The sequence below is a fragment of the Schistocerca americana genome, chromosome 4, assembly GCF_021461395.2.
Source record: "Schistocerca americana isolate TAMUIC-IGC-003095 chromosome 4, iqSchAmer2.1, whole genome shotgun sequence".
Lineage (NCBI taxonomy): Eukaryota > Metazoa > Arthropoda > Insecta > Orthoptera > Acrididae > Schistocerca > Schistocerca americana.
Window position 1 is genome coordinate 459,000,714 of NC_060122.1, and position 144,179 is coordinate 459,144,892.

Here is a 144,179-nt window from a genome sequence, read left to right on the forward strand (position 1 = left end):
CGATTGCTAAAGGTGTGCTCATCGTCGAGTCTCTTCGAGAATTTACCTATTCGGGTTTTGAGCTCTTTCACCTGTCTGCGCATCCTGACTTCAGCACAGGACATCTGATGGCATTCAGCGGCTTGTGAAAATTATGTATTTCAAACCAAAGTCGTATTTGTATGTGCTTTTTAGGGTTCCGTTCATAAGTCGGTAAACACGGAACCATTGTAGGATTGATTTGTTGTCCTCTCTCTGTTTGTCCGACAGACTGTTAACACCCTTTTCTCAGGAATAGGTTGACGTATTGAGTTCGAGAAGTCTACGGTCCCTTGCCGGCATAAAAAATTCAAGCTTCTAGTTGAATACAGTCTAAAGATACGGCCATATGTGTCGCATATTTTAGATACTCGCAAACTCACTCACCAGAACGCATATGGTACTTCACGTTGATCTGGAATCATGAAATTTGGCAAGAAACCAAGTTGTCCGGAAGAAGATTAGAGAAGCGACAGAAATAATCAAGCGACCCGCCAACGTGAACAGGGAAGACGGGTACCGACTTTCGACGTCTTGTCTGCCAACGATGACTGCGTTACGGGACGACAGCTCACGTGAAGCAATACACACAGGCGCGTGGGAGACTACAGCGGCCGCAGGTACATAAGAGTACTGGCGCGACTCACCCGGCGCTAGAAAGCAGGAAAACACGTTACAACTGTCGCCTGGTTCCCATTCGCCGAATTCCATCAATCACAAGCAGTAATGCAAACACTAATCAAAATGTCAGGTTTCCACCAGTGAAAAGAAACAATACAAACAGCAATAAAGAACTTCCAACATCCCTCCCCTTCGTCCTCAATAGCCTATAAGAATTAGATAACAGCCACGTCTGCAGGTATACAAGAAACAAAGTTTTCTCATTCAGCAGTAAACAAAAACAAACTGAAGAAAATGTCTTGCAACAGTAACCGAAACGTCGATAGTTATACATATTGACTGCAGTACTAACTTCTCTGGCACAGCCTCCGTCTTCGAAAAGAGGGTGGCAAAAGAACTTGCAGAGACTAATGTGAACCTTTGCTCTGCTTTATCGTAGGTAAGAAAATCTATTTAATATTTAGATGTGGATATGATAAATTACTGCAGAAAAAACAGATACTACATTGCTTTTATCGACTACTGTGCCAGCTTTGTTCCAGTGATTACAAAACTCATTCATGTAAGGAGATTTATCTCAGGCGTTAGTCGTTTCATAAACAGCAGCAGCAGCCATTAAAGGACCTGCTCTTGTCAGGCCCGCCGTGGTAAAAACGACGCCCGGGAGCTCGGCGCAGGCGGCAAGTGGCGGCTTTGAGACTGGGAGGGGGCGTGGCAGTCCTCGACAGCAGCGGCAGCAACAGCAACAGCAGCAGCAGCAGTAGAGAGGTGGCGCAGCCCGCGGCGCGGCACTTGTGCGGCGGGCTTTGAGAGGCCCTCGTCTATACAGCGCCGGGCGACGAGCGCGGCCGCGCCAAAAAGAAAAAGGGGCGGCCACGAGAATACTTAAAGACGCCGGGCAGCCTCCTGCCACCTGTGGTTGCAGCCCTTCCGCGAAGCTCCGGGCGACGCGCTAACCCGACGACAAAATAGAGTGCAGAGTAAACGGGTTAGCCTGGAGGGAAATTTGCCAGTATCGTGTCACAGCCGATACTGTTTATGGAATTCGCCTTAGCACTCTCGCCTTCCTACCTCGAAAACTGATACGAATATTAAAAACAGGATTAACAAGATTTTCTGCTTTAACAGTCTTCCCTTTCTTCTTCTAAAGTTAATATGAATAAACACTCTTTCAAATTCTAATGGGGACATATAACGCAGGGAGAGAAGGGCAATTTACCATTTGTAGAGAAACAGATTGCAGTTATAAGATTCGAGGGTCACGAAAGAGAAGCAGTGGTTGAGAAAGGAGTGAGACAGGGTAGTAGCCTATGCCCAGTGCTAGGTACTCAATCTGTATTTGAGCAAGCAGTGAAGGAAACAAAAGAACAAATTAGAGTAAGAATTAAAGTCCATGGAGAAGAAATAAAAACTTCGAGATCTGCCGATGACTTTATAATTCTGTCAGAGACCACAAAGGACTTGGAAGAGCAGTTGAACGGAATGGACAGTATCTTGAAAGGAGAATATTAGATGAATATCATCAAAATCGAAACGAGGATAATGGAATGTGGTCGAATTACATCAGGTGATGCTGAGGGAATTAGATCAGGAAATGAGACACTTAAAGTAGTAGATGAGTTTTGCTATTTGGGGAGCAAAACAACTGATGATGCTCTAAGTAGGGAGGGTGTAAAATATAGACTGGCAATGGCAAGGAAATCTTTTCTGAAGAAGAGAAATTTGTTAACAGCGAGTAAAAATTAAGTGTCAGGAAGTCCTTTCTGAAAGTATTTGTATGGAGTGTAGCCGTGTATGGAAGTGAAAGACGGAGGATAAACAATTTAGACAAGAAGAGAATAGAAGCTTTTGAAATGTGGTTCTACAGAAGAATGACTCTGTCACATAATGAATGAGGAGGTTTAGGGAACAGAATTGGGGAGAAGAGAAATTCATGGAACAACCTAACAAAAGGGATCGATTGGTAGGACACTTTCTGAGGCATCAAGGGATCACCAATTTAGTTCTGGAGGGAAGCGCAGGGGGTAAAAAACGTACAGGGAGACCAAGAGATGAATACAGTAAGCAGATTCAGAAGGATGTTGGCTGCAGTAGTTACTCGGAGATGCAGGATAGAGTAGCATAGAGAGCTACATCAAACCAGTCTTTGGACTGAAGGCCACAACAGCAACAACAGCAACAACAACAATACGAAAAATGGGATCTTCTGTTAACTACATCTAAATCTACATTTATACTCCGTAAGCCACCCAACGGTGTGTAGCGGATGGCACTTTAAGTGCCACTGTGCAGGTTCAGTGTAGTTCGAGGACGGTATCACGACACCGGGAAAAGCTATAGTAATAAATAGGCTACTCTTTACAAACAACTAGCTGTGGTCAAGCGACCATCTTAGTGTCATGGATTAATATCACATAATGTTTAGTGAGGGTTCCTAGGTGTCAAACACATGATCGTTTTTAGACACCTAAGATAATTATGTATTTTAACCATACACAGATGATGTTTCTGAGACATATTGAGTCTCATCGTCATCTGCGATAATGTTATTGGCTGAATCAATTAATTAAAATTTGTGCTAGCGCTGAGGTTCGAACCCAGATCCCTTGGCATACTTTTTTCTTTATTCTTTTTCGCCGTTTTTATTTTTATTTTTTTTATTTCTTTTTTTAAAATGGTTTTTTTCTTTTGGATTTTATTACCTTTTTTTTCTTTTCCTTTTCTTAAATAAAAATAAAAATTGGGTCTCCTTCCTCCCCTTCAACCCGTCCTTTACGCTCGCCAAATTTTGCCCTTTCGGCCCGGCTTTTCCGCCTTTAAAGAGAGAGGCGTACTAAGGAGATGCGCTAGCAGTTGCACCACACTCGTACTGCAGCTACCACACATATTATGTATTTGACGGTAACGAATGTCCTTAAATTTTATATGATATTAATCTTTGACTTGAAGATAGTCATTAGACCGAAACGAGTTATTTATGAATAGTATTTATTACAACACATATGGTTGGTTCCATTATGCCATTTATTAAATTAAAAATACATCAACAGGTCGTAAGTATGTAGTGCGGAACTGACCACTAGATGTCACCATAGGCGTATCCGACAGTATAAAAAGAGACGGCGAGTATTGTGTTGCCAGCAGAGAAGCGGTAACAGCAGAATGGATCAGTGAGGGGACTTCGAATGTGGACTGGTCATCAGATGTCTTCGGACTAATGAACCCATCAGGGACATTTCAACTACTCGAAAGCTGCTGCAGTCGACTGTTGGTGAAGCGATTGTGAAGTGGAAACGTGAAGAAACAACCGCAGCTAAATACAGACTAGGCACACCTCATATACAGACGGACAGTGACCGTCGAGCACTGCGGTTCGCGCTTGCAAAACATGGCATAAAATCAGCAGAATGGATCACTTGTAAGTTCCAAAGGTGTAACAACAGTCCAGCTAGCACCTTGAATGCGCATAGAGAGCGTATTACTGTATAGGGGCCGGCCGCGGTGGCCGTGCGGTTCTAGGCGCTCCAGTCCGGAGCCGCGCTGCTGCTCCGGTCGCAGGTTCGAATCCTGCCTCGGGTATGGATGTGTGTGATGTTCTTAGGTTAGTTAGGTTTAAGTAGTTCTAAGGTCTAGGGGACTGATGACCACAGCAGTTGAGTCCCATAGTGCTCCGAGCCATTTGAACTGTATAGAGCTGTGTTTCGTAGTTAGGGCGCAGTCCCGTTACTGAGCCTAAGAAAACGCTAAATTCTAAAGAATATGAACACATTTTACAGCATTGTGTACTGCGTAAAGTAGAGGAACAGTTCGGAAATAATGATTGTATCAGGATGACAACACATCCTGTAATAAAGCAGCGTGTAAGAGATAATGGTTTGTGGACAGTAAGATTCTTAACATGGACTGCTCTGCCCAAGAACACGGCCTCTACCTAATTAACAAATCTGGGATCAGTTAGAATGACGTCTTCGCTCCAGAACCCAGAGTCCATGATCAACACCTCCTCTGGTTTCGGCTCTTGACGAAGAATGGATCGCCATTTCACCAAAGACAATGAGACACCTCACTGAAAGGGTTCAAAAATGGCTCTCAGCACTATGCGACTTAACTTCTGAGGTCATCAGTCGCCTAGAATTTAGAACTAATTAAACCTAACTAACCTAAGGACATCACACACATCCATGCCCGAGGCAGGATTCGAACTTGCGACCGTAGTGGTCGCTCGGCTCCAGACTGTAGCGCCTAGAGCCGCACGGCCACTCCGGCCGTCTGAAATGGTTCCCAGCAGACGTAGTCCAAAAGGCGAATACTAGACGCAGTCCATATTAATGTCTATTAATAGGTGCCTGTATACGTCTGATCAGAAACTGTAATTATACATCCCGCAAGCTACTAACGGTGAATTAGATTAGAAACTCATAAACTGAAAGCGATACTCTACTTTCACCATTTCACTAACTGGGCAACGAAGTACCTGACCATGGGAAGTAACGAGAATATAAAACTTAGATTAGTAACAGCAAGGAAAGCATCCCTTGGAAGTGGCAGTAAGGCCTATATCGGCATCTAACTGTTAGAAAAACTTTTATGAATGTATTTGTTTGTAATCTAGCCTTATGCGGACGGGAACCGCGTACAATAAACAGTAATGTAAAGAAGATAATAGAAATTCCTGAAGTGTGGTGCTACAGAAGAATGCTGAAGATTAGATGTAAGGGCTGGAATAAATAATGAGTAGGTACTGAATGGAATTGCGGTAGTTGTAATAAAATGTTCTTAACCACTATTTAAAAATTATGTGGTTCCTATCTGGTACTTTGGTTGTGTTTTCGCTGTGAAACCACTAGATAATCAAAACACGTGGCATATACCACGTTATATATTGTATCTCCGTATTTTAAATTTTTGTCCATGCGAATATTTGCTTTATAAGGGTTTTCGTGGTAGAATTTGATACAGTTTTTTTAATTGGTGTTATACAAAAAAACCAACATCACAATTTATGAATATCTGCTTCGACAGTGAAGTCTTGCAGGTTACTATTAAATGTAATTCTTTCCCTGTGTGTAACTCACGTTGATGGTGCTACAAGATCGGATATTACTATCAGTCGACCTTTTCTATGAGCATGGTTTCCTAAAACGTTAAATTCTATGCAGCATGCCTTTTTGTCTGCAGACGATCTTTTAGAAACCCAGGTTTCATGAAACACATGACTAGCAACAGGATGTGCTTCCGAATCGATATGCCGGACTCTAAACCAGAAACTACTGATTCCTCACCACTGAACACATCTTCAAATGATTCAGACAACCGCTCATTTGCCAAATCTTCAACGCATATTTTTTTATCCAGACTTTTCTAGATACAGTGTGTAGCATTGTTAAATACGTACGATCCATACTTGCGATAGTCATTCTGTAAAGAAACACATCAATTATAAACGAGAAGCTCAAAATCAAGGATATTTTACAGTATTAATTTACTTCACCAACCGGATTTTGGCCACAGGGTCACAATCAGACATTACCAATCGTCGTCAAAGATGATACTTTCGTAAACACTTGCCGCCAGTTTTGTAAAGGCCTCGTTGTTACTGCTGTGGAGGCCGTGTTGGTGAGTTCGTGAAACGGCTTCTGATGAATAACACCGCTAAGACAACTTCTCCCTGCCACTATTACACAACAATGCCCCAGTGTCAGGTAACAGCATAGGAGAACGAAGATTCTACAAGACTCGAGCGAATTTATAACCAAGTCACATAAATTAGTTAAAAGGTTTACTAATCTTTGTGACCAGTTCTATATTGAAGTCCGCAACGTAAAACAAAAAAAGCCCTAAATGACTAAGTGCAAATAGTCGTAGGTAAACTTCACAGTACATGGCAAATGCAATTTGCAACAACTGTCTGTTCACTTCTAAGAGTTCACTACACAACGTTCCCTGTCTAACAAGGAGACGGCACGACCGTGGGGTTCGGGATTTGTCCGCAATTTTGTGTGCTGAAAGAGGACCCATAACACCTCACGTGGCTAAAATATTAGGACGCACTATCCGGAAAATCCCGGGAAAATCGATCCAAAGTTTTTTAGGTGCCTTATGGGTATAAAATGTTAGTACAGTGCCGAGCCCCCGTCTGGCGTAGGTGTTTAGGGCTTGGATTCTTACGCCAGAGGTCTCGTGTTCGATTCCTCCTCTGGCACTTTTCTTTCTTCCGCTTCATTTTCTTTGGTTATTCCACCAATTAGTCAGAAAGTTTCCCAAACCTACATTATCATTAACAAATTAGTTTCATTACTGAATAAAAATTATTTTCTTTTTGTCCAACAACACAATTCATGGCGGTGGGGTTTCCATTTTTCATTGTAAAGTATATAAGGAGAAACATTGGGTTTTTAATCAGAATAACAAAGTCGATTGGAAAACATTCAATTTTTATACATATAATAATTATAAACAAGAACCGCAGTGGTAATTATCGTAAAAACAAACAAAGCAATAATTTTTGCGACATCTTGCGATACATATAAAAGCAGATTTTTTACAATCACAGGGCGTTTGCAATAAATCTGTACACAAATATGCCCCATTAACATTTACGAAAATGTTTCGAGTTTCTGACAATTTTGAGGCAAACCATGTACATTTAATCATGTCTCGGAATATTGGTGACGATAATTGATGGTGAATTTTAGAATGAATTTTTGTACAATCTTCCTGGGAATAATTTCACTATTCTCCTGTAACAATGCGCTGCAATTTTGCAAGCAAAATAAGAAAAAAAAGTGCCGGAGGAGGAATCGAACCCGAGACCTTTGACCTAAGGGTCCGAGCGCTAACCATTTAGGCCAGACGGCGGCTCGGCAGTGAACTAACATTTTACACTCATAAGGCACCTAAGAAATTTTGGATCGATTTTTCTCGAAATTTTCCGAGTAGTGCGTCCTAATATTTTAACCACGTGAGGTGTTAGGGGTCCTCTTTCACCACACAAAATTGCGGACAAATCCCCGACCCCACGGTCGTGCCGTCTCCTTGTAAGTCAGCCCTGGGCGATGATCTATAACCAAGTGGGCGAAAGGTGCTGTTGTATCTTTCGAGTAGGCTTCTGTCCGTTGTCGTCCGGTCATTGGCGGATTGTACTCGGCCGGGAATTAGCCGAGGCGAAGTCGATATCTTCATCCTCAGCGCCGCCTGTGGCGTTGGTGGAGCTCGCGCAAGTGGCGAGTCTCTATGGCACTGGCAGCATCTCGCATTTTTGCGCCTGTGGTTCTTTTCCCCTGGTTGCGTCTTGCGCGGATGACACAGGAGATACAATGCTGAACAATACTGTATCCTAGAATGAAATTTTCACTCTACAGCGGAGTGTACGTTGATATGAAACTTCCTGGCAGATTAAAACTGTGTGCCGGACCGAGACTCGAACTCGGGACCTTTGCCTTTCGTGGGCAAGTGCTCTATCAAGAGCAAGCTGGTAGAGCACTTGCCCGCGAAAGGCACAGTTTTAATCTGCGAGGAAGTTTCATATCAGCGCACACTCCGCTGCAGAGTGAAAATTCATTCTAGAAACATCCCCCAGGCTGTGGCTAAGCCATGTTACCGCAATATCCTTTCTTTCGGGAGTGCTAGTTCTGCAAGGTTCGCAGGAGAGCTTCTGTAAAGTTTGGAGACGAGGTACTGGCAGAAGTAAAGCTGTGAGGACGGGGCGTGAGTCGTGCTTGGGTAGCTCAGTCGGTAGAGCACTTGCCCGCGAAAGGCAAAGGTCTCGGGTTCGAGTCTCGGTCCGGCACACAGTTTTAATCTGCCAGGAAGCTTCAATACTGTATCCTCCATGAGGACAATATTTAAAGTCCTATGATGGGTTTGAAAGCAAAAAACGTTGATGGGTTTGAAAGCAAAAAACGAGTTAACAAAATAAATAATCGTGTAGAACATCCACAAATTTGTGATTTGCTTTTATAATTATGAAGTTGTTATACCAAGAAGCTATGGAAGAACATAAATACAGCAGTGAACATAAATACAGCAGCATGAGATGGCAAGTGGTGAGTTACATTTGGAACAGTGACAGAGGGAGGCACGGGCAGGATTACAATATTATATTGAAAATAAATTGGTTATATCTTACCAAAAGTAACGATACTAACAGATGCATGATTAGAAATGAAGCAGGTCTTGACTGGCGTACCTAATAACGGAAGGAAAAATATTAACAACCGGATAAACGCGCAAGAAGCACTGCGATTTACTCGTCGTTGCGCTCTTCCAGAAGAAATACAATACAGTCACGCAAGAAAAATGGAACGCGTCCTTGCGTCGATGCAGTTGAAGGATATTGGGAGTCGGAAACCGTCAGTGATAACATCAGGGAACCACAAAGACGCCTTCGGAGAAAATGTGAAAGGGTGGATTGACTTCGAACCTGCTAGGCACCAGCCGTTGAAACACGAACACGTATGTTATACTATATTCACATTCATTGCTATTTGTTACTGATAACACACTGATAATGCAAATTCTCTGTGCGTGGACTTAGCATGTAGCGAAACGGCCTTTATTCCTCCGCTTCCTTACGCCGAGTAAGACGGCAGAGACTGCGTGAGCGAAGCTAGCAATCTCGACTCCTCATCGTTCCTAACGGGAACTGATGCCTATTGGAGGGCAAGAGACAACGCGGCTTAAACGCGACGCGTCGTCCTCCCCCTAGTGTACCGTCTCCTTTAACCCTGAAATGCTACCGCCGCTCACAGGATATCGGGAAATAAAGCTAGAAAACTCAATCCAAATACCATTTACTCCCAGTAACTCTGTCACTCGGAAGATACAGCCTACGGGAGCGCGATTCCTCACAATAGAGCGCAGCAATCTAATATTTCGACTTCTTTATTGGATTGCCCCGCAACAATAGCGGGACTGTGGGAAATTACGGGACGCGAGGACCTGGGAGGATAAAGACATTCAAGCTGCCCTGCCCTGCTCCACTTCGTTCGTACAATAAGATAAAGGACTCTGATGAATATAAATTCGAAACTCCGTTTTCTAGAAATTCCGTCTCGTTCTTGTTAGAAGAGCCCTCGGCGAATATTTGTACAGGCTAACTTTGTAAATGAAGGAAACAACGTTTAGCTGCGTGTTCCGTTATCAACTGCAGCTTCTGCGTACTTTGCATAGGAAGCCTTGGTTTAAGTTTTCAGCAGTAAACCCCCGATTTTTTAAAAAATCGAACTCCCAAGTATAAACGGAATCACACGTCTGATTACTTCATTAATGAGTTAATATGTTGAACATTTGGCGCTAAGCGTGTAACCGAGAAAACGTTTAGAAAAGGTTTGAAATTACGCTTACAGTTGGTGGAAGTCACTAACTGCTCTCTTTACGAAACACTGGATGAATATAGTCTGCGTAATTTGCTCTCCACTTCAAGTAACGGCAAGTTTTTCATGCAGCTCAGTATTTATGACGTCGCATCACCTGACCTGAGTGTCGTATAATGTAATTTTGCAGATCGTATAATATAATTTTGTAGTGGAATATGCGGTTATTCTCTGAAAACTGTGTTACGAGTAGATTAGGTAGTAAAGAAGTAATTAATTAAAACGTCATGCCTGGTGCAAAAATTTTACTACATGAACAGAGAAAATGTAGTAAGTGATAATCTTTTTCCTTTCCATCATTTTGTGGGGAGCGGGTGTCAGTGAGAAAAGTTGCGTAAAGATTTGAAAAGTTGCGAAAAGATTGTTTTAAGTCGCTAAGTACTCATCTTCTCAAATCCAGGTATTTGAGCGCCCTCAGTTACGCTGCCTAAAAGGAAAACACATATTTCATAACAGGAATATTTGTCTTATAGTGTCAAACTTTTGCCACAATATTAGACTTAATGAGTAGATTATGAGAGCATTTTAAATTATTAAATTCTGTCAATAATCGTGTGAAATATTGTAAGTCACTTTTTTGCCATTACATAGGCAACCTGCAGTTAGTATTGGGTTCCGGGATAGTCTATTAATAATGTAGGTTAGACAGCCGATGAGCATTAAAGTAAGAAATAGAGGGAGAATCCACTGTTTAGTGAGTTAGTAATTTTTTCACTGATTTCTTTACATAACTGAGTGACTGTTCGTTACAGAAACATCTTTCTCTTTTCATCTGCATCTACATCTGTATGTCTGCTCTGGAATTCACAATTAAGTGCCTGGCAATGCGTTCATGGAACCAACCTTAAGCTATTTCTTTCCCGTACAACTCACGAACAGCACGCGAGAAAATCGACCACTTAAATCCTTCCGTGCGAGATCCGATTTCTCTCACCTTATTATGATTATCATTTCTCCCTATGTAGGTGGGAGCCAACAAAATATTTTCACACACTAAGGAGAAACTATGTGGCTGAAATTTCATGAGAAGATCCAGCAGCAACAATAAACACCTTTGTAGATTGCCATCCGAATTGGCGTACCGTATCTGTCGCATTCTCTACGCTATTTCGCGATAATACAAAACGATTCCAAATTACAAAAGCACTGGCCGGTTGAGATAATTCATTTAGCCACGTTCCAATTATTCAGTCTCCAATACAACATAGCACCTTCGTATTCCAGGTTCTGGTGTATTCTAATGACATATTCTTCATTAGTACCATTGCATTTCTACAATAATATATAACATGAGGCAGATATTATCAAACTGTCTGTGTAATTAAGCTATAAAAGGTGCAATAAAAGGTGTCTGTCTTTCTCTCTCTTCCGGATATCAGTGCACAGAATTTTATCATTTAAGTTCAACTAGTTACTACTGAAGGCTCGTTCCGTTGATTACAGATCAACCTGAAAAACTTTCCTTTGTGTGAATGCGATTTTATGTGCTCAGCGAAGCTGAGCTGCATCAGAGCTGAAATGCACTAATCATAGTTCATTAGCAAAAGCGTTCACTTTTCAGTTCTGCGTCGTAATTAGATGCAGCTTGTTCTGCGTGGAAGATGTTAGTTGCACTCATAAAAAGAAATTGCTTAATAAAATGATTTCCTCGAAATGCAAAGACCGTGATGCAGGTCCTGTGTAACCCATCATCCTTCACACATCTCTACAAACTGCGTAGAGATAAATCGTTAAATATGAAAACTAGGGTTCAGGAAAACGTAAGGAAAGTCGTGGAGTAGAAAGACCACCGTGCATACCAATCCGCGACATTTTGTCTTTACAGCCTTCCGCAACCTGCTCAGTAGTTTTCTATCGCACGTTCCTGCGACATGAGGGGCATATCAGCCAACTCTTCATCTCCTAGTCATACTGCTATGTTATCACTCTTAACGTACAACGATCATCGCTGGAAAAACAAATCCGAGACAGAACCGAGCAGTTTGGAATGCGAGTTTGTCGGCAAGGAGAGGCATTACTATTATCTTCAGCAAATATAATGAGGTACAAGAAATACTTTGTTTCCAAACAAGGTGTACAACGCATATCGTCATTTGCACTTACACATATTTTCAGTGCAATACAGGCACATAGATAAATGGGGATAAGGAATCAAACGAAGTGCAAATGTTTTGTTCTCAAACCACTGATCCCTCATACCAAAATAGAAATTATCTCTCAACAATCACGAAAATTAATGAAAATGTTTATAAGAACCACCATAACCGGATAAAGATACATTTATTATTTCACTACCGGCTGCGTTCAATGTACGTCCTCTTAGTAACAAATTTTCAGAGAACGGTGCCAGTATCACGACTAAGGTACTCTAATCGTCTTACTTAACGCTGAAGGCACATTTTGGGACGTAACGAATACGTAAACACTCCACCGACCACCTGGCAGAAGCACAGCGAGGTTCCGGTCCAAGGAACATAAGTTTAGTGTACACAACAAGCCACAGACGCTGCACTCACCGCCTACTGTGCATCTGCCAGATGGTAAGACGAGTGTTTGTGTATTCGTCATGATCCCGATTGTGACTTCTACGTTACGTAAGACGACTAGACTTTTTGAATCATGATATGGGCACAGTTATGCGAGGATCAGCTACGAAGACTTCTAGCAGTGCCATCTGGTGAAGGTCATTGAACGAAACCGATCGTGACTTTGAAGTAGCAGCTGTGGTGGTTGTGATTAATAGACGTGAATCAGCTATGAAGCACGAATGATCAAGAAATTGATGTCTCTGGAGTTGGGTTATTTCTCTATAAACTGCGTGGTAGGGTAAGAACTGATATTTTTCACACTATAACTATCAGCAGGTCGTACTACACGTCGTTCCTAAATGACTATGTTTTTTACGGGCTGTTCAAGTGAATCGTCTTAGTTAACAGCGCGAGTAGCGTTTTGGTATTTCGTTGGTTGTGAAACAAACTAAATAATGAAACTTCCTGGCAGATTAAAACTGTGTGCCGGACCGAGACTCGAACTCGGGACCTTTGCCTTTCGCGGGCAAGTGCTCTACCATCTGAGCGACACAAGCACGACTCACGCCCCGTTCTCACAGCTTCACTTCTGCCAGTATCTCGTCTCCTACTTCCGTCTCCTACCTTCCCGAGTTCTAGTCTCGGACCGGCACACAGTTTTAATCTGCCAGGAAGTTTCATATCAGAGCAGACTCCGCTGTAGAATGAAAATCTCATTCTGGAAACTAAATAATTCTCTTAATCATCGTCATATTGCTGTGACAAAATGTACTGTGTGTTCTACTCAAACGATACTTTCTATAAATGTTATAGATATTATAATTAGATTTTACTCGATTCATTTAAGTTTCATCTTCATCTATAATAATGATGGAAACTGAAAACATGAATTAAAATTTTGTCACGGTCAGGACTTGAACCCCGGGTTGCACGGATTACCGAAGTCCGGTGCCCTCCCCACCACAAACTTCAATTCATATCTTCAGCTCATTTTCCCCGTAAATTGGGTAGTTCGTGCAGCACTGTTGACAATAGTGCTGCGGTGGTGTAATGATCAGCATTCCTGCCTCGTAAGCAAGGAGAACCGTCTTCTAGTTCTGGTCGTCCCACAAACTCTCTCTTCTGTATCTACATCTCAAGCCACATGACTGTGTATAGTGGAGGGTACTTCAAGTAGCACTGTCTGAGCCCTGCTCACCCATCCCTCCCCACACTGCCCTCTTCTATTCGCGAACGGCGTCTGGGAAGAACGATAGTCGGTAAATCTAATGTCCCGAATTTTGTCGTTGTAGTCATTTTGTAAAAAGGTATATGGGAGGATGTATATGTTGTTCGACTCTTCCCGGAACGTACTCTCTCGGAATTTCAGTAGTTAGGTTAGGTTAGTGTTTTTTTAACGTCCCGTCGACAACGAGGTCATTAGAGACGGAGCGCAAGCTCGGGTTAGGGAAGGATGGGGATGGAAATCGGCCGTGCCCTTTCAAAGGAACCATCCCGGCATTTGCCTGAAACGATTTAGGGAAATCACGGAAAACCTAAATCAGGATGGCTGGAGACGGGATTGAACCGTCGTCCTCCCGAATGCGAGTCCAGTGTGCTAACCACTGCGCCACCTCGCTCGGTGGAATTTCAGTAGTAAACTCCGTGATGCCTCCCCTGTGGCGTCTACCAATGGAGTTTGCTGAACATTTCTGTAACGCTTTCGCGACGACTAAACGAACCCCTGACGAAACGCGCCGCACTCCGTTGGGTCTCGGCCTTCTCTTACGTTAATCCAAAGTGGTAATGATCCCCGACTGAAGAGCAGTTCTCAAGTTTTGGTCGGACAAGTGTTTCGTAAGCCACCTCTTTCGTGGATGTATTAAATTTTCTTAAGATTCATGTTAAGACTCTCAGTCCGTCATTTTCTTTTCCCACTAGCCCTATTGGTTTTATGTGGTCATTATGCGTAAGGTCGCTCCCGATGGTTGATCCCAGATATAAGGAATACGACGTCAATCTCGAGCGCCGATGTCTACAGCGCAATGGGTCACTTGGAGGGACACAGAAAGCTGAGTTTTGCAAAGTGTCCTTTTGGGGAATCCATGTTGATTTTTGCAGAGGAGATTTTCGTTCTCCGAGAACCTCATAATATGTGAGGATGAAAATGGTTTCATAATTCTACAACAGGTTGACGTCGGCGACAGAGGCTTATAACCAAGGGCATCCGTTCTACGATCCTTCTTGAAAACGGAAATGACCTGCTCTTTTTTCCAGTCGCTAGTTAACCGTTGTCGTTCCATGGACCTACGATAAACTGGAAGGGGAGCAAAATCTTTCGTATAATCCAAACAGAATCCCTGTAGAATACATCTTTGTAAATAAAAACCGCATTTTATCGCTGTAATGTATTCTGTTTCTTCCAGACGCGTGCCGGTTTTTACTTTAAGGGTTCTTCAGTGGGATAGTTCTTCGTGTTTTTGGTTGGAATCTGCCTTTCCTCTCATCTGGCCACATGCTGGAGGTCGCACTGTAACTTCACTTACGAAACATAAACACGTTTGCGTGTTCCGAACTTTTTCCTTCACAATTTTCATATTTTTTGCCCTTTTTGCTGTGGAGCCCTATTAACAAATTAACGGGCTTGAGACATACAGTGAACTCACAGGAATTACGTCTTAAATCTCAGTTTTCGAACAGATATCTACAACAAATCACAGAAGACTAATTCGGCTCCACAGCAATGAGGGAAACAATATGAAAATTGTGAGGAAAAAAGTTCGGAATGTGAAAAAGTGCTTATGATTCGTAAGTGAAGTTATAGTGCGACCTCCAGCGGGTGACAGATGAGAGGAAACGCAGGTACTAACCAAAAGCCCGATGAACTATCTCACTGAAGATGTCCTTTTGGGGAATCCATGTTGATTTTTATAGATGAGATTTTCGTTCTCTGAGAACCTCATAATATGTGAGGATAATCTGGTTTCATAATTCTACCACAGGTAGAGGTAAGTAAAAGGAGAAACGCTTTTGAAGAAATTTAAAATATTACAGCAAGAAAAGGCGATTTTGTTTTACAAAACAAATATTTCTGAGCTTGCTACGGATGATGGCCACACAAACAAACTTGCCCTGTAGAATACTTTATCGTAGGTTCATAGTGTGACTTCCTTTTGCGAATTCCCTCGCTCTCGACATGCCAAAGTTTGATGACAAGATGCAGAGCTCGTCTCCGACACAGACAGTACAATAGGCGGCTGTCGGCAAAGTTGTTCGATCGACCTTTGCCTCGCCTCTCATTCCTGACAGGTTCCGGGTTATAAAATATTTGAACATTTTAATGAAACCGGATTGTATCCCTATTGTCTGCCTCCTGATTGTCTCCTGCTTGCTATTTAATTTTCCTCTCTTTTAATTGCTTCTCGTTGTTGCGTCGGCTCCGCCAACGACAGAGCCTTGTTCTCGTCGCGTTTCTCAATTTTCCTCTCCTCCCAGCACGCGTAAGGGTCGAGCGTTGGAGACTGGGGGTGGGAGGGGCAGGGGGAGGAGACTTAAGACGGTAGCCCCGAGTCAGGGAGGATGCTTCGAAGAAGGCAGCAGAACGCTAGGAAGGGGGCGGAAAAGAATCCGCGTCGGAAATGTGCCGCGCGCTGTTTACCTTAATTAATGTAGGTGGGTAGGTTGGCCCACCCGCGGGGTTCGGGGCCCGTAGAGGAGAAAGGAAACGCACAGCGCTCCCAGGCGGGACTATGCAGAGGTAAACGCCACGGACTGGGTTACTAATTAAACACCTGCTGCCCCTGTGATATATGCAACCGCGCTTCCCACGGCCGGCAAAAATGCCGGTCCCTCCCCGCACAGTAGTGGCGTGTTTATTTGGTCTGGGCGGTCGGTGCAGCAGAGAGTTTGTTTGTGCACGTGTGTGAGCGAGCGCGAGCGCATTTGTTTTGCGAAAGGGCGAATGCGGTTTCAGAGGCGCAGAACTGCAGCGGACACGCTGCAGATACAGAAGACGAACGAGCGGGAAGGTTGCACTGCTCGTAAATATGCTGGCGCCAGAGAACAGCTCCTCTCGTTGCAACTGTGTGTCAACCCAGGGGAATTGAAGATTTATGGACTGCTAAACTGTGATTCGGTGTTTCACTGGTGAAATCAATGCGAGGGCTAGTCATAATGTTTTAGTTCTCGTTCGAAAGAACGTAATTAATTATTTGTTTGTTTGTAGGTATACGTCAGCCCTGGACACATTAAAAACGCCGCGCTGCAGTACCGTAGCACGCTACTAGAGTAGCCGAAAAGATAGTCGTGCATACGATTGATAGGGCAGAGATATGGAGTCCCAAACAGTTTTTGATAGCAAAATGTTTCCGTCTTTATGACCGGTTTTGACCTGTTAGGTCATCGTCAAATGCGTCTGTCTTCTTAACTAGTAAAAGAAACATAACAAACTTTTAGCCAATACAGTCGTCGTCAAGTGTGCAGTCCTGTACGCAGGGGAGGGGATCGGGGCAGCAGCCCCCCCCCCCTCTCCACAACCGAAATGTTAGCGCTTACACCAGATACAATGGAAATTTTCTAGGACCAAAATGCTTTCTTAATATTATTCATTCTTGATTGTGACTGAAAATCACTTGAAAGGAGTTAAAGATGTAAAGAAGTTGATGAAAAACAGCAGAGGAGTATTCACGAAAGTATATGAGGCTTCAACTCTTGTGCTGATCGCGGTGGCCACACGGTTCTAGGCGCTGCAGTCCGGAACCGCGCGACTGCTACGGTCGCAGGTTCGAATCCTGCCTCGGGCATGGATGTGTGTGATGTCCTTAGGTTAGTTAGGTTTAAGTAGTTCTAAGTTCTAGGGGACTGATGACCTTAGATGTTAAGTCACATAGTGCTCAGAGCCATTTGAATCAGTTTTTGAAGCTTCAACTCTTGTAAAGCAGAGTAGGTGGTCGACAGTTTCATAACGTTACAAAATCTGTATTTGCATTAAGATTTCGGCGTAGTTCAAAATAGACCATTCAAAGAGAGTTTGAGTTAATTAGCTTCCTTTGTCTCCAATCTCAGTGTCATACTTAGCCATAGAAAGAGAAATTTTGGTGCAGCATTGCGAGTGATTTTGACTGTACTTTGTAACCTTCTGTTAGTTTCTTTGAATTTTTCGAAGTATTTGCTTTTCTAGTGAGTATCACGTGAGACCTAGACTTCAGTAACATCGCTGTAAATTAAATGAATTTTTTTATACTAGTTACGCGAAAATTTTAGCTATTAACACGCTTATGGATAATTGGAGGCTAATGAAAACAGCAAATCAATTCCTGTGTTCCCGTCTGATCTATCAAAATGTTTAATCGAATCTGTATTAATACTGTAATACAAAATGTCACACTAAATAAAATTAGTTTTCTGATTTGGGCCCATCCCCGAAAAATAATCCTGCGTGCGGGACTCATAGTGTGATAAACAGTAGGGTCATTTGCGTTTCTACAGAAACACACGGATAAAGGAGTGTTCTCAACTGTCAAAGTAATGAAATTTACAGCTTTGTTGCAATGTTCAACGTAAGTTCACATCTGAAGATGTTCAGTACCTGAAAGAAACGGCTAATCGGTGTAAAAATATTGAAATTAAACTGCAACAAAAGACATTTCAAAAGTTTTTTTGCTGTTGTAAGGAAATGTTTATTCCAGGAAAGAGCCACCTACCCAATAATTCGTAAGCAGGGAAACTTTATTGATCCGCCGCTGTAAACAAATTTTGTTTATGCATTTGAAGAGATTTCCAATTGAAATATTATGAGCATTTCGAACTACTGTTATTACGCCCTCGTTGATCATATTTCATCCAAGTAAAACACTTCTTTTCCCTTTTAATTTCTTTGGCAACGCTGACATGTCACTGACTATGTGCAGTTCTTTTACGTTTTCTAGATTGGAAGATTGGCGTTTACAGACTTTCGGCAGGGAGTAAAAATAGTCGTGTTATAGTGCACTGAAATGAGTGTACGCGGTGGCATTCATGCATGTTTCCAGCTCAGCAGTGAATACCACGAAAAGAAAGAAGACGAAAAGGCTGGTTTCTCTCGGTGCTGTCATATTCCTGCGTGAATAGGCTGTCCCCAAAAAACCACTCTGGTCCGCGTCTCATCCGTTGCGCTACTCAAAGGCGGAGTGACGCACGAGTGGCACCCGGGCTAAAAGCCAGGAACACGTCCGGAAGTTTTGCCTTATTAGGTATTCGCCATCTCGGGCCGCGAGCCGGCAAATTCTATCACAGTAATCCAAATTGAAAGTCAACAGATTACTGCGAAAAGCCAACACCGTCTCCTGGCGAACCAAGAATGAGATTATAAAAGCGCAGGAGCGACACCGAAGGAAAACTTCCCCCGAATGTGGACTCTACACGCCTGCAACCTCTACCTCCGCTTTCTAAAAGTCAAAGAAAACAACTGGAGGAAAATGTGCAAAGAGCAACATGTTCCACTTTGTTACAAATTTGGGCCTCTAGTTTGACTCTTGCACAAGCATTTAATCGTACTTAAAAACAGGAACTCCTGACATTGATCTATTTCTTTGTCAGAATGGGACTCTAAGGAAAAAAAAAAAAAAAAAAAAAGAGAGAGAGAGAGAAAGAAAAAAATCTTACTTTTTCTCTTTAACTCCCATCATCTAAGCCGCGTTATTTGCCCCTTTCGACATCTTGACCTGTCTTCTGGGATTTTATTTTGTAGTTTACTGGCTTTCATCTGCGGAGAACCTCTTCTTTCCTTATCTTATTACTTCCTCTAATTTTCAACCTAGTTCCTAGTTACAGAGCACCACATCTCAGATTTCTTTCCTTCGCGGTTTTATCACAGTCCTCGATTCACTATCCATATAACGCTGTGCTCCAAACGTACATTTTTTACAAATTTCTTCCTCAAATTAAGGCCTATGTTCCGTACTGGTAGAATTCTCTTGACCAGGAAAGTCCTCTTTGCCCATACCAGTCTGCTTTCTGTGTCCTCCTTACTTCGTTCGTCATGGGTTATTCGCTTCAAAGGTAGCAGGATTCCTTAACTTCACCTACTTTGCCATCACAAATTTTGACATTTAGTTCTTCGCTTTTCTCAATTCTACTGTTTCTCATTACACATCTCTTTCCAAAATTAATCACTAAATTGCTCATTCCGTTGAGTGGGGCCTGTAATTCTTTTTCATTTTCCCTGAGGAGAGAAATGTCATTAATGAATCCTGTCAGTGATATTCTTTTACCCTGAATCTTGAACTTTCCTTTTATTTCAATCTTGCTTCTTCAATGTCTAGATTGAATAGTAGAGGCAAAAGATGCATCCCTATCTTACACTCTTTTCAATCCGAGCACTTCTTGTCTTTCAATCTGATTATTCCCTCTTGATTCTTGTACATTCTACATATTACCCGTATTTTCCTGTAGTTTGCTCCTATTTTTCTCAGATTTTCGAACATCTTACACCCTTCCATAAAGCAGAACGCTGTTCTAGGTCGACAAATTCTAGAAACGAGCCTTGATTGTTTCCATTATCAAGCACAGTGCCATAATTGCTCTCTGGTGCCTTTACACTTCCTAAAGAGAACCTGGTCGTCATCTAATAGTTCTTGAATTTTCTTTTCCATTATTCTGTGCATTACTCTTGTCAGCAACTTGTATTCATGAGCTTTCAAGCTGATTGTGATGACAGTTCTCGCACTTACCAGCACTTGCTATCTGCGGGATAGTACGGATGATATTTTTCTGGAAAACTGATTGTATGACTCCAGTATCACAGCAACGTAGCAACTGGAATATTCGTTCGGTCGCCACATCCACCATTGATTTTACAAATTCCGAAAAATCCTTTCTGCTTTGTTTGATTGGAAATTTTCCAAAGCTCTCTCCAACTCTACCTCAATTACTGGATCTTCTGCATCTTTCATACGGACCACTGCTTCTGTCTTTGCCACATCATCACACTAGGCTTACTTTTTGTAGAGGACTTCAGTGTAGGGCTACGGTTTCCACCTGTCCACCTCTCCCTTGAGCTTAACAGTGAAATCTCCATTGCACTCTTAATATTGCTGCCCTTGCTACTAATTTCGTCGAAGATTGTCGTGACTCTTCTATATGCTGAATCAATCCTTCCAATGACCATTTCCTTGTCGATTTCTTTGTATTTTCCCTGCAGTCACTTCGTGTTAGTTTCTTGGCGGCTCCTGGGGGTGCAGCCGTCCGTCGTCTGAGATTAAGACGACGGAAACCAGCCTCCGGAGGTCCTGCAGTCATGTTACAGTGACCAGTGGGCAGTTGCCATTGGCCCGCCTAATTAGTAGGGCGGCTTTACTTTGAAGCTACGGCGGGTTAAGACGGCGCGTAATACTAAGCGATTGCCCGGAAGAGCCGGCCTTTGATCTCTGCTTCGTGTTTGTTGTGGCTTCCGCAGGCCGGACGCACAAAAAAGAAGCGGTAGCGGTAGAGAGAGAGCGAGCGAGGTGGCCACCAGGAAGTCTCCTCCTGCAGGGGGAGACGGCGTAAGGTTTCGGCCCGCACCCGCAGTTCCGTCGTCGGGACGATTGTGTTTAGCCTGCTGTTCTTCCCACTGATGGCTGCTATAAGACAAGACTCCACACAATTTCATCACAGATCAGATAAGGCATCACTGTGAGGGGCATTGCTCCTCTTCTCGTCCTCCTCCAGTACACTTATCCTATATTGTTAGCGTATACCGCTACATACACGCAGCACATGGCAACCTGGTGCATGGGAAATGGAACTTCCAGAAGGAGTACGGCACAGTGGTGACAACCTTCGCCGGTACTTACGGGTAGTCGCGGTGTCACGTACGTGTAACGGGCTCCAGATTTGTGAAGCAGCCTCCACACCAGATGCGGCACACAGTGCACTGCTCAAACGCGTGGCGCAGAGCGGATATAAAATCGCAGAAATCCATAGAATGTAGCAGAGTGTTCGTAGGTGCGCTGCGTGGTTCCAGAGAGTGCGCGCGCGCGTCAATAAAACTAGGAGGCAAATCTCTGAAAATCGCAAGCTTTGCTTTCATAGTTGTTTATCATCACTTGAAGGTGGAAAAACGTAGAAATCATCGTCAGTGGGCCAAACCAATGCAGAGAAATCAAACCGCCTAACCTCAGTTTATTACAATTTTGCTGCTTTTTATTACCAAAGCCTACAAACATATGTATTTACAGTGGCCAAAATGTTTAACTCTATTCGTTAATTATTGCACCAGTCGGTGACAATAATTTCCATGGCAACTGAACATCCGGAGGGCAAAGTGACTACAATTTTCTTATATGTTTTTTTTATAGCATTTTCTTTTTCATATTTAATCTAAATATTCCATTCGTCCCCCTTAATACTGATTTTACGTGATCACGCCATTTAATATCACTGTTAGTATTACCACAAAATACTTATATGTGATGATAACAAAATCGGCTGCATATTATAAATGAAACTTGTACATACACAACTCTGGCTATCATGCTTTCGCAGTCCGGAACCGCGGGACTGCTACGGTCGCAGGTTCGAATCCTGCCTCGGGCGTGGGTGTGTGTGATGTCCTTAGGTTAGTTAGGTTTAAGTAGTTCTAAGTTCTAGGGGACTTATGACCTAAGATGTTGGGTCCCATAGTGCTCAGAGCCATTTGAACCTATCATGCTTTCAGTAACAACAAATGGCCGGCCGCTGTGGTCGAGCGGTTCTAGGCACTTCAGTCCGGAACCACGCGGCTGCTACGGTCGCAGGTTCTAATCCTGCCTCGGGCTTGAATGTGTGTGCTGTCCTTAGGTTAGTTAGGTTTAAGTAGTTCTAAGTCTAGGGGACTGATGACTTCACATGTTAAGTCCCATAGTGCTTAGAGCTGTTTGAACCGTCTTGAACAACCAAGGCTTTATTGATGTATGGCCAGGAAAAGAAGATTCTCGCGCCTCACACGAAGTGGCTACATGCCTGAAACAGCACATAACAAACAAAGCAAAAGCCCACAAACATATTCTGACGTACTCTGATATGTGGGTGATCAGAATCGAAACATAAAAACTGAGTTAACTGTGATGAAGCTTCCATAAAGCACAAAAATCAAAGCGGATATTATAGATTTAAAGGTTTTTAACGTCTGGGTACAGCTATCTGCCAAATGACGTCGGCTTCATGGTGACTGAATATAAAGTGAAAAAGACACAAAACATATTCCCACCAGTGACTGGTACAACATAATTCGTTACTGCAAGACAAAGAACCTTCATGTAGTAAATGAAATGAATCATAATGAGTTTTTTGTCTACAAGACTCTTGAAGATGCTATAAGAAACATCAAGAAGACAGTCGATGGCTTACCTGTAATTGGTTTGACGGACGAAGGATTCGACTGGAGAGGTGCCTTACTCTCTACAGCACAGTACCACATTTGCGAGGATCTTTCATTCCTTGTAGTGAACCTAAAGGAATCTAGAACATGTTGCCAACATGAATTTGCGAATATTGATCAGGATGCCCTACACTCACATATTCGTCACATCAGCAACGGAAAGAGGACCGATCTCATGCTCCTGCCGAAATAAAGTCCTCCTGTGAACGATGACTACTACAAGTTAGTGAGCACTCGTCAGGAACACAACGGCCAAGAGTTAGGGAACTCTGTAACATTTATTGTGATGATTACCCACATTGGAAGTTAAAGTGAAATAAAAAGAAAACTTTTTCAGTTGACAAAGTGACTAACTCTTGAAAAATACAAATTCTACGTTGTTCTGTGATTCAATGATTATTGTGTTGTGTTTTCGTCAAATTTGTACATCACACAAAATTACCATCGCAATAATGTGATGAACAGAAATTTGAGCTATAATTAAAGACGAATTTTCGCGATGAATTTAACTTTAATCTGAGTTTTGTCAGTTTCTGATCCACTGGAATTAGTCAGTATGGCCTCGGAGTGGCACAGTGGAGATAGTATTCTAAGTGACATACGTCTCGGTAGTGATCGGTAACGTTTCAATGGTAAGATTCGCTGATGACATTTCTATCGTCTGTGAAAACTAGGTTGACTTACAGGACATATTGAATAAAATGAATTGTCTACTGAGTACAGAATACGGACTGAGAGGAAGTAAACATGTGTAAGACATTGACAAGAGAAGGGACAGGATGATACGACATGTTTCAAGATAGCAGGTAGTAATTTCCATGCACTAGGGGGGTCTGTAGAGATTAAGAACTGTAGGGGAAGACAGATATTGGAACATGTCCAAGAAGCTATGGAGCAAGTTGGATGGGAGTGCTACTTGAGATGAAAAGATTGGTACAGGAGAGAAATTCGTGACTGACTGCATCAAATCAGTCAGAAGTTGGATGATCCTAAAAATGTGATTGGAGGTTTGAACATTTTTAACAAATATTTTTGAGAGATTTCAGACACGTAGTCATTTTGACTGAACCAGTAATTTAACGATCCTGAAATTTGAGGTCTTTCAAAGATGCAGTGAAAAGTATACATTCTTTATTTAAAATTTTCTGTATTACCAATGCATTTTGTGAGATAAAAATCGTTAACAAGTTCTTGAAAAGAGGCACAATACACATAGGGAAGAATATGATGTTCTCCTTCGTGGGCTGACTGCGACACCTGACGTGGAGAATCAGGACTGAAGAGGTCGGAGGTGATTAGGGGGCCGATGGTTCAGCATAGGTTTGCACTCAGGAGTGCAATCAGCGTCGTGTTTTGTTGTATGCCAATAATTATATTTCGGATTCCGCAGTTCCGTTTGTGCTCGGTACAGATGTGTTAAGGTTTTTATTTCCTGATGATTCCAGCTGAAACTTAGTTTGAGATATAACGCAAATTAATCCACACGCTTCCTGGCGGAACACTACTGCCTCGTTCTGGCTTGGTAGCGAGAAACGCGGTCCAGACAGAGAACGCACGAACGAACCGTTTCCTTTGATGTACCGCCATCTCTCCGAACTTGTTCGTTGTTGCTCGACGATGGGCAGAGAGGTGCGGTTTGTCGCCCACACCGGACGCAACGCACATCGCTGCGCCGAAACTATTTCGTTGGATTTGCGCGGCGCGGTGCTTTCGGCGTGGATGCGGTAGGACGAAAGCGACTGTGCTACGTGATATAACTGCGCTGCTGTCTGCAAAAGAGCTATCAATCGGAGGAATGGATAAACTCTCTGTCTAGCAATCACATTGTGAAATGTCGTGGTACAGTTTTACTTAATGTTCGCAAGCTGCACTGCAGCAACCAGGACAAGCTCATTAAAATCCTGTTCGCTGTACCACGACGCCATCTCATAAAATATAATGCTAAAATACTAAAAAATGCGACATTTCGGCCATGTTCCAACGCTCTTCCTCAGGGCAAAGACTAACTGGGGAGTGGCTGCTTTAGCACATGACTACATCTACATGGATATTCCGCAAGCCACAATACGGTACGTGATGGAGGGTATCCTACATACCAATTCCTGTCATTTCCCCTCCTGTTCCACTCGAAAATAGAGCCAGCCTCCGTATGAGCCCTAGTTTCTCGTATATTATCTTCGTGGTCCTTACGCGCGATGTATGATGGAGGCAGTAGAATCGTTCGGTAATCAGCTTTAAACGGCGGTTCTCTAAATTTTCTCAATAGTGTTTCTCGAAAAGAACGTTGCCTTCCCTCCAGCGATTGCCATTTGAGTTCACGAAGCATCTCCGTAGCACTCAACGTGTTGTTCGAACGTACCGTAACAAATCTAGCAGCCCGACTCTGAACTGCTTCATGTCTTCCTTCAGTCCCACCTGGTACGGATCCCAAACACTCGTGCAGTAATCAAGAAAAGGTCGCATCAGCGTCCTGTATGCTGTCTCCTTTAAAGGTGAGCTACTTTTTCCTAGGCTTGCCGGAGTGGCCGAGCGGTTCTCTAAAGTCTGGAAACCCGCGGAAGGTACGGTCGCAGGTTCGAATCCTTCCTCGGGCATGGATGTGTGTGATGTCTTTAGGTTAGTTAGGTTTAAGTATTTCTAAGTTCTAGGCGACTGATGACCTCAGAAGTTAAGTCCATTAGTGCTCAGAGCCATTTGAACCATTTTTGAACTTTTTCCTAAAATTCGTCGAATAAACCGGAGTTTCCCTACCACAGTTTTCACATGCTCGTTCCACCTCATATCACTTTGAACGTTACGCCCAGATATTTAATCAACAAGCACAGAGCTACTAGTAGTTACCTGACGTTGCCTGCGTATGTATTCATTCGAATCTTCTTCTCGCTCCTTCTTTCACCTCGCTTCTACTTCCTCCAACCGCCACTATCTTGTCCATGTCGTCGTACCCCTCTCTCCGTCCATGTCCTCCTCCTGCCCCTTTCTCTGTCCATCTGCTCTTCCACCTTTCTCTGTCAAGCTCCTCCTGCGGCCGTCCCTCTCCCTCCCTCTCTCTCCTTCTCTTTCGCTTCTCTGTCCATCTCCGCTTTCTGTCCATTTCCCCACCCTTCTTACTGTCCATCTCGTCCTGCTCCCTGTTCATCTCCTCCTACCCCCTTCTCCCACCACGTTATCACCCTCACCCTATTAGGTGGTTGCTGGTTGTTACTCCCATATTATTTCTTTCCAGAAAGTAAATAATGTGTGCACCAAATTCGGCTGAAATTGATCCTGGGATTACGAGGAGCTATTTTCCAGTGGATTTGCCCTCGTTGGCACATGTGAGATATATTTTACATGTACTTGAAAGATTCCAAACGTATTTGCACACATGTTTCACTTGTATCTCTAGTGAAATTTCTCCCTGCACTCTCGTTTTCACTTAGCAGGTCTGAAATTGTTTTCATATACTCCTACAATGGGCAACGGCCTTGCCGCAGCGGATACACCGGTTCCCGTCAGATCACCGAAGTTAAGCGTAGCCGGCACTTGGACGGGTGCTATCCTGGCCGCCATGCGCTGTTGCCATTTTTCGTGATGCACTCAGCCTCGTGATGCCAATTGTGGAGCTACTCGACCGAATAGTAGTGGCTCTGGTCAAAGATTACTATCGTAACGACCGGGAGAGCGGTGTGCTGACCACACGCCCCTCCTATCCGTATCCTTGGCTGAGGATGACACGGCGGTCGGATGGTCCCGATGGGCCATTTGTGGCCTGAAGACGGAGTGCAAATACTCCCACAATGACAAATTACCTGTCACCTCACCTGTCAATAAGGTGACCTTGCCATTCAGGGTGTTGCGTTTTTTCCAGCAGAGTCGTTTCCCACCGCTGGTGGGAGTGCCATCAGAATGTGTGGGGTGTGTTGTGACTGGGTTCGTTCTGGGCGTTGCAGACGTGCTACGAGATGGAGCGCTACCTGAAGGAGGAGCCCCGCGCGCAGCGGCCGCGGTCGTCGCCCTCCGCGCAGCAGGAGGCGGCCCTTGGCAGCCCCGCGCCGCCCCCGCCGCCCCCGCAGCCGGCGGCGCCCGCAGCCAGCCCAGCCCCCGCCGCTGCCACCGCCGCCGTCAGCAGGAGGGCGCCGGCCGCCAGCCCGCTGCCGGCCGTTCCCTCGGCCACGTCCTTCGCCAGCGTGCCCGGCGTCTCCAAGCACCACCTCCACCACACCACCACCGCCACCGCCCCCACCACCACCTCCAGAGCTACGATCGCCTCCAGCGCTCTCAGCACGCCCACCTCCCGGCAGCACCGCCGGCACCACGACGACGACGTCGGACATATCTCTGCCAGGTGAGAACCGGTGCAAACTGATACAGTTATGATACAGTATCATTCAGATATTGGCTTAGTTTTCTCTTCACAGCTCGCACAACTAAGCAGCGTGTCATTTGAAGAAGTATCTTTCTACTCACGTTGACACGTAAAATAAAATAAACAAATGAAAGAACACGTGAAGTATAATAAACAATTTTTTTCAGTCGAAAGTGTTTGTTTTACTATTTACTACACTGCACGATGTACACTGAAGAGCCAAAGAAACTGGTTCACTTGCCTCATATCGTGTAGGGCTCCCGCGAACACGCAGAACTGCCGCAACACGACGTGGCCTGGATTCGACTAGAGGAAATTGACACCGTGAATCCTGTAGGGCTGTTCATAAATCCGTAAGAGTACTTGGGGCGGAGATCTCTTTTGAACAGCACGTTGCAAGGCTTCCCAGATACGCTCAATAATGTTCATGCCTGGGGAGTTTGGTGGCCAGCGGAAGTGTTTAAATTCGGAAGAGTGTTCCTGGAGCCACTCTACAGCAATTGTGGACGTGTGAGGTGTCGCATTGTCCTGCTGGAATTGGCCGGAATGCACAATGGACATGAATGGATGCTTACGTGCGTGTCACTTGTCAATGTCGTATCTAGACGTATGAGGGTTCCCATATCATTCAGTCGTCGTTGGTCCCGTTCTTGCAGAATCTTTTTCCGGGCCCTCCGATATCGGATATTTGATGTTTAACCGGATTCTTGATGTTCACGATACACTCGTGACATGGTCGTACGGGAAGATCCCCACTTCATCGCTACTTCGGAGATGCTGAGTCCCATCACTCGTGCGCCGACTGTAACACCACGTTCAAACTCACTTAAACCTTGATAACCTGCCGTTTTAGCAGCAGTAACCGATCTAACAACTGCGCCAGACGCTTGATGTCTTATATAGGCGTTGATGATCGCAGCGTCGTATTCTGCCAGTTTGCACATCTCTGTATTTGAACACGCATGCCTATACGAGTTTCTTTGCCGCTTCAGTGTGACTCCATCGTCATGTGTAATTCGATTATCGTACAACGAGGGTAATGTAATGAAATCGAATTAAGTTAGTCGATGCTGACGGAATTAGATAAGCAGAAATTCATGTTACCACCGTAAGCTGCTTTTCGTGAATAATGCTTTATTGACAATCACTTCCAAGTCGACTTACGAATATGGTTTGATAAGAGACATCTTGGTGGGCTTCTGTCTTCCAAACCCCAGAAATTCTCCCCACAGATGTGGGACGTGCTATAGACAAGATGAAAAAAAGGAACTGCCTCAGATGATGATGATATACCCCAGTCGATACTTTAAAACTGATGAATCAGGATTACATAAATCTCACAACGTTACGGAAGATAATCTTCAGTTTTCAGGTATAACATATCGGCTGAGATGAAGAAAATAGTTCCTGTCTAATGTGTACCAGTAATAAGTTATGGATGTGAGACATGGACATTAAATGAGTTCAATTGCTGGAAAACTCTTAGTAATTCAACGAGGATTTCAAAGGTAAATGTTGCTACAAAAAGAAAGACCGAAAGAAAGCAGTAGATATCAGACGTACAACAAAGTTCTGTGACGTAACGGGAAGTGTAAACATCTAGAGAAAGTAGGGGGCTGGTCATGTCGCGCGAAGAAGGGATGGCAGATGGTCAAAACAGATGCTAGACTTGAGCTCAATTTATGCCAAAAAAGACCGTGGGAACGTCACCATAAAGATGGGGCAGCAACTGAACATATAGAGCTAGATTCAGTTGTCAACTGGAAGAATCTGCTGGAATCCTATGATGCACGCCGATTAAAAGGGGCCACATCAAGGAAGGATTAGTTTCGCTGATGGCGATGATCTTGATAAGACAGGTTAACACGTAAAAAGTCATATCCAAATTAACAGTTGTGTTAGTGGTGAAAATTTATACACTCCTGGAAATTGAAATAAGAACACCGTGAATTCATTGTCCCAGGAAGGGGAAACTTTATTGACACATTCCTGGGGTCAGATACATCACATGATCACACTGACAGAACCACAGGCACATAGACACAGGCAACAGAGCATGCACAATGTCGGCACTAGTACAGTGTATATCCACCTTTCGCAGCAATGCAGGCTGCTATTCTCCCATGGAGACGATCGTAGAGATGCTGGATGTAGTCCTGTGGAACGGCTTGCCATGCCATTTCCACCTGGCGCCTCAGTTGGACCAGCGTTCGTGCTGGACGTGCAGACCGCGTGAGACGACGCTTCATCCAGTCCCAAACATGCTCAATGGGGGACAGATCCGGATATCTTGCTGGCCAGGGTAGTTGACTTACACCTTCTAGAGCACGTTGGGTGGCACGGGAAACATGCGGACGTGCATTGTCCTGTTGGAACAGCAAGTTCCCTTGCCGGTCTAGGAATGGTAGAACGATGGGTTCGATGACGCTTTGGATGTACCGTGCACTGTTCAGTGTCCCCTCGACGATCACCAGTGGTGTACGGCCAGTGTAGGAGATCGCTCCCCACACCATGATGCCGGGTGTTGGCCCTGTGTGCCTCGGTCGTATGCAGTCCTGATTGTGGCACTCACCTGCACGGCGCCAAACACGCATACGACCATCATTGGCACCAAGGCAGAAGCGACTCTCATCGCTGAAGACGACACGTCTCCATTCGTCCCTCCATTCACGCCTGTCGCGACACCACTGGAGGCGGGCTGCACGATGTTGGGGCGTGAGCGGAAGACGGCCTAACGGTGTGCGAGACCGTAGCCCAGCTTCATGGAGACGGTTGCGAATGGTCATCGCCGATACCCCAGGAGCAACAGTGTCCCTAATTTGCTGGGAAGTGGCGGTGCGGTCCCCTACGGCACTGCGTAGGATCCTACGGTCTTGGCGTGCATCCGTGCGTCGCTGCGGTCCGGTTCCAGGTCGACGGGCACGTGCACCTTCCGCCGACCACTGGCGACAACATCGATGTACTGTGGAGACCTCACGCCCCACGTGTTGAGCAATTCGGCGGTACGTCCACCCAGCCTCCCGCATGCCCACTATACGCCCTCGCTCAAAGTCCGTCAACTGCACACACGGTTCACGTCCACGCTGTCGCGGCATGCTACCAGTGTTAAAGACTGCGATGGAGCTCCGTATGCCACGGCAAACTGGCTGACACTGACGGCGGCGGTGCACAAATGCTGCGCAGCTAGCGCCATTCGACGGCCAACACCGCGGTTCCTGGTGTGTCCGCTGTGCCGTGCGTGTGATCATTGCTTGTACAGCCCTCTCGCAGTGTCCGGAGCAAGTATGGTGGGTCTGACACACCGGTGTCAATGTGTTCTTTTTTCCATTTCCAGGAGTGTATTACAACTTTCTCCACTGCTATCAAATGTTCTCCTCATCACCAATAAACACACGTCTATCGCATCTGTATGACATCTCCTGAGACCTATTGACGAAGCTCGTACAGCTTTGATAGATCCTTATTGTCATGTGGTGTGGAAAAATGACTAGTCGTGAGTAAAGCAGTATTCACTACAAGCAGCTTCTGGTGGTGACAGGAATTTCTTCAAATACATTACAGCTTCAGAGTACGTTTTACAAATATACAGGGTGTTTCAAAATTACACGTACGAACTTCGAGGGATGTCTTGAGGCACAAAATGAGCATAGGAACCTGTGTCCAGAAATGTCATCCAGTGACACTAAAGAGCACTAAAATTATAGACTCCGGCGCCTGTAAATGTATGTATATAGGGGGTGATTCCGTGATGATGATACGAATTTTCTAGGATGATGGAGAAGGATAAATGTATCAATCAGAGGTATGAGTCCCTGTGCCGGATACCAACGAGTCGCAAGTTATAAACGAAAACAGTTCTGATACTTCTGGCCAGTGAAATACAAGTGTCGGTACTGTTATTGCTAACATTGTAGAGTAGGTAACTTTCAGAAGTGGTAGTATCGAACAAAGCAAGAAAAATATTTCCAGTAAACATGGGTTCTAAATGCATAGCTGAGGAGCTATGAGCACTACTTGTTGATCACTAGCATGAAACACATCTCCTCTATTGAAAAAATGCTCATAGCTCTTAACGTATACTTTTCCCGTCCATGTATTCCACCGTTCGAGGTACCAGAAAGTTTTTCGCTTATAACTTTCGACTCGTTCGTTTCCGGACCAGGGTCCCTTATCTGAGATTGATACATTTATCCTTCTCCATCATCCCTGAAAGTTTGTAACCATCTCTGAATCACCCTGTATGTACATATACGCATAAAATTTCGACACACTGTAGCGCCGACGCGGGTTCCTATTATTTCTCAAGACACCTTCTCCATCCTCTCAAAGTTCTTCAGTGTAATTTTGAAACACACTGTATACCGGAATTACATGAGGATACGTGACGCTGAAAGTAGGAGATGAGTTTTGCTGTTTGGGGAGTAAAATAACTGGTGATGGAGCAGACAGAATGGATTTAAATTGCAGGCTAGCATTAACAAGGAGAGACATTTCTGAATTTGTTAACATCCAATATAAAATGTACGTTTCAGAAAGTTGTTTTGTGATAGAATCTGGAGTGTAGCCCTGCGTGAAAGTGACACGTGGACAATAATCAATTCAGGTAAGAAGAGAATAAAAACTGTTGAAATCCGTCCTACAGAAGAATTTTGAAGACTGGGTGCATAGATGGAGTAGCTATTCAGTTGTGTAAGAAAAAAAAATTGATTGTACAGCTAGATTAAAAGATGGGATAAGATGACAGTACATACCCTGAGGAATCGTCAGTTTGCTGATGAAGGGAAGTGTCGAAGGTCAAATTTGTAGGAGGAGACCAAGGCTTGAATAAAATAAACAAGTTGATGTTGGCTGCAGCAGCTATTCCGAGATGAAGAGGCTTGCACAAGATAGACAGGAGTGGAGAGCTGCATCAGACTAATCACTGAATTGGAAATCGCAACAACAAACAGTTTTCCGGAATGTGACGAAATCGTGCGAGAATTTGGGTCTGTTATCTCCACACCACATTACGATGGGTGGTGTAGGGTGCGCATTCTTAGACAATTTTGTATGAGTGATGCTGAATTTTGCATTTCTCTTCGTCGTTTTCGACTGCAAGAGCGAAAAAGTTTGTAAAAATGTAAGTCTGCATTTAAAATGTGGTAGTATTTACTTTCTATATAAGACATGTTTTTCTCTGCGGTAAGTAAATACAGCTTAGTTCAAGACTTACATAATTTCGCATGATAAATTAGATTTGTTTTTCGCTTTGCAACAAAAAAAAAAAAAAAAAGGAAAAATCAGCACCTCCGTCGCAAACGAAACACAACTAGACGAAAATGATAAGAAATTCTCGAAATGCACCGTACTATGTATGGAGATAAAACAACATTATAAAGTGGCTTGCAGCAAAAATTAATTATGTTACAAGATAAAAAAAAATTACGTATAATGTTAACCGGTGGGTACCATATGGCGTTTATCGTAGCAACACTAACAAACCGAGTCTCGAGAGATGAATAACTTAAACTGTTCTTATGCCTGGCGTAGTGTAAAATAACAGACGTGATTCTAGAACACTGGCCTGAAGTACGGTGCGGTTAAGGTTATTTCACTCAGTTCGAGCTCGGAAACAATTTAATGACTAACAACCCAATTTATTGTTGTGCCTCTTGTACTGCAGTTGAGGTGAGCGGGAAGTTTTATGATGGACACAGATCGAGACGGCAGTTTCCTCTGATGCTGTGGGCTGACCGCCGTGGTGCGCGTGGCAGGTCGCTGTCCGAGGACGAGGAGGCGCTGGACGAGCTGGACGTGGACGTGGACGTGGACGTGGACGTGGACGTCGAGGAGGACCTGGACGAGGTGGACGACGATGAGGCGGAGCTGTCGTGGCAGGAGCTGCCGGCGGGCGGGCGGCTCGCGTGCCGCGCCGCCATGCTGCTGGTGCGCCAGGGCCAGCGCGGGGACCCCGCCGACGCGGACGTCGACGGCGACGGCGACGCGGACGGCGACCTGGACGCGGACGCGCTCGACGACGACGAGGACCTGCTGTACGAGGTGGTGCAGCCGCTGCTCACGCCGCCGTCCAGCCCCGAGTCCGGCCGCGGCAACTCCTCCAGCAACTCCAGCTCCTCTTCCAGCGCCGGCAGCACCTCCAACGGACAGGTGAGCTACTAATCCTTCCTCTAATACCACCCATCCCCAACGGTCAGGTGCATCATTAGCTCTTCCTCTGCCACCACCCTCCTCCAACAGGCAGTTGCGTTCCAATTATGTGATTAGCAGTTCGAGGTATACCTTGTACCTGGAGCTGATAGATGGGTTTTTAGGTCTTCCTCTACAGTCCTCACCTTCAGTATGACAGCGTCAGTTCAATAATGTGATTAGCTTCTTCTGATATACCTTCCACCTCCAATGCTCATGTCTGGTCCACTATTATTAATGGCTCTTCTTGAAGTAACACCCAACACGAGATGTGATATGTCCAAACATTGTGACTGGATCTTCCTAATATTCCACGCTTCTCCAAAAGGCAGGTGTGCTCCAATATTGTGGTTAAGTCTCCAAGACTTACGACCTACCTCCAGTGGGCAAGATATACACTCCTGGAAATTGAAATAAGAACACAGTGAATTCATTGTCCCAGGAAGGGGAAACTTTATTGACACATTCCTGGGGTCAGATACATCACATGATCACACTGACAGAACCACAGGCACATAAACACAGGCAACAGAGCATGCACAATGTCGGCACTAGTACAGTGTATATCCACCTTTCGCAGCAATGCAGGCTGCTATTCTCCCATGGAGACGATCGTAGAGATGCTGGATGTAGTCCTGTGGAACGGCTTGCCATGCCATTTCAACCTGGCGCCTCAGTTGGACCAGCGTTCGTGCTGGACGTGCAGACCGCGTGAGACGACGCTTCATCCAGTCCCAAACATGCTCAATGGGGGACAGATCCGGAGATCTTGCTGGCCAGGGTAGTTGACTTACACCTTCTAGAGCACGTTGGGTGGCACGGGATACATGCGGACGTGCATTGTCCTGTTGGAACAGCAAGTTCCCTTGCCGGTCTAGGAATGGTAGAACGATGGGTTCGATGACGGTTTGGATGTACCGTGCACTATTCAGTGTCCACTCGACGATCACCAGTGGTGTACGGCCAGTGTAGGAGATCGCTCCCCACACCATGATGCCGGGTGTTGGCCCTGTGTGCCTCGGTCGTATGCAGTCCTGATTGTGGCGCTCACCTGCACGGCGCCAAACACGCATACGACCATCATTGGCACCAAGACAGAAGCGACTCTCATCGCTGAAGACGACACGTCTCCATTCGTCCCTCCATTCACGCCTGTCGCGACACCACTGGAGGCGGGCTGCACGATGTTGGGGCGTGAGCGGAAGACGGCCTAACGGTGTGCGGGACCGTAGCCCAGCTTCATGGAGACGGTTGCGAATGGTCCTCGCCGATACCCCAGGAGCAACAGTGTCCCTAATTTGCTGGGAAGTGGCGGTGCGGTCCCCTACGGCACTGCGTAGGATCCTACGGTCTTGGCGTGCATCCGTGCGTCGCTGCGGTCCGGTCCCAGGTCGACGGGCACGTGCACCTTCCGCCGACCACTGGCGACAACATCGATGTACTGTGGAGACCTCACGCCCCACGTGTTGAGCAATTCGGCGGTACGTCCACCCGGCCTCCCGCATGCCCACTATACGCCCTCGCTCAAAGTCCGTCAACTGCACATACGGTTCACGTCCACGCTGTCGCGGCATGCTACCAGTGTTAAAGACTGCGATGGAGCTCCGTATGCCACGGCAAACTGGCTGACACTGACGGCGGCGGTGCACAAATGCTGCGCAGCTAGCGCCATTCGACGGCCAACACCGCGGTTCCTGGTGTGTCCGCTGTGCCGTGCGTGTGATCATTGCTTGTACAGCCCTCTCGCAGTGTCCGGAGCAAATATGGTGGGTCTGACACACCGGTGTCAAAGTGTTCTTTTTTCCATTTCCAGGAGTGTATATTTGTGCGATTAGTTCTTCCAATCATACCAGCCACCTCTACCAAGCTGGTACATTTCAACACTGTGATCAGCTCTTCCTCATTTACTACACACTTCATTTCAGTGCTGTGATTACTGCTTCCCAATATACTGTACCTCCAGTGAGCATATGCACTTCACTGTTGTAATTAGCTCTTCCTGACACAAGACCCACCGATAATATAGCAAATAGAGTCCAATATTAGAATTAGATTTTCCTCACATACGATCTATCTCCAATGGGCAGGTGCATTCCATTATTTTGATTGCCTCTTCCTCATGTACCCCACAAACCAACCAACCTACTATACCTCCAGTGAGCAGATGTATTCCAGTATTGTGGTTATCTTCTGTTCATATGCCATCCACCTTCAATGAGCAGGCACAAACATCCAATTTAGTAGTGCTCCTGAAGTCATTTTGACACAATTCAGGGGAAATAAGATGATTAATTGTATTTCTGAGGAATTTACTGGTGTGAAGAGGAGGTGACTACACGTCTCATACGTGATATCAAAATGTGGCACAAAATCTGTTGGACTACTTTTAAAAATGGTCCAAACACTGCAGAGAATTTCGTTCCGCGTTCACTGTCTCTCAACAGTCTAAAAGGTACGAAACTTTCTGCTTAATAAGTCTCGTGTAAAATGATCCAACACATATGCCTACTGCATTGTCATTTCATGCTCTTGTAATCACTGATCGTGGAATATTGGATTATATGATTCCTCTGTGTTTCACATATAGTTGCAACGATGGGATAACGCTTAAGTGGATCATCTTTAAGGTATTTGAATTCAGGCACCTATTTCTGGATTCCTAAAAGTGAAGGGATAGATATCTTAAACATATTAATCAACACATAGGCTTTCATGGCTAGAGTCGATTTCAATAAAATTCTTCTGGTAATAAGACCCTGTCATATGTGATGAAACTACCAATGTTCAGCATATACACTGATAAGAGACTGCCCACATGAGTAGCCGAAATGTCGCTGATTTTACCACATCAAGACTTGATCACACACCCAGAAAATTTTTATTGAAAAGGTGTTCTAGTGTATCCACTTGAATAAAAGACTCACAACTGTAACTTTCAAAAGCTGCACAACAGAACAAATGTGTATATGAACTTGGTATCTGATTTTATTTATTGTGCAATATGTATAGCTAAACCTCGTTTATCGTGTCTAGGTCGTATCGTAGGTCATCCGGAATCTTCAAAATTCGGTTAATCCAGAGATTAAAACAATAGAATGAGATAGGTTAAATTCTATAAACAGCAATTTTAAATTTATTTTCACGCAAATTGTACATTACTTTGACATTAAGTTTCTATTCGAAACTAACAGTGCTTTATGTGCTGAAATGATGCTTTGAGTCAGATTCGTGTTCTGCACGATCACTTAGGTGTTTCTTCAGACAAGTTCAGCCGAAGACACCTCCCTCTTGCGTTGTAAATAAACCATAATTTTGTCCAGCTTCGTTCTTGCTCCCGCACGTGTCATAATATCCTCATACCGTCATTGTCTGCAGACGAAGAAACAGTGATAAGTTTACCATAAGAAATCATCAGAATGATGCCGTTTATTCTTTCAATCTGACCCCGTTCGAGTTACCACTACTGCTACTGCCATTATTATTATTATTATTATTATTATTATTACAAGATTAATACAAAGGTACACTAATATCATTATTTTCCTCAATCCATATTTTCTACTGCCAAGTCTCCCTTTTCCGGACATCCTCCTTGTGTACTCCGTGATGCTCCATTACTTTGATGATGTGGTCAGCCAAGGACATTGTGGTCTGACGCACTTATGTCTGCCAGGTTGTTTCCATCCAAAAATTTTCTTTATTTCCCGATGATTTGGCGTTCTCAACCTACACCCATACCACTTTCATAAGGTTCTTTCAATTCTGTACATTATTGTCTCATTCGTCATTATTTACAAATATATGTATATATACGTAAATAATCCATTTCTACAGCTATAAGTCTTCTTCCGGGGTCAGCATTTAAAATTTGTAGTTCTTTTCATTGCATAGGACAGGTTCGACCGTTCGACTATCCACTCCTTACTTATTGTTGTTAGAAATGTCCCTTCCAATCAATTTCAGCTACAAGCTTTTTCAACAGTTCTCCTTTTTTCCATTCTATGCAGTGCATTCAACTTTCTGTCCGTTGACACTACCATCCTATTTCTCAAGTAATTTTACACACACAACAAACGGGACATTCCAGAATTGTTAATATCAGTGTTACCTTGCTAACTGACATTGTGACAAATTCTATGTACTATGGATGGCTTAATTTAAATTTAATGATTGTCGTCGTCCATTGTTGTCACTGTTACTTCCGAAATACTGTATAGGTCTTCTACTTGAATAAAACTCTTCATTAACCTCATATCGAGATTAATTAGGGCGAGATAAAAAAAGTGATTAACTGGGCTAACATACGAATTGCAAAATTTCAATGATATGAATTTCGTCTCCGCCCCAAGTCACAAGTTTTCAGTTTGTCCTCACAATATGAGTAACTGAAACCGCTTATCTTACTTTTAATCTCAGATTTACTGACCACAGTTGTGCTTTTGGAAGTTTAAGTAATAATGAGTAACATTCGTTAGATGTCGTGGCGCTTTATCTGCCCAGTAGTTCATTGCAGCACGCACAGAGTGTTGCTTCTCTCCAGTAGGTAAAGATGCACAAACGTGTTTCAGGTGGTGTTCCGCGCGTCAGCGTCATCGGCGCATCACCATCACCACCACCACCATCACCTCCCACCCAGCGTGGCGCCAAACGCACCGCACATCACCCACGTGCCCACGCGACATCGGCACGACGTGTCGCCCGACTCCAAGAGGCGGATACACAAGTGCCAGTTCACCGGCTGCAAGAAGGTCTACACCAAGAGCTCGCACCTCAAGGCGCACCAGCGGACGCATACAGGTGGGTGAACATCGGTCACAAACCCTCCTACGTAAAAGCAATGCAACCTGTTTATCTTATTTTTTCTCACCGTGTGGTTCAAACATACAGGGTGTGGCGCTTAAATCAGGACAAATGAAACGTTTCTTTAAAAACACAGTTATTAAAACGAAACACAAATAAAAATGGAAACCCTTTTATATGTAAGTAGTGGCATCTTTCAAGGCTAACGTTACTCAAAGTAAACCCCTTCAACCGCAATGACCGCCTCTGGTCTTGTTCTAAAAGCCATTGGCCTTGCCGCAGTGGTAACACCGGTCAGACCACCGATGTCAAGCGCTGTCCGACAGGCCTAGCACTTGAGGCTGGAGGACCATCCCGTGTGCCGAGCGTTGTTGGCGAGCGCCGTGCATTCAGCCCCTGTTAGGCAAACTGAGGAGCTACTTGATTGATCACACACACCCCTCCATACCCGCATCCAGTAACGCTGAGGCTGACACGGCGGCCAGTCGGTACCGTTGGGTCTTAATGGCCAGTTCTGGAACAGTTTTTTCCGATCTTGTTCCTAAAGCGACCGCACGCATTCTTCAAAACAGCGCTGTCCGTATTCGCGAATGCTATGCGTAGAGATACGACATTAGGGTGCCTCATCTTGTTGGTAACTCTTTGGACTACGCTCCAGACATACGAGTAGAAGTCGTGGAGGTCCATATCCGGGCTATTCGGGGGCCAGAAATCCTTTGACCAGAACTTGTTAACGTTGTCCGAGAGCCAGTTTTGCACTAAAGGGCTCATATGAGGTCCTCCTCTGCTATTCGACGCATTGTCCACTCGCTGACATTCAAGACTGGCGCCAATTTCTTCAGCGATTGCCCCGGGTCCACCGAAATCAGCGCCTGAGCTTTTTCAGTGACTGCCGCAGTTCTTGACAAGCGTTTCTTCCAATGACGTTTCCTCGCCGGTTAAGTGTAATCTTCTACAGACTTCATCGAAGCATTATATTTGATCACAATATGGTGAAAAGTTGAGCTCGGGTACTCGATGAACAGAACTATTTGAGTGAGCGAACGCCCAGCGCCAAGATTGTCAATAATTGCAGCTCTTCGGTTGTGCTCCGCCCTTGTCCGAAACGTCTCTGCCATTTTGAGGTTCTGACCGTTTACTAGAAGCCTATCCTTTCATGAACGCCGATCGCCACCTACGGCAGAACTACGACATGGTGACAAATTCGAATTGCGAAATTTGTCCGGATTTAAGGGCCGCACCCTGTACACACTTTTTATCTTTTTCCTGTCTTAAGTCATCTCCTCTTTCCACCATGCGCTAATATTATCATTTCCACTTGTTTACTGCAGCAAATGCCATCGATAATCCGTTTGCATATTCTAGTCTGGTCAAGGCGTCACAGCATATACCCTATCCAGATCGGACTTCTTCTGCAAACACTTTACCACAGAAACTTTATATCAAGAATTTCCTCTAGTACCTCATCATTTCGTACCTTATACGTGAATGCAATTTTAATATTCTTACATACTCAATGCGTGAGTGAAATTAATTAAATGCTTTGTGATAACAGACAGTCTTATAACGAAAATATTTTCTAACGTCATCACTCCACTATTTCTCAGTTGATGGCAACCTTTTCATTTCGAAAGATCTACTGCAGCTAACAACCCCCGTTACTATTGCCCTCATACTTTTAGTCTAAGCTGTATACCCTAATTTTGGTGTTGCTGAACCTGCCGGTCTTTTCGTGTTCCCATTCTGAATCAACTTTCTATATAGGCCCGTAAACAGATACAGGAAATCAAACACACACACACACACACACACACACACACACACACACACACACAAGCACACGTTCGTTCCTTTTTATGGACACGTGACGCGGCAAGGGGTATACAAGGTGTCGCAAGAGGAATAGTTAATGTTCAGGGATACGGCAGGAAAGATAATTCGAAACTGAAAGTCTAGTAAACATGAGCTCTAAAATTCACACCGTACCTAAAGACCTATGAACACTTGTTTATTAGAAAGGTGTGCTTCACAATAGTGAAGATGAGTAAGTGCTGATAACTCTTAAGGCAAGATAGATAGTTTTTTCTTGATTTGATACATACTACCACCTCGCAAAACATGGAAAGTAAAGAGCTTTCAGCAGAAGAAATGTATTTCACCGTGTCGAAGATAGAAATTCTCCCAGCTGACAAGGTATGCATTTTAGAGCCGATGTTTACTGGACATTTTTGCTTCGAATGATCGTTCGCGTCATGTCTCTGGATATTGACCATTTCTCCTGGGAACGTCTCTGTAAGTGGAGCAAAGGCAAGTGATGTGTTTTTCTGGCGACTATACAGGCCGCATATTGAAAGACCACTGCCAAGAAGGACTACTGCAAAGGGTAGCTTTTTGACCTGGCGTCTAGGAACAGGTGTCTCGTAAAAGGCAAAACTTGGCGGCAGTTGGCTTGATACTGTCTTGAATATCTATGGAACGTGGTTGAAAAACGATCAGACTACGAGTACGCGGGAAAGTGCTGACAGGCCATGACTCATCCCAGAAATTGGATGTTGAAGGCTTGTGCGCTCTGTAAAGCAGGACAGGTGGAGATATGTGGTAGATTTGGAGACGGACTGCTGTGCTGGTAAGGGCACAAGCGTTCCAAAGCACACCGAACAGCGCACATAGTTGAACATGGGATTCTGTAGCAGAAGGACCCTACGTGTTCACACGTTGTCATTGACGAAAGCAGAGGGCACGAAATAGTCGAAATTTGACCAAAGAAGAATGTAAGCTTGACACCTGGTCAGATGAATCAGTTTCTTGTTGCACCAGGTCGATGACTGTGAATATGCGCCGTCATCTAGGCGAACGTCCTGCGTTAGTAATCGAAGGCCCCGTCACAGCTGTGGACTGCCTGAACATTATTTAGGATGATCGGCATCCATACAAGCTATGACGTCTTCTCCGATAGCGAAGCATCTCCAGCAGGATAGCTATTCATGGTGCAAGACCAAAATCGTGCTGCAGTGGTGTGAGGAGCATGATAATGAACAGAAATTGATGTTTCGTCCAGCATATTCGCCTGAACTGAATCAGATGTTACAGATCTGGTACGCTATCGGCCGACATCTCCGCACCCAGAAACCGCTGGTCAGTAATTGATCAGAAATGCGTGACCTGTGAGTAGACGTTGTCATATACATTATGTGATCAAAAGAATCCAGACAATTCGCTGTAAATGACTTACAAGTTCTTGGCACCCTCCATTAGTAATGCTGGAATTCAGTATGGTGCTGGCCCACCCTTGCCCCTTGATGACAGCTTGCACTCTCGCAGGCATACGTTCAATCAGGTGCTGGACGGTTTCTTGGGGAATGGCAGCCCATTCTTCACGGAGTGCTGCGCTGAGGAGAGATATCGATGTTGGCCGGTGAGGCCTGGCGCGTAGTCGGCGTTCCAAAACATCCCAAAGGTGTTCTACAGGATTCAGGTCAGGACTCTGTGCAGGCCAGTCCATTACAGGGCTGTTGCTGTCGTGTAACCACTCCGCCACAGGCCGTGCATTATGAGCAGGTGCTCGATCGTGTTGAAAGATGCATCTCCGAATTGCTCTTCAACGGTGGGAAGCAAAAAAGTGCTTAAAACATCAATGTAGGTCTGTGCTGTGATAGTGCCACGCAAGACAACAAGGGGTGCAAGCCTCCATGAAAAACACGACCATATCATAACACCACCACCTCCGAATTTTACTGTTGGCAGTACGCACGCTGTCAGATGTACACCGGGCATTCGCCATATCCAGACCCTGCCATCGGATGCCACATTGTGTACCGTGATTCGTCACTCCACACAACGTTTTTCCACTGTTCAGTCGTCCAATGTTTACGCTCCTCACACCAAGCGAGGCGTCGTTTGGCATTTACCTTTGCGATATGTGGCTTATGAGCAGCCGCTCGATCATGAGATACAAGTTTTATCACCTCTCGCCTAACTGTGATAGTGCTTGCAGTGGATCCTGATGCAGTTTGGAATTCCTTTGTGATGATCTGGATAGACGTCTGCCAATTACACATTATCACTCTCTTCAACTGTCGGCGGTCTCTGGCAGTCAACAGACGAGGTCGACCTGTACGCTTTTGTGCTGTACGTGTCCCTTCACCTTTTCAATCATTATCACGTCGGAAACTGTGGACCTAGGGATGTTTAGCTGTGTGTAAATATCACGTACAGACGTATGACTCAAGTGACACTCAATCACCTAACCACGTGCGAAGTCCGTCTAATGATTACTGATGTCAGTTATATGGAGTACCTGGTAGTAGGTGGCAGCACAATGAACCTAATAGGAAAAACGTATGTTGATCACATAAGTGTACCTCCGGAAATCTACCGAGGACTTGTCAAATCTGTACTTCGCATAAACGATGCTTTGTTGCGTTCCAAAGGTGGATCAATACGTTATTAAGCGTATTTTATCCATAATCGATGCAGCTAAACTCCATGACTGATACTTTATTGGGTGTAGAATAAAAACCACTACCAGTTACAATACAAGACGCTTTTATATAACACACGGCCGGTTTCTGGTTTGTGCCCATCTTCATGTGGTTTACATTCATGTACAAGTTCCCATTCTTACAAGGGAACCTCCCCATCGCACTCCCCTCAGATTTAGTTATACGTTGGCACAGTGGATAGGCCTTGATAAACTGAACACAGATCAATTGAGAAAACAGGAAGAAGTTGTGTGGAACTGTGAAAAAATAAGCAAAATATACAAACTGAGTAGTCCATGTGCCATATAGGCAATATCAAGGAGAACGTGAGCTCAGGAGCGCCGTGGTCCCGTGGTAGCGTGAGCAGCTGCAGAAGGAGAGGTTCTTGGTTCAAGTCTTCCAACGAGTGAAAATTTTACTTCCTTTATTTTTGCGTAGTTATTATCTGTCCGTCCGTTCATTGACGTCAATGTTCACTGTAATAAGTTTAGTGTCTGTGTTTTGCGACCGCATCGCAAAACCGTGCGATTAGTAGACGAAAGGACGTGCCTCTCCAATCGGAACCGAAAACATTTGATCGCAAGGTCATAGGTCAACCGATTCCTCCACAGGAAAACACATCTGATATTTTCTATACGACGCTGGTGACGGCATGTGCGTCACATGACAGGAATATGTTGTCGACCCACCTAACTTGTACACTTTGCGAATGGGTAAAAAGATTCTTCTACCTTGCCCGATTTAGGTTTTCTTGTGGATGTGATAATCACTCCCAAAAAAGTGTTGAAAACATAAGAGTTTGTCACATAAACTGAAAATAAAAAATTAAAGTTTTTACTCGATGGAAGAATTGAACCAAGGACTTTTCGTTCCGCAGCTGCTCACATTACCACGAGACCACGGCGCTCCTGCGGTCCCAGTGTCCTTGATGTTGCCTATCTTGCCATGAACTACTCAGTTTGTATATTTTGCTAATTTTTTCACAGTTCCACACAACTTCTTCCTGTTTTCTCAATTGATCTGTGTTCAGTTTTTCAAGGCCTATCCACTGTGCCAACTTATAACTAAATCTGAGGGGGGTGCGATGGGGAGGTTCCCTTGTTAGTGTTATGGACCACGGTTTGAATCAAAAACAAATGATGACGTTTAAATAGACACAAATGAAAAATATGTAAGCGGCTAAGCGGCATGTGTTGTACAATATTGTAGTGCTTATGTGTGTGAATTCCTAAGGGACCAAATGGCTGAGGTCATCGGTCTCTAGACTTACACACTGCTTAAACTAACTTATGCTAAGAACAACACACACACCCACTCCTAAGGGAGGACTCGAACCTCCGGCGGGAGGGGTCGCGCAATCCGTGTCATGGCGCCTCAGATCGCTCAGCCACTTCGGAGGCGTGGCATTGCCGTACTTACATATAGCTGGTGCAACCATGAGTTTTTCATGTTACATTTACGACACTTTTTTTACAAAAATATTTCGTTATTTACACGTTAACTGTATAGTAGTGAGCATGCTAATTATTCGTACCTCCCTATTATGTCTTTGATAAATTATGACAGTTTAGGTGTTGGTAATTTCAGAAGCACATGCAGTCACAACGTCCAACGAGCTTACGTTGGAAAAGAGAGATTATGGTCAAAGAGGTTTAGTCAAAGAAGTACAAAGATGTTACACATACAGTTACGTAACAGATATAGTAAATTACGAAAATGAAATTGTTTCATGTTGGCCGAACCACAAAGTCGTTGAAAATTTATAGAATGATTGCTGGTAAATTATGTAAGGTTTAATTGACATTGTACTTTAGAAAAAAATGCTACCTATGTGGGGGTTATGAATTAAAGTGTTTTAAAGATGTAAACAAATGACTTGTTTGCAAGGAATACGTGTTCATTGAGAAGTAGATGTGGGGATTTGGAGCTAAGGGTGTGAATTCCGAGCTCTTTAAGAAGATTCATTTTCTTTCCTTTGCTGACAGTGTATAATATCTGCAGATTGCCTTAAATGGCTGTAGCTGAGTGGCCATGTTCTTTCACGTTTGTTGCAAAAGTGATTTATCAAAATTATTTAGCCGGAAGGCACCCATGTATTCAAAGTATCATATAGGGAAACTCCTTCCCGTCTGGCCTATGTAGAGCTGTGGCCAAATGTCACATAAAAGTTAGTGAATACCTGACTTGCTGTGACACTGGCTATTTGTCTTGTTGCAATGAACAATGTGCTGTTGTAGCTTATTGTTGGTGCTGAAGGATATTTAAATACCACTGTCACGAAAAAGGTTAGCTACTTGGTATGAACTTTTTCCTATAAATGCGAGGCGAGGTATTAAGCAAATGACCATGATGTTTTGATTCACCAGCGAGCAGCCACGAGAGTTACCAGCTGAAAGAGTAGCGATATTCAGCCTGCAAATAATAGATATGCGGCTGGTTCTTTTACTACGGTCAGAGATGAAAAGGCCTGTGTAAGTGGAACTCGACTGAACTTCACGTGCTCTTCAGTTACACACGCTACACAGAGAATTAAAATGTGTCCGAACAGTTTGCTTGCGAGAGAAGGAAAGAATAACCAGTGTGTCGTCCTACCATGTAAGAGAGTTGTGCGCTCTCTCTTCACCGCTATCGGGAACAAAAAGGTTCAGATGATGGCTAAAGGGTTCCCGAGAAGTCTTTAGAGCTCTGAGAGAAGAGAGCTGTAGTCCATTGACGTAAAGGGCTGGGTTCGTCTTACAGAGGGCGGGAGGCGTCCATTGTAATTAGAGTGCTTCTTTTGTGAATGGGAGAAGTGCATTTCATTTTCGCCTGTTAATATGGTTAGAATTCCGACTTCAAATGGACGAGGTGTGCGCTTTGTGCTGTGCGATTTCGTCGGCGTGCCCTGGGCACTTCCCCGCCGCCGTAATTAAAATATTCGCTTTGTTTCGTTGCAAAGTCCATGACTACTCTTTTTACTCATTTTACCACATTACCTGGGGCATGCAGAATATTTCTGAGGGACAGAGATTACATTAAACGCTGAATTTTGTTTAACAGGAGCAGGAGGGAAAAAATGAGACTCGGCAAACGTACCTTGCGTGCCACTGCTTTTGGGCTCATATTCTTCTAGGTTATGAAAGGGGAGGAAGATTCGAGTTTTGTGGTACGTCGATGTATAAATAATTAAATCAAGGCCGAGCTCGCGTTGTACAAGAACGTCGGACATCATGTGGTTTAAGGGGCTGTCATAACATTCGCCTAAAATGGTTCAGAGAAATCACAATAAACGTAAATCTGTATGGTCTAAAGGGAATTTGTATCCAGTTGCTCCAGAATGCGAGTCCTGGTCCTTAACCACTGCATTACCTCCGTCGGCAATACATTGTATAATATACGCGTGTTTCAGCAGGAATAGTAAATACTTCACGAAATAGTCTCTCTTTCTCTTCTCTCTCTATTCGTTTAGTTGATTCCGACTCTCCCTGACCCCACGAGCTAAAGCGTGCCAGTTTCTTCTGTCCTTCACTTTCTCTGTGTGTGTGTGGTTTGAGGTTTTCGGGCGCTAAACAGCATGGTCATCAGCGCCCAAACGCATAGAAGCAGGAACACATGCGGTGAAGGGACGAAGACGGACAGCGAACAAGGAGAACGGCTAAAAGACACAGACCTGACGCAGTTCCAAATCCTCACATACGGAGGCAAAACAAGAAGAGAAGAAACACACTAAAAACGGAAAGGAAACACAAGGAAAAGAGAACAGAAATCGAAGTGAAACAAGTAGGTAATCGTGACTGGCGGACCTCTTACCTAAAACCTGGGTGAGCCAGTCACCTAGCAGCACATTAAAATCCTCTCCCTAAAATCCGAGGCAACCAACTGGACAGGACACAAAACCGTAAGACCTTAACCACAATCGTTGCGTCGTCTTGCAAAATAGAGGGCAAATCCGGTGGCAAGGAAACCACCGCCCTCTGGTCAGAAAATGAGGGACAGTCAAGTAAATTGTGGCGGACAGTAATCTGGACGCCACAAGCACTGCAGATTGGGGGGTCCTCCCGCCGGAGTAAAAATCCATGCGTTACGGGACTGTGCCCGATGCGGAGGCGAGTGAGGAGAACCTCATCCCGCCTGCATGACTGGTAGGACGTACGCCATGGCCGCGTGGTGGCCTTGACCAGACGCAGCTTATTTTCACCGACTGCCAGCCACTCCTCTTCCCATTGACGCATAACACGAAAACGCAAAAGGGAGGTAACAGCATGGAGGGGGACGGCACATTCAACAACGTGAGGGAGGGAACATGCATCTTTTCAAGCCACATCCGTCAGTTCGTTTCCCCTAATACCCACGTGCCCCGGCACCCAGCAAAAAGAAACCTTCTTCCCCTGCCGTTGCAGGTGGAGTAGGACATCATGGATGTTCTGGACGACCGTATCCGCTGGGTACAAGTGTTGCATGGTCTGAAGGGCACTCAGGGAGTCAGAACAGATGAGAAACTTGAGACTGGGAACACATCTCATCTGCTCCATTGTCCGCAAGATCGCAAACAATTCGGCATCAAAGATGGTAAACACCGCAGGAAGCCGTAACTTGACGACTCGATCAGGCAACACAACAGCACAACCAACAGAGCCTTTGCAGGTTGGAATCTATTACTTCTGCGATGCCATCGATCCATCTCATCCTTCACTGCCGTCTCCTCCTTTTGCCTTCGATCTTCCTCAGCATTAAGGTGCCTTGCGTGTGGTCGCTTGGAAAAATACAAACAATTTTCATAAACTCTACACGGCTCTAACTGAAAAACGTGAAGTGTTAATGGGACATACCGATGCATACTTGGAATCTACCCAATTATTAACTGTATTACGTACATGTATGAAACTTTAAGTACACATAAACAACATGTCTATCTAAAAGATAGGCACACTCATGTCATTTCAGCAACAAGGTTTTCTTTTGTTACGTGTATAGAAGTGGAGAAGTAGAATCATAAGCAGATTTACCGAAGTCTTTATTGGCAATTTCAAACATATGGTAGGTACGATAGGCAATTACATCTCTATCATTAAAACTTTCAAGTCCAGGTACACTCGAAACTCCACTACCACCTCTCACTATGGTAACAGTGAACCATCCATTTCCATGTGAGAAAGTGTCGTTTATATCCAAGCTGAAATTAAGAGAACATCCCAGAAATACACAAGGTCCATCGACGAGAGCATGGGCTGCAACACTCTTCACTGGAATGCGATTCTTCTTGTCCCCAGATGTTGTAGTGAGTTCAATGTTTTCTATACTTTTGTAAATTGTTGTGCGACGACGACGTCGATGGACCTTGTGTATTTCTTGGATGTTCTCTTAATTTCAGCTTGGACATAAACGACACTTTCTCACATGGAAATGGATGGTTCACTGTTGCCATAGTGAGAGGTGGTAGTGGAGTTTCGAGTGTACCTGGACTTGAAAGTTTTAATGATAGAGATGTAATTGCCTATCGTACCTACCATATGTTTGAAATTGCCGTACAGGAGATATCGACGTCGTCGTCGCACAAAAGTGTACAAAAATATAGAAAACATTGAACTTACTACAACATCAGGAGACAAGAAAAATCGCATTCCAGTTAAGAGTGTTGCAGCCCAATCAAAATGAAGGTTACTTTTTTATAAATTACCAGTAAGTATTTTCCTTCCTGTTGATAGTATGTTAGTGTCTGTTGTTTAATTTCGTCCAAACAGTGCCTTACAACATCCCAAAACATTTCAGACTAAATGTGCATAAAATAAACATATCAAAAAATTTAATTCTCGGTAAATTCGATTCAAAGGTATAGTTAATCATTGGCGACACCGTTGTGGTTTCCAATACATTCCAGTAGCATAATATTCTTGGTTTACACGTCCTTCATCTACTGTCTTCCTTTTCTTGTTTCCCCTGGTTATTCCGGCGTCTTCAGTTGCCTCAAGCACGCACGTTTCAGCTATGGCCGCCCTCATGCAATCAGTTGCCACCAGTGACTCTACCATATTAAACCCAGAATATATTCCTAGCAGCTCTAGAATTTCACACCTGCCAACTGCCCCACATTAAAACAAATTACGGGCTTTATAACTTTCAAGAATGACCAAACAGCAGCAACTCAAGCGACAGAAAGGAAAATAATACTCAGAAACCAAATATCTGGTAGGGAAACTTAAGAGGATCGCAAAGCACATCTTCTAACAGGGCTGACAGCTTGTAAAACAGTTGTATAGTGTATGTTTCTCGAACAGGAATCTAGTGACATCACCGACGTGTAAAAGCAGCGGAAACAAGGGTGTGGAAGCACACCGAGAGATTTTTAATTTCTTTTTTAAACGACTTCCTGATGTCCAATCCAGTTATTTTAACCACCATGTTGTTCAAAAAGGTCTAAACATCGACTTAAGTTGATAATCAAAAAATCGGTTTTTGTAAGCGGATTCAGAGGCAATACGTTAATGTCTTCTCCAGCGAATCACGTTTCCTCATAATGCGCCCAAATTGGGTCAGTTGTTTCTTCAGTATCGGACTTTCCAAACAGCAAGCTGGTTTTATTTGCTGTAGTACTGACACGTTCGTTCTCTTTGCTGTCCATGGAACTCTTAAGAAGTTTTCTTCAACACCACACTTCAAAAATGTCTGTTCTTCACCGGACAGCTTTTCTTATTGTCCAGTTCTCACGTCCGTACATCACTACGGGAAAGACCATAGCCCTTCCTATACGGATCTTCGTTGTTAAAGTTATGTCTCTGCTCCTTAAAACATTGTCGAAGTAGAACATTGCCTTTCTGCCAAGTAACAAGCATCTCTTGATTTCGTGCTGCGGTCACCATCAGCAGGAATCTTGGAGTCGAGATAACTGAACATTGTTTCACCCCCTATGTACCCTGAAATGATAGGTACAGTTACAGTTTTAGTTTTTTTGACATTCAGCATAGACCAGCTTTGCGCCTTCTGCTTTCGCATTTAGTGAGAGGATCTTTTAACTCTTTTTCACTTTCCGCCATCGCTATAGTATCATCTTCTTATTTAATGTTATTTATATTTAAATAGCAAGTATAAATATAAATAACCTTAGGAGATGGTAATCGAAGTATCAACCATTAAATGGATATTCGTTCCTCCTACTTATATCTCCTGAAAAACTCATGAAGGACACCATTGGGGCAAAAGGTGTTCTAGTGGTCCGATATATACCACCAACCCTCTCCATATCCAAACCCAAGTGTTACTCCCCTGAAGTGAATGGCTCTTATTGCACATCATCATGATCAATGAAGTAACCATGTATAGGGAGATCCCACTGCCCCTACCGACGTCTTTCATATTCCCTCTCTCGCTACGCGCAAACTGTTAGTCCTGCAAAAAAGATGTACACTACCTTTTTGTAAGAAATTTAATATAGTTAAATTTTGTACTGGGATTCGTTTTCGCTGAGGGCCACGGTTTTCCAATTATTCAATAAAAACATACTAACGTGACCTTCAAACGCACCTCCGCCCCCACACTCATCCCTCACCAGTCACGACTTCCAATACATTGTTCGTGGCACTCCCTCATATCACTGTACAGAAATTTCCGACTACTCGAATTATTGCCGATATTCGACTTTTTGGTCTCTATTGATTGGTCTGTTACACCACCAAAATCATCGGCTGTTTCGTTAACATTGTTAATTTAAACATGCCCGTGAAGGCAACTAAAGAAAAACGGCTTTTGTAAACGTTACGCTGAAATTAATAACGCGAATTAGATCCTAACTTAAGCCCTTAGAAGAACAGTAGTTTCGTAGTCAGATTAAAGTGAGGGAATTGTTGATTTTATGCTGTTAAAATTCAGAAAATTGTTATACAAATATCAATTTAACAATTTGTAAGTGTTTGCCTATGCCAGAGGCGTAATAAGGCCAGTCAATTAAAACCAAAATTCGTCGAATGTGGAAAACAATTCGGGCAGTTGCTAATTTTTTTTACAGTGGTAGGAGAGTGTGCCATTATAGAAATCCTGCCTGGTGAGGGATGAATATAGCAGTCGAGGTGCGTTTGAAGATCACTTGAATAACTCAAAAAGCTTCACCTGAAGCGAAACGTATACCTACACAAATCTCTACCACAATACATTTCTTACGAAACGGTCCTGCTAATTTTCCCTGTAGGACTAACAGTCAGCGCGTATCGAGCGAGCGAGGGAATATGAAAATATCCCGAGTAGTTTTTCAAGGACCGCTAATATAGCATTGCGGGTTGCATAAAACGACATCGTTAGGGGCAGCTGAATCGCCCTGTATAGTTAATATCATCCACGTTATTTGTCTATTTTAGTATCAGATTAAGTAACGAAAGTTAAAACTTACTTCCATAAGAATGCATTGCCAGAAAAACTTCTAATTCCTATGATTTAGTGGTTCTGCGTGTAAATTCAAGAAACGTGTCGGGTTTATTGTTTGCGTCAGGTGTGGTCAGCGTGTGAACGTGCTCCTTAGCTGGCTGGAATGTTTCCTATAGATGATCAGCCATCAAGCCAATCAACGCGGGTTGATGCACGTAAAAATATAAATTGATGTGGCAAAATTTTCTTTTGTAACAAGAATAGCCTACACGTACTTTCTCCCGCAACTTTTCAATGAAATATACTTTAAGCGAGAAATTCTAGATTTCTTGGCCGAATAGTTGCTAGCTGACTCTTTTCGTTGTCTACGTCCTCGCTAGCAGGAAATCCCAGAAGGCAACAAACAAAAGTTTCCGCCTCAAGTGCCTGATGATGGTGAGTGGGGGGGCTATCCCCCCCTCTCCCACCGCCCCCCCCCCCCCTTACGATTTTAATCACGGCCCGGTCGTACCCCGGCAGCCGTCTCGAGTGTCGCTGCTCCTTACTTGTTTGCAGCGACAAATGTTTAATTGGAATAGTTGTCTGGATCGCGCTGCGCTGCGCCGCGCCGCTTTCACAAGTTCGGTAATTTAATCCTGCAGCGGACAAGGGCACGCCGCGGCGCGGCGTTCGGAGAGCGGTCACCGAGTTTGTCCTATAGTCGGTGCGCGCCGGGCTGTTTTCGCTTATTTTCAGTCCTTAGTTAGCTGCTGCGCCGAGGCGTGCTGCACTCCACTGCGTGGACTTCGGAACCCGCTGTTAATTCTGTCTGGCCAGCGCCAAACATCGAGGGAGTTAGGACGCCGCCAACAGCGAGCACGCAAAGTAGTGGTACATTTCTATAGCGCGGTAAACAAGCGGGGTTTACATACAGTGTTTGTCAGTAGGGGCACATCTCAGTACATTAAATTTGTTGCCAAACTCGCAGCTTGGCTTCAGGAAAGGAATGTCCACCAAACGAGCCATCTATTATTTTGGGTGTGAGGCACTAATAGGCGTAAACGATTGGTTGAGGAGTGTAGATATTTTCCTTAATTTAACAATAACGTTTTGAGGCGTAGCGCCTTCGCATCCATCCTGTCACTTGTTAGGACGATATCGTTATAGGCATAAGTCATCGACAGATGTCACCAGCTGACATGGACCTGAGTTACAGAGCTGCACGTAGTTGAACTAGTAGGCGGCGGAGGTCAGCAATTGACGGACAGTGCTAGAAGTCGAAGTCAACCAATGTTGTAAGGTTATGTTTGATTAATATTTAATGTATTTGCATCATTATAATTTTTTTATATGTGTAGTAATTAGCAGTGTTAGTGTTGTATGAGTGAAGAAGAACAAACGTTAATGAAAATTGTTTTGTTTATTCACGAAGTACCAATTAAACTATACAGGGCATTTACTATAATTAAATGTGCAGTCAGTTTATGGTACTAATAAATCGTGAGTAGAACACAAATTAATCGATAATTTCGGAAGGAGTAATTTTATATTTGATACTTTTCTAAATTTATTTATTTAGCAATTGCCACAGAAAGAAATGTTTTACTATGCTTAGTCATTGAAGTAAAGCGCGGGTTAGCGCGGTATAATACTGCAACCTGATTGTTTGAGATATCAGCCAATCAGAATAATGCAGGCTCGCGCCAATCTATGCTGGGAACAAAGCCTTCGGTGTGATCTATGGGGGTCAGGGCTAAGGGTTCGAACTAGTAACATCTCATTGAAAGCAGCTCCGACCAAGGTACTGTAAAATCGCGGAAAAATGCTAATTACGTGTTCGCGAAGTAGCACAAAGTGAACGGTGCAGTGGAAGTCGTGTGGAATTTCGGACGGAATATCAAAATTATTGCTTTTGACTGTTAGTTAAAACCGCGTGGCGTGTTGTGCGATCTAAAAGTGGAACAGGTATTACGTGTAGAGCAGAGTGCACAACATTTGAGCGAGCATTTTTATAACGAAACGATCCGGTGAACTCTATTAACTTCGGTAACGGGTGTAAATACCATAAACTGGCTACATGTGTGATTGTGGTGTGCGTGTGAACTTTACATTGTGTTGCCACTTAGTACGGACTTGGCAGTATTGACTGTGATCTTTATCGTAAAAATACACCTGAAAATATACATTGCCAAGTTAAAACTTTTATTTCAGTAGCTAGCCACATCCCGTTTACCGGACAATTCTATGTATGTTGCGACCTGCAATAGACATTTGTGGTCTAGTATTTTCTACTACAGCTTTTAGCTAGACAATTGAACATTGCTGGACACTGGCAGGGCGGTAAAAAGGTAACGTGCCGCGCCGCAGTTTGATTGTGTGGATGCAACACTTTTGTAAGATAAAATAAGTTTAGACAGGCTAAAAGTGACGATGATATCATTGGCCTGTCCCTGTTGCGGGGATCACATGATGTGCGATCAGAAGTGTTGTGGACAGTGCGGCATATGGAGGAGGTTTGGATTGGTCCGAGGAGCGTGCACGGATAGCCGAAGCCGTTTATGTGACCGCTCGCGACAAGTAGGAAATCCAGGCTCGTGTCCCGGTCCGGTACAAATTTTCATATGTTGCTAGTAAATCTTATAGTCATTGTACGACCGTATCTGCACTTTGCTAAATCATTTCATAATTTAATACGGCTATCAATTGTCAGCAGTGTCTACTGCTGCGGACATGCGTGCATGCATGTCCGAAGCTACATTACATCGAACTATACAAACACTGTAAAACATAGGCACTGCCTTATTGTACGCCAAGTTGAAAGGTTTCCTTGTAGCTCATTCCTTGTGTACAGGAGACCTTCACGGTAGCCGAGACCTTTCCTGTACAATATGCTATTTATTCACATACTTTCTCACGATAATTTCCTATGATATTAATTCTTTAATTCTTTTGTTTATAAATGTTCTAATCAGCATGCTGTAAACTATGTCCTGACACGTTCCATAGCGAAAAAACTTTGGGTGGCATGGTCATATGGAAGCTGATAAATATGTAATTGACACTGGTGATATACCTGGCAAATAGGACAATGTTTTATGTATTAAAGAGATATTCCTCTGCACTGTGACATGGCCCAGTAGGCTCCATGGAGCATCTTCACGAAGATGCAGTTGTATACAAAAAAAAAAAAAAAAAAACCGAGCGAGGTGGTGCAGTGGTTAGACACTGGACTCGCATTCGGGAGGACGACGGTTCTATCCCACGTCCGACCATCCTGATTTAGGTTTTCCGTGATTTCCCTAAATCGCTCCAGGCAAATACCGGGATGGTTCCTTTCAAAAGGCACGGCCGACTTCCTTCCCCATCCTTCCCTAATCCGATGAGACCGATGACCTCGCTGTCTGGTCTCCTTCCCCAAACAACCCAACCCAACCCTATACAAAAAGAGTTGCGCTGGGTAGCCGAGCGGTCTCGGACGCCTTGCCACGGTTCGCAGGGCTCCCTCCATCGGAAATTCGAATCCTCCCTCGGGTATGGGTGTGTGTGTTGTCCTTGGCGTAAGTTAGATTAAGTAGCGTGTAAGCCGAGGGACGGATGTCCTCAGCACTTTTGGTCCCACAGGAACTTACCACAAATTTCCAATTTATACGGAAAAGTCGCAACACTAGTAAACTGTAGCGAAATGCAGCAACACCTGTATAGTTTCGACGCTTGCTGTGGGGATTGCACTTTACCCTCAAATATGTAAAAGTAGGCTGAAAGACCCATTATTGTATGACAGTACAATTGCAGAACAATCATTGGAATCAGTCACACAGAAAATGTCCCAGTAGTATGTATACGTAGTGATTTAAAATGGAGCGACCACAGAAAGCTAAGTGCAAGTACGCCAGATGCTCAGATGAGATTTATTGGAAGAATCCTCAGTAAGTGTAGTCCATCCACGAAGGATGCAGCTTAAAATATTACCGTTCTACCGTTACTTCATTATTGGTCGTCAAGAAAGGAAAGTTAAATTAATTACATAAAAAATTAGTTTTGGCAACAAGTCTCAAAATAAATCTCATTCTAAATGAAGATGTGTAGTTACAGTGGTACGAAATATACAGTATCGTATCAAAATGGGTTGGAGAGAAAAACACAGTGACTTCGAAAGTGGGCTAGGAACTGCATGTCACCTGGCTAACAGATCCATCAGGGATATTTCATCCGTCTAAAGCTGCCGAAATCGACTGTTGGGGATGTGGTAATGAAGTGGAAACGTGAAGAAGCGACCACAGCTGAACCCAGTCAGACGTCATTACTGACGGATAGTGACCGCCGAGCACTGTGGACAGCGGTTCTAAACAATCGTATGAAGTCAGTGGAAATAATCAATCGTCAGTTCCAAGTGGTTCCAGCAGTCTAGCTAGCACGTTGACTGTATGTAGGGTGTTAAAAAGAAACTGAGGCACAATGCTCGAGCAGCTCCTCATAAACTACAAATTTCTCTAGTCACTCCTAAGTGATGTTTGAGGATTTGTAAAGAGCGGCGTCATTGGAAAGGAGTGATATTGGAGTGATGAATCACGTTATAACTTGTGGAAGGTTTTGGATTAGCCGAATCACCGGCAGACAGCGAAGTACGGAGGAGCTGGTTTGACGGAGTGGGGGTCTCTTTCGTGGTTAGGATGTGGTCGCCTTACAGTGCTGAAGAAACTGTGGAAGGATATGAACACATTTTACAACATTGACTGATTGTATCAGCATGACAACCCATAGTGGAATAAAGCAGCTTCTGTGAGGCATAAATCTGTGGAGCTTCGCGGGATTAGCCGAGCGGTCTAGGGCGCTGCAGTCATGGACTGTGCGGCTGGTCCCGGCGGAAGTTCGAGTCCTCCCTCGGGCATGGGCGTGTGTGTTTGTCCTTAGGATAATTCAGGTTAAGTAGTGTGTAAGCTTAGGGACTGATGACCTTAGCAGTTAAGTCCCATAAGATTTCACACACATTTGAACATAAATATGTGGACAATAGGACAATAACATTCTTGAAATGGGCAGGCGTGCCCAGAGTTTGGACCTGAACCCAATGGAACTCCTTTGGGTTGAGTTAGAATGTCGGCTTGGCCAAGCACGCAACATCACTACCTCTTCTGATTTCTGCTATTGAGGAAGAATGGGCTGTCATTCCTCCACAGACAACATCACATCATTCAAAGTGTTTCCAACAGAGCTCAATCCATCATAAAGGCAAAGAATGTGTCTAGGCATTTTTGATCAGATTGGTCGGATTGCACATTATGTGAAATACTACATTGTGATCTCAGCTAGCGCTAATTGGCGGATTCAGATGATTCCCTGCAACGAAGGGCAACCCACAAGTAATATTTCCGATTTTAGACATCATTTTTATACCACACGACTTTTACTTCGAGTTGTCTGCCTTTCTTTAATCACCACCAAGTGGTTGCTTCTGTTCCAGCAAGTAGTGGTTGGCCCGAGAGGAGGCGGCGAGTCTAAAACTGGGAAAAAATTATATCGCTGAAAGGGCCGCGGAGGATTTTTTTAATAATGCTCCCCTTTTGTCTCTGCTCTTCTTCGCTTAAGACGTGCGTTTCAGAAACAGCGCTGCGTTAGGGTTTACTTCCAACCACTTCGGTGAGGGAGAGGGCATGCTCAGAGAAGGCAGGAGCTTTGTTAAAACTTGTGCGGAAGTTCTCTGGAATACCGTTTCCGCGGCCGATTCCGGAGGCGCGCTCTTCGCCTTCGAAAGTATTTCGGCGGCCAAGTAAAGAGAGAAAAATAAAAAGGCAAGGGGTTTCTTCCGAATCCTTTTACACGGAAGCGCGGAAATGTTACCGTAACAAACTGTTGGTACAAGAATTTCATTAAAATATGTATCGGGCCAGCGGCCGCGTTCGCAGGGAGAAGTTTGGCCGCGAGTGTGCATTGTTTGAGTCCTGCAGCGGTGAAGAATACCCCGGAATGTCAGGCCGGCTCTTTGGGCGTCCCGCCGCTACCTCCCCCCCCCCCCCCCTTCGTCCACACCACTCCAAACGTCCTCATTTCCTGCGCCCGCAGTCGGTCGCTCCCGTTATCTGACGCGAAAGTTGAAACTAGGAGAAGGAGGAGGAGGAGGAGGAGGAGGGGAAAAAAAGGAAAGAAAAAGGATGAACGGGGGCGCACTCTGGTGAGGAATATTTGCAGTCCTAAATTCCTGGCTGAGTCGCAGGATTGCACGGATGGCAGACGCGCAGCCGCTTGAGCGAGGATACTCTCCACAGAGTTCGTGTGTTGGACTGCGCGCTCATCTAGGACGCTCTACGTTGCGAGGCGAGCTTGCGCTCTTGTCTACGTAAACACACTTCGTACTCGCGCAGGGAACAGTTTGCCAGTCCAGTCTGTGCACCGACATTGACTGTCACAGCTGGCGTCCGTCCACACGGCGATTCAGGCGACATCGGAGACACGTTAGCCTTTTCCACAATGATCCACACTATCGTGTGGATTCAGTTCTTACCTTTTCTGTCGGAATGAGTCTCTTGCCTTCTTCCAACCATCCAGCATTGATTGTGCAGGTTCCGCGCTACGTACACTGCTTCTATACCCTCCCAGGCCTCAATCAAACACAAACAACACTGATGTACGAAAGTTACCCAGAAAGTAACGCACCGCATTTTTTTTCTTCAACAGTTCTTTACTGAACATAATGAGAATTACACACACGAAAGAATGGTGCATTATCTACACACCCTATTTTGCCACGTAATCTCCATCCTAAGGCGCGAAAGGGCGTGTATGCCCTATCGGTAGCAATTCGTGTCCTGGTGGTGGAGCCAGTGATTCACTGTGTGAATCACCTCTACACCTACATATACATCCATACTCCGCAAGCCACTTAACGGTGTGTGGCGGAGGGTACCTTCAGTACCTCTATCGGATCTCCCTTCTATTCCAGTCTCGTATTGTTCGTGGAAAGAAGGATTGTCGGTATGCCTCTGTGTGGGCTCTAATCTCTCTGATTTTATCCTCATGGTGTCTTCGCGAGATATACGTAGGAGGGAGCAATATACTGCTTGACTCCTCGGTGAAGGTATATTCGCCGGCCGGTGTGGCCATGCGGCTCTACGCTCTTCAGTCTGGAACCGCGTGACCGCTAGGGTCGCAGGTTCAAATACTGCCTCGGGCATGGATGTGTGTGATGTCCTTAGGTTAGTTAGGTTTAAGTAGTTCTGAGTTCTAGGGGACTGATGACCTCAGAAGTTAAGTACCGTAGTGCTCAGAGCCATTTGAACCATTGAAGGTATGTTCTCGAAACTTCAACAAAAGCCCGTACCGAGCTACTGAGCGTCTCTCCTGCAGAGTCTTCCACTGGAGTTTATCAATCATCTCCGTAACGCTTTCGCGATTACTAAATGATCCTGTAACGAAGCGTGCTGCTCTCCGTTGGATCTTCTCTATCTCTTCCATCAACCCTATCTGGTACGGATCCCACACTGCTGAGCAGTATTCAACCAGTGGGCGAACAAGCGTACTGTAACCTACTTCCTTTGTTTTCGGATTGCATTTCCTTAGGACTCTTCCAATGAATCTCAGTCTGGCATCTGCTTTACCGACGACCAACTTTATATGATCATTCCATTTTAAATCACTCCTAATGCGTACTCCCAGATAATTTATGGAATTAACTGCTTCCAGTTGCTGACCTGCTATATTGTAGCTAAATGATAAGGGATATTTCTTTCTATGTATTCGCAACGTATTACACTTGTCTACATTGAGATTCAATGGGCATTCCATGCACCATGCGTCAATTCGCTGCAGATCCTCCTGCATTTCAGTACAATTTTCCAGTGTTACAACCTCTCGATACACCACAGCATCATCTGCAAAAAGCCTCAGTGAACTTCCGATGTCATCCACCAGGTCATTTATGTATATTGTGAATAGCAACGGTCCTACGACACTCCCCTGCGGCACACCTGAAGTCACTCTTACTTCGGAAGTTCTGCGTTCTGTTATCTAGGAACTCCACAATCCAATCACACAATTGGTCTGATAGTCCATATGCTCTTACTTTGTTCATTAAACGACTGTGGGGAACTGTATGAACGCCTTGTGGAAGAAACACAGCATCTACCTGTGAGTCCATGTCTCTGGCCCTCTGAGTCTCGTGGACGAATAGCGCGAGCTGGGTTTCATACGATCGTCTTTTTTTTAAACCCATGCTGATTCCTACAGAGTAGATTTCTAGTCTCGAGAAAAGTCATTATATTCGAACATAATACGTGATCCAAAATTCCTCCTCATCGTCGTCAAAATATCCTCCACGAATCTCATCCTTTAATGGTCCAAGAGAGGGCTAGGTAAGGTGTGTCGGGTGTGACAGCCGTGGATGGCCTCCCCGCTGCAGATCGTGGAGCTCCCCCGAACCACCTTCTCACCCTCCGTGCCCAGTTATTAACTGTACTTCTGTCGACAGCAGATTCTCCACAGACTTTGGACTAGCACTTGTGAATATCCCCCACAGTTTCTTTCTCCTCAGTGAGAAATTCTATGAAACACGTTGCTTGTAGCGTCATTACCTTTCGACACCATTTTGAAATTGTCCTGCAGCTGTGCCATCTGTCAGAAGTGACAGACAATTGGCGCGCTCATTCAGCAGACTTCAAATAATACATATGTAACGTTTCGCATTCGAGGCATTCTTTTCGGCTGAGATAAAGAATACGATGCATTACTTTCTGGCCAACGTGCACAACGTTTCAACGACATTCACTATTTCTTCTGGGTGCTTCACTTTTCATGTCAGCCACTGTACTTTTGTCGTTCGTCTTGACTTGGTGCCAATAGAAGTCGGAACAAGTAATTGGCTGAAATGGCTCGAAGCACTGTAGAACTTAACATCTGAGGTCATCAGTCCGCTAGACTTAGAACTACTTAAACATAACTAACCCATGGATATCACATACATCCATGCCCGAGGCAGGATTCGAACCTGCGACCGTAGCAGCAGCGCGTTTCTGGGCTGTAGCTCCTAGAACCGCAGGGCACATTGGCCCGCAAGCAATTGGCTTTAGTTAATGCAAATCTTAGCCAGGTCAACAGCTCGTAATTTAGTTGTTTCAGTGAATTGCTGGGCATGAGCGTTCGTAAAAATTATACAATGTTACACTGTCGATTGTTGTCAGTAATACCTACGTATATTAATTTTTCGTTAAATCTGTACTAGAACGATTGTGCGGATTAGATGTTTATAGCATAACTTCAGCCTTGAATGGAATGTGTTATTTGCTCGCTCTATCACTACTTTTTGTTCAAGTTTGTAGGGAAAGGTTTCCGCTGTGGCCGAGCGGTTCTAGGCGCTTCAGGCTGGAACTGCGCTGCTGCTACGGTCGCAGGTTCGAATCCTGCCTCCGGCATGGATGTGTGTGATGTCAGGTTAGTTAGGTTTAAGTAGTTCTACGTCTAGGGGACTGATGACCTCAGATGTTAAGTCGCATAGTACTTAGAGCCATTTGAACAATTTTTGGGAAAGATTTGATGCATATCAGTTTTTTTATATGCAGGATCAGCAGAAAATTAGATTCGTGCTCCGTTAGTCACTTCTGGGGTGAGTGGCATTTCCTCAGATGATAAATTTCTGCTTTCCCCTTCATATAGTCACCAGTAGACGACTCATGTATGATTTTAGAGCCGAAGAAGATTTTGAAGCGCCCAGAACTTCTCATTGTGTTACAGAAAACGCTAGCCCACTGCTGCTCTGGAGATGAAATTTCACTGAGCAGCTTTAAGGTCAAAACCAGAAAGTAGACTCTGATTACTGCTCTTAGCAGAGTCTTCAATTGTCAACTGCTTATTTCAGCGCAGGGAGCACTACCGGGAAAACCAGACAGCGAAAAAGAACATTATGAAACTTTTGAAATTTAGGATGTCCCGGCCACTGGCTATTTTGTCTTGTCCGGACGAAAAGAGGAGTGCAGGAAAGGGTGAGTCACTATCAGAAGATGATTTAAGTACCTCAAAAAAGATATAAATATACACACCTCGTTCAGTATCGTGTTTGGGCAAGTGATGCGATGGGCACGTTAACTGGCCTACAGCAGATGACATTTTGTCACCACGAAGTGTTACTTCGAATAAACAAGTACATTTCCTCATAATATGAAATGTGTGGCAATAAGTCAGAAGACAAGGTGAAATAAAGCTTGATTCACACGATCGTGCTAGTAGTTTTTCCATTAAAATTTTAGTGACAGAATTTTTTTCTATTTTTGCCCTCGTCTAATATGCCAAAATATTTACAGAATTCAACTTAAGTGACTATTTTCTTAAAAAAAATGTTCTGTATGGAAGGAGTTAGGATATTAAGGTATGGGCCAGAGTGAAGGGGCAAGCATCATATCGACATCTGCTCTTTCCTCAGCGGTTTCCCAGAAACAGTTGTTTCAAACGACCAGGAACATAAATTGCTTCGAAAAATAAAATATGGCGGTTAAAGAGGGACGGCTTCCACCCAGGTGACTCTCCATCCACTACCCTCAATATAATCACATTTAAATGCCTGCTTTACCCGTGCTATTAAAGTAATGCCTCTGCTCATGGCATGCTGCAATGGCACCGTGAGGTACCGATCACACACGACGCCACATATGCTGCGTAATTGCATAGTCTACAATATAGAGTCAGGTGAGTTGATTCGTGAGGGTGTAAATGATACGGTGCAGGTTATGGCATTAGAGATGATGCAAGAGTTAAATACAAGAAAACGAAAACGCATATGTTTTGAAAATGTACTTCGCGCTAGTAGAATTGGGGCGAGAAGTACACTTAAAAAATAAATTACTCTAGACGACGACATACTGTCTGCTACGGCCACCCAATAACCAACTGACTTGCAAGTATCAACTACAGGCGCACCAGTCTCGCGAGACTTTAGAATTTTATTCTGTTCGTTTACATAGGACTTTCGAATACTTCTAATTTTTCCTTTTGTAACTGTCATATTTGCTTTGGGAAATGAGGCAGATCTGTCTGGAAAGGAGGTAAATAGTTGTAACGGAGTAACGAGTGCGGACGGGAACAGAGACAGACATTTTTGTTGGTTTAGTAGGTACGTCATTAACTGTCTCTTCAGGCTGCAGCTGTCACTCAGTTCTGCGATATAATGAGGGAGATCAGTCCAGAAGCGAATTCCGGCTGCTGCAAAGCACTTCGAGGAAGCGCGTGATAGACTGAATGGGTCATAAACGATTTTGTTTTGCTGGCAACTATTGTTTTTGGTGTGTTGTTCAGACAAGAATGTTAAGGACGAGGGATTTTTGGTAAGACGGTGGAGGAGGCAGGTTGTGTGGAAATTTCTGCGCTTGTCTGCAGGTAGCCAAGGTAGCTGAACATGAGATGTTGAAATATGATCAAAAAGCCAGTTCGGAGTGCCGCGAGATTATTTCCTGAATAGAATTCACAGAATAAAATCGCCGTAAACAGCAACTGGAAGTCCTAGCATTTCTTCAACTTTCGCTTTCAAATCAAAAGGGGATCTCTTTTTTTATATTTTGTGGGGCATGGAGAGGGGCTGATGCCTTCTTGTAGAATGCTGCTAAGTGCTCAGTCCATTTCAGGTTTTCATCTATTGTAACTTCTAGACTCTTTACTGAGGGCAAAGAAAGTGACGTTTGCCCCATTTCGGGTTAAAGACAGTAGAGATTCTAGGTATTTCACTCTAATAAACCTTTAATCACCAACTAGGACCGCTTGTGTTTTGGATGAATTGCACCTTAACTTTCTATCAGGTTCCCATTTTGATAATTCACACTGGTCAGGGCTGAAACCTAGCTGCATTACTGGTTTTGCACTTAGTTATAACTGGACTCTAAGGCAGAACTGATGACACTTTACCAATGTACGATAAAAACAGTAGAGGATCTAATACCGAGCCCTGTGGGATGCCTGACAAATCTTGTATCAGGTGCCCATTTTGATAATGCACACTGGTCAGCGCTGAAACCCCCTTATACTTGTGATCGATAGGGTACATCTGTTTACGTATTCCACTGCCAACTGGACGTCATCAGCATTCATGTGGCTTTTACACTAAGGCAGAACTGATGACACTTTACCAATGTACGATAAAAACAGTAAAGGATCTAATACCGAGCCTTGTGGGATGCTTGACATTACTTATCTCCGTTCCGACTTAATAGAGACGGACATGATAACGATGGTGATGATGCAAAAGAAGAATGCTGCTTTTTACGAACACTTATAAGTGTGGTGCGTCTGGACAGTATTTGAAGACCCAGATGTAAGATCCGCCAGCGGCTGTAGCCGGGCGGAAGGAGAGAAACGGCAGCGTCGGCCGGGGAGGGTGGTTTGGTCGGCGGTGCTGTTTACTGTCGGCGTCCGGCGTAGCTCGCGGCGCGGTCCCTAGCTGGCAACGGGCCTTGTAGCGGCGCGTATCCTGCGGATTTTTATACACGGGAGTCTGCGCCGCTGGCATAAAAAGCTAAAGATACAGCGCGCCGCAGGAAGCTGTCGAATTTACGATATCGAATCTAGTACGTGCGGCGGCGCGCCGCACCGCGCAGGCGCCGTGCACAGCGGATACGCCTGCGCTGGTGGTGTAGGCGGCGGGGGCGGCGGCGGCGGCGCCGAGTCCCACACCGTCCTAGCGCTGCGGCTGAGTAGTAGGTGTTGCGTCAGCATCAAGATTTTCAAGAATGGCGAATATAAAGCTACGAAGTCACCGACGATGGTGTTTTGAGTCACTACCTGCTATTTGCACTACTGGCCATTAAAATTGCTACACCACGAAGATGACGTGCTTCAGACGCGAAATTTAACAGACAGGAGGAAGATGCTGTGCTATGCAAATGACTACCTTTTCAGAGCATTCACACAAGGTTGGCGCCGGTGGCGACACTTACAACGTGCTGACATGAGGAAAGTTTCCAACCGATTTCTCATTCACAAAAGGCAGTTGACCGGCGTTGCCTGGTCAAACGTTATTGTAATGCCTCGTGTAAGGAGGAGAAATTTGTACCATCACGTTACCGACTTTGATAAAGGTCGGATTGTAGCTTATCGCGATTGCGGTTTATCTTATCGCGACATTGCTGCTCGCGTTCGTCGAGATCCAATGACTGTTAGCAGAATATGGAATCGGTGGGTTCAGGAGGCCGTGCTAGATCCCAACGGCCTCGTATCACTAGCAGTCGTGATGACAGGCATCTTATCCGCATGGCTGTAACGGATCGTGCTGCGACGTCTCGATCCCTGAGTCAACAGATTGGGACGTTTGCAAGACAACAACCATCTACTCGAACAGTTCGACGACGTTTGCAGCAGCATGGACTATCAGCTCGGAGAACATGGCTGCGGCTACCCTTGACGCTGCATCGCAGACAGGAGCGCCTGCGATGGTGTATTCAACGATGAACCTGGATGCACGAATGGCAAAACGTCATTCTTTCGGATGAATACAGGTTCTGTTTACAGCATCATGATGGTCGCATCCGTGTTTGGCGACATCGCGGTGAACGGACAGTGGAAGCGTGTATTCGTCATCGCCATAATGGCGTATCACCCGGCGTGATGGTATGTGGAGCCATTGGTTACACGTCTCGATCACCTCTTGTTCGCATTGACGGCACTTTGAACAGTGGACGTTACATTTCAAATGTGTTACGACCCGTGGCTCTTCCCTTCATTCGATCCCTATGAAACCCTACATTTCAGCAGGATAATGCACGATCGCATGTTGCAGGTCCTTACGGGGCTTTCTGGATAGAGAAAATGTTGGACTGCTGTCCTGGCCAGCACATTCTCCAGATCTCTCACCAATTGAGAACGTCTGGTCAATGGTGGCCGAGCAATTGGCTCGTCACAATACGCCAGTCACTACTCTTGATGAACTGTGGAATCGTGTTGAAGCTGCATGGGCAGCTGTACCTGTACACGCCATCCAAGCTCTGTTTGACTTAATGCCCAGGCGTATCAAGGCCGTTATTACGGCCAGAGATGGTTGTTCGGGGTACTGATTTCTCAGGATCTATGCACCCAAATTGCGAGAAAATGTAATCACATGTCAGTTCTAGTATAATATATTTGTCGAATGAATACCCGGTTATCATCTGCGTTTCTTTTTTGTGTATCAATTTTAATGGCCAGTAGTGTAGTTGCATTTTGCGTTCACAACTGAGCAATGGAAATTCCTCATAAATGGCGGTCGACGTTCGCTGTCCGTCAGTAGATGACACTTGGTCTTGGTTTAGCTGTGGTTGTTCCTCCACGTTTCAATTTCACAATCACACCACCAACAGGTCACAGGGCACAGTTTAGAAGGGTTGAAATGCCCTTGACGGTTTTGTTAGTCAGATCACATGCGAAGACTGATCCACGTTCGAAGTCACGTAGCTGTCCTCACAGACTCGATCTGGCACTACTGCTGATGTGCTGACAAGACAATACTCTCTGCCTACTCTCATACTGATAGGTCTGCCTATGGTGAATTCTAGTGGTCAGTTCCACATTACATATGGATGTCCGTATACTTGCGATCGATAGGGCACATCTGTTTATATATTCCACTGCCAATGTTCAGTGCATGTTGGAGAGACTTCATACCAATATTATGGACTTCGTGTCTTGTTTCATTAGGTTAAGAGAAAAGGCAAACGGCTGCCTGTATGCCTCTGTACAGACTGGTCTTAGCCTCTCCTACCTTAACACCGTCGATCCATACGCCTGATATACGATAGTGGCTTCTTTTTTATTTTGTTGTATTTTATACGTCAGAAACACATCAGCATTCTACAGTGCCATAACCGGTTTACATTAACCAGTGGTGATTTTCCAGATGTAAGTAGAGGAAAACTGGGGACCTAACCCATCATAGAAACGATAAAATCTGACACGTTACTTCATAAGATTAGAAAAGAAGAAAAATATCTTAAGTGACATGCTGCGTGTTGTGATGTAAAGGTGGTGTTACACTGTCTACGATACCAAACGCAACAGTAGGTAGAATTCAAGGTTCCATAGGTGTAGGGCAAGCCTATCTTTGTCTATTCATGTATATTCGCGAAGGACAAGCTACTTCGGCTCATTTTATAGGTACGTTCATTAAGGGGATACTCATCCAAAACTTTAACATGTCTTCTACTTTACCTATTTCTACAGAATTTTAAAATCATGCCTCCCTTGTAAAGATGTATCAGTACCCTAGCTTAGACGTGAAGACATTTACTGGTTTATAAGTTCTGAATTTTAAATATGATTTTAAAGCTATTTTTGAAAACCAGTTTTTAGTTCTTACCCCACAATTTTCACAGTCCAGATATTCTAGGTACATTGAAAAGACGCTGTTCAGCAGTCCTATCCATTCATTTTATGATCATCTTACTAATTTACTCTCAGTAATTTTTCAAGTTTCAAACTAAAGCGTTCTTTAGTTATCGGTGCATAAATATGGTCATAAAATATCAAACTACATTTTCGATAATGTTAATGCATAGAAGTATGCAAATACCTCAAGACTACTCCCTGCAAAAATTTCGTAGAGATTGGTTAATGTTTAATATAAGAAAGTTGCACTGAACTTAGAAAAACAAACTCACAGAAAATGGATTTTAAAATTTTATTAAAAACTAAATGCTGGTACAAGATAAACGCCCATGAAAATTCATCAGTAGCATGCGTTTTCCCTCCCTGCTCCTGTAAGGCTTTTTCTTGTGCTGTTTTCGTGAGTAAAGTAGCCTTTTTCCTGAATTATTTCCAGTCGGCTCCTTGTGGACTGCTTGATCCATCGCTGATCTCTAGACAAGCTGATCTTCCCCTGGGAGGGTGACAAATGGGTGCTGGGACTTCTGCTTTCTTCAGCCTTCAAACATCCCATACTGTACTGAGAAACAACTTTCATAAGTCCATGAAGTACGTTTTCTTCTTTTTTTCTTCGGGAACTTGGACAAAATGGCATTATGCAAACTTTCATTTGCATTTTGTGTCATTCCATCGTTGCATCAGGTGCAAGTCTCTGACAGGCAGGTACTATCTTGACCCCAAACGACAGCCGTCAGTGTGCCACGGTTCCGTTCCTCAAATACTTCTCAGACATATTTTTCAATCGAATACAGCCAAATCGTTTTGGGATATAAGAGTAAACATCCGAAAGGTGTGAAGTAGCCACTAATTTATTTTGTTATTTTAGAAAAATTGAAGAGTTAGGATGGAGTCTCGTCTCAGAGTAATGTCATGTCATTTGAAAATTAATTAATAATTTTAATAAGTATTAAACCAATATTTAAATTTCAGAATTTGTAAAAAGAATGGAAGGAAGGGTAGTGGAGTGCGGGAAAAGGTTCATAGGTACATAGTATGGATACATTAAATAACGATATTTTTGGACGCGAGCATAGCGAAATGCACTTATGATAGTGTCGTTTTACAGTAACAATAATAAGAAAACAACAAAACAGAATCAACCAGTTAGTTAATTTCCATGCTCAGTATATCATTTTTATCAATATATTGTGCTGACATCAGTCTTATTTGAATACAGGGCCTCTAAATTTTACCATCAGGTTTTCGCGAGAATTACGCCGTCTTTCTTGCAAGGAATCTAAGTTCTCAGAGAATTTATGTTATAGTTTTCTGTTGGCTGCACCGACCTGTTACGATCTCAGCATCGCGTCTGCGAATTATTCGATGTTTGACGTCATGCATCGATAAGGACTCGGAGCACTGCAAATACACTAGAATTGGTCACACTAGTGTCTTGTATGTGATTTCCTTTACAAATGCGTTGCACCTTCACAGATCCGTTTCAGTTGCCTTCGTAATACTGATTTTGCGTAATCGCCCTCTTTCATATCGCTTCTTAGTATTACTCCAAAATAATTACACGATGTGACGAGCTCAGGAAGTACGGGCACTGTCTTATCTATAAAGACATTTAAGGAGAGCTGCCATTCATTATACCAAATGTAAGTTTTGTCCAAGTCTTTCCGCTTTTCATTGCGCTAGTCAAACGAAAAAAAAAATGGTTCAAATAGCTCTAAGCACTATGGGACTGAGGTCATCAGTGCCCTAGAACTTCGAACCACTTAAATCTAACTAACCTAAGGACATCACACACAACCATGCCAGAGGCAGGATTCGAACCTGCGACCGTATCAGCAGCGCGGTTGCGGACTGAAGCGCCAAGAACCGCTCGGCCACAGCGGCCGGCTAATCAAATGACCATAGCTTCCTGTACACAACAGTATCGCCAGAAAACAGTCTTAGAGTCCTACCAATAAATCGTTTGCATATACTGAGAATGTTGAAAGTCCTACACGGTCCAGTCACATTAATGTGACCATTGCCTATGTTCGACGTCAACGTGTGCTAACCATTCACAGACGGCAGATGGTAGCATTAACAGTGGAATGTATATGAAGCTTGTTGAGAAGACGCGGAAAATTGTGCAGTCGTCGTCGTAATGCGGAAACGGGAGCGATTTATCTGACGTCCAAACGACCAAACGTGGAGCTATTTCCGAAACCGCTGCAGAGGTACGGAGATGTGTACGAACGAATAGACGTGCAACAGTTGACCAACTGACAGCACAGATGAACTACGGGGCTACCAACAATGTCTCTGCAACGAGCGTTCAGCGACCGTTGCTACGTATGCGCCCATGCAGCAGGCGCCTCGTTCATCCACCGATGCTGACTACTGTTCATCGGCGATGAAGACTGGAATTTACACACCAGTACCGAAACTAGATATCAACTAAGAGGCGACTGGTCGCCTTTTCATATGAATAACGTATTACGTTCCATGACCGTTGGCGTGTACGGCATGAAACTTCCGAAAGCAAACACCCTGCAACAATCGTCGGAAGGATGCAGGCATAGGAATTCCCTAAGTGATTTCGTAATTCTGGAAGGAACAATGGATCAACGCAAGTATGCATCTATTCTGAGAAACCGTGTCCGATCTTGCACGCAGTTTGTTTCTCCTTCGCACGGTGGCATCTACCAGCAGGACAATGCAACGTGACACACAGCTCGCATTGTAATTGCGTGGTTGGAAGAGCACCGAGATTAGTTTATCGTACTGCTCTGGCAACCAAACACATGGGATTTAAACCGAATCGACCACCTCATTAACATTAGGGGTGCTTTTCGTAGCTAGTATGTGGTTTCCTTACTTCGATTAAGAAAAACACTAAATGGAGAATGATATGAACACGGTTTACAGAACTATGTGCTGCATACGACAGAAGAACAGTTCGGAGACGACGATTGTTTATCGGCATTACAGTACAGCATGTCGCAAAGTAGTGTCTAGGAGACAATGACCTGTGGACGATAACATTCCTGAAATGCACGGACCTATCCAGTGTCCCGACCTCAATTTAATGGAGCAACCTTGAGATGTCTCTGTTGATCCGTCATGGACAGGTGACATCAGCTGGTCAAGTAATTACCAACAGCCGCGGAATTGCGATGTTATTTTATTTAATTTTGACTACCAGTTTCGGCATTTCACTGTGCCATCTTCAGGCCCGATATGCATCTCTCAAAAATAAACAATATTGTCGTACAGTTTTTTGTAGCTAGTATGTGGTTCACTTACTTCGATTAAGAATTGCAATAAAGCCTTAGAATGAATCACTTGAGATACGGTTTTTAATTCACGACATCGTGGGATATATGGACAGTGTGATAATATCGTTTATTTTTGAGAGATATATATCGAACCTTGTAGTCGAATTACATCAGGTGATGGTGCTGGAATTAGATTAGGAAATGAGATGCTTAAAGTAGTAAATGAGTTTTGCTATTTGGGGAGCAAAATAACTGATGATGGTCGAAATAGAGAGGATATAAAATGTAGACTGACAATTGCAAGGAAAGCGTTTCTGAAGAAGAGAAATTTGTTAACGTCGAGTATAGATTTAAGTGTCAGGAAGTCGTTTCTGAAAGTATTTGTATGGAGTGTAGCCATGTACGGAAGTGAAACGTGCACGATAAATAGTTTAGACAAGAAGAGAACAGAAGCTTTCGAAATGTGGTGCTACAGAAGAATGCTGAAGATTAGATGGGTAGATCACATAACTAATGAGGAGGTATTGAATAGAATTGGAGAGAAGAGAAATTTGTGGCACAACTTGACTAGGAGAAGAGAGCGTTTGGTGGGGCATATTCTGAGGCATCAGGGGATCACCAATATAGTATTGGAGGGCATCGTGGAGGGTAAAAATCGTAGAGGAAGACCAAGAGATGAATACACTAAACAGATTCAGAAGGATGGAGGTTGCAGTAGGTACTGGGAGATGAAGAAACTTGCACAGTATACAGTAGCATGGAGAACTGCATCAAATCAGTCTGTGGACTGAAGACCACAACAACAACAACAACATATGAAACCTGAAGATGGCACACTGGAATACCGAAACTGGTAGTCAAAATTAAATGAAATAACATCTCAATTACACGGTTGCTGGCGAATTTAATTGATAATAGCCATAGGGATGAGTAACAACAGAACCCAGCGTCCACAATGTCTACTTTCTGTGGTTTCGGGCCTTCAGGAAAAATGGGCTGGCATTCGTTCACAGACATTCAGACACCTCATTGGGAGTGTCCCCAGCACAGTTTAAGTCGTCACAGACGCGAAGCTTGGACACAATCCGTATTGATATCTACTAATAGGTGTCTGGTTACTTTTCATATTATGGTGAAATACGTGTCGTCTGGACGCAAAAAAGAAAGAAAATACTTCTGATGCCAGAGAACATACTGATGAGATTTGAGAACAAGCAATAATCTGAGATACTTCAAGAAAACTGATACTTGGCAGAAAACTGATTTGGAATCGGGCTTCCCGTGAGGGATCCAGCGACTGATCGCCTCACTGAGCAACGTCACAAGATGAGGACTGTCAGTCTCGTCGCTGCCTCCCCAGCCATCCGCTCAGCGCAGCCAGTCCCAACACTGTGGCGAACGGCCCGTACACACGGAGTCCTCTGGGACAGGCATGAGGGAAGAGCTAAGGGGGAAGGGGGGGGGGGGCGAGGAAATCTGGCGACAAACAAGAACGCCGAATTCCCGTCACGATCCCGCGGGGAATCCTCGGTCGCGCCTCTGTAGGGGGAACTCTGCCTGCCGCTGTCGAAGAATGGAAACCGAAGAATTCTCGCCTCGGCGACACTGTGTCTGCGGGAGAGTGTGTGCGGTGCGCTGCCGAAGCCTGCGACCGCCGCGACGCCAGACGTCCAATAGCCGGGCACCGCCGGAATGCGACGCCAGTTACACCCGGGGCGGAGCGACGGATCGCTCCTCGCCCTCTCCGTGCCGCTGCTATCGGCCAGGCAGCCGCAGCACTTGCCGCACCGCTGGAGGAACTCGCGGCGGTGGCGGGGTAGCGGCGACGTGAGGCGGGCGGAGCGAGGCGCCGTTCGGAATGCATTTCAAACGGCGGCGGCGGCGGGGGAGGGGGATAAGGCGAGGCGACACGAGGAATTCAATTGGATGTGGTGCATGCGCCGAATGTATAAACCGCCGGCGCGGCTGCGGAATGCCTCATGTATATTCACACCCGCCGGTTTCAAGGGGACCGCCGCCTCCTCAAGAAGCGCAGCGGCGAGCCGACAGGGAGCAGGAGACGAGGAGGCGGCAGCGCAGCCACGGCGACACTGACACCGACGTGCCGCCAACTTTTAACCTTCCTGCTGTGCCCATCCTCACTTCCCTCCCTGATATTTCTTTGGATTAATTCTCCTGTTGCCAAATCATGAAAGTTACTTTGCACGCTTCGTGTTCTGCCCTCCTTTCTCTCTCTGTCTTAACAGGATGTGTTCTGACGATTACATCAGTATTTTTGTCTCTATGGCTGTAGTGAGATTAGATATCAGGCACGGATGCAGGATTCACTTGTGGGAGGGGATTTACACAATTCCTTTCCACCTCTCCCACTCCACCCTCCTCCCATCTCAGATATAACTTTTCATTATCACCCCTGCTTTAACGTGACACATATGCATAAGATTTTTATGACAATAAAAATTACAGTAAAATACGTCTAATACTTTAATATACATGGTGGGTCACAAAGGAATTTAAACTTTCGAATGATAAAGAAACTTACTGAGGCAACTTACTGAATCGGTAGATGTATCATTTCGTAGCAGTCAATTTCGTGTCTAATTCACATAGTGCATCAGTACCCCATTCCGCCACCAGCAGCGCCAGCGTAGTGCACAGTTCCAATGGCCAGTTTCAGTGGTGCGGAAAGGCGCTAACGGTGTGTTTTGGTTCCGTGAAACGAACTCTGCAACAACTCTTCCGAATAAAGTTCCCACCGAATAGGCTCAAGGATCTCAAAGCAGGCCAAAAAGTTACTCTTGGACAAGAACTGTTTTGAGATGGGTTTTTTGCTGCGACATGATGAATCATCACGTCGCCCCCGTGTTGATGATTATGTCGAGCAGGTTAGAGAGAGTGTTGCCCGCAGTTCACAAAAACTAACCCGTTTGACGAGTACTGCTTAGCCGTTTACGCTTGAAATCATATAGATTCACAATGGAACAGCACATTAATGATGCACATAAGGTTGCTCGTGGGGAATTCTCAGCGGAAATGTTGCATCGGATAGAGGACGACGAGACGTTCCTGAACAGAATGATCTTCAGTGGTAAGTTAGCATTTCACATCAGTGGCATGGTGGACTCCCACAGCCGCAGAATATGATGCTGCGGAAATCCACATGCAACTCTGGAACACGTTCGTGAAACTCCCAAAGTTAACGTGTTTTGTGCCGTTAGCAAATTGGAAGTGCACGGCCCTTTCTCCTTCGTGGAGAAAACTGTCGCCGGTATTGTGTATCTGGAGGTGCTTGAAAACTTTTTAATTCCACAGATCGATGAATATGACCGATATGGGGAGGTTTACTACCAGCAAGACGGTGCACCACCTCATTTCCTCATGGAAGTCCGAGGTTTCCTCGGTAATGTCTCCCCGGACTCGACACCAGTGGATTTCAATCTCTGGGGTTTAATTAAAGATTGTGTGTATGTTCCTATCCGGTCAAACAATGTAGGCGACCTGAAAATCGAATTTACGCTGCCGTAGCTTTAGTTACGCCCGATTTGCTGCAACGAGTGTGGGAAGAAACTGATTACCGATGGGACGTTTGCCGAATCACAAATGCTAGTCACATCGAACCAAAATGACACTTGACACTTTTAAGTGAAACGTAAACCTCTGCTACAAAATGATGCAGCTATTGATCCTATAAATTATCTCAATAAATTTCTGCAACATTCTAAAGTTGTAAAGTCCTTTTTGACTTACCCTATAGATGAAGCAGGAATACCATTTCTATTTGTAGTGGTATTTCAAAACTGAACTCATTCATAGCTCCGAAACACGCTATTTAAAAATAAATATTTGTGTTTATATTAATAAAGTTTAAGAAACATCATAATCAATGTCATCATCATCATTTTCACTTCAAGCGTTAGGCCTTTTCTTGTTTTGCCTGTTACTGTATCCATCGCTTCCTCGGTCTTCGCTGACGTCTTCTCCCAACTGTCTTACATCTTCTTGTCCAGAGAGGTAATGTTACTCCAATTTTTCTTTCTACATATTCATTTTAGTGTATTTCCGAATTTCGAAAGCTGTCCGCTCTAGTGTATCCATTTACTGTTCCTACAAACCTGATCTCTTTTGCTTTCCATAACGGCTTATTGGTCCCTTTCTCCTATCATAACTTTTAAAAGAAGTCGATTTCGAGGCTAATACGGAATAGTTGGGAAATATGAAACAGGGTTTTAAAATTGCAGATAATCATGTAAATTTCGGAAACAGATTTTATGTACACAAAAACAATTCTGAGATTATTCCTAATTCAAACTCTTAACAGAATTACGTATCTGTAACAGAAAAAGTAATTTGATTAGATAACGAATCAATTATGCTTATTAACTGCAAAATAAGGCTCCGAAATAATTATTTATATACCTAGTTATTTGTAAGTACCTCCGTGCGTTCAACAAATGGTTCAAATGGCTCTGAGCACTATGGGACTTAACTTCTGAGGTCATCAGTGCCCTAGAACTTAAAACTACTTAAACATAACTAACCTAAGGACATCACACACATCCATGCCCGAGGCAGGATTCGAACCTGCGACCGTAGCGGTCGCGCGGTTCTAGACTGTAGCGCCTAGAACCGTTCGGCCACAACGGCCGGCTGCACTAAACAGACAACTACACCAGAACTACAAGACGTACAGAAGGCAGATACATATCTGTGGATAGAGCATCTCTTCAAAATTTTAATTGACATTACAAGTGCTCAGTCTGGTCAGTTCTTTTCGTGTGACACTATATAGATAATTTGGAAAATCGGAGTTTGCGACCGGCTGCAGTACGATTTAATTTCCGCCAAGGTACATTCTGCTAAGAAGGTGTGAAGTGACTCGTTTCACCTTGACTCCATTGGTGACTGGAACAAGACAGGGATTGACCACTAGTGCTACAGGATACCTTCCAGTCCCGGGTTCGATTCCCAGCGGGGTCTGGGATTTTCTCTGCCTCGTGATGACTGGGTGTTGTGTGATGTCCTTAGGTTAGTTAGTTTTAAGTAGTTCTAAATTCTAGGGGACTGATGACCATAGATGTTAAGTCCCATAGTGCTCAAAGCCATTTGAACCATTTGATACCTTCCAGCAAACACCGTACGCTGACTTGCCGAGTGTGTATGACCACTGAAGAGCCAAACAAACTGGTACACCTGCCTAAAATCGTGTAGGGCCCCCGGGAGCACGCAGAAGTACCACAACTCGACGTGGTATGGACTGGACTGATGTCTGAAGTAGGGCTGTAGGGAACTGATACCATGAATCCTGCAGGGGTGTCCATAAACCCGTAAAATTACGAGGAGATGGCGATCTTCTCTTGTGAACAGCACGTTGCTAGACATACCAGACATGTTCATGTCTGGGGAGTTTGGTGGTCAGAAGAATGTTCCTGGAGCTACTCTGTAGCAATTCTGTACGTACGGGGCATCGCACTGTGCTGCTGGAATTGAAAATGTCCGTCGGAATGCACAATGGATATGAATGGATGCAGGGGATCAGACAGGATGCGTTTCAGGGGTCCCATATGAGTCCAACTGCACACGCCCCACACCATTACAGAGCCTCCACCAGCTTGAACAGTACCGTGGTGACATGCAGGGTCCACGGATTCGTGAGGTTGTCCCTATGCCCGTACATATCCATCCGCTCGATACAATTTGAACCGAGACTCGTCCGATCAGGCAACATGTTTCCAGCCAACAGTCCAATGTCGGTGTTGGAGGGCCCAGGCGAGGGGTAAGGCTTTGGCTCGTGCAGTCATCAGGAGTACACGAGTGAGCCTTCGGCCCCGAAAGGCCTTATCAATTATGTTTCTTTGAATGGTTCGCAAGCTGACTGGCCCAGCGTTGAAATCTGCAGCAATTTGAGGAAGGGTTGAACTTCTGTCACGCTGAACGATTCTCTTCAGTCGTCGTTGGTTCCGTTCTCGCAGGATCTTTCTCCGGCCGCAGCCATGTCGGCGATTGATGTTTTACCGGATTCCTGATATTCACGGTACACTCTTGAAGGGCGTACTAGTATGTACGGAAATTCCTTATTTCATTGCTACCTCGGAAATGCTGTGTCCCATCGGCCATGCGCCGATTATAACACCACGTTCAAACCCACTTAAATCTTGACAACCTGCCAGTGTAGCAGCAGTAACTGATCTAACAACTGCGCCAGACACTTGTTGTCTTATATAGCTGTTGCCGACCGCAGCGTCGTCTTCTGCCTGTTTACATATCTTTCTATTTGAATACGCATTCCTCTGGCGATTCAGTGTATATGTTCCATTATCTCCAGGCGGAAGATCAGCCCCGCGTCACAGGAAACTGCGAAACTTGAGCTGCCGTTCACAATAGCGGGCAGCAGTAACTGACGGACGCGGTCCGGAAATGGTACTGCACAGTAGCAGTAAAGTAGTTGAAAGACTGAAGACTCCAAAAGTAATAGTTGCGCATCAAAATCAAGAAGGTGACTAGTTTGTAGTAGGAAGAGCGCGTTTGTGGACAGTTGAGGTTCAAATGGTTCAAATGGCTCCGAGCACTATGAGACTCAACTGCTGTGGTCATAAGTCCCCTAGAACTTAGAACTACTTAAACCTAACTAACCTAAGGACATCACACACATCCACGCCCGAGGCAGGATTCGAACCTGCGACCATAGCGGTCGTGCGGTTCCAGACTGTAGCGCCTTTAACCGCTCGGCCACTCCGGCCGGCAGCTGAGGTTCAGAAATCGTGTAGGTAGCAGCAGAGACGGGAGCACTGGGTGTAAGGTAAAGCAGAGCCGGGCCAGATATCGACCGGCGCCGTCAGCGGTGACCATCCATTCTCGTCACGCGCCAGCCGTCCAGCCGTCGCCCGCGAAACTGGAGGCGGACAGTGGGCCCGGGCCGGCTCGCTCCTGGAGGCGGCGCTTCATTCGTCTCAATGCCCCGCGGGCGTCCAGCGCTCCCCTGGGGGCAGTACGGCCTGAGGCACGGCGGCAGCGGCTACGAGGACGCCGCCGGCGTTGCGTTGTTTATGTGCTGCGCTGCGCTGTCACTGCCGCACGTCCGCTACACATCGAGTGCTCACAGTGGCAACCAGACGACCTGCCAAGCTAGCCGTAGTACTGACAGGTCTCCACGGATTAGGATTCATCTCTGAACAACAAAGTAACATATACAGTTGCCGCGTAGTCTAACGCGCTGCTTCCCGAGCGGGAAGACGTGCCCGTCCTCGGCACGAATGTTCATGTCTGGGGAGTTTGGTAGCCAGCGGAGGCGTTTAAACTCAGAGGAGTGTTCCTGGAGTCAATTCGTAGCACTTCTGGACGTGCAGGGTGTCGCATAGTCCTGCTGGAATGCAAAATGGACACGCATGGATGCAGGTGATCAGACTGGGTGGCTGCGTACGTGTCACTTGTTTTAAGCGGTTTGTAAAGCAACTGTTTTTTTGTAGATACGTCGGTGACACTTTCATAGTGTGGCCCAACGGAGAAGAAAAGTTAATGGAGTTTTTTCATCATCTTAACTCCATGCATGAGAATATTCGATTTACTATGGAGCTTGAGAAAGATGGCTGCCTCCCATTCCTGGATGTTCTGGTGACGGCACGGTGGGACATTCTGTCTATCGTAAGCCCACTCACACTGATTTGTATTTGCATTCTTCAAGTTGCCATCACCCATCCCAGACCACGAGTGTACTTAAAACCCTTGTTCACAGAGCACATACGGTGTCGGACGCAGAGAATTTGCCTAAGGAACTTGCACATTTGAGGACGTTGTTCAGAGACAATTAGTACTCGACCCGGCAAATTAACAGAGCCTTCTCAACTAGAGCCAGGAACCGGGAAGTGGATAAAGAGGAGAACGCGCCAGCCAGGTCCCTAGCTTTTTTTCCTTCGTTGGAAATATCTTCTTCAAGATAGCGAGGATTCTTAATAATTTTCAAGTGAAAGTGGTTTTTCGTCCGGCTTCTAAGATTTCGGATTTGCTGGAATCGATGAAGGATGATTTGTTACTGCGGAAGGTAGGAATTTACAAAATACTGTGACAATGTGGTATGGCCTATATAGGACATACAACGCGTACAGTGGAAGAGCGTTGTACAGAACATCAACGCTCCACTCGCCTACTGCAACCCAGTAAGTCTGCAGTTGCGGAACATTGTATTTCTAACGGACATTCAATGGAGTAGGACAAAACTTTGATTTTGGCCACAGAGACAACTTTTTGGGGCTCCATTATCAAAGAATTCGTTGAAATACGCATTTCGGGAAATCTAACGAACCGTGACAGTGGTTACCAATTGAATAACGCATGGAATCCCGTCATCTCCGAAATTTGCTCGAGACGAAGACGCCAGAAAACTTCGATAGGTGCAGTCTGCGACAGTACCAACGGCAGCTGAGTATTGCACTTCCACCAGCGAAGGCGCTGCCGCTGGGCTGTGTGGCCCTTCTGTCTCCGCGACTGCAACGCATGCGCGGCAGTACTATGAGCGCACTGTATAAGCTGGGGCGGAGAACGTCTTCGTCAGTCCTCGTTCGGCTCACCTGGCGATGGCTGGCAGTTGTCCAGCCGAAATGTCGTGCAATGAAGTTTACGATGACCGACTGCAAGCCTGAAATCTTTTCGAACAGTTCATTCGCCGGGAAAATTACAAATTTTACGTGTCACCTGTCAGAGTCGTATCTAGACGCATCAGGGGTCCTATATCACTTCAACTGCGCAAGCCCCACACCGTTACAGAGCACCCAACAACTTTAACAATCACTGCTGACATGCAGGGCCCAAGGATTCGTGAGGTTGTCCCTATACTAGTGCATATCCATCCGCTTGATACAATTTGAAACGAGAGTCGTTCCATCAGGCAACATGTTTCCAGCCGTCAACAGTCCAATGTCGGTGTTGGAGGGCCCAGGCGTGGGGTAAACCTTTGGGTGGTGCAGTCATCAAGAGTACACTAGTGGGCCTTTGGCTCTGAAAGCATATATCAATAATGTTTCGTTGAATGGTTCGTACGCTGACACTTGTTGATAGCCCAGCACTGAAATCTGCAGCAGTACGCGCAATGGTTGCTCTTCTGTCGCGTTGAACGATTATCTTCCGTCGTCGTTGGTCCCGTTCTTACAGGATCTTTTTCCTGCCGCTGCGCTGTCGGAGATTTAATGTTTTACCGGTTTCCTGATATTCACGGTACACTCGTGAAATGGTCGTACGGGAAGATCCCCACTTCATTGCTACCTCGGAGAAGCTATGTTCCATGGCTCGTGCGCCGACTATAGAACCACGTTCAGCGTCACTAAATTATTAATAACCTACCAATGTAGCAGCAGTTACAGATCTAATAACTGCGCCAGACACTTTTTGTCTTATGTATGCGTTGTCGACCGCACCGCCGTATTCTGCCTGTTTACATATTACTGTATTTGATTACACATGCCCATCTCAGTTTCTTTCGCGCTTCAATGTAGAAACCAAATTGATGGTCACAACTGCTACTGTCGTATCCAGCCGGCCGAAGTGGCCGTGCGGTTCTAGGCGCTGCAGTCTTGAACCGCGAGACCGCTACGGTCGCAGGTTCGAATCCTGCCTCGAGCATGGATGTGTGTGATGTCCTTAGGTTAGTTAGGTTTAAGTAGTTCTGAGTTCTAGGGGACTAATGACCTCAGAAGTTGAGTCCCATAGTCCTCAGAGCCATTTGAACCATTTTTTGACGTATCCAGGTCTTTTCAGTAACCGCTGTTATCAGGTCAGTTATTTCATTTAACATGATCAGCAATGGTTCATACACATCACGAAGAGGAGAACCCGAAAGTACTTGGGTGTCAGTGCATTTGCCAGCTGTATGTTTAGAAGGCCAGCAGAAGAGAGACAAAATGCTTGTCCCAAGGGCACGAAAACTTCTTATTAACTCTGAGAAGTTGACATAATTGTTTGTACGTCTACCTCCAATGGCTGCCTGGTACGACGAGCAATACTCTGACGACCCGATTCGTCTGCGTCGGTTGGCTGCCCTTGTTATTAAACGCAGACAGCGAAACAGCGCGCCCGGCCGTTAATATCGCGACTTTGGGCTTCACACAAAGTTTCTGCGTGCCTTGTGTTTAAATGCACTGCGAGATGAACTTAAGGCAGTCTCTCGACGGATGGCTTTACAAGTGTGCCTACTTCATTGCCTTTCCCTGCGTAAAGAGAGCGTTTTGTTACTTGTGTGGATAAGAATGTTATTAAAACTGGCCTTTTTGCAACTACTTTATCATTATCGACTGCTGGTAGCTAATCCGCTGGTATTTATTGTAATCACTTTGGATGCAATGCTCGGCGTCACAGTAGTACGGTACCTGAATATCCACTGAAGAGCCAAAGAAACTGGTACATCTGCCTAATATCGTGTATAGGACCCCCGCGAGCACCCAGAAGTGCCGCAACACGACGCGCCATGGACTAATGTCTGAAGTAGTGCTGGAGGGAATTGGCACCATGAATTCTGCAGGGTTCTCCATAAACCCATAAAAGTACGAGGGGCTCTAGATCTCTTCTGAACAGCACGTCGCTAGGCATCCCAGTTATACTCAATATATTCATATCTGGACAATTTCGTACCCAGCGGAAGTGTATAATCTCAGAATAGTGTTTCTGGAACCACTCTGTAGCGATTGTGGGGTGTCGCATTGTCCTGATAGAATTGCCCAAGACAGTCGGAATGCACAATGGAGACGAATCGATGCGGGTGATCACACAGGATGCCTACGTACGTGTCACCTGTCAGAGTCGTATCTAGACGTATAAGGGGTCCCATATCACTCCAAGTGCACATGACCCACACCATTACAGAGCCTCCACCAGATTGAACAGTCTCCTGCTTACATGCAGGGCCCATGGATTAATGAGGTCGTCTTCATACCCATACACGTCCATCAGCTCGATACAATTTGAAACGAGACTCGTCCGACCATGTTTCCTGTCATCAACAGTCCATTATCGGTGTTGACGGGTCCAGGGGAAGCGTAATGCTTCATGTCGTGCAGTCATACACGAATGGCCCATACTGATGATGTTTCGTTGAATGGTTCGCACGCTGACACTTGTTAATGGTCCAGCATTGAAATCTGCACAAATTTGCGGAAGGGTTGCATTTCTGTTACGCTGAACGATTCTCTTCAGTAGTAGTTGGTCCCGTTCTTGCAATACCTTTTTCTGGCCGCAGCGATGTCGGAGATTTGATGTTTCACGATACACTCGTGACGCGGTCGTACGGGAAAATGCGAACTTCATCGCTACCTCGGAGATGCTGTGGCCTATCGCTCATCCACCGACTATAAAACCACGTTCAGACTCACTTCAACCTTGACAACTTGCCATTGTAGCACCAGTAACCGATCTAACTACTGCGCCAGACACTTGCATAAAGGCATTGCCAACCGCAGCGTCGTACTCTGCCTGTTTACATATCTCTGTATTTGAATACGCATGCCTATACCAGTTTCTTTGGGACTGTAGTGTTTCAAAATGGTTAAATTTGTGTACGTTATCTGACTGTAGTTCGAGTACACTATATGTCACTTGTAGTTTTTTGGCTCTGTATTGTATGGGACTGAAACAGTTAACATCCCCAAAATGAATCTATAATCTGCTTCTGTATACAGTTACATAGAGAAAGGCCAAATGCGTTTGATTCATGTTATTACTATGGTTTGTTGACTGGAACCGTCGAGAACAAAAAGAAAAGAGAAAGAAAATAATCATAAGTACAGAAATGTGTGTTATAATGCATAACAGCTCCAAATTTTATTTTATTTTGGCAGAAGACACGGCAGAAAAACATCAAAGAAGGAAGCGGGCTTTACTTTAAGAACAGCGATATTCCACGTTCCAGTCAGTAAATACATAAATTTTCCGAAGTATAGCACTCGTAAAAGTTGAGAATTGTTTAGGTGACTCTTCACTCTTCAAAGGTTTTCTGCGTTGAAACTACTCACAATCCCTTTTAAAAGTTAATCCGTGTGCCTGTACTTGCATTGCGACGAAATCCAGGTCACCTGGTTTCGCATCTGAAGCCGACAACCTTATCGGATGATCCTTATGGAAGTGGCTGCCGATAAGGACAGCTGGGATGGGAAGTAGGGAAAGCGGTAGGAGGGGGTGGAGGGGAATATCGCCGGTCGGATATATCGCCGCCACAGCCGGACGGGATTTAAGTGAAGAGATACGTCACGGTCCGACGTCGTAAATCTCTCAATTTTTCTATCACCCCACTTCACCTCGGGGAATCGTAAATAAAAGACACTCCGGTCGTAAGAGTTTTGCCGCAGCTGTGCGGTCGGGCCTGTCCGAAACGCTCTGACATACCGCTTGTGGTATTCGACTAAAACAGGAAAAGAAAAGTTAAAGTTCTCCAGAATGGCAGACGTTCGCTCTGGGTCATTTAAAGTCACATAAACAGGATCCGCGACAGTCTCGGAAACTTTAAGTTGCATGAGAGTATGATTTATTGACAAAGGGTTTCCCTTCTGTAAGGGGAACCTCTTGTGTTCCAACTAAAACGCAGTTGACGTTTGACGATCGATGAAAATCTTAGACGTTATTGGGCACCAAAGCTGTTCTCTTTAAATCTTACCATAAGCGATGAAGCATTCTAAAGAAACTTTCGGTAGGTGATATATATTGGAGGAAATAATTTTCTCTATGACCAAGGCTTGCAACATTTTTAATTAGCTAATTATGTGAGATTCCTTTTGTAATTTTCATATTAATGCTACCTGTCAACAAATCCTTGTAGTAAAAACATGAATCATAAGTGTTTGAAACCTATAAGAAGTGATACGGCAAACATGCATCTTTGCGCTGAAACTATTTTGGCGATGAACTTGCACTAATGACCGTGTGTGCCATTTTGGAGAAGTGGAGCCCACGTACATAGGATACCGCGTACAGAAAGCTTCTGCGTCCCTTCTTCGCCACTGCTCGTGTGTTGAGCACCCCTGCCTGGTCCGATTAAAGAAAGACATCGAAGCAATCCAGAGGCGTGGTGCTAGAATTGTTTCCCGTCAGTTCGATATGCACGAGAGTGTTACAGAGGTGCTCCATGAGCTTCAAAGAGAATCCTTCTACGGAAGAAAACGATCTTTGAGGGACACCGTTCAGAGAATACACTTCACCTTGGCACTGATTTACAGAGTTGTTAGATGTTGTCCCGAGGAATAGTGTATCAAATTCTGTAGAACTGGCACGTTAGATTGTCAAAATTCCGAGCTGACTGGGGGGCCGTGCCCAGAATGCTCGAAACACCTAAATTAGGGAGCGATTCGACCGTCTTGCTGGCCAAGGTGCGGTTTTAGAAGCACGAAAACAAGTCGTAGAAACTCTCGACATATGCGGGTGGGCAGTATCTTGCTGCAATGTGAGCTCAGGATGGCAGGCGATGGACAACGAAACGGAGTGTAGAATATGCTCGCCGCATCGCTGTGCTGTTAAGGTGCCACAGATGACAAGCAAAGGAGTCCTGTTATGAAAAGAAGTGGCACCCCAGACCATCACTGCTGGTTGCTGGTCTGGGCTGATATGGGGCGTCTCCAGATACGTCATCGCTGGTCATTGGGGCTCAGTTCGAAGTGAGACTGATCAGTGAAGACATTCTGCTCCAGTCAATGAGATTCCAGGCTGAAGACGTGTCTCAAAATGCCATGGTCAGCGGTGGGATACAGACAGTCTTCCGCCTAGGGCCCGACAGCCACGAGTATTGGTCTGGCGTGCCATTTCTTTTCATAACAGTGTCCCTTTGATTGTTATCTGCGGCGTCCTTACATCTCAGCGGTAAGTCGACGACATTCTACGCCCCATAAAGTTGTTCTTCATGACATGGCATCATTGATTTACATTTCAGCAAGATCTGAGCCATATCTCTTCCCAACTGGGAACTTTAGGTGCATTATGGGCAAGACCCTCCAACCAGCTCGGGATTTTGACGATCTAACCCGCCAATTGCACAGAGTTTGGCACGATATCTCTCAGGAGGACGTCCAAGAACGCTAACAATCAATGTCAAGCCGAAAAACTCTTGCATAATGGCCGGACGTGGATCAGTGCATCATTGACTAGCTCAATTTGTGAAGACCTTTCTCCGGGATAAAGCATATAATTTTTCTGTAATTTTCATTGTTTTTGTTTTTGAGTGTATATTCTTCCTAATATAAGGCATACGTGCATTCGTTATTCGCTACTCTTCCAGGTGTTGCAGTTTGAGTGACAAAAATCACATTTGAGCGAATAATTCTGCAGGAATTAGTGGAAAAACTGTAAGCAGCTCTACAAAACAAGTCTGTCTGGATACAAAATGCGCAACGTACGAAATGTCAGGTGAAAATTCTCAGATGAACTTTCGTGAGCAGGAAGAAGAGGAAGACGACGACGAAAAGTTCGAGTTGCGTTTCAAAGACGACGTTAGCGCTTCGCTTGCGCCTTTCGTCGTCCCTTAAGGGCGGCTTTGATAAAGGGCGCAGGCGACGCGTCGGCGTACGTAGCGGGAGGGCCCTTCCGAGCGCCATCGCCACGTGTAGAATCTAATTACTCCGCCGGGGCCCGAGACAAGAGGCCGCACGCAGCCGCGCTAATTGAGATAAAAACACGCCTCGCTGCCGCCTCCCGGCTCCCAGTTACCGTCGCCCAGGGCCGCAGGGGAGCAGCAGGTTTGGACATCGACGCCGCCGCGGAGCGCCGTCAGCGATGTTCAGGTCCTGCGCCGCTGACACCTGCAAGGGTCTGATAAATGGAGGCCTCTCTCGTGACTAATAAAGTATGCAATTCGAATGACCCAATATTCTTTTGATTCAAGTCATTGGGCTTCGAATACCAACACAAACTGAAGTGATAAAAGTGACGGGATACGTCGTAATATCGTGCTGGACCTGCTTTTTCCCGGCGTAGTACAGGAACTCGGCGTGGATTCTACCATTCGTTCGGGGCCACTACAGCGTCCATACATGCGAAAGTGTTGCCGGTGCGGGATTTTGTACACGAACTTTCTCGATTATGTCTCATTATTCTCCGATGGGATTCACGTCGAGCGATCTAGGTGGCCAAATCATTCCTTCGAAATGTCCAGAATGTTCTTCAAACCAGTCACGAATAATTGTAGCCCGTGACGTGGTGCATTGTCATCCATAAGAATTCCATCGTTTTTTGGAGACATGACGTCGTTGAGTGGCTGCAAGTGGTCTCCAAGTAGCCGAACATAACCATTTACAGTCAATGATCGATTCAGCTGCACCAGACGACCCAGACAATTCTCTTGTCAATACAGCACACACTATTATAGAGCCATCGCCAGCTTTCACAGTGCCTTGTTGACGAGTTGGCTCCGTGTCTTTGAGGGTCCGCATCATACTCTGATCCTGCCATCAGCTCTTACCTGCTGAAATTAAGACTCATCGGGTTAGGTCACAGGTTTCCATTCGTCTAGGACCTAACCGATATGGTCACGAGCCCAGGAGAGGCGCTGCAGGCGATGTCGTGCTGTTAGCAAAGGCACTCGCGTCGGTTGCCTGCTGTCGTACCCCATCAGCGCCAGATTTAGCCGCACTGTCCAAACGGACTCGTACACCGTACGTCCCACATTGATTTCTGCGGTTATTTCACGCAATGTTACTTGTCTGTTAGCACCGACAACTCTACGCAAACCCTGCTGCTCTCAGTCGTTACGTGCAGGCCGTCGCCCACTACGTTGCCTGTGGTGAGAGGTAGTGCCTGAAATTTGGTATTCTCGGCACACTCTTGACACTTTGAATCGCAAAATATTGCATTCTCTGACGATTTCCAATATGGAACGTCCCGTACGTCTAGGTCCAACTATAATTCCGCGTTCAAAGTCTGATAGTTCCGGTCGTGCGTTAATAATAACGTCGGAAGCCTTTTCACACGAATCACCTGACTACATATGATAGCTCCGCAAATTTTCTGCCCTTATATACCTTGTGTCCGCGATACAACAGACATCTACACTCCTAGAAATTGAAATAAGAACACCGTGAATTCATTGTCCCAGGAAGGGGAAACTTTATTGATACATTCCTGGGGTCAGATACATCACATGATCACACTGACAGAACCACAGGCACATAGACACAGGCAACAGAGCATGCACAATGTCGGCACTAGTACAGTGTATATGCACCTTTCGCAGCAATGCAGGCTGCTATTCTCCCATGGAGACGATCGTAGAGATGCTGGATGTAGTCCTGTGGAACGGCTTGCCATGCCATTTCCACCTGGCGCCTCAGTTGGACCAGCGTTCGTGCTGGACGTGCAGACCGCGTGAGACGACGCTTCATCCAGTCCCAAACATGCTCAATGGGGGACAGATCCGGAGATCATGCTGGCCAGGGTAGTTGACTTACACCTTCTAGAGCACGTTGGGTGGCACGGGATACATGCGGACGTGCATTGTCCTGTTGGAACAGCAAGTTCCCTTGCCGGTCTAGGAATGATAGAACGATGGGTTCGATGACGGTTTGGATGTATCGTGCACTATTCAGTGTCCCCTCGACGATCACCAGTGGTGTACGGCCAGTGTAGGAGATCGCTCCCCACACCATGATGCCGGGTGTTGGCCCTGTGTGCCTCGGTCGTATGCAGTCCTGATTGTGGCGCTCACCTGCACGGTGCCAAACACGCATACGACCATCATTGGCACCAAGGCAGAAGCGACTCTCATCGCTGAAGACGACACGTCTCCATTCGTCCCTCCATTCACGCCTGTCGCGACACCACTGGAGGCGGGCTGCACGATGTTGGGGCGTGAGCGGAAGACGGCCTAACGGTGTGCGGGACCTTAGCCCAGCTTCATGGAGACGGTTGCGAATGGTCCTCGCCGATACCCCAGGAGCAACAGTGTCCCTAATTTGCTGGGAAGTGGCGGTGCGGTCCCCTACGGCACTGCGTAGGATCCTACGGTCTTGGCGTGCATCCGTGCGTCGCTGCGGTCCGGTCCCAGGTCGACGGGCACGTGCACCTTCCGCCGACCACTGGCGACAACATCGATGTACTGTGGAGACCTCACGCCCCACGTGTTGAGCAATTCGGCGGTACGTCCACCCGGCCTCCCGCATGCCCACTATACGCCCTCGCTCAAAGTCCGTCAACTGCACATACGGTTCACGTCCACGCTGTCGCGGCATGCTACCAGTGTTAAAGACTGCGATGGAGCTCCGTATGTCACGGCAAACTGGCTGACACTGACGGCGGCGGTGCACAAATGCTGCGCAGCTAGCGCCATTCGACGGCCAACACCGCGGTTCCTGGTGTGTCCGCTGTGCCGTGCGTGTGATCATTGCTTGTACAGCCCTCTCGCAGTGTCCGGAGCAAGTATGGTGGGTCTGACACACCGGTGTCAATGTGTTCTTTTTTCCATTTCCAGGAGTGTATATACGTGTATATCGCTGTCCCATGACTTGTGCCACCTCAGTATGTTATGAGCAGTGTACATCCTGTTGAGCTATTCCACGCTTCCTTTCTTTTTCCTGTTCTTTACCCCATATGTCCAGTGTTGGCACGTTAATTATTGGATTAACAATGTTACTCGTAGAGGCCGGCGGAATTTCTTCCCTGTTACCACCCCTTTCCCCACTGGGATGGGAGTACGCCAACTGTCTACGCGGAGATTTATCCCATGTGCGAGCTTGAGAACGTATTCAAAATGTTTGCGAATCGCGTAAGTATCAGCCCGGTATTCACCTAGTTGGATGTGGAAAACTGCCTGAAAACCACATCCAGGCTGGCCGGCACACCACCCCTCAACGTTAATCCTCTGGGCTGTTTCGATCCGAGCCGGCGTACCTCCCAGGAGCCCGGAAGCGGCGAACTTACGAGCGTGGTTGTCCGGACGAATCAAAACTTTTACGCCTTAATACATCTATACCTGGTCCCAGCTCTGTTTTAACCCTTTATGTTCCATAAATATGAAAAAAGTATACAATTTTTTATTTTTTCGCGCAATTAACATTCATTATCACAGTAAGCAACGAATACTAAAAGATATTAGCAAAGAGTAAACATTCAGTTGCTTTAAGGAGGTCTATCACTTCGGAATACAATTTTAAAGTTTTTCACAAAATTAATCTTTATCATTATAGTAAGCAACGAGTGTAAGAGGAAACTGGCAAAAAATTCAAGAATTAATTGTTTTCAGGTGATGATTTCACTTTCGAGCCACTAGGATGTACAGTTTCCAACCAAACATCATTTCGAGTGATACACAGGGTGAGTCAGGAGGAAAGGTACGTGTCTCGACGGGTGATAGCATTCTGAACAAAAGACTTCATGTGGACATATGCCCTATTCCCAATGGTCTCCGACATAGAACGCTTTTAATGTACATTTCTATTTATTTTCTGTATTATTCACTGTCAGTGTTTACAACGTACCACAGTAATATAGCGGAAGTTGAGACGAACATTGTGATACAGGAAGCTTGTGGTCTATCAAGTCAGAAATCTACATCAAACTGGCCTACAAAAAGTACCTAAGGTACAGCGCACGCGCGTCGCGCGAGATTTTCAATATTCTCGCGATCTCTCCGCGCAAACTGTTAGTCTTAGACGAAAAAAAATACCACCTTATTTGTAGCAAATTTAATTTAGTTTAAGTGTGCAGTGAGACATGTTTTCATTAGAGTGTGTGATTTTCCAATTATTAAACGAAAACGTACAAAAGTGATATTAAACGTGTTCTATCTCGGAAACGATTCGTAATAGGGGATATGTCCAGATGAAGTTTTTTGTTCAGAATCACTAATACTATCGCGTCTCAAAGCATGTGTCTTTCCTCATGACTCACCTTGTATTTGAAAGCAAATCCGTATTTTTCCTAGACACAACCCGACATCTCGAAGCTTCCACTAATTCATGATCCTACAACAACTTATAATCCTAAATAACAAGCAAATATGGGCCTAAAATTTAATAAATTTTGTATGGAAACTGAACTCTTATTTCAAAACCACTCATCAGGTAGTATCAGGAACTCGAATTCCTTACAAAAACTTCAGATACACGGAATACCTACTATCAAGTAGCACAGCCTCCGTCCCGACTGTTCCCATGAGCGCTATAAGCGACTACTGCAGTCCACTACCATCGTAGAAGTACCTCGGTGTACTACTGTATGTCTCTGTTTTACAACAGAATCGGTCGTTTAATGCTAAAGGGACTGGTATTTCAAAAGAATAAAATCATGGTTTCATGCAGGACGGCGGTGCATGGTCTCAACGTGCTTTGATGCTGGCCACACGGTTGGTATGGATGATGATGATGACGATGTTTGGCTTGTGGGGCCCTCAACTACGCGGTTATCAGCGCCCGTACAAATTCCCAACCTTTTCTCAGCCCAATCTCGCCAAGCACATGAATGATGATGAAATGATGAGGTCAACACTGACACCCAGTCATCTCGAACCAGGTGAAAATCCCTGACCCCGCCGGGAATCGCAACCTGGACCCCGTGCTCGGGAAGCGAGAACGTGACCGCGAGACCAGGAGCTGCGGACCGGGCTGGTATGGAGTTCATATAGTAGGGTGCCCATTCTTCTACCAGCGCGATTGACTACTGCTGGATGGTCCTTGGTGTACCTGCTCGTGCTGGAACACTTCTGCCCAACGCATCCTACACGTCATCGATGTTCGACAATGTGCCTGGTCGCATTAAATGCTCCCATCTCTCGCCATATGACAGTACATAACACAGCCAGGAACACCATCGAACATGAACGTTTTGATCGTCCAGCTCTTATGATGTTTGGAGGATAATGTTGCATGGGAGTATTGGCATCCATATCTTTAAACATGGTACACTCACCGTACAACACCCTCCACATGTGTATTGTTTCAGGAGTGCATTCCGCCCTGACTTCATTTTCGTGCCTAACATTGCACAACCTCATTGAACTGCGCAAAATGAGAAGCTCTTGGAATGAGAGCATATACGGTGAATGGAGTCGTTTGCCTGTTCCCCTGACACACATCGTATGGAACACGTGTGTGATGCGTTGGGGAGAGGTATTGAAGCGCTTCCACATCCGCCAACGACTTTCCATCAGTTGTGAACCACACTCGAGGAGTGGCTAGCATTCCTGCCTCTGGATCATGGGGTCCCGTGTTCGATTCCCGGCCGGTTTGGGGATTTTCTCTGCCCGGAGACTGGGTGTTTGTGTTGCCCTAATTGTTTCATCATCATCATTCGTGGCAGTTGCTACGCTGAACTGAGTTAAAAATTGGACGGTGTAGTAATTGGGACTTCGTGGGAGCGATGATGACTGCGCAGTTCAGCGCCCCACAAATCATACATCATCATCATCATCATCACACTGGAGGAGTATCACAAGAACTAATTACTAGCCTTTAAAACCAGAATGTGAGCACGCTGCAGAATATGCAGTGTCGTCCATGTTTATGAAGACCCATGTTCCGCCTTTTGTAACGTTGAGGGCCCATCATAAATCGCGGTGACTCTAGTGTAATTATTGTTTTTGAATAAACGTGTCATTTCTCCAGAATGAGATTTTGACTCTGCAGCGGAGTGTGCGCTGATACGAAACTTCCTGGCAGATTAAAACTGTGTGCCGGACCGAGACTGGAACTCGGGATCTTTCCCTTTCGCGGGCAAGTGCTCTACCGACTGACCTACCCAAGCACAACTCACGCCCCGTCCTCACTGCTTCAATTCCGCCAGTACCCCGTCTCCTACCTTGCAAACTTCACAGAAGCTCTCCTGCGAATCTTGCAGAAGTAGCACTCCTGGAAGAAAGGATATTGCGTAGACATGGCTTAGCCACAGCCTGGGGGATGTTTCCAGAATGATATTTTCACTGTGCAGCGGAGTGTGCGTTGATATGAAACTTCCTGGAAGATTAAAACTGTGTGCCGGACCGAGACTCGAAATCGGGAACAGCTTCTGCCAGGAGGTTTCATCTCGGCGCACACTCCGCTGCACAGTTAAAATCTCATTCTGGAAACATCCCTCAGGCTGTGGCTAAGCCATGTCTCCGAAATATCCTTTCTTTCAGGAGTGCTACTTCTGCAAGATTCGCAGGAGAGCTTCTGTGAAGTTTGCAAGGTAGGAGACGGGGTACTGGCGGAATTGAAGCTGTAATGACAGGGCGTGAGTCGTGCTTGGGTAGCTCAGATGGTAGAGCACTTGCCCGCGAAAGGCAAAGGTCCCGAGTTCGAGTCTCGGTCCGGCACACAGTTTTAATCTGCCAGGAAGTTTCGTGTCATTTCTGTTCGTCTCCTGCGCGTTTGTTTCAGCTACCTTGTGTAATATACTCACCAGTTCTTTGTATGTGTAGTTCAAGTTTCATCGAGTTATGTTACGTGGCACTGACAGCTCGTAAGAAAGTTACTTTCGTCCTTAAGTTATTTCGTAAGTTACAGGCAAGACTATCTTATCTGAAAGCCTTGAGATACTAAATAAAGATTGTCTTGAATGAGATTTTCACTCTGCAGCGGAGTGTGCGCTGATATGAAACTTCCTCGCAGACTAAAACTGTGTGCCGGACCGAGACTCGAACTCGGGACCTTTGCCTTTCGCGGGCAAGTGCTCTACCATCTGAGCTACCCAAGCACGACTCACGCCCCGTCCTCACAGCTTTACTTCCTCCCACTATCTCGTCTCCTATCTTCCAAACTTTACAGAAGCTCTCCTGCGAAACTCCTGGTCCCGAGTTCGAGTCTCGGTCCGGCACACAGTTTTAATCTGCCAGGAAGTTTCAAAGATTGTTTGTGTTCTGTTCAACCACTGTTGTCGCACGTGTGGTGTCACGCAGCAAGACATCATACGGGTTCATAGCAGCCCAGAGCAGCCCAAAAGCGTCAGCGGCTGCGCCCGAGCGACGGACGACTACTCGAGTGTGACGTGTTGTGTGCTGTTGTGTGTCCGCAGGTGAGAAGCCGTACAAGTGCTCGTGGGAGGGCTGCGAGTGGAGGTTCGCGCGCTCGGACGAGCTGACGCGCCACTACCGCAAGCACACGGGCGCCAAGCCGTTCAAGTGCCGCCACTGCGACCGCTGCTTCTCGCGCTCCGACCACCTGGCGCTGCACATGAAGCGCCACGTCTAGGCCAGGGCCCGCCCCCGCACCGCCCCCAGCGCCTCCCAGTCACTGCCACCCCCGCAGCCGCCGCTGCCGTCGGCCGCGGCCGAGCCTCTGCGTCCTGCGTCCTCCCGGAGAAGAGGAAGACCGCCGCCGCCGCCTTCCGGCGGGTCTCGGCGCCTCGCCACTCTTTTCCGGAAGTATTTTGGAAGGAAGCTGTAGGACACAGAGGACACAGAAAAAGGAGAGAGAGAGATGAATTGTTAAAGAATTATAAATATATATATATGTATATGTATACAGGGGCCAGTTCATTTAGTGTTAAAAATATTAAACAGCAGTCTTTCCAAGTGCTCGACAGCAAGTGGACGACTCGAATTATGCCAAAAAAGGGGTAAAAAAACTACGATTAAATGCGTAGTGATTCGAGGGTAAAGTAAAGAAAAAGAAGTTAGCTGGAGAGTAATTATTTAAAAAGAAAACGGAAGACAAGTGATACCCAAAATAAGTATTGTAACGTTGCCAAATGTGAGAAGTGTTACCAGTCGTCGTGTGAGTTGCGTGAGACGTTTGTCGTGGCCAGTCAGCACTCTAGTGTGTGTGTGCGTACTGTGCGTTGCAACCCACGTCCGTTAGTGCGTAGTTCCGCGGTATGCGTAGCGTCTGTAGAGCTCCACTGTGAGGAGCGCGGAAAAGGTGATAGGAACGCTGGAAAACGAAATTTTAAGAAACTTTAAAAAAATAAGGTGAGAGAGAGTATGGTGACGATTTTCTAAGCAGGAGACAAAATTAAAAAAAAAAAAGAATCAGGGTTCCTACCAAGAGAGGCGCTACACGGGAATAATGCTCAAAAAAGCTTTACACGAGACGAAGCGTATTTTTTGTCGTGTGACGGTAGAGTAGTGGAGCAGGTGCGTGGCGGTGCGTTTGGGGGCGAGGTGAGCCCCACTTTGTGACGTGGTGTGGTGTGTGATGTAATGTGGTGTGAAGTAATGAGGTGTGATACAAGGTATGAAGAGATGCAGTGTGGGGCGGACATCCTTACGTATTAGATGCTCTGTTCAAGATCAGGGTTTCGTCGCCAATAATTTCTAAGACAGTTTTTTCATAATCCAACATTTTCTAGGTGGTTTAACGAGATGTTTAAAGAATTTTTTTCTCTCCAAACAAAAAAAAGCTTCTTCCATGTCTACGAATTTTTTTCCAATCATCTTCCCATTTTTTCGTAATATTTACGAGTAAGAAATTTTTTCGATTAAATGAATTATATAGGGATTGAGAAGAGAAAGCAATTTCAGTATTTTGAAATAAGACTGGCTTCTGCGGTTGAGAGAGAAAAGACTTTTGTCAGCAAACAATTGTATTATGGATGTTATTGTGCCAGTACTTTTGTATTTCCATATCGGGCTCGATAGCAGTGGTTCCTTGTTTGTGGAGCTTTCGAACCCGCAAAAGACCGTCAAAAATTTCTTGACTGACATGTGGTTGCAAGAATTCGAATGTTATTTCTCTTATAGTCTTTAATTGTGCCTCACAAGAGTGGGCCTTGTAATGTAACTGTATTCTTTCTTGCATTTATTGGGCACGACATATTTTTCAAATGTTAGCAGAAAATCAAAATATGTTCGTAGAAATAGTTGTCAAAAGATATTATGTCACCTTTGTTTTTCGTTGTACGTTAGACATAGGTTTAAGAAACTATTTTTCTTTTCTCCACAGTATACAGCATAAGTGTCCTTGACTGATGTATGCGTAACAACGACTTCCTCTCTCTGAAATAGCCTTACAGACCGTTCGCTTCAGTCTATTTTCACATTCCTCTTTTGAATCGGACTACATTCTTTTATGTCTTTCCGAGTCTTTGTTAATACGGTCGATGAAAAGAAATTATAAAAGTAAAAAAAGAAAGAAATTAAAAAAAAGCAGTACATGTGAGCTCGAGTGACTGTGACAACAAATGAATTTATTGAAAGGGAAAGTAAACTAGATTTTTTAGTATTTGTAGTATTTTGTACAGTAAAGGACTTCGCTGAACACGCGAAATCTGTCATTAAAGATAAAATTATGTACGAAGTAATGTATATTTTGTGCGCAGATTTAAGGCACATGCAATTGTGTTTTACAATTTGTAAAATTGTCATACAAATAGACGCTTTGAATGTTACAAAAAAACGAGACAACACACAAACGAGTGAGTAAATAACCAAATTAAAAAAAGAGAAAAAACGAGAGGCTATTGTAAGTTTGTTTTTAATATATATTAATAAATATTATTATTATTATTATTATGATTATTATGATTAGCGGGTCAGTTAATCTTTTTGAGTGATCAAAGTGATTGTACAAATAACGCGTCCTCTGCAGCATTTAAATAAGAAAGTGAAAAACCTCATCTACAGTTCTTCCGGTGGAAAAACGCATACGGGCGCTCAGATGTTGCAAATGGGCGTAATATCAGAGAAAAAAGTACATCCTATTAATGTTTAAGCAAGATAAAATGAATAATTTGTCATGTTGAATTTTTTAAAAACTGCTTTTTGCCTAGATATTGACGTATTTTTAAGAGATAATTTAAATAGTTATAATTTCTATAAAATATTATCTGTTTTTCCCTCGTCGAGAGACTTAGCGTACTCCGATAAAAGTGAGAAAAGAGTACCTCTTCTCATTTTCTTATCCACTTCCCTTTACTCCCATCCCTGTATTTCTTCCAGTCTTCCTCTTTGATATACCCGACAGCCCTCGACCACTTTCCCCGAAAAAAAAAAGGATTAATGTTTCTCCAAGAAATTTGTTTAAATTGTATTTCACTAGTTTGTGTGAATGCCGACGGCGGCGCTAGCGGTCGCGCGGTTCTGCGCCTGCGCGTTGTAGAGCGGAAGCCGCCGACCGCCAGCGTCCTCGCCGAGCATTACTCTTGCTTGTATATCTGCTCACTGCAAATAAACGTACGTTCCTGTTCAGACGCCCGTGCTCATTCTTCTCCATAATGCCCTCCTCCTCCTGACCGCGAGCTGTTCAAAAGACGACACAGGTAAGAAATCATATAACATTCAGTGTCTGGACTAGTGCCAACAACCACATGCTGCGTCTCGTCGGCGTTTCTGACGCAACTGCAAGCAGTACTTTCCATCACACACTGGATCATTTCACGTCCGAAATTTAGATCCTTGCTGACTTTTTGTATACGGACATTAGACTGTGGTCTAAGACATGTTTCTCCACCTAAATTTTAGTCGCCTAATGCTAGAGGTATTCTCAGGGGCTAAAACTGTGTGTGGTTATCAACTACGACGTCTTTATAGTCTCTGAGGAGGTCTCCATCATTAGGAGGCGAAATTCTAGGCACAGAAACACGCCTTAGACATCGGCATTATGCTCATGTAACAAAAACTGGTGAAAAGAGAACATATCAATATCAAGAACTGAAATGGGAAACCAGTATTAGCCAAAGGTGGAAAAGCTCAGAGGTGAAATGAGTGTGTAGAGGGGCTGTGAAATGTAAATGAACATGAGTAACTGAGCCGTGGTAGGGGAACAAGGGGGAAACAAATGGTAGCACCAAAATTTTTCTTTAACAGGGTGGTTTTATTGGAGTGAACAGTAGACAATGAAATTTAAATAACAACTCTCCACATATATTGCTTCACAGGTAAGATTAAATTTATGATAGTTAAATTTTTTAAACAACTTTCAACAAATATCCCTTAACGCCTTTAGTAAAAGAATAAGTGATAGGCCTAACGAGGAAGTGCAATCCATCCCAACATTTCCATAGATCATAGACACAAGTTGCACAATTTAACCCCAAGGATTTGCCAAGATAAAATTTCCCCAAAACGTAAAAGATAAATCACTACACTAAAATTCTGCATCCGTTATCAACATAAAAGTTCACAAGGAGCCCAAAGCTGGATTTTAACATTTCTGACATCACAGCAGTAGGCAGATAAAATTAACTCAGTTAACAAAATACAATTACACCAAAACTCAAATACAAGTTAAAATTTAACACATTCGGCGACAACCGCCAGTTTACAATAGTTCAAAACGTTATTCAATCTCATAGGTGCGCAGATGTCATTATCAAGGGGAGTGTGCGAACCAACTTGAAGCAACTATAACATGGCATAGACCAAATTTCAGATTCGGCAGTCTATGCAGAGAAGCCGGCAATAAAAGATAAACAAGTTAGGAAACGATCACCGTCGCCCCCATACACACTCCCGCACGGGCACAGAGGAGCCAACCTTATGCCAGGGAGATAGGACAGGAAGGGTGAAAAGAAAAAAAAAAAAAAAAAAAACTTCGGCACGGGGCCCACCGAACCACTGGACGGGAACTACCAAAATTCACTCACCTTAAACTTTACGTACGAGGCCCGGGCGAGGAAACGGGAAATCGTACGGGCACAGGCCAGCAAAAACCCCAGACAAACACACAGAATCCCATAAATTCCAAAACATAATTTAATCAATTATCCCCCAAAACCCCGGAAATTGGCACAAGCGAAATTACAGGCCACAGGATTCAAAGGCACTCTGCAGAAAAGTAAGGAGGGAAAAGGTTAAACAAAGTTTTGCAACAGCACAATAAAACGCACTAAGTAAGGTACATCACCCCACGGAATGCCGAGAAACACGAAAACTGGGGTTTGTCCACGATTCCGACACAATCGTAACAACGAAGATGATCTTCTTAGCCATAGTACACTGAAACACACAAACAGCACCGAACTTCCGAGGACGGAAAGGTACTCCCCTGTAAACTATATCCGGGAGCAGCACAGCTACAAGCTCCTGCCAAGGCGCGGTCCAGGGAAATCGCCGGGAGAAAGATGATCCAGCACGAGTATCGTCACCCAGCCCTCAGCTAGGAGTAGTCAGACAGGGCAGGAAAGCTGGTAATCAGGCTACGACTCCAACCACCGACCCGGGGAGCAGCAAGCATCACCAGCCCTGGCCAGCGACAGCGCGGAGGGAACCACCGTCCGACGCAAAAGGCAGTGCTCGCGCCCAAACTTGACTGCCCGCGCACACAACACGCCACGGGGCAGAGACGGCGCCACCCGCCGCCAGGAGGCGCGCCGCAACGGAGAAAGAAACACCACTCGGATGCCCAACGATCGAGAATCGATCGGGAATACCGCCACCGCGGCGCAGTAACATTATAGAAAGGGAAGAGGACGTAGATGGAGATGGGAGATACGATGCTGCGAGAAGAATTTGATAGAGCAATGAAAGACCTAAACCGAAACAAGGTACCTGGTGTAGACGACATTCCGTCAAACTTCCTAGCTACTTGGAAGAGCCAGCCATGACAAAACTACTTCACCTGTTGTGCAAGGTGTATGAGACAGGAGAAATATCTCAAAATGTCAAGAAGAATGTAATATAATGCGCATACATAGGGGCAGAAATCCATTCCAGTACGATTATGCCATAGGTGGTAAATCATTGGAAGCGGTAACGACCGTAAAATACTTAGGAGTTACTATCCGGAGCGATCTGAAGTGGAATGATCACATAAAACAAATAGTGGGAAAAGCAGGCGCCAGGTTGAGATTCATAGGAAGAATTCTAAGAAAATGTGACTCATCGACGAAAGAAGTAGCTTGCAAAACGCTTGTTCGTCCGATTCTTGAGTATTGCTCATCAGTATGGGACCCTTACCAGGTTGGATTAATAGAAGAGATAGACATGATCCAGCGAAAAGCAGCGCGATTCGTCATGGGGACATTTAGTCAGCGCGAGAGCGTTACGGAGATGCTGAACAAGCTCCAGTGGCGGACACTTCAAGAAAGGCGTTACGCAATACGGAGAGGTTTATTATCGAAATTACGAGAGAGCACATTCCGGGAAGAGATGGGCAACATATTACTACCGCCCACATATATCTCGCGTAATGATCACAACGAAAAGATCCGAGAAATTAGAGCAAATACGGAGACTTACAAGCAGTCGTTCTTCCCACGCACAATTCGTGAATGGAACAGGGAAGGGGGGATCAGATAGTGGTACAATAAGTACCCTCCGCCACACACCGTAAGGTGGCTCGCGGAGTATAGATGTAGATGTAGAACTGCAGTTCTAAAGAAAGCAAGTGCTGAGAGGTGTGACTATTACCGAACTATCAGTTTATTAAGTCATGGTTGCAAACCAATAACACTATTTACAGAAGAATGGAAAAACTGTAGAACCCGACCTGAGGGATCTCGAGAAATATAGGAATACACGAGACAACAATAACCCTATTACTTCTGTTAAAAGATAGGTTAAGAAAGGCAAACATAGTTTATAGCGTTCACACACTTAACGGCCGGGCGGCGTGGCCGAGCGGTTCTAGGCACTACAGTCTGGAACCGCGCGACAGCTACGGTCGCAGGTTCGAATCCTGCCTCGGGCATGGATGTGTGTGATGTCCTTGGGTTAGTTAGGTTTAAGTAGTTCTAAGTTCTAGGGGACTGATGACCTTAGAAGTTAAGTCCCATAGTGCTCAGAGCCATTTGAACCACACTTAGCGAAATCTATTGACAATACTGAATGGAACCCATTCGTTAGATACTACGGGTAGCAGGGTCAAAATACAGAGAGCGAAATATTATATTCATCTTATACAGAAACGAGATGGTAACCGTGAAGAGTTTGAGTTCGTGAAACGGAATCAGCGACAGAGAATGGAGTGAGACAGAGTTGTAGCCTATCTCCGATGTTATTCAATCTGTACGTTGTTGAGCAAGTGGCAAAGGAAACCGAAGAAAAATTTGGAATAGGAAGTAAAGTTCAGGGAGAAGAAATAAAACCTTTGAGGTTTGCCGATGATGTTGTAATTCTGTCAGAGGCAGCAAAAGCCTTGGAAGCGCTGTGGAACGGAGTGTACAGTGTCTTGAAACGACGATATAAGATGAACAACAACAAAAGCAAAGTAATGATAATGGAATGTGGTCGAATTAATTAGGCGTTAGTGATCGAATTAGGGTAGGAAATTAGACACTAAAATTAGTAGCTGAGTTTTACTATTTGGACAGTCCAATAGCTAATGATGGCTGAAGTACTGGGGATATAAAATGTAGACTGGCAATGGCAAGAAAAGTGTTTCTGAAGAAGAGAGATTTATTAACATCGAATATAGATTTAAGTACTAGGAAGTATTTTCTGAAGGTATTTGTCTGGAGCGTAGCCCTGTATGAAAGTGAATCGTGGACGATAAACATTCACACAAGAAGAGCATAGAACCTTGTGAAATGTGATGCTACAGTGGAATGCTGAATATTAGATGGGCAGATCGTGTAATTAATGAGGAGGCACTGTATCTAATTGGGGAGAAAAGAAATTTCTGGGACAGTTTGCCTAAAACAAGGGCTCGATAGATAGGTCGCAGCCTGAAACATTAGAGGATCATCACTTTAGTATTGGAAGGAAACGTGGGGGATAAAAAGCTTAGAGGGAGACAAAGAGATGAATACACTAAGCAGCTGCAGGTGGATGCAGGCTGCAGCAGTTATTCGAAGATGAAGAGTCTCGCAAAGGATAGAGTACCGTGGAGAGCTGTGTCAGATCAGTCTTCGTACTGGAGACTACAATATTAACAACAACAAAAATACGAAGGATGTACTCTACATGTTTGTTAATTATTTTAGAGCCTTTAAGTGGGTTATAAGACAACACTTCCGACAAAAGATAATTTTAATAAAAATTTTGTGATGTTGAAGAAAACGGGTCCGACATACTGTGTACAGCATCAGAGATAGCAGTACCAATGGTCATCTGGTTACGTCATGAGGTGGGTACTTCTTAACGTCCATACATCTTTGATAATAGACAACATAGACGTGCCCTGCAAATAAATCACACATTATAAAAGCAGGTAGCAAATAGCTCGTATACTACGTCCAAAGTATGAGTTAGCGATCCACTGTGTCTCAAATTACATGCTACTTCACAGCGTTGTAAACATATGTAACCGAGCGTGAAACGTAAATGGCTACTAAGTTCAAAACAGACCTTTCCGACCTTTCCTTGCGTTATTGTTGCCAGGTGTCTCAGTCATAACATTTCAGTTTAACTGAGAAGCTACATTCGTTTCTGTAGAACATACACCTAAATATGGTAATCTATTTTGCGTCGTTATGTCTCGTAGGACGTTTCTCGATCTTTCTGATGTGCTGAACTATGTATCAGTCTCTCAGCCACAGGTAATGGCAAAGAAACACATGTTCTTAGAACAACGCAGACGTCTGGGAAATTGTTGATCAATTTTTGATCAAGAATTGTGTTTGAGAGCTTAATTGGTCCCAGTCAGTCACTGATGTTGTCAGTTTGAACTACTTTCAGGTAATTCATTTCTTCCACTACTTCATCTGAAACGTCCTAATGTGGATAAACCAGCGCGCAGAAATAAGAAACTGTACTTGTTCAGTTCGTACAAAAGCCTTATACCGATCGGCAACTTTGGCTGCAGCATTCCAGAACAACAAAGACGCCGTTTGTTTGAATTTCTCTTCAGGATGTTTAATATCACTGCCAACTGCTCCATAAACTAAAGGAAATGAAACAAGCGCTTTGTAATCGAGTGTTCTGTTTTACTGTTTATCACTATTTTAGAGCAGACAAGATGCTACTCTTCTCGTCATAAACTGAAACGTCTATAACTTAAACTTGCCGTTCTTACATTCACACCATAAAAAGAGTTCAATAAATGTGTTACATGAGTTCCTATAGTCATATCGAGGCATCTTACAACAGTCTGGGCCACAGGGCTAGAACCTTGGGTACCTCTACTCCACACTTCCTTATTGGGCAGCTAGTTAGAGTTGTTGGTCAGATCCGGTTAAACCTGAGGTTTGGATTAATGAGGTTGATCTGCTATACTGGCTACTCTGAACGCAGTTTTTAGCTATTTGGCCTCACGCGTCTAGCCAAATTCATGGCCAGTTCCCCATCTCCAGCTCAGAAACACGCTGCAGAAACAATACAAACTCGTACTATACAGGACTCGCAAACGAATGGAACACATGACTCTTTTCCCTTAGGTCGAGTACGGGAAGTTACATTCGTGGGACATAGTCTGAAGAAAATGGAGAAGATCAGTATGAAATCCCTTGAAATTGTGTGGTTCAATCATGCTCTCTCAGCAAATATGTTTCATGTTGAAAGCGGACTGGAACGGGGTAATTTTCATTGTCTTTGTAAATTTAACATCAACACAGACTTAACTCAGAATCCATCTTTTTACGTGTCTCAGCCTACAGGTAAGTCACATCCATACCCAGCCATCTACCAGCTCTCCTACCCACTCATTCGCCTATCCGCCCACCCAGCCATCCACACACACACACACACACACACACACACACACACACACACACACACACATCTCTACGCTTTACGACCAGTTGCCGCAGTGCACCTATCTTTATTATTCGTGCCATGTTGCTCACAAACTCCACCTCTACTTCTCAACGTACAATGTAAGACGTTGTTAAATATAGCTATCTTACACACAAAAACGGCAAACATTTTATGACAATTTTATGGAATGTTTTGTTGTTCAATGGTTCTGGCTCCATTGCTCAGTTTATAAAATAATGTAGAACACACGAAAAGTTTTTTCCTGCCGACACCACATAATCTGACTTCAGACTCTTTTCGTCAACAAGTCACTGCTGACACTATACAACAAGCTCTTTCAAAGATGTTGCACTTACAAGCCCTTGACTAGCTGGGCGCCTACACAATCGATATACTTACAACATTATTAAAATTACAATGTGGAACTGGTAGAGCAGCAAATAAAGTGGAGCCAACATTTTATTCTGAACGTTGAAAGGGATATTTAAAGGAGTATTGGAGCAAGCAGGATGATATCGAACTTCGACGACGATGGAGGCTTGAGTACGGAGCAGATAAACCAATACGATTATCAATTTCACACATTAGTGGCAACTCAGGAAACGATGTCTGACGTTCACAAGAAGGTATATGAAAATTACACACAGGGATAACATGCCCTTGTTCACTCATGCTGTTAACACAAGCAACTTGTGATACATTTCTAGAACATCAGGGTGTAGTATGTACTATAACTGTCCTATACCTTGATTGAATACGTAGATTTCTTTCAAATTTTTCACGCATTAGTATATAAAAGTAGCCTTAACTTAAATGAATATAATCTTTGTGCTCATCCACACATTTCCCAGGCCAGCAAGTCTTCCAGTCAGACCCTTCTCACTTCTTTTAAACAAGATTCCTTTGCACGTTATCTTCTTCATGGTCCAATCGTATGCGAACAAGTTCTTATTCTCATTCTGTAGCAGTTTTAGTTTTCTGCGCATTTTCTTGACACATGCCTCTTGTACATCTCCCTTCATGTACACGATCTTGTATTTCCCTTATTTGCACCTATCTATTGACATTCACGACAGTGAGTCCGGTACTACAATTTGTTCATTTCGCCAATTTTATTTCAAGTTCAAACTGTCGAATGAACAGCGACTATGTAACTAATCTTCTGGCAATAGTGTTCACTGTAAAACGCGCCTCAGTTTTATGATCGTGAAATCTGGTTTCGCCGGATAGAGCGAATCAGGTTATGGTTGTGGAAAGGGGCCGTGATGAGTCACTGTTACTTGCACAAACACACAAACTTTTATTTTCCGAAGAACGACTTAATTACACATTACCTTAATAGGATCAAATTAAAACAATATGGCTGAAGGCCCAAAGTTGAGAAAACTTGCGATACCTCCTGGGCTGAAGGCCCAAAACGACACCAAAAACAAGAATGGCTGAAGGCCTGAACCACAGTTATTAAAAATTGCTTTAAGGAATACACGCGGCTGAAGGCCTTTGAAAGAGAAAATAAATTCTTGGCTGAAGGCGACACACAAGACATTGAAAAACTCAGGACTTAGGGCCAGGATAACAAAAATTTCAGGTAGAAATTAAAAAAAAATTAGTTTTAAACAAATCAATTTTCATATTTCAATTTAAGACGGCTGAAGGCCTTATTTTAAAATTAAAACAAAGTAAATTAATAGACAGCTGAAGGCCTCGCACAGTACTTCAGACTAAAATGAAAATCACAATCTAAAACCAACAGAACAGTGGTGCTCATGAGTGTTCCAAGGGTCGGCCTCAGAAGGTAGCTCTAACGTAAGGCGGGGTGAGACAGGCAGCCAAAAGTAAGGTTAAATAATCGGATGGCAACCTGACCCAGGGATAGCTGAAGGACCGACCAACAATCTAATCAATTACCTTCAGCCCGACCGCCGGTCGCCGTGGCCGAGCGGTTCTAGGCGCTTCAGTCTGGAACCGCGTCACGGCTACGGTAGCAGGTTCGAATCCTGCCTCGGGTATGGATGTGTGTGATGTCCTTAGGTTAGTTAGGTTTAAGTAGTTCTAAGTTCTAGGGGACTGATGATCTCAGATGTTAAGTCCCATAGTGCTCAGAGCCATTTTTTTTCAGCCCGACTAGCGGTACGGCAACGGAAAGTATCAGCCACGGACAAAGATACCGGTGAGTCAAAACCATCTGCGGAAACACTTCCACAAACAACTCGAACGATACTAAAACCAGTCACAACAAGGACGAATCACAAGTCGAAACACACACTTGACTAAATACACGTCTTCCGATGAGACGACCCACCGAACGACTAACCAAGGCAGACCCCACTCAAGTCATGTGTGTAGGCAACGATCGAGCGACTTATGGCAGTCCGGACCCCACTACTGCTCTGTTCCAACTCAACTGGTTCAACTGGCTCTGAGCACTAAGGTCATCAGTCCCCTAGAACTTAGAACTACTTAAACCTAACTAACCTCAGGACATCACACACATCCATGCCCGAGGCAGGATTCGAACCTGCGACCGTAGCGGCCGCGCGGTTCCAGACTGTAGCGCCTTTAACCGCCCAACTCAACTCCCAACACCATCGTCAAGACTTCTTTCTTAGAAATGCCATAGTTCTTCACACATTTAGTTAATCAGAGACTGACGAAAGTTATTGTCCTGTGTTGCTTCTCTCCTACCTCCTCTGTTTCTTGAGATAGGCGAAATCCGATTGCATAACTGCTGCTAGCTGTGGCCAAACACAAGAGCACATTCAAGCGGGCGTAGTGCAGTATTTACGCATTAGCTAAAAACTAACTGTTCCACACAAAATAATTTTTCTTACATACATTCAAGTTATCTTCCACAAAAAAGGAACTCACACACTGTATCTAGGCACAGCATCACTGCTGCACTCCTAATCTCTTTAGATAAAACTTCCTCTATGACATAACACTCAAGTTGCATAAAATATACGTGCACAAATTATCACACACATAAAATGTATGAGTCAGACATAAATAACATTACAGTAAATTGAACAAGAAAAAATTATACAAACATGCAAAGAAAATTTCAATTTCCGTACCTTTCAAAATGTAGAACCATTCGGTCCAAGTGTGGTTCTCTGAGTGGTTAGTGGACACGATGGGAGGCGTTAAAATGGTTTGGCCATTTAAGATATATGGTTCATATGGCTCTGAGCACTATGGGACTTAACATCTATGGTCATCAGTCCCCTAGAACTTAGAACGACTTAAACCTAACTAAGCTAAGGACATCACACAACACCCAGTCATCACGAGGCAGAGAAAATCCCTGACCCCGCCGGGAATCGAACCCGGGGCCATTTAAGAGACAGATTCTCCTGAACGGAATGATAAATGTGCATACTCGTGTGTTCTGGTGTGCAACAGACTAATTGCAATTTTACGGAGAGTTTATGTCTGGTGGGAAGTGTCCCACTATTTTTAACATGCCGTGGCCAATTGTTAATGAACTTGATGTTTGTCTCATTTGGCATTTATTTCCACTAATGAGAAGGGATTTTGCTTCGCATGCAATGAAGTACCCCGACAATACCACCAAGAAAAATCAGCTTATCCCAGTGCGAAATTCCAGGCGGCTAAGGGGTGAAGAGGAGCGAAGAAGTTGAACTTACCCCAAGTCCTTCGGATTTTCACCAATGTCCTGCTTGTGGGGAACACTGAAAGGGTGTCTCGCACCACAAGAAATTCATCAGGAATTAAGACGCATGTGCAGCAGTCGCGATGGACATTCTAACACGAAGCAGATCAGTCTGCCCAATTTAGGGACGCATAATTTTGGCTAGAACCACAATAAGTCTTATCCACAGACTTGTAGGCCATTTATATTGATTGTAGGAATATGCTAAAACATTTGGTTTCAGCATTGCTCCATTACCAGTTTAGTCCCTGTATCTCAGGAATTGGCAGTTTCATCATGGAGCGACTTGGTTAGGTTACGAAATAAGAAATTTATGAAGTCTCTCGAGTCTGATAATGGTGCTGACATTTCAAAACAGTACTCGGAATCAAAGTTGAAGTTGGCTGGTTGATATTGAGACTGCTATGTTTGTTGTTTAATGTGGTGCAGGATTTCGATTAAAATGGAGTTTGGCTAGGAGTCGTGCAGGCGTGGAATCTTGACTAACTACAATTTAATTTTACTAACGGGACGAGCTATTCTATTACCATAGCACATGTGTAAGACAAAAAAATTGTGAGATCGGTGTCAGTTTTCAAAGTGACCTAACACCAGGCCTAAAAAAAAAAGAATCAGCAAAATAAGCCTTCTACCAACAGTAAAAAAAAGGCCTTAAGGGGCCACCAATGAGTATACGATCAGAAAATATTAATCCAGTATACATACATCACCAAATAAAAATATTTCGCCCCACTTAGGTTAGCTTAATCGAAGAGGCACTCAGTATACTTCAGAACAAGACGCTATAGTCAACACGGTAGCACAAGGCCTCCCCTCTATGAACAACACCTTAGCCCAACAACGACAACGTGCACAATCTGCGATGACACAATAACCAAACGTTTATCAGTTATCAAGGCACATAGAAAGGCACCTTTAATCATTAAAAGCTTATCACTAAAACACAATTTCTCAAGATAATTCAATACTCTGCATTGGTGAGGCCCCACACGGTCTTACCATGTTTCATCAAAATACAATCCACTTATAGTTTGTTCAGAAATTCCCGTTGAAAACTTCTAAAACTTGTAAAGCGGAGTGAGTAGATAATATTTTAAATTGGAACCATGTCCGGAAACGTACCGGTTCCTGGTATAACTATCTGAAATCGTGTTGGTAACGCGAGCGCTTTTACAAGTAAACTGATTAGGCTTCACACAGTACATCAGTCGTTTAACAGTTTCTGTAATTAATAGCCGAAAAAAATTGCTCTTGTACCCGTTGACGGGTTCTCTTCAACGTGATTCGGTACAGCCTCTTCTACTTCAGATGTGCGGTGTCTCCTTGAAGCACCACAGTCTCGCCTGCTGACGGTGAAGGTATCCTTCCTCGAAGCCGTTACGTAATTGAGACGAAAAGATTATGCTATGGCGTCGGACGTGGTGGAGAACGATCTTGATAAAGGCGACGAGCATTTCTTCCATTACCGTGCGGTACGCCATTCACAAGGATGGTATCGGCGTATTCTGCAGACGTCTGCTCAACCATGTTGCTCTGACACTCACATAGAATTCAGTAAGTCTCGGACCAGTTCAGAGAGGTAGGATAGGCGTCAAATGACATCAGCCGATCAACGTAACCAACTCACACCATGACTACCCTGTAGAATATCTGCCTGGCAAACATGTTTTGAAACGGCTGTAGAACGGAAACGGTGCTTATTCAAAATATTATGGACTTAAAACCCTCTACAAGTCCTAGGAGTGTATAATGAGAATTTCCGAACACCCTGTATAAAACGCACCCAAATCACAGGACCTTTATCAGCCACGTTGTATTTAATCAATTCAAAGCCTTGGCAGTACTATAGTGCCACCACAGACTCAAATGTCATGACAACAAAAATGTTCAAATGTGTGTGAAATCCTTTGGGACTTAACTGCTAAGGTCATCAGTCCCTAAGCTTACACACAACTTAACCTAAATTATCCTAAGGACGAACACACACACCCGTGCCTGAGGGAGGACTCGAACCTCCGCCGGGACCGGCCGCTCAGTCCACGACTGCTGCGCTCCATAGACCGCTCGGCTAACCCCGCGCGGCCAACAAAGAGGTGCAAACCACTCTTATGGATTGTTTTCCGATCCTCGTAATGGAAATCTGCTGCCGCAAACGCTACTTGGCTCCTAACTACCATATACTTTGGCTGTATGGAGCAGACACCATCTGCTACTTCAGCCAAACGGTGCCTGGCCCCAACAGCAGGCCACAGTGTTGCCCATTCGCAACCACACAGCTTTGCTGCCACCATGCTGTCTACTCCGACTCCAGGCAGCACTGTTGAGCTTCGTTCAAGGTCACTTTCGTTAGCTAATTCGAACTGCCACATCACTGCGGCTGCCTCGCCTGAAGGCTACAGCGTCCTCAGACTTCATGAAATCGCTTTCATATTCGCCGCTCCATGGGCCAGTCTTGCCTTTACAAAACAAAGCATGCGACGTTTGGTCCCCGGCGCCGAGCCGAACACTTGTCTGCCACAGACCACGACCCACAGGCACTGGCTCCCAGGTGATGTGACATATCTCGGTCTTCCAATGGCCTCTTGCAGTCCCACACCACCAGAGCTAAATTCGGCATGGCTCTCAGTCCACCGAACTGGAATAAATGCATACCCTCAGCAGCGGCGTAGACACAAGAGCCGTCCTGAAGCTGCCATTGGGCAAGAGCTAAAACAGCCGTACTGCAAGTAGGAAATTTGTGTCGTATTAGTACTATTATTTTTAAAGTCATTTTTTCTTTTTTATGGACTTGCAAACATGTTTGAGAATGTCTGCGGCTGCTCTAAACAACTTCAGTTGCAACAGAATTTCGTATAAATTCGTTACATTAAATTAGTAAACAGCACACAGGGAACATGGGAAGGTGACAAACGTGTTTAATGAGTAACATAAATCCACATTGAAATTATTTCCTGTCATTTTCATTAAACTGGATAAAGTGGCATTCGACAACTTTCTGAAGCAAACATCATCAGTTCATTATGTTAACACTTTGAAGACTAATACCTGCTATAAGCTCATAAAACAAAATGTTAATCGACCATTTCAAAGAGCCTACTGTTCACTCTGAATCAACGTAGGTGTTGCAGAAGTGGTGCGAGGAAGTTACGTGGCCCTCCGCTGCTGATGCAAGTAGTATGTGGCTGTCAGTTGTATGGAATCAGAGCTGTAAGATGGTTTGACGTGGAGACGTGCATATTTGAATGTGTCCATCACCACACCATGAATGTAGCTGCCCAGTTTGTTGGTGCATCAATGAGGACTGTCCAAGGTTTCTGTAAGGAATGACGTAGCACTGATAGTCACTAAGATGGAGTCAGGACTTTGGGTGTGAAAAGATCCTAATAGACAGCGACTGCAGACGAGTATGACGCCTTGTTAACGACAGTTACAAAACTTGACAGCAACAGTTGCTGCCAGCGAATGAAGGTCGATCTCAACCAGTTTTCGATCTGTGAAGGGAACTGCACACAACGGAGAGTTGTAGCAAGGTAACTCGCTAAAGACCATTGCTCACAGCAGTACATTGGTCCAAACAATACAGAAATTGGCCAGTAAATGACTGGAAGTGTATAGTGTGGACAAACAGTAACGATTCGCCTCATTTCAAACTACTGCAAAGTGTCAAGTGCATCGATCACCCAATGAAGTGTTTAGCCGACAGTGTGTGGAGAGTGTAGCTAAAACCCGAATTGGTTGTGTTATGTTTTTGGGGCTATTTTTCAAAGGATGACTTGGGTCCACTCATTTACGAGGGTTATTCGGAAAGTAAGGAACGATCGGTCGCGAAAAGGAAAATATAGTGAAAATCTGAGGAAGCTTTGCACAGATGCGTTGGGCACTGTGTCTGGTACGCCCGTTGATCGCACCATAGCACACAGCGAGACCGTAAAGATGGCTAGAAATCAGCGTCTCCCGCCAAGTATGAGGGCCTGGTGAAAGATTTCGCCTGAAGCTATGCAGTCCACGTAACATAACTGTCATGCGCTTCGTTCTACACTACAATTCTCGGACACACTCTGCAGGGGCAATGAAGATGCTCCTGCAGCGTTTTCGATGGGAAGTGTTTGATCACCCACAATACAGCCAGTAATTGGCTACCCCTGAGGTTCATCTCTGCTCAAATGAACCGCTGACTATGAAAATTTTTTTGGTATAGGCAACGAGCGGCACTCCAGAGTAGAAAATTGTCAGAAAGCACTGGTGGCTGTATTCTACAACGAGGGAATTGAAAAGTTGGTATAACACTACGACACATGTCTAAGTCTGAGAGGCGACTGTGTAGAGAAGCAGCTGGAAGGTGTAGCTAACCGCTGCAAATAAAACAGTTTTGATTTTCCTGTGGTTTCCATTTCGCGACCTATCGTTGCTTGCTTTCCGAATTAGACCTCGTATTTACTCTTAACACGACCCATTTGTTGCTCTTTTTGTTCTGCATCTTTGTGATGAGTGTGCTGTAAATGCTCCCGTCTTACAAGATGACAACAGCCGTGTACACAGGGCTGCATTCATACGCTGCGGGTGTGAGGATCTTTCAGGCACCCTGTCACACTATAATTGGGTCGCTATATCGCCCGATAGTAATGCCATAGAAAATGTCTGGGACCATTTTGAACAGCGGGTAAAATACAACAATAGGCATCGCCGCAGTTTGGTAGCTCTACGGGATCTTCAGGAAGTGGTTTCTGCTGATTACAGCGTACCTGAAGACACTTAAGAATCTCTTCCCCTTGGGATTGAGGCCGTTATGTTAAAGTCGGTGTTATACGGTATTAGCGTGCTTTAACCTGGGCGTGACTATTTGTTTATCTGGTGTGCTCATGGTTCTTTTCCAATGTGCGTTATAATAGGGTAGTTTGTCGAGAAAAAGGAACGTACACAAACTGATATAGTCGGAAAAACGATATATCTTGAATCAATTATAAAATGTGATAATACATTACTTGTGATGAAAGTATGTATTAAGTATTTATTTTCATACAAACGAAAAGCAGGAAACGTGTTGCCAGACATGCAGTTCTGATTCACAGCAAGGTCTGTTTTCGTGATGGGATAACTGATAGGAGGATCAGTTGCCGTTCTGGCACAGTCCGTGTGGGAGGAAGTACACAGCGAACGCCTACACCACAGGAAGGAATTATTTAAAGTGAAACAATTTCTTTGCAACTCTTTTTTAAAACAGTTTGGGTCGTATTTGGCCAAATGATTGGCATTGTAACTCACAGCTGCCGTATCCTTTGGGAAGGGAAACGGATAACAAGACACTGATAGTATTCTAAATTGGGAACCCCCTTGTCCTAGTCCCAGCTGACTAGGATCTCACAGTTGACCTAACCACTCAGACAAGAAATGAAAACATTTTATTTGTTATCTCCAGTCGACAGAACAACCAGATTCTACGGACCATAATTGTAGACCGAATCCACACACTGTAGATTACTGTTGCATAGGTTGAGGTGCACCCATCAGAATCAGTAGTGCCCCTGATGAAAATATAAAAACTTTAACAAGTAAATTAAATAATAAAATAATCAGTAAAATAGAGTAACAATTATAAGAATTAAATGGAAATCCTGTAAATACTTAGTATAGTAAAGAATGGTATGAACATCTATATTAAACTAAAGATGTTGAGAGAAATGCACAACCAGTTTATGAGAGAGACAAAACCTTAAACTTGATATAGGACTTTACACAAAAATGTTGCAGGCTTTTGACACATTATGTGTTGTAACACAAAAATCCTGGTCTACTCTCTAAGCAACCAACAAAGTGCTCTTTTTTAAAAAAAATAATAAGTGTGGCTTACGAATATGGTTATTTCGGTATTGAAGGGCTCGCTGAACCATAGGATCATGCTCCGTTAAGAGGTGCATAGCAGAACTTACCGACAATAGCCCCGAAAGAAAATTTACAGTAAATGATTTGGTACTTTTTTCAGCAACAGCATGTCGTCCCTCACATTCAGACATAGAGTTCTTATTAGCCTATCAACTTTACAGAATACATGATCAGTATCTTACAATGTACCTGTTTGTTGGACCAGTGTAATAATCCTGTCGTAGATGTTACAAGTGAGAAGGTTAGTGTTGAAGATAGTGAAGTCTATAATTTTGAAAATTATGTACTTTCTGCAATATACGTAGAATCTCCCCTTTGAAACTGTTAATTTCATGATTAAAATATACTTCAAGAATGCTACTTAAAATCAGTATCAACAACAATTGCTTTCAAAACTGGACAATCATTTTCTTTGAAGCTGAATAATCTAGTATATTTTCGTTTCTATCTCTTTAATTAGTGCGCCATTTCGCTTAAAGATATGTTTCTAAATAAGACTACTGCATTAAAAAGTATTTCATACATATTTAGAACTCAACTAGCCTTCCTGTATACATCGTGTAAGTGATGTAAGTGCAGATATTTTTGCTGGTGACTTAGAACACTGTACCGAAGAATATTACATCAGTATTTATTTAAATTGGAGACTAATGCTTATAGCTATTAGGAAGTATGGTTTTAAGGTTCGTTGGTACATTGAAGTACATGTGGTAAAAGCAAGCCATTAATAGTCATATTCTCCAGGGCAGTAGGTTAGGTGTTGAAGTGTGGACGTAAAACGGTTAGCTTATACATACAGGTGTAGACCACTTAGTGATGCAGTTACAATCATGCAGAAAACATCAGGTAATAAGTTACGTGACTTGTCTGTGAGAAGACAATTCGATGCAGTGAATAAACAACCAATGCGCTGATGTGCGTACATATCGAGGTACCACATATAAAACTGACTGCACTTATACCAGTCACACACTTTATAAAATGGTCAGGGCCTTTGTCATGTTTGTAACTACTCTCCACAATTTCACTTCAGTCATGTTACATTTTGTGACATAATTGATGTGAGGAAATGATTGTGTATGAAATACTATATCAGCATTCTAGACTATAATGATATCGTATATAGATCCTACTGCATTTCTTGAAAAAATTACATGTAAATGGATTCTGTACAAGAGAATACACTTATTCTCTTTAAATTAAAAGGAAGGTCAGCGTTGGCCGTAATATTGATGGTTTATTGCTAGCAAAATCGACTTTCAATCACATAGCGATCATCTTCAGTGCTGTGATGTATAAATTAAACTCATAGGCACTGGTATCAAGTTATCAGCTTCCGTTTCTAATGAAGAAAGAGTTATTGTTTTAGAAACGAGGTATAAAGGTGATTATAATTTAAAAGTGAATGAGAGTTTTGGTTACTGATAACTTGATACCAGTGCCTATGAGTTTAATTTACACATCACAGCACTGAGGATAATCGCTATGTGACTGAAAGTCGATTTCGCTATCAATAAACCATCAATATTACGGCCAACGCTGATCTTCCTTTTAATTTAATATATATGGCCGTTGTGCACACAGCACTCCATGGAGTCGCTAATCAATAAAAGTATTCTCGTGTCACTTAGGAGTATACCATTCATACAGTTTTGTTTCCTTATTTATTTACTCACTGAATGATTAACCTGTTAAAGAAAGTCGCTTTAACATTTTGGTTGTTTAGTATGAACAGTTTGCAAACTCTTTTACTAGTGCTGACGTAACGACTCTGAAGTGACACAATAACTTGCTGTGATGTCTTCCTACTGAGCTAATAAGAACTGCCTCTATAAATAGACACGGCTGCCCTGTGAATTGTTGCGTCTGTTTCTTCATAAAGGCGTCAGCTCTGTGTTGTCGACGTTATTTTAGGCTTCCGTTTCAGAAAACGATCAATATGCTAGGAGAAATAGAACAGGGATGAAGACTGTAAGTAATTTTCTAGATAGCCTATCGTCGAGTAATCAAAATATAAGAATAGCTGTTGAGATGCAAGGATAGTTGTTGGGAAGCGAAGACCTTCAATATTCAAAATTATTAATCCACTCCTTTCAGCACACAAATGAAGTTCGTATCCATCAATAACCATAACCTTACTACACTTTCTTCTCGTAATGTCCCATTCAAATACACTCCTGGAAATTGAAATAAGAACACCGTGAATTCATTGTCCCAGGAAGGGGAAACTTTATTGACACATTCCTAGGGTCAGATACATCACATGATCACACTGACAGAACCACAGGCACATAGACACAGACAACAGAGCATGCACAATGTCGGCACTAGTACAGTGTATGTCCACCTTTCGCAGCAATGCAGGCTGCTATTCTCCCATGGAGACGATCGTAGAGATGCTGGATGTAGTCCTGTGGAACGGCTTGCCATGCCATTTCCACCTGGCGCCTCAGTTGGACCAGCGTTCGTGCTGGACATGCAGACCGCGTGAGACGACACTTCATCCAGTCCCAAACATGCTCAATGGGGGACAGATCCGGAGATCTTGCTGGCCAGGGTAGTTGAATTACACCTTCTAGAGCACTTTGGGTGGCACGGGATACATGCGGACGTGCATTGTCCTGTTGGAACAGCAAGTTCCCTTGCCGGTCTAGGAATGGTAGAACGATGGGTTCGATGACGGTTTGGATGTACCGTGCACTATTCAGTGTCCCCTCGACGATCACCAGTGGTGTACGGCCAGTGTAGGAGATCGCTCCCCACACCATGATGCCGGGTGTTGGCCCTGTGTGCCTCGGTCGTATGCAGTCCTGATTGTGGCGCTCACCTGCACGGCGCCAAACACGCATACGACCATCATTGGCACCAAGGCAGAAGCGACTCTCATCGCTGAAGACGACACGTCTCCATTCGTCCCTCCATTCACGCCTGTCGCGACACCACTGGAGGCGGGCTGCACGATGTTGGGGCGTGAGCGGAAGACGGCCTAACGGTGTGCGGGACCGTAGCCCAGCTTCATGGAGACGGTTGCGAATGGTCCTCGCCGATACCCCAGGAGCAACAGTGTCCCTAATTTGCTGGGAAGTGGCGGTGCGGTCCCCTACGGCACTGCGTAGGATCCTACGGTCTTGGCGTGCATCCGTGCGTCGCTGCGGTCCGGTCCCAGGTCGACGGGCACGTGCACCTTCCGCCGACCACTGGCGACAACATCGATGTACTGTGGAGACTTCACGCCCCACGTGTTGAGCAATTCGGCGGTACGTCCACCCGGCCTCCCGCATGCCCACTATACGCCCTCGCTCAAAGTCCGTCAACTGCACATACGGGTCACGTCCACGCTGTCGCGGCATGCTACCAGTGTTAAAGACTGCGATGGAGCTCCGTATGCCACGGCAAACTGGCTGACACTGACGGCGGCGGTGCACAAATGCTGCGCAGCTAGCGCCATTCGACGGCCAACACCGCGGTTCCTGGTGTGTCCGCTGGGCCGTGCGTGTGATCATTGCTTGTACAGCCCTCTCGCAGTGTCCGGAGCAAGTATGGTGGGTCTGACACACCGGTGCCAATGTGTTCTTTTTTCCATTTCCAGGAGTGTATATTTCTTGAAACAGGTGGCCTACGTCTTACTAAGAAATCGTAGTATCATTCTTCATACATATATGGGGTGGGCCAAAAGCTACTAAGCATTGTACCCTTTTGTAAACATTAAGGCATTCTTTGTTTTCGAGAGTTGTAGATACAAATACGTTGCTCATTGTTCATTCCAACCAGTTGTGCAGATGTTTTCTAATAAAGAAAGAGTTATTGCTTTAGAAACGAGGTATAAAGGTGGTTATAATTTAAAAATAAATGAGTGGAATATTAATTTCAACATTGTTCCACCTGCAATCTATGAAAATGTTTTCAGAAAAGTGGAATGCCACAACGAACTGCAGGCTTGAAATAAACTATTTACAACACTTCTGAAGACATAAATTCTAATAAAAGATTGTGTGAACAAGTGTGCTTAAGTATCCCATAACGTCTGACGAAATGTATGAAGAAAAATGGAAAACAATTCGAGAAACAATAATATAAATAATCGTGTAGCTTAAATGATGTGCTCACTTGTTTCGATTGTTTGTTTTGTATTCGATTATGGTACGGTGGATAGTGACTTTAGGCTCACTCTTTAAAATTTTTCGTGAGTGAGAGGCAGCTACTCACGTTTGAATTCAGACATTTATTCCAGTATAAGTAAAATGGTTGCAACCTTTCTCATATATCCATAATATCAGAACCAAATCTATACATCGTAATTAATAGCAAGGTATAAAATTCATTTAATAATTTACGGAGACAATGCGTGATCGTTGCTCTGAGATGCGTTGGCCTTCGGCGAGTGATGGTTAATGACCAGATATCCCGCAAAGCGAACCATTGCCAAATTCGTCGCACATGCTACAGCTATCACCCGTCATGTGGAAAGGGAGAAAATCCAATTTTTGAAGTAACATAATAAACACATACTGTAACTCATAACACACCTTAATAACAACCTCTTGTTCATGCAGTGGGTAGGCGACTACACTCAATGAGTATTGGTAAATACTTCGTGACACTACACCTGAAATATAACCAAAGAGGTTTTAAGACAATACAGAATAGCGAGGTAAATAAGTTATCGTCTACCACTGTCTGTAAAAATGGAAGCTATTCTGATGGTGCTAAGCAGGTTCCTTCATAGCGCTTACGAAACATGTAACTTCCTATGACATTTCTCATTTGTTTCTTATATCAAAATATACAATTTCTACTTCACAAAATACTTACCTAGTGTGGAAATAAACTGTGAATCAGACTATATACACATCTTTGTTTACACGCAGATGTTAAAATATTTCGCATGAGCAATGTAGTTCCGTTAGTCTGAGCAATTCAAGTTGTAATTAATATCATCACACAAAAGTTTTCTCTGATTAAGTAATTAAGCTCCAGTACTTGTTGTAAAGCGCAGGAAACATTTCCAAAATCAAGCATTACAAACCTGCTTCTAAATAAAGTAATAGACAACATGAGCCAAATTGAGAAGTAGTTGATCAGATCTTCACATGACATTAAAAGTTTTTCACATTAAAAATATGATTTGTGTGGAAAAGGTAAAACTTGGGTTTTCTAGGTATACAGTGCAAATACTGTGATACATTTCATTTTATGTGATGCCAAAAAATTGACATGTCATTTCGTCCATCCTCATGAGAGTTTGAAAATAAAAAAAAAAAATTTGTTCTGAAACATACCACAGCAACATCATAGCAAAAGCAGTTAGTACTGTTGGCAGTGGATCATTAATGGGTTGTATCAACATGGTGAAGAAGCCCTCCACAATGACACGATTACGACTAGGTGCTTGTTGGTCAAGCTATTGGTACAGGTAGCTTTACTTATGGAATCCGTCGGAAAGCGCAAACTCGTTGAAAAATTTCTTGATCTGACACTGTTCTCCAGACAGAGTGCTGCAACGTTATGCTTGAGAACGATTACCTCAATAGCTCAGGAGTCAAAAGACAGACATCTCGCTCGTGACTCTTACTCACAGTGGTGTCTAATTTCTTTGCATTTCCCATATCCATGAGATGCCACCAATTCAACCAGCTGTCACCTCTTTGTGGCTGCGCTGGGAGCTCTGCAAACGCTAGCGCTGCGCAAAAGCCCCCTGACCACCTGAGATAGGTCACGTGCTCACGATCCCCAGGTGAATCCTTTGAAGATGATGACGGATCGGCGACTGTAATATATTTTGGCGTAGTGCTACAGGGTAATACGATGGATGCCAATAATTATAGCATATGTCACTGACATCATTGTGCTTCAGAATTATCAAGGATGCACCGAATGGGCTGTAATTATCGTATGCCAGCGAAACATTTTATTTATGCTAATTCACTAACGTGGAACCAATTTTTTTAAAAAATGTCTTCATTTCAATTAACCATATGATACATAACAACCCACTACCTCACTCATAAGGGGGTCCTAATTCTACATCTGCATTTACAATTACTGCAGCTAATTGTTGTAACTACAGTATGTGTATTTTATTCCACTATAGGCATTTCTTGTTTTAACTATCGTTGTTTGCTCTACATGTGACATTTACTGATACGTTTTCTACGTGGTTAGTACCGCAGTATCTATTTCTAATTCTATGCTAAGTTGTAAGCGGCATGGTACTTAAGAAACTAAACTATACCACCTGCATTGTTCCAGTGTGATATAAAGCTACATTGATGGCCGTACCCACCGAAGTAATCCCAGTGGGCATGCCCCTGGCACCGGGCTGGCCAAGATCTAGAACTCGCTGCAGTTTACCTATTAATAGTTTATCCTATTTTAAATCTACATCTAACCCAAAATTCTTAATACTGCAGTCATAATCGGTGCGTTGTCCAGTCGGTGATTTATGTACCCTCTCCGTAAAACCAGGACGTGACAGATTCCAGCCGCAAGGCAGCTATCCAAGTCCACGCTCCAGCGGTAGAGCACAGGTGCACTGTTTCTTAGTCAGTATGTTATTCTAATCGTAGAAATTCTTTTAGAACATTGGTTAATATCTCATTGGCAAGTTCACTGAGGATCTTGAATGTATCTTGTTTCCTGAGCAGGTGGTAAGCGTCGTGATTGGGTAACTGCTGTCCAAGCCGAGATGCTAAATCGTCAAAAAGAGGGCATTTGAACACCACATGGTCTGGAGTGCCCTGTATAGCACCACAGTCACACGATGATGTAGTCCACTTCCCGAACCAGCAGACATATGCCGGATATGGTCCATACCTGGTGAGAAAGTACAGCAGTCCTCTGGCAGGTTTGAAGTTCTTGAGCTGCAGATGCTTCTTGATATCTGGTAACAACTCGTGAGTTCTGCGCCAAGTTTCATACCCATCCCACTGTTCTCCCCGTAGTTCCCCACCCCTTCTTCTAACTGCAGCTTTGTCTCCTACCTGAACACCCATTATTTCAACTATTTTCACCATGTTGCCTTTAACCAATACCGTGCTCCTTGCTCTCTGATTTTGATATCAAGAGGACAAAGCACCAGTATCCCTAATAATGCCCCTGCCCCTCAGGAGTCGTTCTGTATGTCCCTACTGAACGCAAAAGCATGTTCCACTGCATCCTTCTCACAGCCATGGCAGGCATGACCCTCGTGAGTCTGTGTTCCCAGACTCCCAAACCATAACCTACAATGGATGTTAGGATGCTCTTGTGGTACAGCTTAATCAAGTCTGCTACTAGGTAGAAATGCTATTGTCCAATTCCGATCAAGTCATTAAGGACTTCCAGAGACCTTTGGGTCACAGTGCTGATATGTGTCACGTAACTCCATTTCTCATCAACGACCACTCCCAAGTATTGGGCCTCGCAGCGTCAAGGAACTTGTGAGCTGCCTATTCTTAGTGTTGGATTTCTGGTAAGTTGCCCTTTCAGGAGTAAACAGGTGGACTTGCTAGGTGCTACCGCCATCTTTGCTTTACAGCACCATGCTGTCAATACTGGCATAGCCTTTTCCACTTTTTTTTCCAATCCTCATGGCTACAACCGCCAACCAGCAGTAGGAGGTGGTCTGCACATTCTATGACCTCTAGCACATCCACACTATTCTTCAAGTTCTCCACAAGAGGCCCATGTTAACGTCAGAAACGAATGGCCCCAGGGCAGAACCCAGTGGATACCCCTTTGTTATCTTTTTGCTAATTTTACCGTTAGTTGAAAATAACCAGACCTCCCATTCTTCACAATAGTTCCCAAGACAACCATATAGCTCAGTCAGGAGAAGAGCGAAGGCCACCACTGGTTGTCAAAGGCATCACTGATATCCACCAAGATGCTGACTATGTCCTTGTGTGGGGCTGCGCCACAGACATCAGCAATCAGGGCGATTGCATCAGACTCCGATCGCCCCGACCGAAAGCTGAACTGTCTATCACTCATCCCGCACAGCACATGATGTGCTGTGAGTCTGTCTGCTAGCAGCTTCTCAACAAGTTTCCCCAGCAGGTCCAATTAACAGATGAGCCTATACAACTTTATCTTTTTTTGGGTCTTTGTCTGGACCTTCCTTTATTAACCCCAGCTTGCCTTTTTCCACACACAGGGTAATTTCCGGAGCTTCAAACACTCACTGTACAACATAGTGAGTGACGCCATCAACTGGGCGGGAGGGAAGGGGGGTGGGTGGGAGGGAGAGGAATTGCACCACCTCTGCTACAATCCCGACTGAGCCTGGAGCTTTGCCCTCTTTAGGGTTTTGATTTGGGCAGTGACTCCTTACTCCAAGAAGGGATACACATTAGTGTTATTCTCATGGTCTTGTCGATCCTCCATCCTCATCTAGCGCTGCTTATGTGAGTTATCTCCTTCTTTATCGTCAGGCAACAGGAGGCGGACATCGGCGGTATCCCGCCACGATTCCGTCATCCAATTCCCGTCCCTGACGATGACAACACCATTGGCGACCTTATTTTGTCCCATACCAATTTGTATGGGAAGCCCATGGATCTGTAGCAAACTGGCTCTACACGTATCTTTCCCAACTCCTTAAACTTACTGCCCTTAGCTCCTTCTAAAATTGTTCCTTAGTTTCCTGGTATTGGTGCACCAGCGTTGCTTTTCGTCTCAGACAACACTCTGCTGGTAGTACCTCTTCACTCTCCTTACAGACTGAAGCATCTGCCCCAGCTCAGCTGACCATGGTGATGGAGAGGCTGAAATGGCTCTCCTCCTGTTTGGAACATCTGCCTTCATTGCCCTAGTAACTTTTCAACCAGTTCCACAGCGTACTCATATACATTTTTGTCACCCTCAGGTAGTATCGATGTATCACATTCCCTCACTAGACGCTCCCAATTGAACTGATCGCCCACATCATGTCCCAGTGGCACTCCATATCACACGGTAAGAACATTATTAGATTATGGTCACTAGTGGTAACTTTGTCCAGTACTTTTCAATCCTTTAAACTGTTTGCAAGATTTGGTGTTACTAGCATAACGTCAATGTTTGTGCACTCGCCCCCTCCGCCACTGTAGGTGGGAGGGGTTCCCTTGTCTATTAGCAACATGTCTATTAGCAACCATCAGTAGTAGTGCCATGTCAGTCGCATCCGCCTTCTCTCACCTGTCATCCCGAGAGCCACTGAACCATATCCGCCATCACAATAAATCTGCGGCACCACAATGACGTGGCCACCTAGACTAGCTGATCTAAAAATTCATCAATTCCTCTCCCATACTGGAAATACATATTAACGAGGCATAGTAACTGGACAGGTGACTGGCGTTCCACGACATTACAGTCGTCGTCAGAGAGTTGTGAAAGGACCATAACTCTCAATGCTGCTTTTGGGTCAGATCAGTTGCCAGTTTGCAGCCATAAATGGGATTTGCCCATCGAGGAAATACAGCCCCTGCAGACAGAGCACATTGAAACTCCTCTCCTCCACCACTCCTTGAAGCTCCTGTATCACCAGTCTCCTGTTGTGCACATTGATTGGTCCCATTTTAAAACTGATGGTCATGGGAAATACGTATAGACATGTCACTCTGGACACACTTTCAATCATGTCTGTCGGCCGGAGTGGCCGTGCGGTTCTAGGCGCTACAGTCTGGAACCGAGCGACCGCTACGGTCGCAGGTTCGAATCCTGCCTCGGGCATGGATGTGTGTGATGTCCTTAGGTTAGTTAGGTTTAATTAGTTCTAAGTTCTAGGCGACTGATGACCTCAGAAGTTAAGTCGCATAATGCTCAGAGCCATTTGAACCATTTGAACCAATCATGTCTATTCGTCCATTGGTTTGGGCACATTGATTATAAAGTTCTTCCTTCGTTTGGAGACTTTTTTGACTGTCCCCCAGAGCCCCAAGGCCGGCAGGGAGATTCGTTGTCTTGAGCTGTATCCTGTCCACAGTCTCCGTTACCGAAAAGGTGACTTTTCTCTCATACTGATGGCCAACATGCACCATGTCCTGCAGAGCTGTCGTTAGGATGGCTGGCTCCTCCTGGCCTGCTACCTGCATTGCATGTTCGAGGTTAGGATGTACCCTAACAGGGTCTATCACCAAGCTTCTTAGATGCGGTAAGTCTATTGTTAAGCCACTCATACTGCTTATGGTGTTTACATGCACCTTTTCTTTTTGAATCGTATAATTCTTCATTACCACCGGTCAACTTCCTACCACAGGATGCTCTCCTGGTCATTCCCGGTCTTCATACGACTTCTGTCCCTGGCTTCTAGGAGAGTAGGAGAGGGAGCTTCTTCTGGACCACAAGGTTCAGTTTGAATGTATACATCTACCATCAGTATTCTCTCAGTTCGAGACACGGCAATCTTCTGCATAAATTCCTTAAATATACTGGCCCTCCCAGCATCCCTTCTCCTTTTGCTCGGGGACTTAGGCTTCCTGTGTTCAGACATGTCCTCAGCCATAGTCAGTTCTGAAAATGAGTCGCTGCTCTAGCAGCCTGTAGGTAGGGCAGTTCTTCCCAGTGGTGTTATAGGTCGTTTATCTCTTCTGCTGCAGGGAATGCAAACTCCAATTTTTCTACAATTTTTGCATTTGTGATCCTCAGTCACACACCTGGACCATGCCAGGCTCCTATCACAGTGCTTATGTACGTGGGCCAGATCACCGAAATTGTGGCAACGAGTTACCACCTGACAAATTTGTACATTTATTGCGTGAAATCCCATGTAGGTTTTACCCATAGTGGTTAACTTCCTGCATATTTTATCAGAAATCTCGGCAACATGATGCACCACGCCACGTTCCCGATATCCAGTTCTGAAGCGCAGTTTGAATCAATTTTTAAGAGTTTCCACATCCATTTCAGCGAAGTGTTTGTTGCATATTGTTTCATATATTTCATTATCCTTTAGTGTAACAGGCACATCGTACAATATTACCACTGGATTCCTCTTCTTTGGCGGCTCACACTTTTCCGCTTTCGTCAGATTCTGGTAGTTGAGAATTTTATTTCTATCTTCTTTTGTGGCAACATCTACAATAACCACGTTCTTCGTTGCCTCGACTTCGTTGCTTTTTTTTGTTGTATTTCGCAGGGTTCACCATTGTAGTGAAACTCTCCTGCACTTTCTTTGTATCTTGACCAGGCAGGGGTCTTAGTAATACCGCCGTGCCGGTCCTTGCGACACTTTCGCTATCGTTTCTTTAGTTGTTTGAGGATTGGGGGCTGCTCGCGCAGCCACTCCTGACCATGTTTCCGTTGGCTGCTTGCGCAGCTGCTCATTTTCTCTCTCCATTTCTTTAACTCGCCCCTAGAGCTTCGCGCTTTCGATAGCCCAAGCAGCGATTCATTCTTAATAGACAGGACTGCTGTTTGGCTTACCGTTCTTAACACTTTAGTCCAGGATCTGAGTTATCCTGGCATGTTTTACAAAACGGTTTCCACGGTCTGTCCCAGGCCCTCTTCCGAGGAAGGAACGGGTAGCACTGAAGCTCTAGAAGGCTCACTCGAATCACTCGTCTCTTGGTCAGTCATCATGATTGTTACAGGAGTGAAAAACAATGGGAGCCAGTCTCTTGCCCTGGACTGACTCCTTTGGCATGGCGGTGGGGGGTGGGGGGGGGGAGGGGGAGGATGGAGACTCGCCAAGGGCACTCCTGAGCTACCAAGTTCAGCACACTGTCCCTAGAACATTGATCCGCCTCGACGGCCCTGTCAGCGACGATTTCACTCAGCACTCCTCGGCAAGTACACCCCGCACTCTGGAGAGGCGGATGAACCTCTCGCTCTTCGCCGCCCTACTAGCTCGAGCTTCCACCTCTCAGCCAAGAACCGACTCCTACCCAGTCGTTCAGTGGTCTGGACCCAGCTAACCTGGCCCAGGCGATGTCACCATCCCCTGGGCTTTTCAGAACACGCCTGAGTTACCCTTGGGCACAGCGAAGTATCCGTGCCGACATGCGCCGTGATCCCACGCTGACAAACGAGGTCGCTGTCACGCAGAGCACCTGGTGTTCTGTAGTCCGCGCGAAGAGAGACGGGGACAGCAGCCAACCAGCACAATGGAGTCGCCCACGAGGTGAGAAACACCCCCTGGCCTAGCAGCCCACTCTATCCTCCCCCAAGGGACAGATCTTCGGTCTATAGACACAGCCCCCCTTTGTCACGCAACCTTCGCTTTCGCATCGAGTTGCGTCGCAGCTCTCCCTTCTGATACGGGCCTGGGAAATGCCAAGCCTGACGTCTGGCACCACGGGAAGGCGCAAAGAGCTACTTGGGAAGGAGAGGCTATGTATGACGCATCACTCTTGCATGTGAGGCTCAAAGTAGACAGTCGGAGTATCTGGCGAATTGCTCGACATTTCGATAGGATCGATACCAATATTCGACGATGTTGGGAGCCGAACACAAGACGGAAGCGACCGATTAGAAAGATGACAGAATGTAAGAACCGGGCAATTGTCAGACAAAAACTCAGAGACCCAGGTTCATCGTTACCGTCGATTCGACGTGCTTCATAGAAGCATACTGAGCGCATGGAGTCCATCGGACCTACTACCACTGAGCTGTGTACCCAATAAGCCTATTTGCAGCGGTGTCGGACACATTTACCCTGGAAACTCATTGACTGGGATAGATCTACAGTTGTGAGCTCTGCTTCGAACTGAGCCCTAATGACAGTAAAGACGGTCTGGAGGTACCCTGGACATTGGTGGTATATCAACCTGACTGTTCGTGTTCGTTCTTGCCAAACCACAATTTGACCATAAAGGTCGTCGGATGTCTCCGAAACTGAAAACACTTGGAGCACTATGTGCAGGGCCCTCCAACCATGTTGGAATTTTGATGATGTCACGCGCCACTAGGACAGAATTTGACCGATATCACTCAGGAGGACATCCAACAACCATGTCAATCAATACCAAGCCGAATAATTGATTGCATGAAGCCCTGATGTAGACCAGTTCATTATAGCTTTGATCAATTTGTGGAGCTCTTTCACTTAAAAATTACCCAGTTTTTCTGAAACTGCAATCATTTGTTTGTCTATACATCTAAATCACATCTAACGATTTTTGTCGCATTCGGGTAAGTACTCTGTGGTGCCTCCTTTCTTTTGTCTTAAAGTGTGTTATGAGTACACCAAGGGGGCGTGATGGGCTGTTAATGTTTTTACTAGTGTGTAAATGACTCATTGGGAAACTCCAAAAGGTTCATGAGGCTGATCGCAGATGTTACAGTTGTCTGTAGGAAAGTGCAAACGTCGGGAAACTTTAGCGAGTCGTAGGAAGACGTGCATAGGTCAGGTGACTTGTGCAGGTACAATGAACGTAAATAAATGCAACGTATGGTGCATAGATAGGCGACAAAATCCGTTATTTTTCGATAACAGTATGAAGAAAAATCTCTGGAAACAGTAATTTCTGCACAATACCTAGGAGAAGCTGTCTGGATCGATCTAAATCACATAAATAACAGGAATGGCAGAGGCCACACTCAGATTCATTGGAAGAGTCTCATGAAAATATAATTCATCCACGAGACAAGTGGCTTACGAACGCTTGTTTGACACATTATTATCGAGTATTCTTCCTGAGTCCATACGAAACAGGATTAATAGAAGAGGTAGAGAAGATTCAACGAAGGACGGCGCATCTCGCCACAGCATTGTTTAGTCGGAGCGAGAGGGTCACAGAAATGATTAACAAACTATAATGGCGCACAATACAAGAGAGGCGTTCTGTTTTAGAAAGAGGTTTACTGTTGAAAATCAGAGAGCACACATCATTTTGGAAAAAAAGACTAGCATATTACTCCCTCTGATGTACGTCTCACGAAACGACTACAAGAAAAAAAATCTGAGAAATTAGATTTCATACTCAAGCTTACCGACAATTATTCTTCCTGCACACCATTCTTAAGTAGAGCAGGGAAGGAGCAAAACATAGTGTTATCAGACATACACTGCACCACAAGCCGTAAGGTTATTTTCAGAGAATGGAAATGTAACTCATCCACGAAAGAAGTGATTTATAAGACGCTTGTTGGACCTATTACTGAGTATTGTTACCCATCTGCAAACTCTGCCAGATGGAACTAATAGCGGAGAGAGAGAGAGAGAGAGGGAGAGTGAGAGATAGAGAGAGAGAGAGAGAGACAGAGACAGAGAGAAGATCCAACGAAGAGCGGCATGTTTCGTCACAGGACCGTATAGTCGGCGTGAGATCATTACAGGAATGTTCAACAAACTCCATTGGCATATGTTAAAAGAAAGAGGTTCCGGAGGGATTTACTATTGAAATATCGAGAGAGCACTTTCCGGAAAGAGGCGGACAACATATTACATCCGCGCACATACATTTTGCGTAAGGACTACAGGAGAAAAGTTGACGAGTTAGAGCCAGTGCAAAGGCGTACGGAGAGTCGTTCTTTCCACGGCCTATCCGCGAGTGGAACAGGTTTGGAGGACTCAGTTAATGGTACGAAAGTACCCTCCGCCACACTCAATCAGGTGGCTTGCTGAGTATGATGCAGATGTGGATGTAGAGTGTAGCTCCAGCTGTAGAAGCTAGAGCGGACAAAGAGCAGACCCACACAATGAGAGTCATGCCATCAGGAAAACTCTCTATTAAAATTACGTCAGTGGGAAACATATAAGTTTTCATTTCTTCTTTTAAACTTTAGTTCTGTTTCCAATTTTTTTTTTTTTTTTTTTTTGTTTGTTTCTACTACTCACTGAATAAACGGACTGAATAGCATTGAGGCTATAATTCTGCTCAATCACTTCTCAACCACCACTTCCCTTTCATCTCTTCGAACTCCCACTACTACAGTCTGGTTTCTGCACAAGTTGTAAATAACCTTTCTCTCCCTGAATTTCGTCCTAGTTACCCTTGGAATTTCAAAGAGTGTAGTCCAGTCAAAATTGTGAAAAGCTTTCAAAAAAATGGCTCTGAGCACTATGGGACTCAACATATTAGGTCATAAGTCCCCTAGAACTTAGAACTACTTAAACCTAACTAACCTAAGGACATCACACACACCCTTGCCCGAGGCAGGATTCGAACCTGCGACCGTAGCAGTCCCGCGGTTCCGGACTGCAGCGCCAGAACCGCACGGCCACGGCGGCCGGGGTGAAAAGCTTTCTCTAAATCTACAACTGCATTAAGGGGAGGCTATGGTCGAGATAGATGAACAATTTTTTTTGCATACACTCCTGGAAATTGAAATAAGAACACCGTGAATTCATTGTCCCAGGAAGGGGAAACTTTATTGACACATTCCTGGGGTCAGATACATCACATGATCACACTGACAGAACCACAGGCACATAGACACAGGCAACAGAGCATGCACAATGTCGGCACTAGTACAGTGTATATCCACCTTTCGCAGCAATGCAGGCTGCTATTCTCCCATGGAGACGATCGTAGAGATGCTGGATGTAGTCCTGTGGAACGGCTTGCCATGCCATTTCCACCTGGCGCCTCAGTTGGACCAGCGTTTGTGCTGGACGTGCAGACCGCGTGAGACGACGCTTCATCCAGTCCCAAACATGCTCAATGGGGGACAGATCCGGAGATCTTGCTGGCCAGGGTAGTTGACTTACACCTTCTAGAGCACGTTGGGTGGCACGGGATACATGCGGACGTGCATTGTCCTGTTGGAACAGCAAGTTCCCTTGCCGGTCTAGGAATGGTAGAACGATGGGTTCGATGACGGTTTGGATGTACCGTGCACTATTCAGTGTCCCCTCGACGATCGCCAGTGGTGTACCGCCAGTGTAGGAGATCGCTCCCCACACCATGATACCGGGTGTTGGCCCTGTGTGCCTCGGTCGTATGCAGTCCTGATTGTGGCGCTCACCTGCACGGCGCCAAACATGCATACGACCATCATTGGCACCAAGGCAAAAGCGACTCTCATCGCTGAAGACGACACATCTCCATTCGTCCCTCCATTCACGCCTGTCGCGACACCACTGGAGGCGGGCTGCACGATGTTGGGGCGTGAGCGGAAGACGGCCTAACGGTGTGCGGGACCGTAGCCCAGCTTCATGGAGACGGTTGCGAATGGTCCTCGCCGATACCCCAGGAGCAACAGTGTCCCTAATGTGCTGGGAAGTGGCGGTGCGGTCCCCTACGGCACTGCGTAGGATCCTACGGTCTTGGCGTGCATCCGTGCGTTGCTGCGGTCCGGTCCCATGTCGACGGGCACGTGCACCTTCCGCCGACCACTGGCGACAACATCGATGTACTGTGGAGACCTCACGCCCCACGTGTTGAGCAATTCGGCGGTACGTCCACCCGGCCTCCCGCATGCCCACTATACGCCCTCGCTCAAAGTCCGTCAACTGCACATACGGGTCACGTCCACGCTGTCGCGGCATGCTACCAGTGTTAAAGACTGCGATGGAGCTCCGTATGCCACGGCAAACTGGCTGACACTGACGGCGGCGGTGCACAAATGCTGCGCAGCTAGCGCCATTCGACGGCCAACACCGCGGTTCCTGGTGTGTCCGCTGTGCCGTGCGTGTGATCATTGCTTGTACAGCCCTCTCGCAGTGTCCGGAGCAAGTATGGTGGGTCTGACACACCGGTGCCAATGTGTTCTTTTTTCCATTTCCAGGAGTGTATATTTCTTGAAACAGGTGGCCTACGTCTTACTAAGAAATCGTAGTATCATTCTTCATACATATATGGGGTGGGCCAAAAGCTACTAAGCATTGTACCCTTTTGTAAACATTAAGGCATTCTTTGTTTTCGAGAGTTGTAGATACAAATACGTTGCTCATTGTTCATTCCAACCAGTTGTGCAGATGTTTTCTAATAAAGAAAGAGTTATTGCTTTAGAAACGAGGTATAAAGGTGGTTATAATTTAAAAATAAATGAGTGGAATATTAATTTCAACATTGTTCCACCTGCAATCTATGAAAATGTTTTCAGAAAAGTGGAATGCCACAACGAACTGCAGGCTTGAAATAAACTATTTACAACACTTCTGAAGACATAAATTCTAATAAAAGATTGTGTGAACAAGTGTGCTTAAGTATCCCATAACGTCTGACGAAATGTATGAAGAAAAATGGAAAACAATTCGAGAAACAATAATATAAATAATCGTGTAGCTTAAATGATGTGCTCACTTGTTTCGATTGTTTGTTTTGTATTCGATTATGGTACGGTGGATAGTGACTTTAGGCTCACTCTTTAAAATTTTTCGTGAGTGAGAGGCAGCTACTCACGTTTGAATTCAGACATTTATTCCAGTATAAGTAAAATGGTTGCAACCTTTCTCATATATCCATAATATCAGAACCAAATCTATACATCGTAATTAATAGCAAGGTATAAAATTCATTTAATAATTTACGGAGACAATGCGTGATCGTTGCTCTGAGATGCGTTGGCCTTCGGCGAGTGATGGTTAATGACCAGATATCCCGCAAAGCGAACCATTGCCAAATTCGTCGCACATGCTACAGCTATCACCCGTCATGTGGAAAGGGAGAAAATCCAATTTTTGAAGTAACATAATAAACACATACTGTAACTCATAACACACCTTAATAACAACCTCTTGTTCATGCAGTGGGTAGGCGACTACACTCAATGAGTATTGGTAAATACTTCGTGACACTACACCTGAAATATAACCAAAGAGGTTTTAAGACAATACAGAATAGCGAGGTAAATAAGTTATCGTCTACCACTGTCTGTAAAAATGGAAGCTATTCTGATGGTGCTAAGCAGGTTCCTTCATAGCGCTTACGAAACATGTAACTTCCTATGACATTTCTCATTTGTTTCTTATATCAAAATATACAATTTCTACTTCACAAAATACTTACCTAGTGTGGAAATAAACTGTGAATCAGACTATATACACATCTTTGTTTACACGCAGATGTTAAAATATTTCGCATGAGCAATGTAGTTCCGTTAGTCTGAGCAATTCAAGTTGTAATTAATATCATCACACAAAAGTTTTCTCTGATTAAGTAATTAAGCTCCAGTACTTGTTGTAAAGCGCAGGAAACATTTCCAAAATCAAGCATTACAAACCTGCTTCTAAATAAAGTAATAGACAACATGAGCCAAATTGAGAAGTAGTTGATCAGATCTTCACATGACATTAAAAGTTTTTCACATTAAAAATATGATTTGTGTGGAAAAGGTAAAACTTGGGTTTTCTAGGTATACAGTGCAAATACTGTGATACATTTCATTTTATGTGATGCCAAAAAATTGACATGTCATTTCGTCCATCCTCATGAGAGTTTGAAAATAAAAAAAAAAAATTTGTTCTGAAACATACCACAGCAACATCATAGCAAAAGCAGTTAGTACTGTTGGCAGTGGATCATTAATGGGTTGTATCAACATGGTGAAGAAGCCCTCCACAATGACACGATTACGACTAGGTGCTTGTTGGTCAAGCTATTGGTACAGGTAGCTTTACTTATGGAATCCGTCGGAAAGCGCAAACTCGTTGAAAAATTTCTTGATCTGACACTGTTCTCCAGACAGAGTGCTGCAACGTTATGCTTGAGAACGATTACCTCAATAGCTCAGGAGTCAAAAGACAGACATCTCGCTCGTGACTCTTACTCACAGTGGTGTCTAATTTCTTTGCATTTCCCATATCCATGAGATGCCACCAATTCAACCAGCTGTCACCTCTTTGTGGCTGCGCTGGGAGCTCTGCAAACGCTAGCGCTGCGCAAAAGCCCCCTGACCACCTGAGATAGGTCACGTGCTCACGATCCCCAGGTGAATCCTTTGAAGATGATGACGGATCGGCGACTGTAATATATTTTGGCGTAGTGCTACAGGGTAATACGATGGATGCCAATAATTATAGCATATGTCACTGACATCATTGTGCTTCAGAATTATCAAGGATGCACCGAATGGGCTGTAATTATCGTATGCCAGCGAAACATTTTATTTATGCTAATTCACTAACGTGGAACCAATTTTTTTAAAAAATGTCTTCATTTCAATTAACCATATGATACATAACAACCCACTACCTCACTCATAAGGGGGTCCTAATTCTACATCTGCATTTACAATTACTGCAGCTAATTGTTGTAACTACAGTATGTGTATTTTATTCCACTATAGGCATTTCTTGTTTTAACTATCGTTGTTTGCTCTACATGTGACATTTACTGATACGTTTTCTACGTGGTTAGTACCGCAGTATCTATTTCTAATTCTATGCTAAGTTGTAAGCGGCATGGTACTTAAGAAACTAAACTATACCACCTGCATTGTTCCAGTGTGATATAAAGCTACATTGATGGCCGTACCCACCGAAGTAATCCCAGTGGGCATGCCCCTGGCACCGGGCTGGCCAAGATCTAGAACTCGCTGCAGTTTACCTATTAATAGTTTATCCTATTTTAAATCTACATCTAACCCAAAATTCTTAATACTGCAGTCATAATCGGTGCGTTGTCCAGTCGGTGATTTATGTACCCTCTCCGTAAAACCAGGACGTGACAGATTCCAGCCGCAAGGCAGCTATCCAAGTCCACGCTCCAGCGGTAGAGCACAGGTGCACTGTTTCTTAGTCAGTATGTTATTCTAATCGTAGAAATTCTTTTAGAACATTGGTTAATATCTCATTGGCAAGTTCACTGAGGATCTTGAATGTATCTTGTTTCCTGAGCAGGTGGTAAGCGTCGTGATTGGGTAACTGCTGTCCAAGCCGAGATGCTAAATCGTCAAAAAGAGGGCATTTGAACACCACATGGTCTGGAGTGCCCTGTATAGCACCACAGTCACACGATGATGTAGTCCACTTCCCGAACCAGCAGACATATGCCGGATATGGTCCATACCTGGTGAGAAAGTACAGCAGTCCTCTGGCAGGTTTGAAGTTCTTGAGCTGCAGATGCTTCTTGATATCTGGTAACAACTCGTGAGTTCTGCGCCAAGTTTCATACCCATCCCACTGTTCTCCCCGTAGTTCCCCACCCCTTCTTCTAACTGCAGCTTTGTCTCCTACCTGAACACCCATTATTTCAACTATTTTCACCATGTTGCCTTTAACCAATACCGTGCTCCTTGCTCTCTGATTTTGATATCAAGAGGACAAAGCACCAGTATCCCTAATAATGCCCCTGCCCCTCAGGAGTCGTTCTGTATGTCCCTACTGAACGCAAAAGCATGTTCCACTGCATCCTTCTCACAGCCATGGCAGGCATGACCCTCGTGAGTCTGTGTTCCCAGACTCCCAAACCATAACCTACAATGGATGTTAGGATGCTCTTGTGGTACAGCTTAATCAAGTCTGCTACTAGGTAGAAATGCTATTGTCCAATTCCGATCAAGTCATTAAGGACTTCCAGAGACCTTTGGGTCACAGTGCTGATATGTGTCACGTAACTCCATTTCTCATCAACGACCACTCCCAAGTATTGGGCCTCGCAGCGTCAAGGAACTTGTGAGCTGCCTATTCTTAGTGTTGGATTTCTGGTAAGTTGCCCTTTCAGGAGTAAACAGGTGGACTTGCTAGGTGCTACCGCCATCTTTGCTTTACAGCACCATGCTGTCAATACTGGCATAGCCTTTTCCACTTTTTTTTCCAATCCTCATGGCTACAACCGCCAACCAGCAGTAGGAGGTGGTCTGCACATTCTATGACCTCTAGCACATCCACACTATTCTTCAAGTTCTCCACAAGAGGCCCATGTTAACGTCAGAAACGAATGGCCCCAGGGCAGAACCCAGTGGATACCCCTTTGTTATCTTTTTGCTAATTTTACCGTTAGTTGAAAATAACCAGACCTCCCATTCTTCACAATAGTTCCCAAGACAACCATATAGCTCAGTCAGGAGAAGAGCGAAGGCCACCACTGGTTGTCAAAGGCATCACTGATATCCACCAAGATGCTGACTATGTCCTTGTGTGGGGCTGCGCCACAGACATCAGCAATCAGGGCGATTGCATCAGACTCCGATCGCCCCGACCGAAAGCTGAACTGTCTATCACTCATCCCGCACAGCACATGATGTGCTGTGAGTCTGTCTGCTAGCAGCTTCTCAACAAGTTTCCCCAGCAGGTCCAATTAACAGATGAGCCTATACAACTTTATCTTTTTTTGGGTCTTTGTCTGGACCTTCCTTTATTAACCCCAGCTTGCCTTTTTCCACACACAGGGTAATTTCCGGAGCTTCAAACACTCACTGTACAACATAGTGAGTGACGCCATCAACTGGGCGGGAGGGAAGGGGGGTGGGTGGGAGGGAGAGGAATTGCACCACCTCTGCTACAATCCCGACTGAGCCTGGAGCTTTGCCCTCTTTAGGGTTTTGATTTGGGCAGTGACTCCTTACTCCAAGAAGGGATACACATTAGTGTTATTCTCATGGTCTTGTCGATCCTCCATCCTCATCTAGCGCTGCTTATGTGAGTTATCTCCTTCTTTATCGTCAGGCAACAGGAGGCGGACATCGGCGGTATCCCGCCACGATTCCGTCATCCAATTCCCGTCCCTGACGATGACAACACCATTGGCGACCTTATTTTGTCCCATACCAATTTGTATGGGAAGCCCATGGATCTGTAGCAAACTGGCTCTACACGTATCTTTCCCAACTCCTTAAACTTACTGCCCTTAGCTCCTTCTAAAATTGTTCCTTAGTTTCCTGGTATTGGTGCACCAGCGTTGCTTTTCGTCTCAGACAACACTCTGCTGGTAGTACCTCTTCACTCTCCTTACAGACTGAAGCATCTGCCCCAGCTCAGCTGACCATGGTGATGGAGAGGCTGAAATGGCTCTCCTCCTGTTTGGAACATCTGCCTTCATTGCCCTAGTAACTTTTCAACCAGTTCCACAGCGTACTCATATACATTTTTGTCACCCTCAGGTAGTATCGATGTATCACATTCCCTCACTAGACGCTCCCAATTGAACTGATCGCCCACATCATGTCCCAGTGGCACTCCATATCACACGGTAAGAACATTATTAGATTATGGTCACTAGTGGTAACTTTGTCCAGTACTTTTCAATCCTTTAAACTGTTTGCAAGATTTGGTGTTACTAGCATAACGTCAATGTTTGTGCACTCGCCCCCTCCGCCACTGTAGGTGGGAGGGGTTCCCTTGTCTATTAGCAACATGTCTATTAGCAACCATCAGTAGTAGTGCCATGTCAGTCGCATCCGCCTTCTCTCACCTGTCATCCCGAGAGCCACTGAACCATATCCGCCATCACAATAAATCTGCGGCACCACAATGACGTGGCCACCTAGACTAGCTGATCTAAAAATTCATCAATTCCTCTCCCATACTGGAAATACATATTAACGAGGCATAGTAACTGGACAGGTGACTGGCGTTCCACGACATTACAGTCGTCGTCAGAGAGTTGTGAAAGGACCATAACTCTCAATGCTGCTTTTGGGTCAGATCAGTTGCCAGTTTGCAGCCATAAATGGGATTTGCCCATCGAGGAAATACAGCCCCTGCAGACAGAGCACATTGAAACTCCTCTCCTCCACCACTCCTTGAAGCTCCTGTATCACCAGTCTCCTGTTGTGCACATTGATTGGTCCCATTTTAAAACTGATGGTCATGGGAAATACGTATAGACATGTCACTCTGGACACACTTTCAATCATGTCTGTCGGCCGGAGTGGCCGTGCGGTTCTAGGCGCTACAGTCTGGAACCGAGCGACCGCTACGGTCGCAGGTTCGAATCCTGCCTCGGGCATGGATGTGTGTGATGTCCTTAGGTTAGTTAGGTTTAATTAGTTCTAAGTTCTAGGCGACTGATGACCTCAGAAGTTAAGTCGCATAATGCTCAGAGCCATTTGAACCATTTGAACCAATCATGTCTATTCGTCCATTGGTTTGGGCACATTGATTATAAAGTTCTTCCTTCGTTTGGAGACTTTTTTGACTGTCCCCCAGAGCCCCAAGGCCGGCAGGGAGATTCGTTGTCTTGAGCTGTATCCTGTCCACAGTCTCCGTTACCGAAAAGGTGACTTTTCTCTCATACTGATGGCCAACATGCACCATGTCCTGCAGAGCTGTCGTTAGGATGGCTGGCTCCTCCTGGCCTGCTACCTGCATTGCATGTTCGAGGTTAGGATGTACCCTAACAGGGTCTATCACCAAGCTTCTTAGATGCGGTAAGTCTATTGTTAAGCCACTCATACTGCTTATGGTGTTTACATGCACCTTTTCTTTTTGAATCGTATAATTCTTCATTACCACCGGTCAACTTCCTACCACAGGATGCTCTCCTGGTCATTCCCGGTCTTCATACGACTTCTGTCCCTGGCTTCTAGGAGAGTAGGAGAGGGAGCTTCTTCTGGACCACAAGGTTCAGTTTGAATGTATACATCTACCATCAGTATTCTCTCAGTTCGAGACACGGCAATCTTCTGCATAAATTCCTTAAATATACTGGCCCTCCCAGCATCCCTTCTCCTTTTGCTCGGGGACTTAGGCTTCCTGTGTTCAGACATGTCCTCAGCCATAGTCAGTTCTGAAAATGAGTCGCTGCTCTAGCAGCCTGTAGGTAGGGCAGTTCTTCCCAGTGGTGTTATAGGTCGTTTATCTCTTCTGCTGCAGGGAATGCAAACTCCAATTTTTCTACAATTTTTGCATTTGTGATCCTCAGTCACACACCTGGACCATGCCAGGCTCCTATCACAGTGCTTATGTACGTGGGCCAGATCACCGAAATTGTGGCAACGAGTTACCACCTGACAAATTTGTACATTTATTGCGTGAAATCCCATGTAGGTTTTACCCATAGTGGTTAACTTCCTGCATATTTTATCAGAAATCTCGGCAACATGATGCACCACGCCACGTTCCCGATATCCAGTTCTGAAGCGCAGTTTGAATCAATTTTTAAGAGTTTCCACATCCATTTCAGCGAAGTGTTTGTTGCATATTGTTTCATATATTTCATTATCCTTTAGTGTAACAGGCACATCGTACAATATTACCACTGGATTCCTCTTCTTTGGCGGCTCACACTTTTCCGCTTTCGTCAGATTCTGGTAGTTGAGAATTTTATTTCTATCTTCTTTTGTGGCAACATCTACAATAACCACGTTCTTCGTTGCCTCGACTTCGTTGCTTTTTTTTTGTTGTATTTCGCAGGGTTCACCATTGTAGTGAAACTCTCCTGCACTTTCTTTGTATCTTGACCAGGCAGGGGTCTTAGTAATACCGCCGTGCCGGTCCTTGCGACACTTTCGCTATCGTTTCTTTAGTTGTTTGAGGATTGGGGGCTGCTCGCGCAGCCACTCCTGACCATGTTTCCGTTGGCTGCTTGCGCAGCTGCTCATTTTCTCTCTCCATTTCTTTAACTCGCCCCTAGAGCTTCGCGCTTTCGATAGCCCAAGCAGCGATTCATTCTTAATAGACAGGACTGCTGTTTGGCTTACCGTTCTTAACACTTTAGTCCAGGATCTGAGTTATCCTGGCATGTTTTACAAAACGGTTTCCACAGTCTGTCCCAGGCCCTCTTCCGAGGAAGGAACGGGTAGCACTGAAGCTCTAGAAGGCTCACTCGAATCACTCGTCTCTTGGTCAGTCATCATGATTGTTACAGGAGTGAAAAACAATGGGAGCCAGTCTCTTGCCCTGGACTGACTCCTTTGGCATGGCGGTGGGGGGTGGGGGGGGGGGAGGGGGAGGATGGAGACTCGCCAAGGGCACTCCTGAGCTACCAAGTTCAGCACACTGTCCCTAGAACATTGATCCGCCTCGACGGCCCTGTCAGCGACGATTTCACTCAGCACTCCTCGGCAAGTACACCCCGCACTCTGGAGAGGCGGATGAACCTCTCGCTCTTCGCCGCCCTACTAGCTCGAGCTTCCACCTCTCAGCCAAGAACCGACTCCTACCCAGTCGTTCAGTGGTCTGGACCCAGCTAACCTGGCCCAGGCGATGTCACCATCCCCTGGGCTTTTCAGAACACGCCTGAGTTACCCTTGGGCACAGCGAAGTATCCGTGCCGACATGCGCCGTGATCCCACGCTGACAAACGAGGTCGCTGTCACGCAGAGCACCTGGTGTTCTGTAGTCCGCGCGAAGAGAGACGGGGACAGCAGCCAACCAGCACAATGGAGTCGCCCACGAGGTGAGAAACACCCCCTGGCCTAGCAGCCCACTCTATCCTCCCCCAAGGGACAGATCTTCGGTCTATAGACACAGCCCCCCTTTGTCACGCAACCTTCGCTTTCGCATCGAGTTGCGTCGCAGCTCTCCCTTCTGATACGGGCCTGGGAAATGCCAAGCCTGACGTCTGGCACCACGGGAAGGCGCAAAGAGCTACTTGGGAAGGAGAGGCTATGTATGACGCATCACTCTTGCATGTGAGGCTCAAAGTAGACAGTCGGAGTATCTGGCGAATTGCTCGACATTTCGATAGGATCGATACCAATATTCGACGATGTTGGGAGCCGAACACAAGACGGAAGCGACCGATTAGAAAGATGACAGAATGTAAGAACCGGGCAATTGTCAGACAAAAACTCAGAGACCCAGGTTCATCGTTACCGTCGATTCGACGTGCTTCATAGAAGCATACTGAGCGCATGGAGTCCATCGGACCTACTACCACTGAGCTGTGTACCCAATAAGCCTATTTGCAGCGGTGTCGGACACATTTACCCTGGAAACTCATTGACTGGGATAGATCTACAGTTGTGAGCTCTGCTTCGAACTGAGCCCTAATGACAGTAAAGACGGTCTGGAGGTACCCTGGACATTGGTGGTATATCAACCTGACTGTTCGTGTTCGTTCTTGCCAAACCACAATTTGACCATAAAGGTCGTCGGATGTCTCCGAAACTGAAAACACTTGGAGCACTATGTGCAGGGCCCTCCAACCATGTTGGAATTTTGATGATGTCACGCGCCACTAGGACAGAATTTGACCGATATCACTCAGGAGGACATCCAACAACCATGTCAATCAATACCAAGCCGAATAATTGATTGCATGAAGCCCTGATGTAGACCAGTTCATTATAGCTTTGATCAATTTGTGGAGCTCTTTCACTTAAAAATTACCCAGTTTTTCTGAAACTGCAATCATTTGTTTGTCTATACATCTAAATCACATCTAACGATTTTTGTCGCATTCGGGTAAGTACTCTGTGGTGCCTCCTTTCTTTTGTCTTAAAGTGTGTTATGAGTACACCAAGGGGGCGTGATGGGCTGTTAATGTTTTTACTAGTGTGTAAATGACTCATTGGGAAACTCCAAAAGGTTCATGAGGCTGATCGCAGATGTTACAGTTGTCTGTAGGAAAGTGCAAACGTCGGGAAACTTTAGCGAGTCGTAGGAAGACGTGCATAGGTCAGGTGACTTGTGCAGGTACAATGAACGTAAATAAATGCAACGTATGGTGCATAGATAGGCGACAAAATCCGTTATTTTTCGATAACAGTATGAAGAAAAATCTCTGGAAACAGTAATTTCTGCACAATACCTAGGAGAAGCTGTCTGGATCGATCTAAATCACATAAATAACAGGAATGGCAGAGGCCACACTCAGATTCATTGGAAGAGTCTCATGAAAATATAATTCATCCACGAGACAAGTGGCTTACGAACGCTTGTTTGACACATTATTATCGAGTATTCTTCCTGAGTCCATACGAAACAGGATTAATAGAAGAGGTAGAGAAGATTCAACGAAGGACGGCGCATCTCGCCACAGCATTGTTTAGTCGGAGCGAGAGGGTCACAGAAATGATTAACAAACTATAATGGCGCACAATACAAGAGAGGCGTTCTGTTTTAGAAAGAGGTTTACTGTTGAAAATCAGAGAGCACACATCATTTTGGAAAAAAAGACTAGCATATTACTCCCTCTGATGTACGTCTCACGAAACGACTACAAGAAAAAAAATCTGAGAAATTAGATTTCATACTCAAGCTTACCGACAATTATTCTTCCTGCACACCATTCTTAAGTAGAGCAGGGAAGGAGCAAAACATAGTGTTATCAGACATACACTGCACCACAAGCCGTAAGGTTATTTTCAGAGAATGGAAATGTAACTCATCCACGAAAGAAGTGATTTATAAGACGCTTGTTGGACCTATTACTGAGTATTGTTACCCATCTGCAAACTCTGCCAGATGGAACTAATAGCGGAGAGAGAGAGAGAGAGGGAGAGTGAGAGATAGAGAGAGAGAGAGAGAGACAGAGACAGAGAGAAGATCCAACGAAGAGCGGCATGTTTCGTCACAGGACCGTATAGTCGGCGTGAGATCATTACAGGAATGTTCAACAAACTCCATTGGCATATGTTAAAAGAAAGAGGTTCCGGAGGGATTTACTATTGAAATATCGAGAGAGCACTTTCCGGAAAGAGGCGGACAACATATTACATCCGCGCACATACATTTTGCGTAAGGACTACAGGAGAAAAGTTGACGAGTTAGAGCCAGTGCAAAGGCGTACGGAGAGTCGTTCTTTCCACGGCCTATCCGCGAGTGGAACAGGTTTGGAGGACTCAGTTAATGGTACGAAAGTACCCTCCGCCACACTCAATCAGGTGGCTTGCTGAGTATGATGCAGATGTGGATGTAGAGTGTAGCTCCAGCTGTAGAAGCTAGAGCGGACAAAGAGCAGACCCACACAATGAGAGTCATGCCATCAGGAAAACTCTCTATTAAAATTACGTCAGTGGGAAACATATAAGTTTTCATTTCTTCTTTTAAACTTTAGTTCTGTTTCCAATTTTTTTTTTTTTTTTTTTTTTGTTTGTTTCTACTACTCACTGAATAAACGGACTGAATAGCATTGAGGCTATAATTCTGCTCAATCACTTCTCAACCACCACTTCCCTTTCATCTCTTCGAACTCCCACTACTACAGTCTGGTTTCTGCACAAGTTGTAAATAACCTTTCTCTCCCTGAATTTCGTCCTAGTTACCCTTGGAATTTCAAAGAGTGTAGTCCAGTCAAAATTGTGAAAAGCTTTCAAAAAAATGGCTCTGAGCACTATGGGACTCAACATATTAGGTCATAAGTCCCCTAGAACTTAGAACTACTTAAACCTAACTAACCTAAGGACATCACACACACCCTTGCCCGAGGCAGGATTCGAACCTGCGACCGTAGCAGTCCCGCGGTTCCGGACTGCAGCGCCAGAACCGCACGGCCACGGCGGCCGGGGTGAAAAGCTTTCTCTAAATCTACAACTGCATTAAGGGGAGGCTATGGTCGAGATAGATGAACAATTTTTTTTGCATACACTCCTGGAAATTGAAATAAGAACACCGTGAATTCATTGTCCCAGGAAGGGGAAACTTTATTGACACATTCCTGGGGTCAGATACATCACATGATCACACTGACAGAACCACAGGCACATAGACACAGGCAACAGAGCATGCACAATGTCGGCACTAGTACAGTGTATATCCACCTTTCGCAGCAATGCAGGCTGCTATTCTCCCATGGAGACGATCGTAGAGATGCTGGATGTAGTCCTGTGGAACGGCTTGCCATGCCATTTCCACCTGGCGCCTCAGTTGGACCAGCGTTTGTGCTGGACGTGCAGACCGCGTGAGACGACGCTTCATCCAGTCCCAAACATGCTCAATGGGGGACAGATCCGGAGATCTTGCTGGCCAGGGTAGTTGACTTACACCTTCTAGAGCACGTTGGGTGGCACGGGATACATGCGGACGTGCATTGTCCTGTTGGAACAGCAAGTTCCCTTGCCGGTCTAGGAATGGTAGAACGATGGGTTCGATGACGGTTTGGATGTACCGTGCACTATTCAGTGTCCCCTCGACGATCGCCAGTGGTGTACCGCCAGTGTAGGAGATCGCTCCCCACACCATGATACCGGGTGTTGGCCCTGTGTGCCTCGGTCGTATGCAGTCCTGATTGTGGCGCTCACCTGCACGGCGCCAAACATGCATACGACCATCATTGGCACCAAGGCAAAAGCGACTCTCATCGCTGAAGACGACACATCTCCATTCGTCCCTCCATTCACGCCTGTCGCGACACCACTGGAGGCGGGCTGCACGATGTTGGGGCGTGAGCGGAAGACGGCCTAACGGTGTGCGGGACCGTAGCCCAGCTTCATGGAGACGGTTGCGAATGGTCCTCGCCGATACCCCAGGAGCAACAGTGTCCCTAATGTGCTGGGAAGTGGCGGTGCGGTCCCCTACGGCACTGCGTAGGATCCTACGGTCTTGGCGTGCATCCGTGCGTTGCTGCGGTCCGGTCCCATGTCGACGGGCACGTGCACCTTCCGCCGACCACTGGCGACAACATCGATGTACTGTGGAGACCTCACGCCCCACGTGTTGAGCAATTCGGCGGTACGTCCACCCGGCCTCCCGCATGCCCACTATACGCCCTCGCTCAAAGTCCGTCAACTGCACATACGGGTCACGTCCACGCTGTCGCGGCATGCTACCAGTGTTAAAGACTGCGATGGAGCTCCGTATGCCACGGCAAACTGGCTGACACTGACGGCGGCGGTGCACAAATGCTGCGCAGCTAGCGCCATTCGACGGCCAACACCGCGGTTCCTGGTGTGTCCGCTGTGCCGTGCGTGTGATCATTGCTTGTACAGCCCTCTCGCAGTGTCCGGAGCAAGTATGGTGGGTCTGACACACCGGTGCCAATGTGTTCTTTTTTCCATTTCCAGGAGTGTATATTTCTTGAAACAGGTGGCCTACGTCTTACTAAGAAATCGTAGTATCATTCTTCATACATATATGGGGTGGGCCAAAAGCTACTAAGCATTGTACCCTTTTGTAAACATTAAGGCATTCTTTGTTTTCGAGAGTTGTAGATACAAATACGTTGCTCATTGTTCATTCCAACCAGTTGTGCAGATGTTTTCTAATAAAGAAAGAGTTATTGCTTTAGAAACGAGGTATAAAGGTGGTTATAATTTAAAAATAAATGAGTGGAATATTAATTTCAACATTGTTCCACCTGCAATCTATGAAAATGTTTTCAGAAAAGTGGAATGCCACAACGAACTGCAGGCTTGAAATAAACTATTTACAACACTTCTGAAGACATAAATTCTAATAAAAGATTGTGTGAACAAGTGTGCTTAAGTATCCCATAACGTCTGACGAAATGTATGAAGAAAAATGGAAAACAATTCGAGAAACAATAATATAAATAATCGTGTAGCTTAAATGATGTGCTCACTTGTTTCGATTGTTTGTTTTGTATTCGATTATGGTACGGTGGATAGTGACTTTAGGCTCACTCTTTAAAATTTTTCGTGAGTGAGAGGCAGCTACTCACGTTTGAATTCAGACATTTATTCCAGTATAAGTAAAATGGTTGCAACCTTTCTCATATATCCATAATATCAGAACCAAATCTATACATCGTAATTAATAGCAAGGTATAAAATTCATTTAATAATTTACGGAGACAATGCGTGATCGTTGCTCTGAGATGCGTTGGCCTTCGGCGAGTGATGGTTAATGACCAGATATCCCGCAAAGCGAACCATTGCCAAATTCGTCGCACATGCTACAGCTATCACCCGTCATGTGGAAAGGGAGAAAATCCAATTTTTGAAGTAACATAATAAACACATACTGTAACTCATAACACACCTTAATAACAACCTCTTGTTCATGCAGTGGGTAGGCGACTACACTCAATGAGTATTGGTAAATACTTCGTGACACTACACCTGAAATATAACCAAAGAGGTTTTAAGACAATACAGAATAGCGAGGTAAATAAGTTATCGTCTACCACTGTCTGTAAAAATGGAAGCTATTCTGATGGTGCTAAGCAGGTTCCTTCATAGCGCTTACGAAACATGTAACTTCCTATGACATTTCTCATTTGTTTCTTATATCAAAATATACAATTTCTACTTCACAAAATACTTACCTAGTGTGGAAATAAACTGTGAATCAGACTATATACACATCTTTGTTTACACGCAGATGTTAAAATATTTCGCATGAGCAATGTAGTTCCGTTAGTCTGAGCAATTCAAGTTGTAATTAATATCATCACACAAAAGTTTTCTCTGATTAAGTAATTAAGCTCCAGTACTTGTTGTAAAGCGCAGGAAACATTTCCAAAATCAAGCATTACAAACCTGCTTCTAAATAAAGTAATAGACAACATGAGCCAAATTGAGAAGTAGTTGATCAGATCTTCACATGACATTAAAAGTTTTTCACATTAAAAATATGATTTGTGTGGAAAAGGTAAAACTTGGGTTTTCTAGGTATACAGTGCAAATACTGTGATACATTTCATTTTATGTGATGCCAAAAAATTGACATGTCATTTCGTCCATCCTCATGAGAGTTTGAAAATAAAAAAAAAAAATTTGTTCTGAAACATACCACAGCAACATCATAGCAAAAGCAGTTAGTACTGTTGGCAGTGGATCATTAATGGGTTGTATCAACATGGTGAAGAAGCCCTCCACAATGACACGATTACGACTAGGTGCTTGTTGGTCAAGCTATTGGTACAGGTAGCTTTACTTATGGAATCCGTCGGAAAGCGCAAACTCGTTGAAAAATTTCTTGATCTGACACTGTTCTCCAGACAGAGTGCTGCAACGTTATGCTTGAGAACGATTACCTCAATAGCTCAGGAGTCAAAAGACAGACATCTCGCTCGTGACTCTTACTCACAGTGGTGTCTAATTTCTTTGCATTTCCCATATCCATGAGATGCCACCAATTCAACCAGCTGTCACCTCTTTGTGGCTGCGCTGGGAGCTCTGCAAACGCTAGCGCTGCGCAAAAGCCCCCTGACCACCTGAGATAGGTCACGTGCTCACGATCCCCAGGTGAATCCTTTGAAGATGATGACGGATCGGCGACTGTAATATATTTTGGCGTAGTGCTACAGGGTAATACGATGGATGCCAATAATTATAGCATATGTCACTGACATCATTGTGCTTCAGAATTATCAAGGATGCACCGAATGGGCTGTAATTATCGTATGCCAGCGAAACATTTTATTTATGCTAATTCACTAACGTGGAACCAATTTTTTTAAAAAATGTCTTCATTTCAATTAACCATATGATACATAACAACCCACTACCTCACTCATAAGGGGGTCCTAATTCTACATCTGCATTTACAATTACTGCAGCTAATTGTTGTAACTACAGTATGTGTATTTTATTCCACTATAGGCATTTCTTGTTTTAACTATCGTTGTTTGCTCTACATGTGACATTTACTGATACGTTTTCTACGTGGTTAGTACCGCAGTATCTATTTCTAATTCTATGCTAAGTTGTAAGCGGCATGGTACTTAAGAAACTAAACTATACCACCTGCATTGTTCCAGTGTGATATAAAGCTACATTGATGGCCGTACCCACCGAAGTAATCCCAGTGGGCATGCCCCTGGCACCGGGCTGGCCAAGATCTAGAACTCGCTGCAGTTTACCTATTAATAGTTTATCCTATTTTAAATCTACATCTAACCCAAAATTCTTAATACTGCAGTCATAATCGGTGCGTTGTCCAGTCGGTGATTTATGTACCCTCTCCGTAAAACCAGGACGTGACAGATTCCAGCCGCAAGGCAGCTATCCAAGTCCACGCTCCAGCGGTAGAGCACAGGTGCACTGTTTCTTAGTCAGTATGTTATTCTAATCGTAGAAATTCTTTTAGAACATTGGTTAATATCTCATTGGCAAGTTCACTGAGGATCTTGAATGTATCTTGTTTCCTGAGCAGGTGGTAAGCGTCGTGATTGGGTAACTGCTGTCCAAGCCGAGATGCTAAATCGTCAAAAAGAGGGCATTTGAACACCACATGGTCTGGAGTGCCCTGTATAGCACCACAGTCACACGATGATGTAGTCCACTTCCCGAACCAGCAGACATATGCCGGATATGGTCCATACCTGGTGAGAAAGTACAGCAGTCCTCTGGCAGGTTTGAAGTTCTTGAGCTGCAGATGCTTCTTGATATCTGGTAACAACTCGTGAGTTCTGCGCCAAGTTTCATACCCATCCCACTGTTCTCCCCGTAGTTCCCCACCCCTTCTTCTAACTGCAGCTTTGTCTCCTACCTGAACACCCATTATTTCAACTATTTTCACCATGTTGCCTTTAACCAATACCGTGCTCCTTGCTCTCTGATTTTGATATCAAGAGGACAAAGCACCAGTATCCCTAATAATGCCCCTGCCCCTCAGGAGTCGTTCTGTATGTCCCTACTGAACGCAAAAGCATGTTCCACTGCATCCTTCTCACAGCCATGGCAGGCATGACCCTCGTGAGTCTGTGTTCCCAGACTCCCAAACCATAACCTACAATGGATGTTAGGATGCTCTTGTGGTACAGCTTAATCAAGTCTGCTACTAGGTAGAAATGCTATTGTCCAATTCCGATCAAGTCATTAAGGACTTCCAGAGACCTTTGGGTCACAGTGCTGATATGTGTCACGTAACTCCATTTCTCATCAACGACCACTCCCAAGTATTGGGCCTCGCAGCGTCAAGGAACTTGTGAGCTGCCTATTCTTAGTGTTGGATTTCTGGTAAGTTGCCCTTTCAGGAGTAAACAGGTGGACTTGCTAGGTGCTACCGCCATCTT

General features: G+C 44.7%; 1 protein-coding gene across 1 annotated transcript; it reads left to right on the forward strand.

The window, feature by feature from the left end:
* Positions 1–26,842: 26,842 nt before the first annotated feature.
* On the forward strand, positions 26,843–94,648 carry LOC124613543 (zinc finger and SCAN domain-containing protein 5B-like). Its single transcript, XM_047142255.1, has 4 exons — positions 26,843–27,225; positions 33,000–33,393; positions 38,001–38,229; positions 91,535–94,648. Exons 1-4 carry the CDS (start codon positions 26,843–26,845, stop codon positions 91,708–91,710), a joined length of 1,182 nt encoding a protein of 393 aa, XP_046998211.1. The 3' UTR covers positions 91,711–94,648.
* The last annotated feature ends 49,531 nt before the right edge of the window (positions 94,649–144,179 follow it).

Coding starts and splice junctions, on each gene's coding strand:
- LOC124613543 (XM_047142255.1), top strand. CDS start 26,843: ATGGAGCGCTACCTGAAGGAGGAGCCCCGCGCGCAGCGGCCGCGGTCG. Junction 27,226..32,999: donor GTCGGACATATCTCTGCCAG/GTGAGAACCGGT, acceptor TGCGCGTGGCAG/GTCGCTGTCCGAGGACGAGG. Junction 38,230..91,534: donor GCACCAGCGGACGCATACAG/GTGGGTGAACAT, acceptor GTGTGTCCGCAG/GTGAGAAGCCGTACAAGTGC.